Source organism: Rattus norvegicus, chromosome 3 (assembly GCF_036323735.1).
Source record: "Rattus norvegicus strain BN/NHsdMcwi chromosome 3, GRCr8, whole genome shotgun sequence".
Lineage (NCBI taxonomy): Eukaryota > Metazoa > Chordata > Mammalia > Rodentia > Muridae > Rattus > Rattus norvegicus.
Genome location: NC_086021.1, coordinates 160,875,945 through 161,016,282, shown reverse-complemented (window position 1 = coordinate 161,016,282; position 140,338 = coordinate 160,875,945). Strand labels below are relative to the sequence as shown.

Here is a 140,338-nt window from a genome sequence, read left to right as displayed (position 1 = left end):
CAAGAATCCTGCTCTGGACACAAGTCTACTCCTTGTGGATTATGCATTACTGCAGCGTGGTGGAGCGGGCCCCAAGAGTGAAAGGAAAGTTGCCGAAAAATCTGAACCAGAAGAGGTGTGACTTGTTGTGCTGCCTTGTCCAGTTCCGATGTCCTGACTTGGTCTACTGTAGAGGTGTGTGACACCAGGTTCTCTACTTGGCTTCTCTATCCCAAGGCAAATGACACCCCAAAGACGATAGGCCCTGCTAAGGCATGGGATAAGGGACTGTGCCAGAAATGGTAAGGTTGAGTGAACTCAGACCCCAGGAGTTTCTGAGACTTGAGATAGCCAGGAGTGGAGTCATTCCATTTCCACTTCTGTACCTGCTCTGGTATATGTAACCACGACACCCCACTGAGAGGACCATGACCATCAGTCATGTAGGGAAAACTCCTGGAGTCCTTCCCCAGGCAAATAGAGCATCATTAACATCTTAAACTGAGCCAATAGGAAACACCTACCCCTAAATCCCACCCCAAACCTCAGTGTTTATATAGTCCCCGTCTACATGGAATAAAGCACACACATTATTTCACTGAGGATCGCCTGAGAGTGGCTGTTTTTACTGAGCTATGACACTGGGGAAGAGTTCTCCCAACGCATTCATCGCTGGACCTTAGATCCACCTGGCTGGCCAGGCCACCACCCCTGTGGCTGGAGCTGTCGTTGCTGTGGTAGCTGACAAGAGACCTGGAACATTGGCTACCTGCCCTGCGAAAGCCACCTAAACTTCCTGGCTTCTCTGCTACGAGCTGAAACATTTCAGGCATTCCCGGTCAGACCCAAGCCCTGTGGAACCTATTCCATGGACCCCAGTTCCATCTCTTGCCCTTTTGACAGACAGTGGACTAAGGGTGGGAGCAGCAACCACAGTGCAAATTGGGCCGGGCTCAGGGGTCATCCTATTCCCACTGTTGGCTGCCCCTGCACCAGGAAGAAAATACGACTTGCTTCTAACTCACGCAGGACTGGATGAGCGTCCAGCATCATGGCGGAGACTCTGCTTTGTGACGCCGCCCATTCTCTGGCTTTGTCCCCCAGCTTATGCTTGGCTCGTACACTCCCTATCGCTGTCTCCCCTGTAGGCTCCCCTCCTCTTTACCTACAGCAAGGGGACCCTGTAGAACCATGCCAGTGCTTATGGGGCCGGGAAGCTGCCGGGTCTCCCTAGGGTCTTCATGGGACTGACAGGCTGAGGGTAGGCAGGAGGGGGTGCAGTGGGGTGTTTGTTCCAGAAGCGCCTTATCTCCTCGGGTCCAGTGTCAGCTCTGTCCTCGACTAGTAGAGACGGTATAGACAAGGGACCTCAGTGAATTTGCATTTAGATTGGAGATTTCTGTTTCCAGACCCTGGGGGGAGGAGGTGGCTACCATGGTCAGCTGAGATGCAGGAGAGGGGGAGCCAGGAGCCCTGTCTTGCCAGGGCCACAGGAAGTGGCCTCTGGTCCAGGCCTGGCTGGCTGAGGGAACCGTGGCACAGAAGGCTCTCTGGGCACGTAGCCGGCCCCGACAGCCTGTCTGTCCACTGTCCCCGCCACTCGCCAACATCAGCTGGGAGTTGGCTCTGCCCCATGGGCCTAGGAGTAGTATCAGAGTACTGTGCCAGCAAGGGGCTGGCAGATGCACCCCTCAGTGACTCCGTGTGATGACCATGTATCATCTAGCCTTACGCACCTCTCAGATTCTGAAGTTGTCCCATGAAAACTGGGGCTTGGAGGGGCCTACAATTAATCCAGGGCCTCATAAAGCTGCTTCAAGGACTGCCAAAGTATACACCTACTGTGAGACACCATTGGTTTTCGTGGTACTTGGGAAGTTGAGACCTGATTCGTGGCAGCTGGGAAATTGCATTCATTACGGGCCAGGCCGAGGGTCAGAGAGGGTCTCCTTCTCTTGGGAGAAGTAGCTATCATTTGTGAGGCTGCACATGGAGAAGGATTAGAACAGAGGAGAGGAGGTGAGAAGGAAGAAAAGGAGGTGGGAGAAGTAAATGAGGGGAAGAGAGAATGAGGGAAGTGAATGGAGGAAGGGAAGGAGAGGGAGGGGAGAGGGAGAATGGGGGATGGGAGCTGTCAGGACTGGGCCACAGGAGAGAGGATCCTGGTCTGTAGTGTGGCATGTACCGCCTCTTGATCTCCCTATGACTGGGCCTTCCTGATTCCCAGAGCAAGCTGAGCCCTGCCCCTCCATGGGGGACAGTGATGGCCTGTCTGGCGTCCGTTATGACCTAGGGCTCTTTGGTGCCTCTGGAGAGGCCTCTAGCTTGCTTTCTGGGTTCTCCATACTTCCTCCCTTCCTTGTCCCTCCAGACTGAGGTCTTGGCCCCGTTCCCCTGGCCTGTGGCTGGGCTTGCAGCTGACAGGCCTCCTGGTCCTGGCTCCCTGTCCAGCAGAACAAGCCTTCCCTGTCTGTCACCAAGCAGTCGAGACAGCCTGTTCCACCTGGCAGGCTGGACTACTGCCCGACTTAGTCTCTGACCACCCACGGTGTAGGTTCAGATAGTGGGCATGGCTCTGTTTTGCTGTGCGGCCTTGGGCAAGATCATTTGCCTCTCTGAACCTCTGGTTCCTCACCTTAAAATCAGCATGCTGATAGATTTGCCTATTGGATGGCTCTCTGGGATCCTTCGTGGAAAGTGACTGGCAGAGTTCTGATTGACATCAGGCACCTTGGCTCTATGTTCCTATTTCTATCTTTTGGTGCCTACCCTGGCTTCACGGGGATGTCAGTTTCAAGGGCCTATCCCATGCTTTCTCCATGAACCTGTTTGTGCCTCGTGTCACCTGGTGCTAATGCACTGTGCTTAGAGGACTTCTGTCATTTGTATGCGTACAGTGGGAACCCACTATTGGATCCACCTCAAAACATGATGGGCTGGCATAGCATACTGCTCACCTGTGGGTACCAGATACATGGGAGGGTGGGGCGAGAGTGTTGCTTGAGCTCAGAAGTTTGAGGGCAGCCTGGGTGACGCATGGAGACACACACACACACACACACACACACACACACACACACACACACACCAATTTTCTCATTAGTCTTCACCTCAAAAAGTAGAATGACTTTTGTCCCCTTATAGAATTGACCCCATTAATGAAATGTGGCAATGATATCGTGACTTCTGAGGATATGTCAGAACTGGCCACGATGCTTCTGTGTGGATCTCAGGGTACTCTGGCTCATAGAACTCATGCTGCAAAGGGTTGGACCCAACAAAAAGCCATGTGCAGTGCACTGGCCAAAGGCCTGATCTGATCAAGTTTCAGTTAGTAGATGATAGAAAAACAACTCTAGATCATTTCGATCCCCAACCACCAGCTGAAGCGGAAACTTGAGGGTTCTTTGGAAAGTTGTTTGGATGGTGTTTTGCTAAGGAATGTTTCATTGAAGTGGACACAGTTGAAAGATTATAAAGTAAACTCATGAAGGAATGTTTTGCTGAAGTAGACACAGGAGAGAGGATGTTCTGCTAAAGCAAGCATGTGAAAGGACACGTGATAAAGGGGTTCTTTGCTAATGACACACAGGTATTAGTCTGTCTTACATTGTGTAGTTGAGCTCCATTTGTCAGGACTGCATAGAGAGAAATGTGTCAAAAAACAAAACAAAACCTCTTGGTGATATGCTACAGTTTCTTGCCACTTCTGTGGACTTGGACTGATTGAGAGAGTGATGTCAACTGGGGCAGACTCATGCTGAGGCAAGACACATGCTAAGACAAGACCCACAGAGAACACTTGATGTTTGGAGAGAATATAAAAAGGACTCGATGGACAGTGACGGAAGCGAAGCGAGGCTTGTTTATAGAGCTAACTGTGCAATGCTTGTTGGTCCCATGTCTTCGCTGATCTTTGCTTCACTGAGAGAGGTACAGCTGAGAACTTTTCCTGTCATTCCTGGTCCCTCCTGCAGACTCATGCCTAGGCTAAGGCCTGGCTATCTCTGCTAGGTGGTAGCACTGCTGCTGATTCACGTTTACTGTCCTGATTCTACAAAACAGGACCGCTGGTATATCCGTGAAGTGTTCACATGTAGATGGAGCTGCCACTGCTAACCTGTGAACTAAACTGCTGATTTTCAGACAACACAGACAGGAGTTTATTCTAAGAACTATTTCTAAACTGGCCCACTCCCCTGTTATCCTTTCTTTTCCAATCGGGGGTTAAAGAGTGTGTAAAAGGTTAAAGTTACAACCAGTCCTTCAAGGCTGAGGCCCAGATGATTCAGAGAAGGGGGAAGCAGTCCCAGTATGCGGTGTTTGATCTTCTGATCTATAAAGACCCAGGGGCGTGGGAAGACCGTTCATAGCCACGTGTGGGGGTTGTTTGTCACACAGTAGTTCTTGACTCTGTGAAGCTGCACCGGGGCCCTAGAAAACAGAGGTTATGGTCATGTCCGTTTCGTAGACCAGGAAAGGAAGATCCAGAGGGCGTTGGCAATTTGTTTGAGGTCAAAGCAGTGAGAGGGGAAGCTGGGGCTTGTGGTGATTGGGTGTCATATTGAGGACTTGGGGGCATGGGTCTGGAGTGACAGGAAGGTAGAGTTGATGAGACTAAAAGAGGGTAGTGAGCTTGCTTGGGTACAACTGGGAGGGCAGGTGTACTAGAGACATGGCTCAGTGGGTAACGGGGCTGTTGTACAAACACGAAGGCCTGAGTTCAGATCCCCAGCACTCACACAAAAGCTAGACATGGTAGCAGTGTCTGTTATCCTCATGCTCCTATGGCTTGAGATAGGATAGATGCTCACAGAAGGCCAGCCTGGTGTATGCAGCTCGGAACAACAAAGAGACTCTCAAACAAGGTGGAGAGTGAGAACAAATATCTGAGGCTGTCCTCTGACTAGCACACGTGTGCCATAGGATGCACATGTTCGAACTTACACTCACATACATATATGCACATATCTACACATACATGCGTGCATATCACACACACACACAACTGACAAAACACAAGAGAGGGGGGCTTTATTCTGGCTTACTGTTTCGGAGGCTTCAGTCCACAGTCATGTGACTCTGATGAGTCTGGGTCTATTCATATGTGGCAGAGCATTGATCTGGAGAGCTTGTGAGGAAGCAAAGCAGTTTTCCTTAAGGTGCCTCTCTCTGTAGGAAGCAGGAACAGCCCAAGGGCCAGAGAGATACACATACCTCAGTGCTCATCTACAGTGACTTAGCTCCTCCCCCAGCCCCGCCTCCTTCTTCCTATTCCTTCCCAGCCATTCATTCAAATGAGTCCATCCATGGATTAATTTGCTGCTCGGGTCTGAGCCCTCATGACACAACTGTTTCCCCAAAGCCTTTACTTAGGAACCCTTGGGAAACATTTCATATCCAAATCAGATCAGATTGGCAGTGGTCTGGGCCTATGGACAATGTCACCCTGCCTTTGTCCCCGATCTTTTCTGCTAGGACAGAAATAGGGCTTGCATGCAAGCCCCAAGGAACTTTGCCTCGACACAGCTCGAGCTAGGCAGAGATGCTAACCAGTTCTAACTTAGGTTGTGCCCTCAGGTAGCCAGGGCCGGCAGTCAGGACCCTCACAACTAGTGTGGCTAGGAAGTGAAGATCCAGCAGCACCCTCTGCTTGAACTTGTCCAGGAGGCTCAGAGTCTGGGGTTCTCTGTGCCCGTGATAGATACATTTAGCTCTGTGTTAGCTGGGAGGGAGAGGAAGCCTGTGTGGGGCGGGATTAAGTTTAGGGTGTAGGAAGAGCTGAGAAGGTCCAGGTGGCTGGAGCAGGGTAGAGGGGCAGCTCGGAGGGTGAGACTGCAAAAGGGAGGGGCAGAAAGCCCTGAATAGAGAGAAGGGATGGCGACCCCCCACTGGCATCCCTCAGGGGGCCCAGTCATTTCTGCATCTGGGGGTTTCCCAGCCAGACTCCCAAGGGGTGGGGACTGAGCACCTGCTGGCCTGGCATTACTTCCCTCGAAGACATAAAACTCCCCATCCCCCTTTGCTGAGACCTTCTCAGGGTGTCTCCACCTGCACCCAAGCCTGGCTCTAGTGCTGGCTCTGGCAGGCACACCTGGCACTCTGGTGAGCCTGCTGGCAGCCTTGATTTAAGAGTCAAGCTGCCCCTCTTCAGGGCCTGCTCCTGAATTCTACCAGTGAGGATAGGCTGGGCTGAGGAGGACACAGGCCTCTATAGCTAGCAGTGAAGAAGACTCCGCCCCCCCTCTAGGCGCTAGAGGTCTTTGAAAGTCCAGAAGGTCTTTTCCCCAGCCATCTTTGAGTGGGGGGATGTCATTAACAGGGGACTCACTGAAAGCCTGAGCCTTGGGCAGGAAGCAAGGTAGTTGTCAGGCTTCAGAATTCTACCTAGGGGCCTCTGGGTTCACTCCCTAGCACTGCAAAAATGGGATGTGTCACCACATACTGTGATCCTAGCTAGCACTTGGGAGGTGAAGGCAAAAGAATCAGAAGGCCACCTTTGGCTTCACAGGGAATTCTGTGCCAGCGTAGGCTACATGGAAGACTGTGCTTTAAAAAAGAGATAGCTGGGTGGTGCTGGCACACACCTTTAATCGCAGCACTTGTGGGGCGGGGGGAGCGCAGTAGCAGGCAAATCTCTGTGAATTCCTGGCCAGCCTGAATTCCAGGGCATCTATGGGTACACAGAGAAACGCTGTTCCAAAAATCAACAGGAAGAGGGAGGGAGGGAGGGAGGGAAGGAGGGAGGGAAGGAGGGAGGGAGAGAGCTCGAGACCCCCCCCCCAATCCCTCCCCCCTCCTGCTATATAATGGGAGAGGCAGCCGGGATAAACTCATGGAGACTCCTGCCAGACTGTTTGACTCTCCATTACCAGTGACTGTTTAACCTACCTAAGTTACTTGGTCTTTTAGAATTTCAGTTTATCCAGCTATAAAGGGGATGGTGGTGGGTGGCAATGGTAGCATTTAAGGAACTAAACTGAATGTGATGCCTAGTGTTTAGAACAGTGCCCATGGCGGCATGAACCCTGAGAGTCACTGATGAAGTTTTAGAGAACACTGCAATGGAAATGTTTGGTGGACAAAACTTTGCAAACTTTTTGGCCTTTGTTTGTAACAGAGAAGGTCTGCATTGCTCAAGAGAAATTTTACTCAGAGCCCCAGCTGTTCCCAGGAGATTGGGGGGCGGGAGCATCTGTCCCACCTGCTCCCCCATTTCTGTGTCTGCAACCCCCAAGAGAGCTACTGAAGCACAATTTGAAAATCCTTGCTCAGTTTGTCTCAGCTCCCAGTCAGGGAAACAGAGACACAGCAATGCCAGGGAGTAGACCACGGTGAGTGTCCTGGCCCAACTTAAGAGGCTGCTTTACTCAGTGCAATGCAGGGGGCAAAAATAGGAGAAAAACTAAGAGCGGACGCCTCCTAAGGAACTGGGCGCATTGTAGCATCAAGTCATCAACATGTAAATGAGATGCAAATTGATGCAAAACAGCATGTTTTATGCTAATTTGCAGAGTCAAGAGCGACGACATTTTTGGTAATAGGGCAGCAGTCCTGGTCCCTGGGCATTGCCGAACACGCGTCCTTTTCTTCTTTTTTCTTTTCATTACTATGATCAGGCCCATAAATCTTGGTTTGGCTGTAACCCACCCTTTCTCGCCTGAAAAGCTGGCTCCTGTCATCCTCAAAGCGTCCCTGACTAGTCTTTTCTAGTCTTGCCTGGCCTCTGGAACATATCTGAGCAGCTAGTTCAAGCACCAGGGCTCACGAGTCACCAATCTGAGTTGAGGGTGAGTTGGCCAGTCTGGCCTGGCAGCCGCTTCTGACCGAGGGCTCTGTGCACCCTGGGTGACTGAGGTTTCCTGGTCATTGTTTGATTAGCCTGCCAGACCCTGGAAGGAAGCTTTGCTTTTGCTGATCAGGGTAACCAGTACCTGGGCCTCATGTTCTGGATGTGTCGGACCCTGCATCTGGGGAGCCGCAATGTCCCCTGGTGGCCAACCTGTGGTCAGTGTACCTCTCGTCCCAAACCAAAGCTGGGCTCCACTCCTTCCTGAGAAAACAGTACTATCAAAATTAACGTGAACCCAGCCCCTCCGGAGCCCTGGTTCTCCCGCATGCTTCTCTGCTCTTGCAGTAAGGTGAGGTTGCTTCCAATGTCCTTGCTATGTGGAGGAGGGTAAAGTCGTTTGTGCAGGCGGTTTATTCTCTGGGGACATAGATGCTGTTACAGACTGCCAGGGCTTGTCCCTGGGCCCATGGAACAGCGTCCAACCTTACCTGAGTCCTGTACTCAAAAGACAGTGATGGATAAACCCCTGCCTGACTCCCAAAAGAATGGAGGACGACTCCCTCTTGCTTGCCGGCAAACTTTCCTCGAAAAAGGACAAAGACAACCTCACTACCATTCCTTGTCATGTGGCCAATTAACCGAGATTAGAAATGTGTGGTCAACTTCCTAGAAAAGACTTTGGGGGAAAAAAAGGATAAACATTTAAACATTGCCCCTCCAGCTGACTTCCGGGGACCTTTCCCTTAGATTATAAAACAAGCCGATATCAGAATCCCCACCTGTAACGGTGCCTTCCGCGGTAAGGGCCTAAGGCAAACCGCCCTGCCAACGATCCGACCCGGGGACCTGCGGTGTTCCCCTCCCCTGGCAATGGCTTGAATTCTATCGGCGTCCCGGCTGTGGTGTGGATTTCCTTTTTGCCAGCTGCCACCTAAGGCTTTAACCAGATAAGAGCTCCCTGACCTTGGAGCCCTCCCCAGGCAGCTGGGTGTTCTGGTCCTCCTCCGAAGCGCCTCTCCAGGCCCTGCCTCCTCACTTTGTTAAAGAGAATCAAGCCAGAGAAACGATGGGTCTGGGGGGCCAGGAGAGCGCAACAGAACTCCACCTTTGTGCATCTGGGAGGTGTGAGCCCGCGCTCAGCTAGAGCCAGAACGCTGCCTGGGGACGCACTGCAGGCGGCAGCGGGGGGTAGATCGCAGGTTTGCAGACCTCGACCTCATCGCTGCGGGGAATCCCGGGTCCCCACAGCCCGCCTCGGGATGGCACCCTGGGCACCCTCCTCGCTGCCCCCTCCCGACGCCCGCCTTTGATTGCGGCGAGCTGCGCGTCGCGGAGCAAATTAACTTTTTGCACACTTCATTATGCGCCCGCCCGCGTCCCCCGAGGCCTCAGGCCCGCCCCCGCCCACGCCGACAACTTGATTGGGCAATTAATCTTCGCGGCCCGCGGCCCCCGCCGGCCCCCGCCGGCCCGGGCCTTTGTGCGGCGAGCGCGGGCCGCGGGCCGGGACGGTCGCCCGGTCTGCTCGCGCTGATAAGGCGCCCGCGCCGCCGCCTTTGTCATGCGGGGAGCCCGGCCGCGCCGTCTCGCACCCCATCAGCGCACCCCCGCCCCTTGGGCTCGGTCCATCTGTCGGAGCCGCGCGATGCCCCCCGTCGCTGGGCTGGGGGAGGGGTCCCGTGGACGGGCAGGGAGCCAGCACCCCTCCACCCGGCGCCCCATGTATCAGAAGCGCCCCCCCTCCCAGAGACACCGGAGCACACGCGCGCGCACACACGCGGGGGCCTCCCAATTAAGGAGCGTGGTAATGATGAGAGGGAGAGTGCGTCGTTTGCGCAGCTGGGGAGGGGAGAATCCCTGCAGGGGCCAAGAACCGAGAGTCGCCGCCCCCCATCCCCTGCACCCCAGGTGTGGCGCCTGGTTAGTAGCCCCAATAACTGGGGCGGGGAAGGGAAGGAGGGAGAAATAAAGGTCTCTGGGAATTTGCCCCGCACTTCCGTCTCTCTTTGTGAGTTTCTTGGGGCTCTGCTAGAAGTTGACACCCCTCCATCACGCCCTCAGCCCCCACCTCCGAGAAAGGCAACCGAATGATCCAGGTGATGCAAAGAATCAGGGTCCTCTACGGACAGCAAATTCCAAACTATTTCGGGGCCGGGGCAGAGGCAGTGATGGGATCAGACATGTTGGCACAGTGCTGGAGAGACTGCAAATGTTCCTGTGTTGGCTCCCTGAATCATCTATGTATGGTTTTCCACTGGTTGTGCCAGCGGAACTCCAAGAGTTTTACTGGTACTTGTGTTGGTGGGGTACCGGAGGGGGGGTGGTGCTTGCCTCAAAGCCGTCTGTGGTTTGGTGTAAGCTGTCCAGTTCAGCTCCTGAGCAACGTGAAGATGTGGGTGAACCTCGAGCTTCCATTAATCTGGGGGTGGTGTGATTTTCATGTGCGATGCATCCTGTACAAAACCTAGGGGGAAAAATCATTCTGTTCCTGAGCAAAATGGGTTGCGTAGCGTTTTGTTTTGCGGTGGAGTACTGCCACTAGGTGATAGGGACAGTCATAGGCAAAGTGGATGCCACGGGCTTCCCTCAGATTCAAGGACACAAAGTAAATCGGCAGAAGAGATGTAAGACGCGTTTCCCCGAGTGGAGCAAGCTGTAGACAAAGAGGAGGGGCGGCTGGAAGCCACCCTCATGCTCACTAGTGTTTCATTGTAAGGGCAGTTGGAGGCGGCACTTCTGATTCCGGAGACCGAAGGGACACTCTGACCCTGTGTCACTTCCTCCCTCTACCCCTAAGCCTGAGCTGCCAGCCAGTCAGTTCTGTAGCCAGAGGGCTGGGTCTCGGGAATGATGGGCAGGCCTCTGCCGGGGTCCCTGAGGAGGTGGTAGAGAGAATGGTTCTCTGTGATAATGACAGCCTCCAGCCTTGCATGACCACGATGCCTCATAAGCCTATAGTCCAGAAGGGGCCCAGGGAACAGAAGCTGAATTAAAATGGAAACACAGCCTCCTTCCCCCTTCTCCCCTCCCCCACCACGGTCCTCTTTCACCAGCTTCTGGAGCCGGGTATGGTCTCAGTTCTTCTTCAGTCTTGATTAGCTGGGTCTGCCGAGTGGACGCTTCTTACTGATGCCAAAGTTAGGGACACCCCAACCTGGCATAGTGGTGCGCACCTTTAATCCCAGCACTTGGGGGTTGGGAGAGACATAGATCCCTTTGAGTTCAAAGCCAGCCTGGTCTACATACAGAGTTCAAGGACAGCCAGAGCGATATATACTGAGACCCTGTCTTGAAAAACCAGGGGATGGGGATTTAGCTCAGTGGTAGAGCGCTTGTCTAGCAAGCGCAAGGCCCTGGGTTCGGTCCCCAGCTCCGAAAAAAAGAAAAGAAAAGAAAAAGAAAAAAAGAAAAAACAAAGTTAGGAACACCCATGTGAGCAGATGAGGCTCAAGAAAGTATTACTTGTCTCTTTCTCCCCAGCCCTACCTAGCATACCAGGTTTAGACTCGGATGTTCTTTCTCCAAATAGCCAACAGTCCCAACATTACAGGCTCTGGCTTTATAGAATTTTAACATCCTATGTGCCTTCCACAGACATTCTGGAGTACAATGATTTTTGTCCTGTATATTCTAGCATTTGGAGGCTGCAGTATGAGTGTGGGTGGGATCCCCCCATTCAAATAGCAAGAGAGAGACAGGATCATATGCCACGAGTCCAAATAAAAGCAATAAATATCATTTCAACAACGTTTTTACTCAATATCTGGTTTTTTTGCAAGAACACATTTAAAAATATTTATCTTTATTTTAAATTACATGTATTTGTGCATGCTAATAAACTGCCCTTGGAGGCTGGAAGGAGGCATCAGATCCCCTGGAGCTGGAGTTACAGGTGGTGGTGAGCGGCCCTTTTGTGGTGCTGGGAACTTAACTTTGGTTTTCTCCCAGAGCATCAAGTGCTCTTAACCACTAAGCCACCTCTCCAGCCTCCAAGAACATCTTTTTTGTTTGTTTTCCAGGCGTTGGCCACATGTACCTTTAATCCCTGCACTGTCCAGAAGCAGAGGCAGGCAAGGCAACCTGATCAATACAGTAAAGTGAGATACCAGCCAGCCAGACGTACACATAGAAACCATGTCTTAAAGGGGAAAGAAGTCTATTTTTGTTTGTGGGGCTGGAGAGATGGCTCAGCAGTTAAGAGCACTTGTCGCTCTTTCAGAGAACCCAGGTTCAACCCCAGGGCCCTCATGGTAGGTTACAAGTGTTTATAACTCCAGTTCCAGGGGATCCTCAACCTCTTCTGGCCTCCTTGGTTACCAGACACTGTGTGGTGCAGGCAAAATATTCACGCATATAAAGTAAAAGTGAATAAATTTGAAAAAAAAAGGATGTATTTTCATTTGTCTGTCTGTGTGTGAGTTTATGATATGTGTGTGCAGAGGCCCACAGAAGCCAGACGGAATGTCGGATCCCCAGGAGTCAGAGTTACAGGTGGGCTGTGAGATGCCTAGCATGGGTACCAGGAACTGAACTCAGGTCTTCTAGAAGAGCACAAAGTACTCTTGACGGCTGAGCCATCTCTCCAGCCCTGCAAGAACACATTTTTTTGTTCTGACCATAAAGTACCAGATACCCACGCTACACTCCACAGCCCCAAAGAAGCTAAGCGAGAAGGAAGACGATTGAGTCTCACTCAGGAGGGGGAATAAAATCGTCACAGGAGGAAGAGGGAGGGAGGGGACTGGGTGGGAAAGGGGATGAGGAGGGGAAGGGGGGGGGCTCATAATCAAGTGTGTGAAGAGACAGGACAGAGGACCAGAGGACCAGAGGACCAGAGGCCAGAAGAATGAATGGAAATCTGCAGCTGCAGAGGGTGGGGAGGAGGGGGGGACAGGAAAGCTTTAGGAAGTGCCAGAGACCTGGGATGGGGAAGGCTTTCAGGAATTAATGTAGGTGACCTTTGCCAAGACACAGAGCAGTGGGGATGTGGAACCTAAAGAGGCCACCTCCTGTAGCCAGGGAGGACCCCTAGCGGAGGGATAAGGACACCAATCCACCCACAAAACTTTTCACCCCAAATTTGCTCTGTTAAGAAGAAATGTAAAGACAGACGGAGCAGAGACTGAGGGAATGGGCAACCAATCACCAGCCCAACGTGAGCCCCATCCCATGGGCAGACTGAGCCACCAACCAGAGATACACCGGCTGCACCAAAGCCCCCCAGCACATATGTAGCAGATGTGCGGCTCAGTCTCCATGTGGGTCCCCAACAACTGGCGAGGGGGGGGGGCTGTCACTAAAGCTGTTGCCTGCCTGTGGAATCCATTCCCCAACAGGGCTGCCTTCTCTGGCCTCAGTGGGAGGGGATGTGCCTAACCCTGCAGAAACTTGGTACACCAGGGTGTGGGGATTCTGGGAGGAGGCACCCCTCTTAGAGAAGGGGCTGGGGGCTGGGGGAGGGAGTCTGTGTGTGTGTGTGTGTGTGTGTGTGTGTGTGTGTGTAACAGTAGGAGGGCAGCAATTGGGATGCAGAAAAGTGTTCTGTCCCTGTCTCATAACACACACACAATGTACCTTTTTATTCTCTCAGCCCTCTCCCACTTGTTTGTGTGGTAAATTATTTTGTAAAGACATTGAAATGATAAGAAAATAACTCACACGCCTGCTCACGTAGCTGACATTCCTGGTGATCTTCATTCTCTGTGGAGATGGGAGGTTTTCATCTGGTCCCAATTCCCTGTTCTGTCTCCTCTGTCATTTCTTGTATAGATCACTCCTTTAGCTTTTCTTTGTCTGAAGATACCTTCCTTTCCCTTCAGTTCTGAAAGATACAGCTGTGGGTTAGCACTTTGGGTTTTCTTTCAATCCATTAAAAGACGTTGCTCTGCTATTTTTATCCCATGTGAGTGTGGTGGTGCACAGTTAGTCCCAGCAATCCACTGGTAAGATCTCTGTGAGCTCCAGGCTGGACAGGACTTCATAAGGAGACCCTCTCTCAAGAGGGTGTGCATGTGTGTGTGCCTGCATGCGTGTGTGTGTGTGTGTATGTGTGTGTGTGTGTGTGCGTGTGTGCGTGCCTGTGTGTGTGTGTGTGTGTGCACCCTCGAGTGCGCTGTCATGTTTATTTGTGTCTCTATGCATGATAGCTCTTACTCACTGTTTTTACTTTGATTTATGTGTAGGGATGCTTTGCCTGCATGTATGTCTGTGCATCCAGAACATGCATGTCTGATGCCCTTCGAGGCCAGGGAGAGGGAGTTGGGTCCTCTGGAACTGAAGTTACAGAGTGCTGTGTATGCCGGGAATTGAAGAGTTCTTTGCAAATGCAAGAGCCAAGGATGCTCTTAACCACTTAGTTCACATAACAAATCTTTTTTTTTTTTTTTTTGGTTCTTTTTTTTTTTTTTTTTTTCCAGAGCTGGGGACCGAACCCAGGGCCTTGCGCTTCCTAGGTAAGCGCTCTACCACTGAGCTAAATCCCCAGCCCCACATAACAAATCTTTTAAAATTATTTTAAATCCACCATCTATTTGTTTGTCCGTCTGTCCGTCCATCCATTCATCCGTCCATTCACCTATCTATCCATTGACCTATTTACTTCCCTCTCTATGGAATTGAGCCCTGGGGCTTCAGGCTGTTACAAGCACTCTACCATGGAGCCACATTCCTAGCTTCCCTCCCTCTTTTTATTAATTAATTAATCCCAAGCACAACTCCCCTCCCTCCTCCCACTCGAACCCTTACAAATCCCTCCCCTCACCCATGTACTGGAATTAAAGGTGTGCCGGTCCCCGCCCTGCCCCCGCCCCCCCCACACCTGGCTGCTAGCATTTCCTGTTGTTTTCTTTGTCATTGGTTTTTGAGCAATTTCATAATGCTGACTCATTTCCCCCCAGTTTCTCATGCATGAGATTTGTTAAGCTTTTGTACTTTGTGAGTTTATAGTTTGCATCAGGTTTGGAAATTTTTAGTCATTCCTTTTCAAATATTTCCCTCCTTTGGGGACTCTGGTCACATGGTACCAGGCCTCTTGAACTGTCCCCTGGCTCCTGAAACGCTTGTCTTTCAGGTTATTTTTCTCTTTGTGCTATGACGATCTCTGTTCCGCTTCGCTGTCTTTTCTTCTTGTGCGTACTTGACATATTTTGATTCCATCCTTGTTGATCCCATCTCTGTTTTTAAGGGACTTTTAAGACTGCTGTCTCTCTAATGTTAAAACCTTTGCTCTCCCTCTCCTCCGCCTCCCTGCCCCCACCATAGAACAGTTGGAACGCAGTGTTCTGTCTTCCTGTTCTTATCAGGCTACTTCTCCTCAGGGTTTTTGTTGTTTGGTTGTTTGTTTGCTTGTTTGCTAGACCCTCCTTCTTTCCCCGAACAAACCACATTTCCTTCTCTTCTTTCTTGTGCTTGGCAAACTGTGGGTGCCTGGCACTGTCAACTTTACCCTTGCTGGGCATACATTTTTTCAAATATCTATAGATCTTGCACTCCCCTCTGAAATATAACAAGCTACTCAGGAACAGTTTGATTCTTTCTACTCTTGCTTTTATGACCTGAAAAAGGTCCTCTGTCGTGCTGTACTGAGAACTAGACTTTTCCCGTGTCGCACTGTTTCTGGGCTTGTGTATTGAGCACTGTTCTCTCCCCCCACCCTCTCTGAGACAAGTAGCTCTGGCTGTCCTGGCACTCACTATGTAGATCAGGCTGGTCTCAGACTCACAGAGATTTATCTGCCTCTGCCTCCCAAATCCCGGGAATAAAGGTGAGTACCACTGTGCCCTCTGCTTTAAACTGCTCAATGTACTGGCTGGGTTTATGTCAATCTGACACAAGCTAGAGTCATCAGAGAAGAGACCCTTGATTGAGAAAATGCTTCCAAAAGATTGAGCTGTAGGCAAGACTGTAACTAGGGTATTTTCTTAATCTGTACTTGATGTGGGAGGGTCCAGCCCATTGTGGGTGGTGCCACCCTTGTGATGGAGGTCATGGGATCTATAATAAAGTAGACTGAGCAAGTCATGAGAGGCAAGCCAGTAAGCAGCACCCCTCCATGGCCTCTGTATCAGCTCCTGCCTCCAACTTGTTTGAGTTCTACCCTCACTGCTTTTGATAATGTTATTATCAAACTGTAAGTGAAAGAAACCCTTTCCTCCCCAAGTTATTTTGATAATAGGGTTTCATCACATCAATAGTAATTGTAACTAAGTCAAGATGGTACTCAGCGTAGTGGGATCTTGCTGTGACAGACCTGGCCATATCATTTTGAGGAGGATTGTAGAAGGACTTTGGAACTCTGGGCTAGAAAAGCCATTGAGTGTTGAGAGCTCAGTGAGCTGCTCTGTAGGAGCCTGAAAGATAAGGATGTGACCTTTGTGAGGGAAGTTTAAAGATTCTACTGGGGCCATTCGTTATTTTGAATTAAGAAGCCTTTGTTCTGGTTAACTGGGGCTAAAGAGTGATTAGCAAGAGACTAGCACCACCGAAGGGAAACCTTTGCTTAACTGGGACAATTGATGCTGGTTAGCTGGAGCTGAGAAATCAATGGCGATTAAGAAGTAATCAGCATTATCGAGATGAAATCTTCTGGAAGGTGTTTCCTGAGAGCCAGCACGTAGAAGCTGAGTTCCAGAGGTGGCCAAGATTGTACCTCACCCAGGTGGTTCTAGTACTGAAGCCATGAGGAGGGGGCCATGAAGAGCAGCTGAGGCTTGGCACTGTGAGAGTTCAGGAGAAGCCATTGTTACAGATGCAGCCTCAGCAGCAGTTGAAGACCCAGAATTGAGGGGGGCATACAAAGAAGTTGAAGCTTGGCACCATGAAGAGAGCTATGAGAGGGTATTGGTGAGAGTGAAACCCACTTGCAGCAAAAGACTCCAGCATCTTGAAGACGCCAGTACCACCAGATGGGATGACCAGCAGCAACAGCAGCAACAGTGGAATGGAGCCAGCCTGAGCCTAGAAGATGAGCTGTGTGTAGTGCATAGGACAGAGCTAGAGAAGCGACCCATGTCCTTTGGAGGAGCCCAGAAGACCATGAGTGGGTTTCAGAGTCTGGACGTTATGTCATTGACACAGGGCTGCTTAGTTTTGCTTTGATCGGATTGTGACTGTGTCCTGGTTCTCCCCGTGTGCGGTAAGGATGAATTTCATTCATTTTTGATGTTACAGGAGTCTACAGTTGAGAGGCTGAATTTCTAAAGAGACTTTAGATTTTAAAAGAGACGTCAGAGTTTTAAAAGATATTCAGATTTTTAACATGTTTGAATTTGTAAAGACTGTAGGACTTTTAAAGTTATTTGTGTTTTTTTTTAAAGATTTATTCATTTATTATATATAAGTACACTGTAGCTGTCTTCAGATACACCAGAAGAGGGCAGCAGATCTCATTATAGATGGTTGTGAGCCACCATGTGGTTGCTGGGAATTGAACTCAGGACCTCTGGAAGAGTAGTCGGGTGCTCTTAACCACTGAGCCATCTCTCCAGCCCCGTTATTTGTGTTTTTAATGTGAGCTCTTGGGGATAAAGGAGAAAGGAAAGATTTTAACTGAAAAGTGATATGTTTGTGTGTCAGGTTGATAAGGGGTCTATCGTATTGGCTAGTTTTCTGTCAACTTGGCACAAGCTAGAGTAATCAGAGAGGAGGGAGCCTCAGTTGAGAAAATGCCTCCATAAGATCTGGCTGTAGGGGAGCTGAGTAGTCTTTAATTCTAGCACTTGGGAGGCAGATGCAGGCTGTCTCTGCATTTGAGGTCCAGGAGAGTCAGGGCTACACAGAGAAACCCTGTCTCCACTAATACGACCCAACCCAACCCAACCAAGATTCATCGGTGAGACATTTCTTAAATTTTGTGCTAGATGTGGGAGGGCACTGCCCATTGTGGGTGGTGCCATCCCTGGGCTGGTGGTCCTCAGTTCTATACAAAAGCAGGTTGAGCAAGCCATGAGAAGCAAACTAGTAAGCAAAACTCCTCTATGGCCTCTCATCAGCTCCTGGCTCCAGCCAGGTTTGAAATCCTGTTATGACTTCCTTCCATGGTGAGCTGTGATGTAGAGGCCTAAGCTGAATAAACCTCCTCCCCTCCCCGACCTGTTTTCATCATAGAAACAGAAATCCTGAAAAGACACTTAAAAACAAGATCTTTAAATTTCCCTTTGTGTGCATAGGTGTTTTGCCTGCATACATGTCTGTGCATCATAAGCGTGCCTCGTACCTTTGAGGCTGGAGGAGGGCATCAGTACCCTGGAAGTGGAGGTACAGACAGTTGTTAGCTGTCATGGCTGCTGGGGCTGATCCCAGGTTCTCTACAAGAGCAGAGCTACAAGTGCTGAGTCATCTTTCCAGCTCCTACAATGCAAAACAACATTTTGTGTTCCTCTGTGCATGTGTATGTGTGGAGGCGTACACATGACAGCACACGTGTAGCAGTTAAGAAGACAACCTGTAGGAGTCTACACACATGGGTTTCAGCAATCAAAGTCAAGTCGTCAAGCTTGGTGGTGGCAAGTGCCTTTGCCCACAGAGCGATCACACACACACACACACACACACACACACACACACACACACACACACACACACACACAGTTTTATTCTCTTTAGAAGCCTCTCCCCAGTGTAGAGCAGTTTCATCACATAAAGGTATCTTTCACAGCCCTTCGCTGCCGGATGCTTAGTGTCCTGGAAACTGTCGTTACAGATAGGCTACCTGCCTTTGTGTATCTGTCTCTAGCAGGAGGATAGCTCCTGTCTCTGCCACTCCATCGTGGGTGGAAGCAGATGTCTAAAGGTGACATTTGATCACCAGCTGAAGGAGGTGATGGCATGGCCCCGAGTGTAGGAGCATCAGAGTCCCGGGGGATATATATACTGCAGTGCATTGTGTGTGAGCAAAGAGAAAGCAGGATGGCGGCTGAAGCAAGGGATTCTGGGTAGTAGTGGGGAGGCAGGCCCAGACATGCCAGTTCTCAGCTGCACTTGTGGGCCATGGTTAGGATTTGGATTCTTCTCAGAGTGAAATGGAAGGTGGGAGGCTCTGGGCAGAGAAGACGAATCTTGTGATACACAGGATTGGAGTTTCCTGACTTAATGAAGTGGGTGGGGCAAGAGAGAAAGTGGAGACTCTATGGACTCCGAGTGATAGTAAGACACAGTTCCTGTCAGGGGTCCATAACAGGGATGCAGCCAAGGAGGCTCCTGGGTGCTGTCAGCATTCTGCATCTTGGTTTGGGTGGCGTCACACCCCTGTCCACTCTGGGAAGACCCAGTGAGCTATGTGTTCACGCCAGAATTGTATTGTCTTCTACGTGTGTGTAATCCTTCGGTCAAAGAATAAAAGGTTGGGAAATGGCCGAGTGGGCAAGAACACTTGCTGTGACAGGTTGAGGACCCGAGTTGTCTCTAGAACCCATGGAAAAAGCTGACGTGGTCTCAGGAGTGCCTGTAACCTTGGCCCTGGGAGCTGGAGAACAGATGGGTCTCCAGAACTTGACAGCCAAGATGGGTCCGCAAAGATCAACAGCTAGTCAGCCTACCTGAAACACCAGGTTCAGTGAGAGACTCAGTCTCAAGGGAAATAGGGCACACGATGGTAGAAGAGGACAACTGGCATCCTCCTGTGACCGCTGCACAGTGTGTGCTGGTGTACAAGCTTACGGTCATGCACCATATAACACACACACAGACACACACACACAGACACAGACACACACACACACACACACACAAATCAAATGCAGGACTGGAGTGAAGCTCAGTGGTAGAGGGTTTGACTAGTATATGCAAGGCCCTAGGTTCCACCCCCAACACTACAAACCAAAAGCAGTAAAATGGAGACACGGTGGCCGGGTCATTTTATGATGTAAAATGCACTCGGGTCAACTTCCAAGATCCCATAGTCTTTAACAATCTTTTTTTTTTCTTTTTCTCTTTTTCAGAGCTGGGAACCGAACCCAGGGCCTTGCGCTCGCTAGGCAAGCACTCTACCACTGAGCTAAATCCCCAACCCTAGTCTTTGACAATCTTAACACCATCCAAAGCCTTAAGTCTCTTCTGAGACTCTAGACAATCTCTTAACCGTAAGCCCCCGTAAAATAAATGTATTTTAATATATAATGGCCCACAATATATAATCCCATTCCAAATGGGAGGAATGGGAGCACAGCAATGGGAGAGTAGACCAAAGCCAGACCGACTGACACCCAGCAGAGTGATCAACTCTGCAGCTCAATATCCAGACTCTTGGGCTTGTGGTGAATTCATCTGAGCTCCAGCTGCCCTGGATGGTGCCGCCCCTCCAGCTCTGCCACCTGCAGTAAGTACATGCGACCTCTGATTGGTCTGCCTGCACTCAGAGCCTTCAGCTTTCCTTGGTCGATGTCCCACTGTTCTGTTCTCTCCAGTATCCTAAAGTCTGCCCTGCAGATTGGGGTCTGCTTTCCAAGATCCACGAGATTGCCTTTCAAGATCGCCTGGCAAGGATTCCAACCCATCACGCATTGCTTCACCTCAGAGGCTTTTTGAAAACTCGATGTGAACTTCTATGACCCCCTCACTCTTGTATCTTTTACACCTGCTGCCCCTGGCTCTTGGACCATGGTCACAGAGCCTTTTTATGTCTTCAAGGCTGCCCTGGAGAAAGACTTCCCTGGGTTCTTTCTCTCCTTTGGTTTTATTTTTATAAGTTAGCATTTCTGGTCTTGTCCCCAGGAAAACGTTTCCCTTTTGTCCCAATGCAAAGTGCAAGGCTTCTCTTTCAGGGTGGGAATTTTTTAGACAACTACAGTTGCCTTCACATCTGCCTTATCTGAAACACTAAATTCAGGCGTACTCCTTTTCTTACCAATCTGCACATTTTTAAAGTATCTCTTACTGTATACCTAGATAAGACCAACGAACAGTAACCATGATACAACCTGAATGAGCTCCTGGTTTGAAATGTCTTCTGCCAAACCAATTAGTCTTTTGAGTTTAATGTCACTTAAGTTCCCGAGATATGGGCAAAATATAGAAAATTCTTTTTCAGGGGCTAGCATGAATATCCTATAGTCCATTTCCTGGTATTTCACTCCTCTGGATTCTGGTCTTTTTAAAATTTTTTTTTTTAAGAAGACACTGTAGCTGTCTTCAGACACACCAGAAGAGGGCATCTGATCCCATTACAGATGGTTGTGAGCCACCATGTGGGTGCTGGGATTTGACTCAGGACCTCTGGAAGAGCAGTCAGTGCTCTTAACCACTGAGCCATCTCTCCAGCTTTTTTTTCTTTTAAGATTGATTTTGGTCTTTCAAACTCCCACCAGAATTGCCCACTAAGAGCTTAGTGCCCCATTTTTCTGTACATGGAAGAGTTACATTTTGCAGGAGACATAGTCTGTAGGACTATGCCCAAGAGTCTGGATATTGAGCTGCAGAGTTGATCACTCTGCTTTGAAGAAACACTATTTTTTCCTCTCACTATTCTTTTTTTTTTTTTTTTTTTTTCCGGAGCTGGGGACGGAACCCAGGGCCTTGCACTTGCTAGGCAAGCACTCTACCACTGAGCTAAATCCCCAACTCCTCTCACTATTCTAATGCCTTGTGACTCCCTGTGCTCTCTGATAGGCCCCATTGCCCTTGGATGACTCCTAGGCGATAACCCTCAGTGTTCTCAGATGGCCCCTAGTACCTCTAGGTGAAGATGCCTAGTGTTCTTGGATAACCCCAGGGTCCTCAGATAACCCCCAGTACCTCAGGTAGCTACTCTGTGTCCTTTGATAGCCTTCAGTGCCCTCAAATACCCTCAGACTGCCCCCCCCCATTGCTCTCAAATAATCCTTCATTCTCTCAGACAACCTACAATGCCCTCACATAGACCTCAGGACCCTTGAATAACCCACAGTGCCCTCACGTAATCCCGTTGCCTGCCTCCTCCCCATGCCAGTGGCCCTTTTGAATTTCAATGAAGCTGGTTCTATAATCAGTGGGGGTTTATAGGGATGACAAAGTTTGGCTTCTAAGGCACTGTGGCTTCTGTCTCAGCTTCTGGGACTGATTCTAGGATGGCCAGCTCCTATGCTATGGAGTCTCTCAGGAACCAAGGCCCCACTGTCAGGCAGTACAGACCTGAAGTCATATGAATGAATGATCTTGCATGTGTGTACCCCAGAACCACATGGCCAAGCCCATTTGGAGTCCTCCCTTTGTGGTGGCTTGTAATACAGTGTCACATCACAGAGGCCTTGCCATGTCCTTCCTCAGCCTCTTCCGTTGTGCCCATTGCATCCAGTGAGAGTCTGCAGCAAACCATAAGTCCTCCTGAGAAGTTCAGGGACAAAAGGAAGCAAACCAAGGTATGGCTTCAAAGGAATCCCAAGCCATCTGGAACTGAGTCCCCAGATCCCCACAGGGCCCTCATGGACACGGTTCAGTGGTAACTGCTTCTGCAGTCAGTGCACAGTAGGAGCTGCTTCAGGTCTTCCACTGGGCTGGTCTGGTCGGACATGGCCTTGACCCCTTCTTGTCTCTTCTGACACTTGGCAGGCTGTCCTGCAGAGAAGGCTGTCAGGTGGCTGAACTGCAGATGATGAGCAGGGGTTGCCTTAGGTAGGGTTTCCATTGTTGTGAAAGACACCATGACCAAGACAACTCTTATAAAGGACAACATTTATTTGGCGTTGGCTTACAGTGTCAGAGACTTAATCCACTATCAACATGGCAGGAAGCATGGCAGCGTCCAGGCAGACATGATTCTGGAGGAGCCAAGAGTTCTACATCTTGATCTGAAGGCAGCCAAGAGGAGACTGGATTTGATTTTACCCTGGATGTAGCGTTTAAGACCTCAAAGCCCCACCTCCACAGTGACGAACTTCCTCTAACAAGGCCACACCTCCTAAGAGTGGCACTTCCTGTGGGTAAAATGTCCTTGAGGGCCAGACCTATTCAAACCACCACAGGGGGTTTCTTGTAAGAGAAACGGTGTGGAAGCTCCAGTTTCTATGGGCAACGGAGGCTTACCCAGACAGTGTCTCCCTGTGTCTCGAGCTGACTTGGCCAGTGTGTCAGCAATAGACGTGTCAAAGAGGCAGCTTTTGGGCAAACTTTGGGCTCAAGCCCCACATCTGGGGCTTTGACTGGCGTTTCAGCTTTGGAGACAGTAATTCCCCTGCAAGGTGGTGGCGAGGCTGTGCCTGGGAGAACAGAAGCCCCTGACACAGTGTTCCTAGACCTTCACTCTGGGCCCTCCTTGCTGGCTGGGACAGCGACTAAACTACCTCCCTCTTGTGAAATCCCTGTGGTCTATGTCAACATCTTCCCACGTGGCACTCAACCCAGAGAAAAGGAAAGTGGAGGGCAGGGCCGAGGATAGCCCCGCCCCCTTCCTCAGTCTCCACCTTTATTCCTCCTTCCCCCTGACTCTGCCTCCTCACTCGCCGCCGTTTCTGCCCTACATCTCTCTTTCCCTACCACCTTCTGGGTTATCTTCATCTTCCTTCTTTTCCTCATCCCTTCCCATCTCCTTGACTCTTCCTTCCGGTGTCCGTGTCCCCCCCGACCCCCCCTACCGCCCCTCCTTCTCCTTTGTCAGAGGATTCTAGACTCTGATGTTCTCGCTACAGTTTGGATTCCAAACTGTTTGTCACCTCCAGACTTTGTCTGGGGGCTCTTGGCAAGGTACAGTATCTCTTGTGAGCCTGCAGTGGTCCTTCCTGTTTCTCTTTCCTGTTGCCTCCCTCTCTTCCCCTCATGGTTTGCAGTGTATCTCTGTCTTTTTCTCCACTTCTACTCTTCCTCTAAGTGTCTCTCCATGCCTGTGTTTTGCCCCGCAGTGCTGGCTGCTCCATCCTCTCACAAGCCTAAAAGGACAGAGTCAGGTGACCGGGAGAGCCTCCTTTGCCACACACAGGAACTGGGAGCTGCCTTGCACCCTCAGTAGCAGTGTCTCTTGGCTCCTCGTTTGGCCGAATCTGTTCTTTTGTTTTTTCTTCTCTTATCCACCTGTGGGGCCTTGTCTGGAGGGTGTTTCCTGGCTCCTGACTGGACCTTCAGCGACCCAGTTTCCCCAAACACCCACGTGGGCAGGAGTTCAGTTAAGGGCTGGGCAGGAACAGGCCTGAGGATCCTTGCACTGTTCTGCATGCAGATTCTTGTCACAGTGGTTCTGTGCCCTGAGGATTCTATTGGATCCTAAATAAGCATAACTCACAAGTTAGTGATGGAGGTCCCCAGAGGTTCAGCAAATACACAGTACCTTGGTTTGGTACTGAAAAGACACCCTGGCGCTGTCTTTTAAAAACTTCCTGTCGGGCTGGAGAGATGGCTCAGCGGTTAAGAGCACCGGACTGCTCTTTCAGAGGTCATGAGTTCAATTCCCAGCAACCACATGGTGGCTCACAACCATCTGTAAAGAGATCCGATGCCCTCTTCTGGTGTATCTGAAGACAGCTACAGTGTACTTATATATAATAAATAAATAAATCTTTAAAAACTTCCCGTCGCTTACTATTCCACTTCTCTCTGAGGAAAGACAGCCCTCTGTCCGCTCTACCGAGGGGACAGGGGACAATCAACATGTGACTACAGTCTAGGCAGGATTGAAGGTACCAGATGGATGATCACTAGACTGGGCTGGAAGCCCTGGGTCCCCCATTTGACCGCCAGAAGTGAGCTGAGTCGTGAGGTAATCCCCATGAACTCGTCAGCTGAAAGGGAGCGAACTATAGAGGACAGAGCTGGATCCCTCGCCTGGGTTTCCGTGAGCATCGCGGACACTTTCTCTGGGGCTTGAGGCACGGACAGCGCTCAAAGCATTCCACGAAAAATCCGGCCTGCCTGTCTGATCTCGGCTGCGCGCAGGCGGGTTTCCAGTGCCACCATTGACCTAAAGTTTTGTAGACTCTCAGACTCGGAGCGGCCCGCCTCCCCTATTTTCCGCAGCTGACGGCGCGGCAGATGGGCCGGCGCGGGTCCGGGGTCCCGTCCAGGTGGCTCGGGCGACTCCGGGCCAGCTGCGGGGACGGGGCGGGTGGGGATCGCGCTTTCCATAACAATGCCGCCGCAGTGCCTACAAAGGCGCCGCCATCAGCGTTTTATTGGCTCCAGTTAATTATCTGCGGCGGGAGGGGCGCGCGGTTCCAGGACATTAGTCGGTAGGAGGGATCAGCCCTTTCCTGCACAACTTGACTCCGCCCTGGCCTCGTTCATTTCCCACCCCAGGCCCCGCCCACCCAGCTCTGTTGCAGAGTTCTAGCGCCCTCTAGCGGCCGCTTTGTTCTCCCGTTCGGTCACCACTAGCAGGGTTGAAATAAAAGCTTTGCGGGGGGGTGGGGGGTTGGGGGATGGGACAAACTGAGAATTCACATTGTTAACTGTCCCACCCGTATCTACATCTCTGTTGACTCCTATCTGCACCATGAAAGGCTCCATGACGTTCCAGAGCTCCAAAAGACTTACAAACTGACAGACTACAACTTGGTGGGTGCCAGAGAAGGGCAACAATGGGAACCCGCGGACACTGAACAAGTTCCCAGAAAGGAAGATGCCGCGAACAGCTCCCAAGAGGAGGCCCAGTCTGAGACAAGACCGGGTGGGGAAGCAAAAAGGATGAGAGCTTGCCTGAGGTTTCAGCAGGAGAGAGAAAGGGATTAAAGCCTGAGAAAGATGCCCCAGAAAGATGCCCGGAGGGGTTGGTATTCACTGTATAGAGAGGCAGAGAGGATCCACCAGGTGAGTGAGGCTATGTGTGCTGGCAGTGAGGTGAGCCGGGGAGGCCTGCCAAGTCAGGTTAAACAAGGTAGAGACATCTATCATTCATGAAAAAGCAGAAATAAGCATTTGACTAAAGGCAGGCACTCTAAGATTGGCGCATGTTCGACCGTTTAGGAACCTGGGTTCCTGTCTTACTACTCCATTGTTCTCAGTGCATGGCCACAAATGCGGACACTTGCCGTTACATCTGCATCCCTAGATGAGAACCAGTTATCAGAAAAGAGAAAGGCCCAGAACTTGGTGACCCAGACCTGTAATCCTAGCTATGGTGATGGTACACTGGGAAGCAGAGGCAGGAGGATCTCTGTATTTGAGGCCAGCCTGATCTACATAGTGAATTTAAAGACAGTCACAGCTAGGCAGAGAAATAATGTCTTGAAAAGCTAGAGATAGGTATAGGGACAGGGGGAGGGGGAGAGGGAGATGGGGGGAGGGAAAACACAAGAGAACACACACTGGGGATACAGTAGCTCAGTGGTGAGGCTGTATCTGGTTCTACCTGCTGATCTTAAACCCAGGGAATGTACTGCCACTTTACATACTAATTATGAGAAAAAGCAGAAATAAGCATTTGACAATACTGTGTCCCGATTTAAAAAAATCCTCACCCCTTGGGCTGCAGAAAATAGCTCATCCATCAACAGCCATTACTGACCGGAGTTTGGAGCCCAGCACCCATGTAACAAACCAACCACTGTCTTGCTGGTTCGATGCTGGTAAATCCAGCTCTGAGCAGGGTAGACTACCACTAGGGTTTGCTGGCTGCCAGCCTAGCTAAAACCCCAGGCTTCATTCAGGGTCACCATGAGGCCCTACCTTAAAGGATTAAGGTAGAGAGCAAGAGACCACCAGATATCCTCTGGCCTCCACATAGTCAGTGACACATGCATGTGTGCACACACACACAGGATGTCCTCTAATGGTTCTTCCTGACGATTGGGAGAAAGTTTAGGCTCCAGGATGTTCCCACTTAGGCACCGTTTGCAGCTGCTCCCCTCACTTCCTTGCAGATGGCTCGGCCCTAGGCTCTTGCACTGCACACCAGCCATACCCCCCAGGCTCAGCGCCTGAAGTTCTGAGTTGGTCTTCTGGGTGGAAGAGCCTTTTCATCATTAATTAGACCAACACGTTTCCTGGTGCTTACTGTGTATACCCCAGAAGCTGTCTTAACAGGGAGCATGGTTCCAGGCCTGCCCCTCTCCTGCTGGTGGAATACCAGAGTCCTTTACTGGGTCTCCCCCATTCTGAGGCAGAGACCTGGATAGTTTTTCAGTGTCTAACTTTAAAGTGGTTGTGTGTGTGTGTGTGTGTGTGTGTGTGTGTGTGTGTGTGTGTGGTGTGTGTGTGATGTGTGTGTGATGTGTGTGTGTGTGGTGTATGTGTGTGTGTGTGTGGTGTGTGTGTGATGTGTGTGTGATGTGTGTGTGTGTGGTGTATGTGTGTGTGGTGTGTGTGTGGTGTGTGTGGTGTGTGTGTGGTGTGGTGTGTGTGGTGTGTGTGTGTGTGGTGTGTGTGTGTGGTGTGTGTGTGTGGTGTGTGTGTGTGGTGTGTATGTGTGGTGTGTGTGTGGTGTGTATGTGTGGTGTGTGTGGTGTGTGTGTGTGGTGTGTGTGTGGTGTGTATGTGTGGTGTGTGTGGTATGTGTGTGTGGTGTGTGTGGTGTGTGTGTGTGTGGTGTGTGTGTGCGCGTGTGTGGTATATGTGTGTGTGTGTGTGTGTGTGTAAAGCGCACGCGCAAGTGCGGGGGAGCGGTGCCTTCAGTAGCCAGAGTGTTAGATACCCTGATGCGGTAGTTACAGGTGATTGCGGGCTACTCTATGTGCCCGGAGCGACTAGACTTGAATTCTTTGCAAAAGTAGTAAGAACTCTCAACTGTTGAACCGTCTTCCCCATCCAGACACACATTCTGTTCCTTTGTAGTTTTTGAGGCAGGCTTTCACTGTGGGAATACTATGTCTGCAAGCCAGGGAAGATGGAAGCTGGCCAAAGGCAGAGGTTAGCCTGCTGCCCACATCTGCTAGAAATAAAATGGGGGAGGAGGCTTTTCCAGGGCTGTTCAGTGATGCCCTGTCTCCCAGGTTGACAGGTCTCAGCCTCTGGCCTCCAGACTCAAGAAGATGCATCTTTTTGAGGTCCGAGACCAGCTTAGGGTGATCTGATGAGAGCCTTAGGGAGCCAACACACCCCAGCAGGTTAGTCCGCAGGGTGGCTCTAGGCAAACGCTTTTGGGGATGAAACGAGTCACATCAGTGCATTCCACAGGACAGCACTCCTGCTTCCAGGGTGGATGGACAGTGTCTTCGACTGCCCGGAACCCCGAGGCAGGACTCAGGAGAGACTAGCCACGGAACTTATTGCTTATTGCTGTGGGCATGCCCATTCGCCCTTACCAGATTTTCCCTTGGCCTCGAGCAGAGGGAAGATGCATCATCAAGGACATGATGGTCAGACTGTAAGCAGGGCCTCTGCCACTTCCAAACAGCCACCCAGAAACAGACCCACGGGGGACAGGGGATGTAAATAAGTAGAGTTTTTGACTAGCACTCACGAAAACCTACATTTGATCTCCAGCACTAAATAAAAACTTCGACAGGAGCTGTGAGGTGGCTCAGTGGATAAAGCATTTATCACACAGTCTCGGGGGCCAGAGTTAGCACCCCAAGAACCAATACGAAGTGCTGGATAGATAAGGTGGCATGCCTTCCGTTCTAGGGGATCCTGGGAACAAGCAGGGTAGCTAGACTGTCCATGAGTGAGCGCCGGTTTCAGCTGAGAGTCCTTGCTTCAATGAGTAAGGTGGACAGTGTTGGAGGAAGACATCAACTTCATGCCTTCACATGTATGCACACATATCTACACACCTACACATGTATGCACACATAGGCACACACCTACACACACTGTGCTAACAGACATACACATACACATATTTCCCACATGTACAGGCTCTCCACACATACTACACACAAACACATACCGCACATATTGACACTGCATAAACCAGCCATCACCACAGGGTAAGGCAGCTCACACCTGCAATCTCAGGCAAGCTGAAAGCCAGGCTGAGGTAAATAGAAGCAGAGCAGGTAGGTGACGGAGAGCAATGTCGTTAAGGAGGGCCTCTAGGAGGAGGTGGGCTGTCGTGAGGCCCTGCAGAAGGACCGGTGCTGCTTGGGGAACTCAAGAGTTCTTAGATGGATTCTGATGCTGGAGGTCACATGGCTGGAATCTTGGGGTCGTCCCCAGGGACCAACCTATAGTGTGGCTGCTGCAGGCTGTCCCTTGGTCGAGGCCGGCTGGCAGCCGATGACAGAGACAGCTGAGCAGCTGATAGACTGCTCTGTGATGGTGATTAACTACTCAGTCCCCTCCCTGCTCTGCCGAGCGTGACAGCTGCAAAGTGAAGGGGGGCAGGAAGGGGTTAATGGGTTCTGCTTTCATCTGAGCCCTGCAGATGATGGGAAAGGGCAGGGCTCTGGTGAGAGGTGTGCATCAGCTGGGCCGAGTGAATGGAGGGGACATAGGCCTTGCCCCTGGGGACAGAAGATCCGTCACCCTGCCATCATTTTCCTCAGTAGCACTATGCTTGCCCCTCCCCCATCAGGCCAGGGCATCCCAGATGACCGCCCTCCTGGTTCCAAGGTGGGCAGTGTTTCCAGCCCTCAGGAACTCCGGCCGAGCTCAGGAGGGCTAGCCACAGAATGGCGGCATGTTTCTGCTGTAGGCACACCCAGTTGCAATCGTCAGACTTTCTCTTGGACACTAGCAGAGGAAGCCATGACCCACCAAGGACTTGAAGGTTATACTGTAAGCAGGGCCAGCACTGGCTCTGGCACTTCCAGTGGCCACCCTGGGGACAGGCCCACAACATGACAAGGGTGCAGACTAACCACAGTCTGTATGCAGAACATGCCCATCAAGCAGGGAGGTGTCCCATGACCACTGCAGCCGATGTACAGGAGCCTGGATATTGGCCATGCAAGCAAGTCCAAAGTTCTAACCCTTGCATTCTGTTAGTAGGACCCTATTTGGGAAGTGGATCTTTGCAGATGTAATTAAGTTAAGGACCACAGCATGAGGGCTGTCTAAGGGGATCTTTATTACCACCACAAGCACACAGGTAAACACCGAGAGGGCACAGTGTAACAAAGTGGTAACTTTGAAAGTTGAAAGAAGTGGAGATGTGGTTTCAAGCCAGGGAATGCCAAGAGCCCCCCAAAGCAGGTGAGGATCTCTTCAGAGCCCTTGGCTATAGAGGCCCCACCATCTCTGCACTATGTGGTCAAGACCTCTAGAAGTACTGCTCTCCCAGCAAAGAGGCAAATGCTCAAGGCTGGCCAGAGCATAGCATCCACCAAGCATAGCATCCACCAAGCATAGCATCCACCAAGCATAGCATCCACAAAGCATAGCATCCACCAAGCATAGCATCCACCAAGCATAGCATCCACCAAGCATAGCATCCACCAAGCATAGCATCCACCAAGCATAGCATCCACCAAGATGCCCTGGGATGACGGGATGGTAGATGTCCACCAGGAGTAAAGCGAGCGCCTCCTCCCTGGCCAGGTAACATTAGAAACGTGAATGAGCCAGTACCAAGAGATGGTGAAAGGCTCCACGCTCGGCTGCCTTCTTCCTCTGGGCCTGGGACACAGTGCAGTGAGTGATTCCGGGTGCTGTGAGCATTCCTGACTCCACTGCCCAGGCTTCAGAGAGGGATGAGGAGAAAGACGGTTTCCTGACTCTGTGTGACTCCCAGGAGAAGTTCAGAGTAAGATTTCGTAAGCTTTGGACAGCATCTAGAGCTGTCCTTCAGTCCCTCTGGCTGGAATACCGACATGCCCTTCAATCTCATCTTTACCCTAAAACAATGAAGATACAGCTAGTTGGTAGAAGGAAGCTCCCATGTTTGAAGTCAATCAGACAAAGTGATGAATCAGAGAAAGACTTGACAGAATGGGATCTGCCCAACTCTCATGACAAGAGAGGGGGAAGGGAGGCTACTAGAGAGGCAGTGCAGAGAGAGGAAGGAAGCAGTTTTTACCGGGACAGTTGAAGAGACAGGTTTCGGAGAGAGAACACGCTAGACACAGGTGAAGACAGAACAAGCCAGAGGACGAGGAGGCAGAAGATCAGAACAGACTGTCCAAGTTAGTTTGAGGCCAAGCAGAGCAAAAAGTCAGAGGCTGAGAGAACCCAGATTGAATCAGTCAGCCTGGCGAGGGGTTTGAGCCAGAATAGCTAAGCCAGCCAGAGACCAGAAAGAACAAGAAAGGGTGAGCAGTACGTCTCAGAAGCCGAAAACATCCTAGGCCTAGATTAGATTGCACGGAGGCTAGAATCTTACAGGACTGGGCCTAGGTTAGATGACAAGGACGCCAAGGAAATAAAAGATCATTTACCTAGTGGCAAGTACACACAGTGGGATATAATTTGGTCTAAAAAGGGAGGAAATCCTAATGTGGTACTTGTGGGCAAACCCTGAAGACACACAAGCAAGCGAAAGAAGCTTTTCTCAGAAAGACAAATACTGCATAACACCCCTTGGAAGGTGCCAACAGCTCCATTCAACATAGCGAGTGGAGTGGTGGTGGCCAGGGGCTGGCTGAGGTCTACGGTGGAGTTAGTGCCTAGAGTTTTGGTTTAGAAAGACAAGACGGTGTGGGAGACAGATGGGAACAGGTGGCTAACCAGGTTAATTTACTGAACTGACCAAAGTGGACACTTAGAAATGGTTAATACACTGTATGTGGTTTAAGAGGTTAAGAACGTGTGTTGCTCTTGCAGAGGGCCGGTATTTGGTTCCCAGCACCCTTGTTGGGTGGTTCACAACTGTCTATAGCAGTTTCACGGACTTTGGTGCCCTCTTGTGGCTTCCAAAGTCACTGCACTGTATTGCATAAACACATGAAAACAACACACATTATTAAAAACTAAAATCTCAACAACAACAACAAAAAAAAAAAAAAAAGAGGAAAGGAAAAAGAAAAGGAAATGTTTCCTCCAAGGCCCCCAAGGGTGGCTTCCAACACCCATATAAACTGTGGTTCCAGCTGTAACTGTTTGCATGAGAGCTAGGACCATCTTGTGTGATGAATGGATTCACTTCTGAGGCCAGTGAGCAGTACGGTTCCCTCTGTCGCCTGCTCCAGAGTGACTCAGAAGGAATCCTCCGTCCTCCTAAAGACTTCAGGCGGGGGGTTGGGGATTTAGCACAGTGGTAGAGCGCTTGCCTAGCAAGCACAAGGCCCTGGGTTCGATCCCCAGCTCCGAAAAAAAGAAAGAAAAAAAAAAAAAGACTTCAGGCAGCAGCAGCAGTGTTGTAAGAACCCTGCAGCCACAAACACTGATCACCAGAAATGATTTCCAACAGATACTTGCCCTTGTCTTAACTTGCTAGGGTTTGACACGTGATAACTCATCTCTTGACATGGGATATCAACACATTTGGTTACATTTGATGACAATTCTCACATGCCCACATATCAAACTCCTCGAGACCTGTCAATTCTTCCTTTACTGTGCAGTCAGACTTCACTTCCCTGCAAAGCCACCCCAGCCATCTCAGTCACCACCACCTTCCCTTGACCCTTGCCTTGGCTTTGTTATTTAAAAATTAGATTCACCCATTTTGTTTTTCGTGTGAGTGATTTGCCTGCATGTACGTCTGTGCAGTGTGTGCATGCTTGGTGCTCACAGAGGTCAGAAGAGGGCACCTGATCCTCTGGAAGTGGAATTATGAACCACCACATGGGTTCTAGGAATGGAGCCCTTATCCTCTGCAATAGCAGCAAATGCTCTTAACTTCTAAACCATCTCTCCAGCTCTTATCTTGGCCTCTTGATGGCTTTACTCTGTTTTCCATCACTCTGGCCCGTCTTGTTCCTGCTGCTGTCCTGGGTGGACCTGTGGGAATGCAGGGGAAGGGATTACCCATGGGCACTCAGGCTGCAAGAACAAGGTACCTGTGGGAAGCAAAACACCTCAGTAGGGTCCTTACGAGAGAGGCCTCCCCTGATTATCACCATAGATATGGTACCACTGTAGTGTCATAGAGGAGGACGTGGTGAGTTTGTGCTTCTGCACACAGAGAGGCACCCAAGGATCAGATACCTATGTGAGCATTAGTGTGTGTGTGTGTGTGTGTGTGTGTGTGTGTGTTATGTGTGGTGTGTGTATGTGTGTGAAGGTCTGAGTGTGTGTGGTGTGTGTATGAGTGTGAGTGTATGTGAATGTGTGTGTGTGGTATGTGTGGTGTGTGTATGTGTGTGAGTGTATGTGGTGTGTGTGGGTGTGTGTGGTGTGTGTATGTGTGTGTGTGGTATGTGTATGAGTGTGAGTTTGTGTGAGTGTCTGTGTGTGGTGTGTGTGTATGTGTGTAAGTGTGTGGTGTGTGTAGTGTGTGATGTGTGTGAGTATGTGTGTTTGTGTGTTTGTCTGTGTGTGTGAGTGTGTGTGTGGTATGGGGTGTGTGTGGTGTGTGTATGAGTGTGTGTATGTGTGAGTGTGTGAGTGTGTGTATGTGTGTGAGTGTGTGTGAGTGTGGTTTGTGTGTGTGGTGTGTGTATGAGTGTGAGTGTGTGTGAGTGTGTGTGTATGAGTGTGTGTGTGGTATGTGTATGAGTGTGAGTTTGTGTGTCTGTGTGTGGTGGGTGTGTATGTGTGTAAGTGTGTGGTGTGTGTAGTGTGTGGTGTGTGTGTGTGGTATGTGTATGAGTGTGAGTTTGTGTGAGTATGTGTGTGGTGTGTGTATGAGTGTGAGTGTGTGTGAGTGTATGTTTGTGTGTTTGTCTATGTGTGTGTGAGTGTGTGTGTGGTATGGGGTGTGTGTGTGGTGTGTGTATGAGTGTGAGTGTGTGTGAGTGTGTATGTTTGTGTGTTTGTCTATGTGTGTGTGAGTGTGTGTGTGTGGTATGGGGTGTGTGTGTGGTGTGTGTATGAGTGTGAGTGTGTGTATGTGTGAGTGTGTGAGTGTGTGTGTGGTGTGTGTTTGTGTGTGAGTGTGAGTGTGTGTGGTGTGTGTATGAGTGTGTGTGTGAGTGTGGTTTGTGTGTGTGTGTTTGTGTGTGTGTGTGTGTGTGTGTGTGTGTGTGTATGGATGGGTGTCATGCTTTACTTTGTGTCTGCTCCCAGGATCCCAGCTGTATGGGTGGTCAGGGTCAGGTTAACCCACAACACTCATGCATTGTCTGTGTGACTTTAGGCAATAGCTCAACCTCTCAGTGCCTTATTCCCACTATAGAGAGAAAGAGAGATCAAAAAAGCTACCGATACTGGGGAGGGTATGCCAGGGCTGGACTGAGAGACTTGGGCTAGAGGAGTTCCCTGAAGAAATTACATCCGAGAAGGCTGGGCATAGATCAAATTCCCGATGTGTCATACACTTGCTGTGTAACCCAGTACATGAGGTCACTTCCTCACCTCTGAAATCCGATTCTAATTGTAAATGAGAAGTCTCTTTCTGGTAGGAGGCTGGCTGTGATGAAGGGCCTCTCTGAGGCCTCATCTCCAAAGCCTTCCTGAGGACCCCAGCTCATTCCTGCCCTCAGACACTTTTCCCTCTTTTTTGAACGACAGTGCCCTCCAATGGTCACATCCCACATTGCATTCAGTGCAGCCCAGCGGGAGCTGGTTCGCAAGAAACCAATAACACGAGGGCTATGTGCAAACACACTTACACACGCCCACAGTCTTGTGTTCCAGACAACCTGACACTTCACCTTGGGGTCGCCCAGAGTCGTGTGTGCAGCTGGGATCAGACTCCACACCTCCTGTTGACCTCCTCCAGATGTGCTGCTGCCGCAGGCAGGAGCTTCTGGCCAACCTTGTGCTCTCTCTTCCTTGAGTTCAGACATGCCTTCTTAACTAAGGTTCAAAGTCCATTACCAAAGCGGCAAGGCCTGTTGGAGTCTTGGGGCTAGAAAACCCATTATATCACTTCACCCACAAGCTTTTGGGCGGAGAAATTCACGTGCCTTATTCAGACTCTAGATGATGGAGAAACTGGCCAAGTTTGTCATGGATGGAAGGACCTGCAAAGGCACTTCCATGGGTACCACTGAGGAATGGGAGGGATGTGTGAGGAATACTCCTGCTTCAACGTACTGCCCCTACCCTTCTCTTCTGCACGTTACTCTCAACGACTTCCCAAGTGTTAATGCGGTCTCTAAGAGGCGGGTGGAAGGCTTCCCCATGGAGAGCTAGTCAGAAGGGTTTGTGCTTCCAAAAAAGCATCTGGGGCCGCTATGCAGGCATGGCCTCAGTCATTCTTCGGAGATTAAACCCGCTAACTCTTGTTAGGCGCTAGTGCATAGCAGCTGGAAGTGGAGCAGGAGGTAGAAGTACTAAGTTTGAGGCCAGACTGGGTTATACCCTGACACCCTGGTTTTAGAAAGCCACACCAGGCTGGCAAGATGGCTCAGAAGTTAAAGGCACTAGCTGTTAGGCCTGATAACCCGAGTTTGATCCCTGGGACCTACATGGTCTGAGAGAACTGACTGTCAAATCAGAAGGAAAGGAACGAAAGCAGCTGGCATACAGCACAAGCACGTGACAGGCTCGCAGCAGGAACACAGGATGGATGGGTTTATCCTTGTTTCGTTCACACTGGTTCTGGCCTCAGGTTTCTTGTTTCAACTCTTTTTCAGATGATGAGACAGGAACCCCAAGAGTTACAGCAAGCTCCCTGAGCACCGCACTGCAACTGAGCAGGAAGCAGGACTAGAACCCCCGGTTGCGGGAGTCCAGAGCCTAGCCACGTCCCCAGAGAGTCGGGACAAACTCATTCTGACCATGCTGTTCCCAGACCACTATCAGTAGGCCCCAAAGCAAAGCCTAGCTCACTAGGCCAAGGAGGAAGAGAAATCACTCTTCACAGGGGACATGGAGCCCCATCTAAAGACAGAACTTCTGAAACAAAGAAAGTCCATAGCTCACAGGAAACACAGCCAAGTACTGAAAGAAAAAAAAAATCTAAGTCAGGTGCAGGTGACCTTGGCAGCCAGCGGAAGCTGCTGAAGGTGAATTAAACAATGGGATCTACTTATAGCCTTCTTTCTTTCTTTAGATCTTATTGAATTTTGAAAGAAAGGCAAAGTGAAAGAAAAATTCAAAGTACATAAAAGTGTCAAAGGAAAAAAAAATCACTGGAAACCCTTCGTGTCCTCTGGTCACCCAGAGTGAATGGTGGGCCTCTGCCTCTCCAGCTCTCGGTGTTTTCATCTTACTCTGCGGGTCCAAGTCCTGCGCCAGAATTTTATGCCTCATCAGAACCCTTTTGCCTTAATGTGGCCAATCCTTGACACAAGGAAGTCAGGGGACTGTGGCCTCGGTCCGTTCTGGGCCACTGTACTCCCGGTGAGAAGTCAGGACGCCAGCCTTAGGCTGCTGGTCCGTAGGCTAACTCTGAGAGGGACTACCAACAGACCTCCAAACCAGGACATAAAGGACAATAGAAGCTGGAGAGATGGCCCAGTGGGTAAGGGAGCTTGCTGCCAAGCCTGATGGCCTGGGTTTGAGGCTCAGAACCCAGGGGAGCATCTAATACATCTGGATTAAAAGCACGTCCGTCCCGTCCCGTTCCTGACAGCGCCTAGGTTGGGGAAGGCAGAGAGGAGGCCGGGATCTGGCTGCTCTTGCTCAACTTGCCCTAAAGACTGCTTTCTTGCTTCCTTGTTGCTGCAGTTTAACCCTTCCTTTTCCGAAAGCTATCCTCCATGTGGTGGGGATGCACGTGCCACAGTATGTGTGTGGAGATCAAAGGACAATTTGTGGGAGTCGATTCTCTTCCTTCTCCTTCCATCAGCTGGGTTTTGGGGATCGAACTCCAGTCTTAGCAAGCCAGCTTCTGAAGCCAAACTGGTGCTGGGGCCCAGGCAAGGTGTTTAACCCTTCTGAGCTTTGATCTATTCCTTCCTTCCTCTGTGTGTGTGTGTGTGTGTGTGTGTGTGTGTGTGTGTGTGTGTGTGTTGATTTGTTTGTGACAGGATATCACTTTGTAGCTCTGGCTGTCCTGGAATTCACTATGTAGACCAGGTTGGCCTTGAACTCACAAAGATCCAGCTGTCTCTGCCTCCTGGGATTAAAATCATAGACCACCACACACACAGAGCTTTGGTTGCTTTATGCACAAACCTGGACTGAGTATAGGAATCCTTTCAGAGGGATTCTGTGAGAATGGACTGAAGAAAGCTGAGGGTAGCACCCACTCCAGAAAAGGATCTGCCACAGGTGATGGCAAGAGCGGCCTCTGGTCCTGGGGCTAAGCAGAGAAGGCCCCATAAAACCACGATGCTGATATCGCCAGGGCAGACCTCTGGGGAGATGGGCAGGTGGGGGTGCTTAGTGTGAGACAGACCCAATGTATGTGCCTGTTTTCACATGGGGTGTGCTTGACGCCAAAGCCATCCTGGCCTGATTTTCTGTTCCCAGCTTCTTGGGTCCTCTTTCCTCTGGATGAATCTTTAGTGTGAACCTTGGCATTTACAGCGCAGCTCGCTAGGAAGAGCTCGGAGCCAGTAAGCACGACATCTGTGTCAGGACATGCCAGTGAATGCAGGTGTCCGAGGAGGGCAGAAGAGGCCCTTGGATCCCTGGAGTTTCAGGGATCTGTGATCTGCCCAGTGTGTGTGCCAGGAACTGAGCCCTGGGTCCTCGTCAAGGGCATTCAGTACTCTTAACCTCTGAGGCGTCTCTTCACCTCCGGATCAATCATGTTGTATCCTGATTGTGTAGCACCCTTTCCAGGGGACCCTGGTCCTCCTCTCATCTGGACCTGAGTGTCTACAGCCTGGCATCCTCTGTGGTCATCAGGCTACCCAAGGACATTCTATCCAAGAGCAAGGGGCTGTGAGATCGCAAAAGGAAATGCCATTCACCATTTTTTTTTACTGATGCTGCAAATGCTACCACACAGCAGCAGTTAAGAAAGTGTAGGCCTGGGCTGGAGAGATGGCTCAGTGGTTAAGAGCACTGACTGCTCTTCCAGAGGTCCTGAGTTCAAATCCCAGCAACCACATGGTGGCTCACAACCATCTGTAATGAGATCTGAGGGCCTCTTCTGGTGTGTCTGAAGACAGCTACAGTGTACTCAAATATAATGATAGATAGATAGAAAATGTGGGCCTGGAAGTACACACCCTTGATCCTGGCTCTCAGGAGGATGGGGAGTTTGAGACCATCTGGGCTGCATGGTGATCAACGGATCAAAATTCAGTTGACTGTAGTTTTTTTTTTTTTTTTTTTTTTTGGTTCTTTTTTTTGGAGCTGGAGACCGAACCCAGGGCCTTGCGCTTCCTAGGCAAGCGCTGTACCACTGAGCTAAATCCCCAACCCCTTGACTATAGTTTTGTAGGTTAGAATTAGCCAAGGTCTCCCAGCACGAAAATGAGGATATTGGCCATCTGGGTGGAGGCTCTAGGAAATTTGACCTCTTTCACAATCTCTAAGGTTGTGCTCAGAAACCAACGTGCACATTTGCAAGATGAGATGCTAGTTCCCTCCCTGCCTCTCTGTTTGGGTTCCACTTCTGACCCTGGCCAACCACTGAGGCCTTCAGGATTTTCTCATTGGCCCCAGACTTCCATGCCTTTCCCTTGGCACCTCCTGTGATTCTCTGAGTACTGAGGCTGATGTGGATTTATGGAGCCCACTCAGACAATTCCACATAAGCTTCAATTTTAGAGCCTGCTCCCTTCATTTACTTGCAAAGTCCCCTGGCCTGCATGTTCCCTAGTTCCAGGAATTAAGGCGTGAAAGTCCTTCATGACCCTTCTCAGGGTGAGGCAGGGTGGAGTGCAGGGTGAACAGTTCAGCCTTGGCCAGTTTCCGTCCACAGGCTAGAACACACACACACACACACACACACACACACACACACACACACACACACACACACACACTCTCTCTCGCCTTTAAAGGCAGAGTAAGGCCACGCCCAGGGGGAGTGTTTTGTCCTATAAGGCTGTGGGTTGCCCCAGGTCAGGAAGGAAGGACCAGCTGTGCAGGAACTGGGTGGGAATCTAAGATTTCTGGGCAGGAACAGGATTTGCCTAGACCAAAGGTAGGACAGGCTGGACCGGGTTTTCACAGAGCCAGAGAACGGGCTGGTTTCTGGCTCGTTTCTTCTGGGCCATTCTGAACATCTCCCTGGGTGAACCACACCAACAAAATGTCAGGATAGACTTCCTCCAGGGGACTCCCCACTTTGAGGGAGTGCAGTGGCTCTCACTGGGGTTCCTGGGTGGAGGTAGGAACCTCACCTTGGCTCTGGCTCTCATCTCCCCTCAGGTCCTACACTCGCTGTCCTGTCCTGTTCCTGAGTGCCTTTGTTCCAGGGGTCACCAGGTCCTCAAAGGCATTTCTACGAGAGCAGAAGGAAGGACAAAGTCCACATTTCTGCTCTGTGTTGGCCCTCGCCCAGTTCACCCAGCCAAGGCCCTCTGCCAGGGTGGCATTTTCTCTCCAGAGCACCCCAGTGGTGTCTTAGCCATTTTATATCTTTTGTGGTCCTTTCAAGGTTACCCCACAAAGTGCATTCAGGGCAACACACGGACTGTTCGGAATGTTCTAGGAGGTATTTCTGTGGCTCCCAGACACCTTCTCAGGCTTTGCTCCCACCTGCCTGGGGACAGCATCTTTAGCCAAGCTCCATGCTAACCTCAGGCTGTGTCCAGAGACCTGATTGCTTTCTCTTTTGTTAAAAAGACAGGGCCTTGTTATATTGTCCAGGTTACCCTTAAACTCTGGGGTTCCAGTGACTTTCCTGCCTTGGCCTCCCCAGCAATTAGGACTGACTACAGGCCCTCTCTGCTGACTTCTCTTGTTGGTTGGCCATTCAGTGGGCTAAGAAACATCCCACATCTGGGGCCAGGCTCAAGACTTGGGGCTGGGGAGGTGACTTAGTAAAGTACTTGCCTTGCAAGAGTGAGAACCTGAGTTCAACCCCCAGAACCCGTATTTTAAAATGCTGGGGCACAGTGGGGTTGCGTGCTTCTATAATCCCAGCGCTGAGGAGGCAAAGACAGAGAATCCCAGCAGTTCACTGGCCAGCCAGGCTCACCTTGGGGTGGTGGGATGGGCAGCAAATGTCTGTGATGAGCAGGGCACTCCCCTGTTGGTGGAGATGGTACTGAACACTGTGTATCCACAGCTGCTTAACCCGTAAGAATCCTGGGAGCAAAGCTCTTCCCACCAGTATGCTGAGGAGAAGTTGAGCCATGCCGCTCTGGGCCAGTTTACAAGCTGGAGGCACCTAAGATGGGGTGACAGTCAAACCAGAGCAAATCCCCACACGGAGGTGACTTCCCAAACGTCAGCACACTGCCTTATCCTCCCTCTACAGAGTGTGAGCCAAGATGGCTGTCTGTGCCCTCCATGCTCATTGGTTACTCTTGGACTCATCTATGCCACTCTCTGGATACCCACGGCCACATCCTGACTGGGCGTTTAAAGGAAAGTGCAAACCCCGAGTGCACCCTGGCTGGGGGTGGAGACAGCTGAGGGACGGAGTGTGCCTAGTGAGTACAAGGCCCGAGCTTCCACCCTCTGGTACTCCAAGCAAATCAACTCTCCCTGACACACCAAGAGGAGACGGTTTTCATTTTCTTCAGGGTATTTATGGAGAGAACATCTGAATTCTGTCCCTATGAGCCTCCAGTCTATTTGTAAGCTGAAGGAGCCTGTCCCGGACAGTTTTGATTTGTTGACTTAACCGAGTCACCTGCGAAGAGGGAGTTTCAGCCGAGGGAGGTTGCCATGTTTGTGGGAAATCGTCTTGATTAATGATTGATGGGGGAGGACCCGGCCCACTGTGAGTGGTATCACCCTGGCAGGTGGCCCTGGGTTGTGTAAGAAAGCTAGGTGAAGAGAAGCCAGAGAGAGGGGGCCAGTAAACATCGTTTCTCCTTGCTTTTGGCTCTAGGTTCCCACACCCTCTTCCTCCCGGGCTGTTTTTAGTCACAGTGTTTATCGTGACATCGGAAAGCAGACTGGAGCAAAAGCTCTAATCTATCTTACAACAAAGGACTGCTCTGCAGAGGACCTGGGGGCTTTACCAGGAATATCAAGGAAATCTGCATCCGTGTCTGCCTGCCCGAGGAGGGCAGACGCCTACTTCAGGGTATCACGCTGATCGAAAGATATGTCATATCTAAAGGCTGTCATAAAGATCTGAGCTTGGATAAAGACAGTCAGCTGACATTCATGGCCACTCTATTCCCAGGGGAGTTCAGAATGTGCTGTGTGACCAAAGGCCTTGTCCAGTCATCTTCCTGGAGGATCCATCATGAGATGTTTGAAGAGTATCTGTGTGGTGGATCACATCCATCTCCCTATGCGAAGAGAGGAATTTTCTGTTTGCAATTTCCAGAAACCTTTTTCTTGTTTTAGGCGGTGTTGGGACGGACGGAACCATGGCACACTGCCACTGAGATCCGTGCCTAGCTTTTGTGTTTCTATCTTTGCGACTCTGATGCCCACAGATGCCAGACTTGAAGCTTATCCATTGGATAACAACACTGCTTTCTTTCCCTTCTGCCTGCGCAGAGGGCTACTTTAGTCTCCACTTTGCTCCCAGTGTCTTCAAATGTGGATGGATAATTTGGCACCCCCAGTGGAGTACTATCCAGCCTCGGGAAGAGTACAAGCAGGTTCTGTTTCCATTGAACCAAAAGGTGTGAGATGCACAGTGGTTTGTGACTCCCTGAATCTTGAGGTCCAAAAAGGAAGTCTCTGTATTTCCTGCTACTTAGCAAGGGTGAACAGGAAGTAAGGAAAGTGTTCTGTGTGTGTGCGCGCGCGTGTACATGCTGTTCTGGTTTGTTGAGACAACTCTCAGTATTTAGCCCTTCCTGGCTTGCCTGGAACTCACTGTGTAAACTAAGTGGCCTTGAAGCCACAGAGGTCTGCCTGCCTCTGTCTCCTTAAGGCTGGGGTTAACGGTGTGTGTCACCACTCCTGGCTGGATTTCTTGAACTTGATCCCCTAGCTTCCGTCTCCAGCGTGCTGTACCACCCATCAGTGCTCCCCTCACCCCCCCACCCCGTGTGAGCACACATATCAGAGCAGTCGGGTGAGCACCATTTAAGTGTTTTGACTTTTGGTCGTGGGATTTAGCCTTAAGCAGCAATGACCGCCCCAGCCCTACTTTAAGAATAAAGAGGAGTGCAAGGTGGTGCGAGTCTGGAAGACATGGAAGACAACCGTCTAAAAGGGCGGGCTGGCATCAGGCCTCTCTCAGCTTTTGCTTCCTCGGTTCTTGACCTTGACCCAAAACTGGATTAGAATGAGGCTGATACACTGTAGCCTTCACGGGACTTCTTGTGTGTACACAGACCCCTAGTGTGAAAGCACAGACAGCTTTAATTTTTATAAAAAGGAACAAAATGCAAAACAAAGTAATAATTACAGATGAAACTCATTCTGCCTGAGCCACCCCTCTGAGGTCCTCACTGGCCACTATGTGTCTGGGGGGAGGCGTGATTACTCTCAGATGCAGGCCCCCCCACCCCAACTCCTCTCAGTGTCTCACCATCCTAGGAGACAGGGAAGGCAGAGGGCTGTACTGGGACCCAGGACCAACAGGCTTGGGATGTAGAAGAGGGATGGAGGTAGGGTCCTGCACAAGTCCTCTGATCACCTCCAGGTTGTATTAAGAAGTGTGTCCACAGAGGAGAGAGTTCAGGAGAACCTGTTAGATGCCTAAGCCTACAAGCGAAAGGCTGTTTACTACAGCCCTCCTTTAATGAGCAGAGGCCTAGAGAGTAAAGAGACTTCCCCAAGGTCTCACAGTAAGCAAGGGGCAGCTTAATCTTCCAGGGATCTTCCCCTAACATCCTTAGGCTGCCTCCAGCTGATCGCTACAAACCGGATCTCTCCAAAGACTGAGAATGAAGACTGCAGCTCAAACGCACTGGGTCACAGGGTTGGGGGAGGGGCTGCACTGTGAAACTCCAGGTTGGGAGGAGGTCATTGTGTTAAAAAGCTCAGGCCTAGCCTTGCTGCTCCCCAAACCCAGATCTGTGACCATGTGGGATTGGGGTTGGTTGGGGTGGGGGTAGTAGGGCAAAGGGTTGTTACCCTTTGTGTCTCTGGGCTCTTCTGGCTTTTAACTTCAGCAATGGGGGTACCTGGTGTCCTGTGGTGGCCAGGCGAGCCTAGGCTGAGCAGTCCAGGCTGCAGTAGTCAGCAGATGAGAAGAGTTTCAGTACATTAACCAGCGGGAACATGAGCAGGGCACCAATCAGAGAGCCCAGCTGCACTGCTGCCCCACACCACAAGAGGGCGCTGCGACTCCGATCACGCAAGATCACACCCAGCATCACCTTGACATAGCTGAGACAGGCTACAAACAGCATCCAGGAGAGCACCTGCCGGGACAAGGCCACCAGGGGGGATGGAGGGAGAAGAGGGCTCAAGGGCAAAGAGTAACTCCATGGAGCTAAGGGAGATGAAATGACCCCTGACTACAAGGAGGTCCTATGGAGATGAATCTCCAGGGCTAAGGGTGGCACAGGAACCATCCTTCCAGAGTAAAAGGAAACCCAGGTGTCTCTCCCTCCCCCAAATGATAGGGGGGAAGTGGTACCCATAGCTTTTAAGGCTAACAGAGTTGTCTTCGGGGCTCCCCAGCCTTGAGAAGTGAGAGTGGGAGTAGATACTTACGATAAGGACTTCTCCACCCCAGTGACCCTGCAGGATGGGGCAGGGGCTCATAGCAGCCATGGCCATATTGTAGGTCCCAAAGCCAGTCCCCAACACTGTGAGCACCCCCAGGAATAACAGCGACCTGTGGAGGAGCAGAGAAGGGCATAGAGGGCATTGAGAAGCCTGCTCCTGTCCCCTTCATGGACAGGGAGTAGGCTGGGCCTCCAAGGTTAGAGGTTAGACCTTTATGGAAAAACCATCCCAGGCTACTTAGCTTAAAAGGGACACTGAGAGGTGTCAAGGACCTCATCTCTCCATAGCAGGTCACAGTTCAGCCACCCATGCCTTGAGAATGATCCTTGACCCTTCTTTGACCTATCCTTGCCTGCGCAATGGGAGTGTGGTGGGCACCTTCCCAGCTCTGAGTGTTGTGTGACTAAAGCTTCCTTCATGACATCAGCTCCTTGTCAAAGCCACCAGAAGGAGCTTTGATCTCTGCAGGGTCCTTCAGGGTGTTAATACACTTTCTCCAGGATCCTCACTTACTCTTGGGGAGGGCAACCATGAGCTAGGAGGTGAGGCCAAAATTCTAGAAGAATCTGGCTATCAGCTGAGGACATTGCTTTCCTTGGGTGAGACTCAGAGAATTGGCCATGCCTTCCCCTGCTCCAAGAATGAGTGTTTAGCAGTGACTGACCAAGTATTCGGAAACTGTCATGGGCAGCTTTTACTTCCGTTATGTTTCCGCAACCTGAGACTGCCCCACTACAGAGTTCACCTACCCAGACTGACGGGCACCATCTCCTTGTCCTGTCTAGAGAAACAAGCTGGGTTCTGGGTTGTGTAGTAGGCGCCCTCCCTCCATCAGAGTGAGCGCATCTCACATGACCCCAGCTTTTCTGTGCCTCTGTCAGTTCTTCAGTGTCTCTTTTTTTCATTGACGTGACCTCAGTCAGATTTCTAGGACTAAGCCTGTGTCCCCAGACTTCTTTCTGTCCCAGACTTCTTTCTGTTCCCTGGGGTGAACTGATGGACTCTCCTGGCTCACTCTCCTGCCCCTGTTCTTGGTCCCAGCTGGGCCTGTGTTTGTAGCAAAACTGAATGGCTAGAGGGCAGGAGGGCCTCTAAGCGCTGAGATTCCAAGGTGGATGTTTCTTCATGGGGGAGAGTCAGACCTCCTTATACTTTTAAGCCAGGGTCCCGTCCACTCTGGTAGACCCAATTACATCTTTGTCTAGGTATTCCTGAAGGGCAACTTGGTGGGGTTGGCTGAGCCAAAGGCAGGGAGCTAGGGCTGAACAAGCCCATCTCCATTTCCCTGATGGAGAACACTGAGAAGAACCCATACCACATTCTCAGACATCACAGGAAGAAGTGTTATCACTCCCATTTTCCAGATAGGTACACTAGAGGCACATAGGCAAAGCTTTGTGTTACCCCATACATCTGGGAGACCATATTACCAACCACCTCACATATTGGACAGTGAGTAGGTGGGGTTTGGCACTTAGGGTTCTGAAATGGAGTTATTCCCCACTCGAGTTCCCTGGGTAGGGTGGGATACCTGTTAGGCAGGAAGATGGGGAGGAAGCAGGCGAGGGGGCTGGCCACGGAGCTGAGGGTGGCAGACAGATGGTAGGCAACAGGCCCATAAGGCAGGCAGGAGTAGGTCTGCACTGAGGGCAGAACACCATTGGTGAGCGCATTGACAAAGGCTACCACGGAGTAGATGAAGGCCAGCTGGGCTGGGCGGAGTGAAGCTACACTGACTTCCACTGATCCCTTGCCTGGGCTGCTCACAGGGGCGCCCACTGAGCCGGTGTCCTCTGTGTCACGTGGTTTGATCGAGTGCAGGGTGACCTGGGAGTGGAGGAGGTCCTCTATGGAGCCTTGCCGTCCCCAGGGCTGCCGCTGCAGGAGGAAGAAGGCGACCAGGCAGCAGCCCATCAGGAAGGAGAGCAGTAAGAAGAAGAGCAGTGGCGAGAAGCGTGGGGCCAGGTAGCGGCTCTCCAGGTGCCAGGTGAGGGGCGTCAGGGAAGGGCTAAGGGTTCTCTGTGGAGGGACAAAGCCACAGTCAGCCAGACCTCTGGGGGAGGCAGAAATGTCAGAAACAACTGCTACATCACAGATCCCCAGATAAAAACCTGGGCCTGGAGAGATCAGAGACATCTCGACCTCAGATCCTCATTTCCCCAGTCTGTGATTTTGTTTGGGGACTCAGGATAGCCCCCCAATATAACTAAAAGGCCAGAATACATCGCTCTAAGACAGACTTCAGTACCAATTACTCTAAACCGGTTGAGGTGGGACAAAGTCATAGCTCCCCAAGGTCCACTGGGGAGGGACGTGGATATTTTCAGGACTGAAAGAGGCAACCTTTGTCTTGTCACTTGACAGACTCCATCTGAGTTTATGACAAGTCACCTTTGCTCGTCAGCCATCTCCTCTTCTCCCCTCCCAGAATGCACCTCCACACCCTGATGAGCCCCAAGCCCCGGTCACTCTCTGGGACAGTTCAAATTCCTATCACTTTTAAATCATCTTTGAATCTCAGAAGGAAGGAAGGAAGGAAGGAAGGAAGGAAGGAAGGAAGAAGGAAGGAAGGAAGGAAGGAAGGAAAGAAGGAAGGAAGATGTAGTTATGTCAAACAAACAAGGGAGATAGCAGAAGCAAATCTTCCCTTTCCTAGACTGGGGACAAGGCACAGTACAATAATGGCTCTGGGCCATGCTAGGTACCTGAGTGATGGAAGTCTCCATAGTGGTCACAGGGTTCAAGGTGGTACCTGGTGTCTCCGTGACATTGACACAGGTGGTGATACCTGAGCCTTGGACAAGGGCCACCAGTGCAGGCAGGAGGCCACTGAGCCCCTCGCCTATAAAGAAGGTGGTAAGATAGTACGTGGGCAGCTGGCTCATGAAGGGCAAGAAGGTGACAGAGGAAGTACAATCCACCAGGGCCAGGAAGAAGGTGAGGACGATGAAGGCCACACTATGCTGTCTACCCTGTATCCAGGAGGTCATACTCCACAGGAAGGCTAGGAGGATGCAGGCAGTTGTGCCTACACACAGGATAAGGAAGATCACGGGCACCTCAGACAGGCAGCCGGGTCGGAAGCGATGCATCAGGGTGACTAGGAGGGGGCCTATGTTGGCCAGTTGGATGACCACAGTTAGGTAAGAGGGCAAGTACCAGCCCTCGGGCAACTTGGTCACCAGCAGGGGCAGCTCCACCCAGAGCCCATTGATGGCCACCCAGGAGCCCATGCCAAAGACGCAGACCAGCAGGTGTGTCAGGAAGGCCATTGTGGGCAGCCTGGGCCAGACGATATCCTGTCCTCCAGGTCAGGCTGCAGGGGGGCTGGAGGAGAACATATGTCGAGACAGTCACAATTTCATCATCAACAAGCTGGCTTCATATTAGCAGAAAATACAGATGCATTTGTTCACAGATAACCTTTGACTGGGCAAGGTTTTCCTAGGCAGGACTTAGAAATCCTGGCTCTATAAAGGAAAGATGGATATATCCAACTTCAGAAATGTTAAAACTTACAAATGTAATACATGTAAACAGACAAAATACCTTCTGTAAAAAATACCAACAGCACAGTCAAAAGACCTGGAGCAGATGTGGGCAAAACAGATAAAAGGCTTGGTTCTTCAATATATAAAGAGTTTTTACAAACCAACAACTGAAAACTCCAGAAAGAAATTTGCCAAGGATATAAACAATTTAGAGAAAAAAACACATAGGTAGGTCTTTGACCCGTGAACAGGTTACCATACCTCTTCTGGAGGGAAAATGACTCCAGGATGCTATTTCCATGATAATTATTCCAAAATGTTAATTTTCACATGATTTGGAAAAGTCAGCAGATGTAACAGTTTTTGATAATCATAGCAAAAGAAGTTTACCCATCCCACACCAGTGAGAAAGAAGAGGCCCAGAAAGGCAGAGTCACATGCCCAAGGCCACCCAGTCAGCATGTGGCATGTGCCTTTGTGAGAGCTGTATCACCCCAGCAGGCTCCTCCTTGTACAGAGGAAGGGGGACCCCTTCCCTTTCATTGTGTGCCCTTGAGCTGGTCTCATGTCAGCACTTGTCCAATTGGGTCACCACAAGCAAACTCCAAGTCTTTTTCCTTGTTTTCTTCCTGTTCTGGTTTTGAGACCAAAACAAAACAAAACAAAACAAAAAACAACAAAAATACCTCACTATTTAGCCCAGGCTAGCCTAGAGCTCTAGATCTTCCCACTTTTTCCTCAAGAGTGTAATGTGTCACCACACTCACAAATCCCTCTTTGGTCCTTACTGGAGAGAGCTTTCTCCTGGTCAAGCTTCACCCAGGAATCTTTGGTGTTTTGTCAGCTTCTTTCCCTGGTTCCTACACAGGAAACCCACCTGGGAACAGGAAATGATATAAGAGATGGGAGAATGAGAGTGACCAAAACTGGAGGCTATCCCATCCTCACCCAAGGCTCCCCTGGCCTGACCCTGGGTTTGCTAGATGACCTGGAGACAGGCAGCTCTCAGCTGCACTTACTCTCCTGCCCCACCTTCAAAGCTGTATTGGCTTACAGCTTCTTCCCTACCCAGATTCCTGCAAGATCTTGCCCCAGAAGCCTTACCAGGGCCGAAGGAGGAGAAGCCTTGTCAGTCACTGCTCTGCTGACTTCCTGACTCATTGAATGATAAAGGGAACAGAGGGTGCCCGTAATTGCAGCAAATGATAAAGGGAACAGAGGGAGCCCGTAATTAAAGGAGTAATTTCCCCTCCAGGCCTGTCACGGGAAAGGAGAGATAGGCAGGGTTCCATCAGGGTCTGCATCCCAACTCCCCACTTTTGCTCTAGCCAGTTCTTTAAGTCTAGAGACGCTGTAAGGAACAATTAGCACTGACCGCTGACAGCGAGGGGATGGCCCAGGCAGAGGGGACAACATGCAGGAAAGTCTGACTGTTGCTCAGAGCAGTGAAGGCTCCAAGCATGGTGGGGGCATGTTTAAAAGATGAGCATGAGGGGCTGGGGATTTAGCTCAGTGGTAGAGCGCTTGCCTAGGAAGCGCAAGGCCCTGGGTTCGGTCCCCAGCTCCGAAAAATAGAACCAAAAAAAAAAAAAAAAAAAAAAAAGATGAGCATGAGATGAGGTGCGTCTCAGGGACACACACATGCCAGGTGAGAGCTTTTACTTTTAATCTGGAGACAAGAGTCTCACGGAGTTGTCCAGGCTGACTGTGATCTCATTCTGTAGTTCAGACAGAGATCCCCCTGCCTCAGCCTTCCTAGAAGCTGGGACTATAGGCCTGGGTCACAAGGTAAGGGCCAGTATCTGTATTTTCTGCCTTGTCTTGTGTCTCTTGTTCACTCGGGTATGTAACCTGCCTTTATTGGGCGCCTACACCCAGTTGAACAATTGTCTCTGCTCTCAGGAATGTGAGTAGTTCCGTCACCAAGGAAAACAGAAAACCAATAGGCAGAGCCGTCTAGGTGGTGAGAACCGCAGAGCCAAGAAGAACTGGGAGGTGGGAATGTGGGTGTCAGAAGAATCTGGGGGGAAAGGGTCCAAGGAAGGCAGAGATGGTCAGCGAGTGCTGGGCGCTCTCCATGTTCTAAGATTAGCCTCAGGGCTAGTGTGGCTGTGGCTATAAGATTAAGGGCAGTAGAGAAGCCAAGGGGGATGTCACCAGGCCCTTCAAGGACAGTGTGTATTGTGTCCCCATTGACCCCTCCTAGGTAAAGGGAGTCCAGTCTTGATGGCTGCAGTGAGGACTGTGACAGGGAGCAGGGTACAGCCATTGCATGTTATGGTCCTGACAGACGGCAGCCGTCATGGCTGCTTGGGACCCACCCGTACTAAACCCCTTATGTCCGTGCCTCTCAGCAGTTCTGGGTTCACCTCCATTTCACAGAGGAAGAAACTGAAGCTCAGAGAGGAAAAAGAAGTGGTCAGAGGTCACACAGCTGCTCATGGCGGGACTACACAGCAGGCCCCTGGGAAGAATGAGGAGGAGAAATGACTTAAAACTTCAGGCTCTGGGGCCAGGTAGTAAGGAGTGAGGAAGTGGGAGAGTGGGCCAGAGACATGGGTCCTAAGACCGAGCTGCTTCCTGGGTGCCAGGGTCTCCTTCGGGAGAGACAAGACAAAGGCTCTGACTGAGACAAGGTCCAGAAGCAAGTGGTGACAAGGGACATCAGAGGATGAGTTCAGGCTTGGCCCTTCTGATGTTCCCGTGTGTGTGTGTGTGTGTGTGTGTGTGTGTGTGTGTGTGTGTGGTGCAGGGGTGAGAGCCAGGGTCTTGTGTATGCTAAGTAAGTTCATGCCATTCTCTTTGTTACTTTTACATCAAACACCGAGTGTCAGCAGTCCCACAGCCCCATTGTGTGGCACTGGGCTGCCTCCTCCCCTGTGTGGCCTGACCTTGGTCCTGGACTGTAACAGTTTCCTGGCTTCTGTATACAAAGCCTCTCATCTCAGGATCCTCAGAAGCCAGCCAGTCAGGGAGCCTATCTGAGTCTATCAGCCAGGACAGAGTTCTCCCACAGGAACTGGGGTATGTGTGGGGGTATTTTCTCTTATGTGGAGGCAGCATGTGGCTTGCAAGGGACTGGGCCACCCTACACCCTGATGCCATGGTTGGATGCTCTCTCTGCATAGATAGGCGGCAGCTGGTGGGCACTGAGCCGAGGGGGCCCAGACTGGAGAGAGCCGGCCCTGGCTTGCAGGTGGCCCTGGGGACTGGGTAGGACCTGCTCTGCAGAGCAGGGGCCCACAAAGCCAACCTAGGGAAGGGAGTGGAGTGCCGAAAAGGGGGTGAAGAAATGTGGAAGAGTGACTGATGGGTGCGGGACAGGGCACTGGGAACCAGAGAGCCAACAGACCCCAAAGTAGGCTGAAGGAAAAATGCTAGAACAGAGGGGACAGGAGAGGCTGAGGCAGAGGAAGAGACCAAGAGAAGGTGTAGGTTTGGGGGCTGCCTGGGCCCTCTCACATCCAAGTAGGATGGCGGTTTTCACCTACGGCCCCCAACTCATGCCAATTCAAGTTCCCTTTGCAAAGACTTGTCTGGGCAACCACACACCCAGAAAGCAGGTTGGTGGCAGTGGCATCCTGCCCACCCTGATCTCAGAGAGAGTTGTCTGCCATCCAGGCCTGTGCCCCCAAGCTGTAGGACCTCGGGTCACTTGCTCTTCTTCTCTGAGCCTCCTAGGAGGTCCCACCGTTGAAAGGGACCGGGTATGTCATGGTTTGGTGGCCCAGGTCTCTGGGTGGGAGGGAGGAGGTCTCAAGGCTCCCTTCCTTCCTCCCCTCCCTGCGGGCTAGGAAGGGCATCCGGCCTCCCACACTAGCCAAACTTTGGAGGAGAGCCATGCCCAGACTGGTGCGACCTTGTGCACCCAAGCCAGGTTGCTGAAGCTGGGCAGGTGGATACAGGTGTATAGGGTAGCATCCAAGGCCAAGCAGGCCCGGACTGGGAGCACAAGGGCGGCTCAGAGCCCGCAGCTGTTCCACTTATCCCAGCCGCCCTCCTGGCGGGAACTAGGGGAAAGGTCACAGGTCACCCGCTGTCCCCTGACCGACGCCCCCTGCCCATGCTCCACAGCCACTCACCTAGGGTCACGGAGGGTCTGCCTGCTCGGTGGATTCAGGAGTCTGTGGCGGCACCTGTCTGTCCCCGCCCCGGTGGCGGGAAGGTAGGCGGGACCCGGGAGTGGCCGAGTGACAGCACTCAGGAGCTACTGCTTGAAGCCCGCAGGACCTGAGCCTTCTGCATCCCGCCTCTCTTCTTCCCGCGGGAACAAGTCGGGGGTGGGGCAGAATCTCCTGAGGTCAGACGTAAGTTAGCTATTGCCCCTCACTCCTGCCTTTGGGAGCCTACTACACAAGCTCTGCTGTATAACTGAGGAAATGGGTCTGGTGTGGAGCCACACAGCTCTGGGGGACCCTCAAGTCTCTGATGTCTGGGTAACAGTAACTTAAGCCTGCAGGACAGGGGATGCTTTTCTGCGCCATCTCACAGGTGGAGAAACTGAGACTCAGGAAGGAATATACTTGAATCAAGGAAGGTGTAACAGGAAGCATGGGCTAGACCTGGAGCCAGAACCACCGGGGGGCGCTCTCCCCGGAGAAAAATGTGTCAAACAAGTCTTGGAACTCAGCTTCCCATTTGAAAGGCCGTCTGTGAATAATTCAGCTCTTTCTGAACTGCAGCCCTGATCTCTGAGAGACCGCCTTGTTATGAAGACCTGGGGCCCCCTTCCCTCATTCAGCAGGCAGCGTGCTATGGGGCTCAGAAAACACTACTCAAAGTGTACCTAGAAGATAGCAACGAATCTCCTATCTCCCCCATCCTACCCCAAGCAGTTATCTTTAGATCTTTGGTACAGTTTGAGCTGGCCCTTCTCAGGCTTGCAGGAGCAGCCTGAGGCACTGGCCTTTGGCCATAGAAGCCACATCTACCTGTGAAAGTAGACCCAGAGAGTCACAGTGTTTCTATAGCTGTAGGGGGCTATACTGACAGCTCTTATCACTGGGACACTTTATCTCTACGACAAGGGAATCTTCACTCATGTTCAATGCCTCCCTCTGCCCGCCTCTCCCTAATAACCTGGGTATCACCAACCCCTACCAAGTCCCTTCTGTCATGAAGCCTACTGGCCTAGCTCCCAACCCTGACCCTTCTCCAAGCCTCAGATTTTGGGGTACTTTGGCTGGAACTCTTCTTGTTGATGCGTCTCCAGTTTCATACACGTGTCTGTCAGTGCTCGTGAAGAGCCTGAACCAAGGCAAAATGTGTTAGCCTCAGGGACATAGGCTTGGCTCTGAAAGGGAAGCTTCCCCAGCAGAGGCTACTCCAGTGCCCTGGAATGTTGTCCTCCCAGGTCCCGCAGGGATCATCTCCATCCCAACTCCCTCCTTGTGCTCCAGCCGGTGGCCAGCCTCTCACAGGAGCCCTGCATGGTATTGCTATTTTAAGGAACCCTGGTCAACCCTTGGAGACCCTCCGCTGCTCATCTAATCACTCCAAGCAAGTCCTTTCCCAGTGGGGACCAATAAGTTTCAATACCTGACCCAATCTCTTTTCCAAGCATGAATGGCAAGTGCCACTTCCCCTGAGGAGCTCTCCTGTCTTATCCTTCGGGGTGGGGGCTGTGTGGGTGTGACTCATTGTTCACTGCAGACGTGAATGGACACCAGTGTGTGTCCTCCCTGACTTTTATAATCCTTAGAATGTCTTAGCTTTTGTTTATTTAAATCTTTTACTTCTGAATATTTTCTTCGCCATCTACAGCCTGCATTTTTGGGGGTGGGGATGGGGATGGACCCAGGGTTTAGGTAGGTACTTTACTACTGAGCCCTGCTCTCAAAATCCTTTGAGCAGTTTAAAGTTTACAGAAAGTTTAATGTTTATATGCACAGGCTGGGGTGAGGAGGAGGGGCACGACTCACACTCTGTTTATCCCTTTGCTTGTTTTTGAAACAAACATGTACCCCAGGCTGGCCTCAAACTCCATAGCTACCCAGAGATGGCTTTGGGTAGCCTCGTGCCTCTAGGCTAACATCACACCACTCCTGGTTTTATTCAGGACTGGGAATCCAAACCAGGGCTTTGTGCATTCTAAGCAAGTGCTTTACCAACTGGGTTACGTCCCCAACAACTCCTAGATTCTGAAGTTGCTTTTTTTTTTATACTTATATATAAGTACACTGTAGTTGTCTTCAGACACAGCAGAAGAAGGCATCAGATCTCATTACAGATGGTTGTGAGCCACCATGTGGCTGCTGGAATTTGAACTCAGGACCTCTGGAAGAGCAGTCCGTGCTCTTAACCACTGAGCCATCTCTCCAGCCTCTGAAGTTGCTTTTTGACCTCTTAAGCCGGGTATGGTGGTACACACTTTTAAAGCGCTTGGGAGGCAGAGGCAGGCAGATCTCTGAGTTCGAGGCCACTTTGATCTACAAAACGAGATCTAAGACAGCTAGGACTACACAAGAAATCCTGTCTAGAAAAACCTCAAAAAAAAAAAAAGTCTTTCTTTAGGGGCTTCATTATCAACTCCAGTTAATTCAACAACTTTCAGTTAAACACTAGCTGTACGCCTGGCACCCTGGGAAGGGCTTAGGATGTACAAGTGAACAAGGTTCAAAGTCCTGGCCCTTGACAAACCGACTTTCTTACAGAGATGAACGTACCAGTAGCTAACTCCGCATCTTATTATGGGGCTGGGAGCCCGAGAAGGGTGGGTGGGGCATCCTCTGGATAGGACAGTTGCTGGGGAGCCTTGGGTCGTCCAAGGTGAGGAAGTGTTCCTGTCTGCAACCCTGTCTGTCTTGTCTGTCGCTAGGGATTTTTTTTTTTTTTTTTTTGGTCGCAATCAGCTTAGCTCCGCCCATTGCGTGTGCTCATTTATCCGACTAGATCGCAACTACAAAGTTTGGAGAGGTCACACAGGCCGGTGATTTCAGCTCTCAGGAAGTTGAAGTTGAATCATGAGTTCAAGACCAGCGTGGGCCGCAGAGCAGCAAGACATTACTATCTCTTCCTGAAAACAAAACTAAAGGGCCAGCAAGATGGCTCATCAGGTAAAGGCATTTGCACCCCAGCCTGACAACCTGAGTTTGATCACTGGGACCCATATGATGGAAGGAGAAAACCGATTACCGTAAGTTGCCCTCTGACCCCGGCACGCAGCGTTGCACGTGCCTCCTCCCCCACTAACTACATGTAATAGAAAAGACCCTGGTTCCTGAAAAAGCACAAAAAAACAACTCATCCATAACTGGTACCTGCAAATATGTAGAGCCTCGGGCAACTCGAGGTGGTGCTCACATTCTGTAGAGAACCTCAAAAGCAGAGACCAATCTGTCCACATCTGGCCTGGTCGCCCAAGAAGCTTCTAGGCGCACTACCGGCGGGCGCAGCTTCCTGACCGCGCCCTCGAGTAGGAAGATCAGGCGCGAAGGCGCCACTGCAGTTCACGGGAGCAGCCGCCAGGGGGCGCAAAAGCCTGAGTTCTACGGGGAGCGGGGTGTCTTAGAATTTCGCTGCTAAATGTTCTCCCCACCACTCCAGGGTGCGTTAGATGGGGCCGCAAAGCTAACAGTGAGGAGAAGGCGGGAAGAGAAACACGAAATGAAGTGTGGCTAAAGTGCCAAGAGAGAACTGGGTTAGAAAACTCCAGACCACCCAAGAACCCGGGGCAGCAGCACTTCGCAGCTCCTATCCCCTCTCCCCCCCCGTTAAAAGCAGCGGGGGCTAGGGTGGTAAATACACTCAGGGTAACTTTTTTCGTTTGAAAACCATCTCCACGAATAAACCCCACAAATTCTTTAGAGAAGTATGTATGAAACTTAGCCCCCACAGGAAACGATGTAGAAGCATTGACAGTGGAGTGGGGGTGGGGGTAAAAGGGCGCAGAAAGGAGGGGGAAGAGGGAGGAAAGGGAACTTCGACCTGAACGGACATATTTTAACCATTTGTGAATCTGTAAACCTGTTGATTATTTAAAACCTAAACTTACTTAACACACTTTAAAAATATCCGACGCTAATTTATGTGCATCAAAAAAGGTCTCAGGGAGTTGGGGATTTAGCTCAGTGGTAGAGGGCTTGCCTAGCAAGCGCAAGGCCCTGGGTTCGGTCCCCAGCTCTGAAAAAAAGAAAAAAAGAAAAAAGGTCTCAGCACACGGGTCAAGGGAGGTGACAGGTCCCTTTATGCTTCAGTGAAAACTATCTACAATTAGCAGGCGTGTCTGCTAAATGTGACTAAATGTAGCTGTTGATAGGGCTTGACACAAAACTGTAAAATTACACGATGAGATTTTAATATTTTTGGTACGTCTATTGCGCGGTTCTCTGTAGATGACAGTATCCTGTCTCAGTGTTAAAAAGTTGGACACACCTGTGTTAGGCACGCCAGGGATTAGAGGTGGAGGGAATCGCATACATACAGATCATAGGTAAGGGGTTATACGCCCTCCAACCAAGTCTGAGGAATGGGGTGGGGCAGAGCGCTGATCCCGAGTGTGCAGGCGGGGATGGACACTTGTACACACCTCTGCAGCCCAGCAAAAGGCTGGATTCGAGGAGTAAAGGAGCGTGGAAATACCGCTCTCTTTGCTGAGTCAGACTCCTCACTCACGGGGAAGGGCTAGTGAGGAGCAATAAATGGCGGGGGGGGGGGCGCTTGGTAGTACCCGGAGTGACTGCTGCGCAAGCCAAGCCCGCACCGCGGGAGGGTGTGAGCAGGTGAAAGTGTTAGTTTGGATGAGGCCAGGGCTGAGAGATCAAGGGCAAACTTGACCCCGACTACTTGCGCAGAGAATTTAAGTGCTTGCAGCTTCAAGAAGTTGCCACCAGGTGGCGCTGTCTGGAGGACTTGAGAAGGGCCATGGAGCTGGTAGAGGAGACCTGGGGTGGATGATGTCTTCCCTCAAATAGAATTAAAATCTTCCCTGTGGACTGCGCGTCGGACTGACCCCTCCAGAGATGCGGTAGGACCCACGCACTCAGCCTCGTTCATGGCCTGACAGAAGGTGGCAATCTCTTGGTTCACTGCCCTGCCATCTCTCCCCTTCACTTGAGACTCAGCCCTAGGGATGCTGTTTGCCTATCCTTTCTCTGCACAGTACCTCACCGCCCTGTCAGACAACCAGCTTCCTGCTAACTTGTCCCCAGAAAGCTGGGTGGTTTCTCTTCCCTCCCTGCCTCAGGTTCCACGCAGCTCCTTAATGGCTTCCTTGAAGTTTGCGCCGTTTGACAAACTTATTTCCTGGGTCAGGACCTTCACATTCTCTGTTCCTTCACAGGCCATTTCCTCGGGCAGCCACATGGCTCCTTCCTCAGCATATTCAGGGCCTGCTAACCTCCCCACCCCCAGCACAAGACAGGGTTTCTCTGTGTAGCCCTGGCTGTCCTGGAACTGACTCCGCAGACCAGACTGGCCTTGAACTCAGAGATCTGCCTGCCTGCATCCACTTCCCAAATGCTGGGATTAAAGGTGTGTATCCCTTACCCCCTTGGTTTCTCTACTTATTCTTGCCTCTAGGAGTGACTGCTTCACTAAAGTAACCCTGTCCCAGTGCTTACCTGGTTGAGATGCTCTGGAATTTTGTACAATGCCCTTTATGGTGTACTGTGTGTCCATTCCTGCATCCTGTTTAGGGTCTGTCTCCCCACTAGTGTTGGGGAGACAGTTAGGGACCATGTTTGTTCTGTTCGTGGCTGAGGTCCTAGGACCTGGTTCATGCTCGTCAGACAACAAACAGTAGCAGGTATTATAGTGCGTGCTTGTTAGACCTGGGAGGTAGGTGCAGGAGGATCTCCAGTCCAAGGCCAGCCAGTGCTAAATATACCTCCAGAAAACGTGGGCAAGGCATATAGTTCAGTGGCAGAGGTTCTGTCTGGAATGGCTTTGACTCTGGGTTCTATCTGAGGCACAAGCAGACGGCCACATCCCAATTCTACAGCACCAGAAGGAACTGTATCGTAAGACCTGTTTAAAGGGACTGGAGCAATGACTCAGCTGCTGGAGGCCAGGCTCACACATGTTTAAAGATTGGATGTGTGGGTAAAGGAGAGGGAAGAGGTGAGGACAATTGGGACTCCTACCTGAGCAGGGCATGGTCTCTGAAGTGGCCATGCAGAGGGACACAACTAAGGAGGAGAATCCTATCTTACTGGTACCAAAGCCATCCAAGACAGTGGACGGGGACCCTGCCCTTCACCGTCTAGTGCCGGGCCTTACTACCTTTCTGTGTTCTGGCCATCTTTCCTCTGTGAGAGACAGACAGTGAGACGGGATCTGGGTAGCGTGGGGACAACCTGGCCCTCAGAGTCTCTGCCAGTCAAAGGGGGAAGACAGAAGTGTCCGCCTTTGTGTGAGCTAGGAAGGAAAGCTGTGCCCTGTAGCACAGCACTTCCTAGCTCACTGTGACATCGTTTGGTCTCCAGGGGGAACAGCTGAGCTGCACCTTTTTCTAGCTCAGTCTCCTGTGCAGGGACACATGGTGTAGAGCAAGGCGCTCAAAGCACCAGGAGCCATCTTCAGGGTGGAGAATCAGGGGTTCCAGGGGAAGGGGCCTCAGACACGGAGGGATACCCAGCACTGAGATGTTCTGGAGACGGGCAGAAAGTTTTCCTACCTTGCTCGATCTCCTGCTCTTGTCTCCTCTTGTCCAGTTCAGTCATTATCCAGAACCAGCCATGATGTCTGTCTTCTGGAATCCTTTCAGGCTTGCAGGGCACCACATTATTCAGCTATCAAAAACAATGACTTTATGAAATTCATAGGCAAATGGATAGAACTGGAAAATATCATCCTGAGTGAGGTAACCCAATCACAGAAAAACACACATGGTATACACTCACTGATAAGTGGATATTAGTCCAAATGCTTGAATTATCCTAGATGCACAGAACACATGAAACTCAAGAAGGATGACCAAAATGCGAGTGCTTCACTCCTTTTTTTTTTTTTAAATCTATTTATTTATTATGTATACATCACGCAGCTTCCTGCCTGCATGTGCACCTACAGGCCAGAAGAGGGCATCAGACCTCATTACAGATGGTTGTGAGCCACCATGTGGTTGCTGGGAATTGAACTCAGGACCTCTGGAAGAGCAGTCAGTGCTCTTAACCGCTGAGCCATCTCTCCAGCCCCACTCCTTCTTTAAAAGGGGAACAAGAAAACCCTTGGCAGGAATAGGGAGGCAAAGTTTAGAACAGAGGCAGAAGGAACACCCATTCAGAGCCTGCCCCACATGTGGCCCATACATATACAGTCACCAAACTAGATAAGATGGATGAAGCAAAGAAGTGCAGGCCCACAGGAACCGGATGTAGATCTCTCCTGAGAGACACAGCCAGAATACAGCAAATACATAGGCGAAGCCAGCAGCAAACCACTGAACTGAGAACGGGACCCCCATTGAAGGAATCAGAGAAAGGACTGGAAGAGCTTGAAGGGGCTCGAGACCCCATATGTACAACAATGCCAACCAACCAGAGCTTCCAGGGACTAAGCCACTACCCAAAGACTATACATGGACTGACCCTGGACTCTGACCTCATAGGTAGCAATGAATAGCCTAGTAAGAGCACCAGTGGAAGGGGAAGCCCTTGGTCCTGCCAAGACTGAACCCCCAGTGAACGTGATTGTTGGGGGGAGGGAGGTAATGGGGAGAAGATGGGGAGGGGAAGCCCATCTAGAAGGGAAGGGGGAGGGGTTAGGGGGATGTTGGCCCGGAAACTGGGAAGGGGAATAATAATCGAAATGTAAATAAATACTCAAGTTAATAAAGATAAAAAAAAAGTAAGACCAGCTGAAATTAATAAGGGGGACGCCAGATCAGTGAGGAGGGTGGGTGGGTGGGAAGCACTCATAGAGACAGAGGGAATGGAGGTTTGTGGTGTGGACACTGGGAAGACGGATAATATTTTAAATGTCAATAAATAAAATGACCAATAAAAATTTAAAAAAAGGGGGAAGAAAGGATCATATGTCTAGGGTCTGGAGAGATGGCTCAGTGGTTAAGATCACTGACTGCTCTTCCAGAGGGTCCTGAGTTCAAATCCCAGCAACCACATGGTGGCTCACAACCATCTGTAATGGGATCCGATGCCCTCTTCTGGTGTGTCTGAAGACAGCTACAGTGTACTCACTCTACAATGTACTCACATACATAAAATAAATAAAAAAGAAAAAAGGACCACACGTCTGTCACCCTGGCTCTCCCAGCATCCGCATGTCTCTGTTGCCTCTTTCGGAAGTTCTTTCTGCAAGCTAGAGGTGTGGGGACTTTTTCTCGCCAGACACCTTAGCCTGCAGCTTTGAAACCATTGCCTTGACCAAGAGCTGACACAACTTATTCTCCTGCTGTCCTTCAAAGGTGGTTTCTGGTTGACAAGAGCTTTGCGGTAACAGTGAGCTTGACACAGTGCACCCTGTGGATGGATCCTGCTCCGACTCTTGCAGGGAGATGAGGTCAGCAGGGTAACCTTAAGCAGTGTTCGAAGGATGCCATCAGGAAGGAGTCCTTCCTCTGAGGTCTGAGGGGTAGGAGGTGGCCCCTGCCCTTAGGGAAGAGGTGACAGTGGCCTCTGAGATTCTTCCTGGGAATTTCCTACAGGCCCTGTGGAGGCTGCGGGAGTCTGGAGGGTGTGGGCCTTCCCATGTTCTGGTTTTGTTCAGAAAAGAGAGAAATCATAGCTCAGGGCACTGATCCAATCCCACTCCTTCAGGCTCTTCAGAAGTCTCGCCTCCTCCAGGCCTGAGGCTTTCTGTTGTCACCGTGTTGTGGCCTGGGTAAAACCCCCGGCCTTGGGTGTGAACATGGACATCTGAGGGCGACAAAGTGGCTAAGCCCAGCGCAATAGGCGCACACGCCATTTCCTGAAGGCGTGAATGATACTTGTTTGCATCTCACCTTTTCAGCGGATGAATCTGCCTCTCTGGGATGGGTGTTTGGCCTTCGCCTCCTCCACAAGCTGTTGCTTCCCTTAAGGATATTTGTGGGGTACCCACTGTGTGCTGGGCAGTCCTATAGGCAGGGAGGGGCAGGCTAGACCCCTGCGTGGGGTACAGGAGGTTGGGACAACTAAGAGGACAGGAAGATAAGGGACCACAGGTGTCATCCGTGAGAGTTTAGGGAATTCGGCAACTGTTTAAGTGGAAGTGAAAGAGAGGCAGGGGAGAGACACAGAGGCCAATGGAAGGTTTAGGATAGGGAACAAATGGTCACAGGAGCCTGCCAGTGCTTGAGGCTCAAAGGAGAGGGCTAGGGGCAGGCACTGAGTAGCAGTGTTCTGGTAGGATGCAGGAGGGGAGTCTGTACCAGGGGGCTGAGGTTGAGCAGATCTGTGGACTGCAAGCCTGAAGCAGTAAGCAGAGCTGAGCTCACTTGGGTTTGATTAGCATGTGCCACAAAGGGGTGGTTCAAGTTGAAAGGCCTGAGCTTTGTGTGGGGGTGGGGAATAGTGTACAAGGTCTCAGGTGTCAGGCTTCTACGACTCTGTCCCTAGGCCGTGAACTTCTGATGGGGGAGGGGCTACTTTCTCTGTGCCTTGCGGTTTCTCCCTCCTGGCCCCGCCATCTGGGGCTAGGGAAGGCATAAGGGACAAAGCAGTTTTCTTTCATGAGAGGTTAGCGGGCTGGGGCATCTTCCCCTCTGAGCCCCCTTCCTTTGCAAAATCCCATCTGTCAGGGCAGCCTCTGACCCCCAGCCTCTCCCCTGATGTGGGCCGAGGGTGGGGGAGGGGAGAACCTTCCCCCATAGCCCTAGGGAAGGAGCAAGCCTCCCTGTCTAGCCCTTGCCATCTGTCCCCTCCTGCTTTGGACACCTGCTCTGTGTAGACAGGCAGGCCCACCTCTCCTTCACGTGCTTTGGCTTCTCTGTGTGTTGAGCCTGGTGTTCCCAGACTGGAGTAGCTTGTGATCACCACACCCGGGATCCACCGGCTCCTCCGGTGAACTAAGGTTTCTTAGTTGAGCTTTGCTCTGCATTACTTAAGCAGATTTAATTTAATTAACCCTGGGAGCCCTGTAAATATCATCTGCCACAGCTTAAAACTATGGGGCTAGGCTGGTGAGGCAGCTTTGGCGGTAGACCTGAGTTCCGCTCTTAGAGGCTCTGTCAGGTGGCACACAAATGCCTATATCTCCAGATCCAAGAGTGCAACGTCCTCTTCAGCCCTCTTCAGACACCCACACACGCGGGGCACACACACACACACACACACACACACACACACACACACACACACACAGGCACAGTCACATAAATAAAGGCGTTCAACTTTTATTTTCACTTTACGTGTATCGGTGCTTTGCCTGTGTGTTTGCCTGCGCCTGACACGTGTGCCTGGTGCCTCAGAGGTCAGAGGGTGTTGTATCTCTTGAAACTGATGGGCGATAGGAATCGAACCTGCGTCCTCTGCAAGAGCAGCCAGTGCTTTTAGCTGCTGAGCCATCTCTCCAGCCCAATAGGAATAAAGATGAAATAAATAATAAGACTCTTGGACTTGCAGATTTCAACCTTCATCTCTGCCTTTGCAATGCGATGGTCCCGGTGGGGAGCTGAGGGGACCAGCTCCCTTCAGATGCTCAGACTCATGTGTTTCTCCTCCTCCTGCACCCCTCAGCTGCCAGCCTGTGCCTCACCTCCCCAGGACTGTTTGCTGGGAGACATGGGTCATCCTGTCTCGGCATCTGGCATAGCAGATTCCAGTCCATACGCGCATTGCATGTTCTCTCTCAACTAGGGTTTGAGGAGATCCAGACCGGCATCCTGTGTATAGACTGGCTGTTTGTATTCCTTTAAATTCCTATGGCAAGGCTCTGACTCCCTGATGTGACGGCTCCTTGAGATGGGTCCTATAGGAAAGGATTAGGGTTAGAGAAGGTTCTGAGTATGGGGCCTTTATGGTGGTGTAGTGCCAGGGAAATATTAGTGGTTCCCCCAAAACAGACAGGAGCCGATCTGATGCAACTCACAACAGGGTCTTTATTCTATTCGAGCTATCTCAGGCCAGGCCACCCTTCCAGCGCACCATTGTCACGCAGGATGGTTTTGGTGGTGGGGGAGCCCCGAATGCCTATGGGGCAAGGCTTTATAGTAAGCAGCAAGTTGGGGGTGAGTGTGCAAGCATCTGATTGGACAGCTCCTGTGGCCTTTAACACAATTGGCTGGTGCCGGGAGCCAAGTTAAACTTAACTTCTGCTCCCCTCTGCATTGGTGGTCATTAGGCAGGGGGTGGGCTTGTAACATGGGGTGCAGATTTGTAGGGGGAATAACCTGGAGACGCTGGTCTTATTGAGGGTGTAACCTGGAGACGTTGGTCTTTTTTTTTTAATTTATTCATTTATTATATATAAGTACACTGTAGCTGTCTTCAGACACACCAGAAGAGGGCATTGGATCTCCTTACAGATGGTTGTGAGCCACCATGTGGTTGTTGGGAATTGAACTCAGGACCTCTGGAAGAGTAGTCGGGTGCTCTTTAACCGCTGAGCCATCTCTCCAGCCCTGAGACGCTGGTCTTGTTGGGGATTAGCCTAGAGACTGGAGCTAGGCTTGGGTTTTGTTGGGGGGGCAACTTGGAAACTAGTGCTAGTAGGTGCCAGCCTCTTAGTTTACCTGGATTTAAACTCAGGTCAGGTTCTCTAAAGTGGAGTCTGAATTTAAAATATTTAGCATCTCAGTGGGATTGGTGGCCTTATCAGAACGAGAGACTCCCTAGGTCCCACACTATATCTTTTGGAAAGGCCTGAGGTCTGCAGCCAGTTAAACTTTTATGGGGCATGTAAGCATCACTCCATCTCCTCAGGCTGACAGAAGAAGAAATAACTGCATTTAGTATCCGTGGTTTAATTCTGTAGCCAGTCAAAGGCCATTTTGTATGTACCCTAACTCGTGTATGTAAGGGTGTGTGTTAACTCGTGTATGTAAGGGTGTGTGTTAACTCGAGTATATAAGGGTGTGTATTAACTCATGTGTTAAAGGGTGTGTAATATCTGCATTTATCACCCTGAATTTACCTTTTAGCTTCTGTCAGCTTGGGGCCAGGAAGACACTGGGTTAGTTGTAGTCATTGTTTACCCTTCAGCTGTCTGGTTAGGTTAGGGACCTCGGCTGCTCTGGTGCTTTCTAGTTTTAGCTCAGCCGTGACTAGCAGCTGGAGAAAAGCTCGCTGAACTGTCAGCATCTGAGGGCTGGTGAGGTGGCTCAGTTGGTAAACTGCTTTTGAACAAGTGTGAAGACCTGAGTTCAATCCCAAGCACCCTCAAAGGAAAACAGTCAGTCTCAAAACACCAAAGTAGGTGGTGCTTGAGGATAACCAGGGGTTGACCTCTGGAACTTTCTTTCCGTTCATTTCCTTATTTTTTTTAATAAGAATTTCTTGTATTTATAAACAGATAATGCATTTTAAAGACACAATATTCAGAAGATGCCGTGATGGGTAGTCTTCACAGTCGGTTTGAATGTTACTCACCTCAGGATAATTGGCTAATGTGGAGGAGAAATGAAATAAACATATATTTTGGTTTCAGGAAGTGCTGACCCCAGAGGAACTTGAATTTCTGCCAAGTGGCTTCTTTCTTTTTTTCTAAGTAGAATGTTTGCCTCACTTAGCCTGATAGAACAGACTGTACATTTCGTTTGTATTTCCCACAGCTCCCCCTCCCCCTGTTTATATATTTCTTCTTCCAATTTAGTCAGCATTGCTTGGCCTTCCTGTTCTGAGCTACTCACCGATAACATTATTTTGATATGATATAGGAGTTTTGCCAAATATAGTTGTTTTCAACGAGTCTTTGGATTAGCTGTCGTGTGCACGGGCTCACACAGTACCCAGCTGCTGCTATTAAGGGAGTTGAGAAGTGAAGTTATAATTCCTCTCCATCTTCCAAGCCCTCATTCCCCTATATTAGAAAAAGAATCCTTCCCAACTGGTTAACCGAGGAGAGAGTCCCCAAAGGAGCCTTTATAATTGTGTCACCAGGAGCTGTGTCATTAAGAGTGAAAGTACAACACTGACCACTATCATCACATGGACGCCACCCTTTTCTGCTAACGTCCTGTCTACAGCTGGACTGTTTTCCCATACCATCCCACTGATGATCAGTCATTTGTACCCTTGATAGAGCTCCCTAGTATAACTCGGTACATGTATAGATCCAGTCTTTATATTTTTATCAGTCTACATTCTAATTTATAGTAGGAGCTCAGAGTAGTACTAACTCAAATCCTGCTATTTGGTTCCTAGCCTTAAAACTCATCAGAGACTCCTCTTGACCCTCTAGTAGAATGTCAGAGGGCCATTCTTCAGCCAGAAACACTCATCCTCTGCTTTTCTTTTCTAGACTGGGTTTCTCTGTGTAGCCTTGACTGTCCAGGAACTTGCTTTATAGATAGATCAGGCTGATCTTGAACTCATAGCTGTCTGCCTCTGTCTCCTCTGTGCTGGGATTAAAAGCTTGTGCCATCACTGTCCAGCTTAGATGCACCCTTCCCAATGAAAGCGTGTGCAATAGTAAAAGTGCCAGCCAATCAGACCAAAGTACAGGGCCTAGTCCAATTGGCCTGTGAGGTTTCTATTAATGGTCCTACATATACCACCAGGCTGCTCCCCTGGCAACACACGGGGTAGCACATGCTATCTCAAAGGCACACATTCCCAAGAATTCCAATTTCTCTCCTCATCTTTCAAGGCATGAGGAATAATTGGTTCTTAACAAGAGAGGTGAAATAATTCCGGGGTTTCTGCCTAAGTTCCTAGGTGGTTGGGAAGACAGAGGAAATGGACTTACAAGATGAAAAGGAAGAGCATGCATTGTATCCCTAGGACCACTGTGGTCCTTTGGAAGGGACCAGGACCACCCAAGTTTCTGGTCCCCTCCTGGGCAGGTGTAACAGTCACTCTTATGGAAGGCACTGACAGTATTCAACCCATCCTAACCCTTCATTCACTACTCTCCCTCACCCCAGTTCCAACCTCTACGGTCTGCTTTATATCTTAAGTTTCTACTCCCCGTGATCAACCTTGGGAATCTCTGGGTTTCTGGGTTCAATAGTGTGTGACCAGACATGGACCAAATTGAACAGTTAGTGCAAAGGTTGTTTTTCTTACATCAGTCACTAAGTTTCCCATCATCTTTCCGCAGAATAAAAAGGCTAAAGCCAAGTCTTTCATAGTCCTCATTTCAAAAGGTCTCCTTGTGGTAGGATCCACCAATTTCCCCAGGCAGTGCTGTCAGCAGTCAGGGGTAATATGTCCAACTTCTCTCAGGCTATCCAGACCTCGGTTTCCCTGGCTAACAGCACACGAAGGGGCCCCGCCAGTGTCCATTCCAATTGGTTCTCTTTTTAGATTTTTATGGTTGTTCAGTCCCCAGACTGGGAGGCATGGGCTGGACATTTGAGTGACTGGTCAGAGCAGGCAGGTCTTGTCATCTAAGAGAAAGCAAACTGAGGGAGAGGCCCAGCACATAGTTTCCACGTGGTAAGGCCCTTCTCAAGTGGGGCAATCCGTACAGCCTAAGGGAGAGTGTGAGGTCCTTCTGAGGGATGTGGGGATTCCAAGCAAAAGCTACAGGCAAACTCTTAGCCCAAGGCAATGAGACTCTAAGCTTAACGTAGTAATTTGCCACTTAAGGATCTGATTCATTCTTTCAGCTCTCCCTGAGGAGGGAGAGTACTGAGGAGTATGACAGTCCCAGACAATGTCCAAACTGGTTTAGAGCTGTGGCAGTTGAAATGGCCTCTGCTGTCTGATTTGGTATTAGTGGTGGGTTCTAAGAGTATCTTCATTATATGGTTATTTTCATCATGGAGGAGAGGGAAGGTTTCCATTCATTGTTTACCGTAAACCAGTAACTATTTCACTTGACTCACTTTGGATGTTTCTGTGGCATCTCCCTGGATACTCAGGGTCTCAGATTATGAGGTTATGTCTTCCTTCCGCTTGCCTATCTTTTTGTCAGTCCTACATGTCCCACACACATGTTCAGCAATAGTAGAGTTTATACCATGATAGCCTGTGATGCAGCACACATAGCCTGGGGTCCCCGGTGACTCCCCTCCTTATAAGATCTGCGCTGTTTGGAGTCCAGTCTCCGCAGACATTGCAGCCTTTTAAATCAAGAGACAAGTGATTTGCAGAGGGGTCCCATTGTGCCTTGAGTCCTGGCTAGCCTTGGAGGACAAGAGGCTGTCCTCTCCTGACACTTCTCTCTTCACTGGTGTAGGCTTCTGGGACTTGGTAGTTGAAAGCCAGGAGGATGGCTTTCAGAGTCATTCAATTCTGCTTCTGTGTAGCATGAAGGTAAGGACTAGACAAACCAACCTAGGCTGATTTAAATGAATCTTGATTCTTGTCATGACTCCATTTCCCCAAGTCTTTATATCCTAGCAGAGTTAGCAAAACCACAAATAATTGCCTCTATCAGACATTCCTGCTTGTTCTGGTAAAGATTACTGTGAGTAGATCGGCATAGCCTGGGAGATTTTTAACAAAGAATGACCTTTGATCGTCAAACACATGCAGTCCTAAGCCCTGTCCTTCACGGGCCTTGTACAACTTGCTCAGACCTTCTGTGACTTGGCTTCTGTCCTCATCTGTCAGTTTTCGTTTTCGGGACGAAGCTGTTTTAACCTCCAAAAGCCACCCTTATCTGAAGCATTCTCTATTCTTTTCGAACACTTGTTACCAAAATCATAAGCATGAAGCTTACAACCTTTTCAACAGTTCTCTCTTATACCTGTTTCTTATTTCCTTAAACAAGAATTGAAGCCAGATTAGATGTGCACATCGCAGTGAATTGGGATCATCAAGCTTTTCTCCCACTGTGACATTCTTTTCTGCTTGGATTTTTTTTTTTTTTTAACACCCTTTCCTCCTCCAATGGTCTGACCCAGCGCGAGAGTTATAAAGTTTCCATTTTTGTGATTCCGGGATTATCAGGGACCTTGAAGTACTTTCTTAGCAAACAAAAGTCAGGGGGAGCACAGAGTGGGGTGTGGGGGATAACTTACGTGTTAATTCTGTCAGTGCAATTCTGCAGGGCAGAAGCCATTCTTCCTGGTCTAGCTAGAACAGGGAGCAGCACACAGCCCGCAAAACAGCCAGAAAAATCAGTCCCTCTCCCTCGCTCCCACTTGTAGATCAATGGGGCATCCCCACTAGAACCTGCTGAAAAGGAATCTTTTTTTTTTTTTCTGAGAGAAGGTTTTTTTTTTTTTTTTCTTTTTTCCGGAGCTGGGACCGAACCCAGGGCCTTGTGCTTCCTAGGTAGGCGCTCTACCACTGAGCTAAATCCCCAAGCCCCCCCCCTTTTTTTTAAGGACAGGGCAATCCCCTTTGAACTATCCTTCCACTCCACGTACATTTATAACACTGTTTTCTCTTTTCTCCGTGGAATTTTCTTGTACTAGTCCCCTTTTCAGTTTGTTTTTGTTAGTTTGTTTCTTTCAACTTGACCCAACCTAGAGTCTTCTGGGAAGAGGGAATCTCAACTGAGAAAACATCTCCGTCACATTGGCCTGGAGGCGAATCTATCAGTGAGGCAGTTTTTGAATTAATGGTCGATGTGGGAGGGCACAGCCTGCTGTGGCGATGGGGGTTTGGGGGAGTGGGGCAGTCGTGCCACCCTGGGGCAGGTGGTCCTGGGATGGATCAGAAAGCAAACAGGGCTTTTTCCTCCTTGGGCGTCTGAAGGCAAGATGGGTCACCAGCAGCTCTACTGGAGTCACCCGCGGAAGTTCGGCCAGGGTTCTCGCTCTTGCCGCGTCTGCTCTAACCGCCACGGTCTGATCCGTAAATACGGGCTGAACATGTGCCGACAGTGCTTCCGTCAGTACGCGAAGGACATAGGCTTCATTAAGTTGGACTAAGCGACCTGAATGGATGATTCGACTGTCTACCCAGTGAAACCAACTGTCTACCCTGTGATACCAATCATGCTAGTCTTTGTGCACACAGAATAAAAAACTGAAGGCCTCAAAAAAAAAAAAAAAAAAAAAAAAAAAAAAAAAAAAAAAAAAAAAAAAAAAGAAAGCAAACAGGAAGCCACGAAAAGCAAGCCGGTAAGCAGCTCCATGGTCTTTGCTTCAGTTCCAGCCCTGATTTCCATCAGTGAGGGACTGGGACCCATAAGTGAAGCCAACAGCACCCTGCCTCCCACACTTGATTATGGTCAGTGGGTTAATACAACAGAGAAGAAAACTGAGACAGGGCTCCCCTGCCTGCTGACTTGGACCTTAAGTTCCTGGGTCCCGCTTTACTGCGAGGCTTGTTTTTTAGTAGACTTTGAAAGCTTTTGCTCTTGCTTTTCTTCACTCTTTGTTAACATAGGCCTCCATAACTCAAGTTTCTGACCCTCCACCCTCCAGTCTTCTGTAACTTTCCTGCGATGTCTGGCCAGATGTTAGCTACCAAATGTAATTTTAGCATCTCGTGTCCCAGAGTGCTCTTCTGTGTCTAACACCAAGTACTTTCTCATCTGATTCTCCACTCTCTGGGAATTCTGACCCTCTTCTTTCTCCTGTTGCACCCTAAAGGCCTTTTTCTGTATTCTAGGACCAGGGTAGTCAATTTTCCTCCTGGTGGTGTGGCCTTGATGGGTTGTTGGCTGGGGAATCTTTCGTCGGCTACCATGACACATGTATTCAGGGAAGATTTTTTTCTCAAGAGACCTTTCTTCTTACCCCCTCTTCTCACTAGAGAAGAGAACACTCAATACTAATATCAAATCAGCACAGGAATAGAGTAAGGTCCGAGGACTTGATCCGATTGGTCGGTCACCACCTATTATCTATTTGAGTCCTCAGCTTGACTTTGTTACAGGAAATAGCTACCCAGAGCCTGTGCCCCAGAGGACTAATTGGGAGAACATCGTCCTTTTAAACCATGTATTTGGATTACTGAGAGGTGGTGGCTCATGCCTTTAATCCCAGCATTCGGGAATCAGAGGCAGGCATATGGCCGAGTCTGAGGCCATGCGAGACTATCAGATCCCCTGGAACTGCAGTTACAGATGGTGTGAGGCTCTGTGTAGCTGCTGGAAACTGAACCTGTGTCTTCTGGAAGACCAGCTAGCGCTCGTTACTGCTTAGCCATCTGTTAAGAATCTTATTCCTATGGGCCTCAGATCTTTTATCGTTTATCTTGGTTTGGGACCTATATTCACAGAGCCTCCACATCCACCCTGATGAGCTACGGGAGTGTCAGAGGGAGAATCCTCACCGATCCTTACCTTGGTCCTGCCTGGATGTACTCAGTGCCCCTGCACTGGAGGTTTCTAGGACCTCTGTTCCCCATTCTCAGAGTGACCTTATGACAGTCACCCTAGTCACATTCTCACCACCCCCACCTTCATCCACCAAGGCAGTACGTTATAATCCACTTGGTTCCTACGTGAGGTTGCCTGGTTGCTGTGGCACTCTCTGTGGACCCTCAGCTCTAAGTCGCTGATCTACTTTTGACTTTTTAGGTTTCTGTTAGTTCTGGAGCCGGAGAGTGTCTCCCCACCCAGGGCCACTGCAAGGGTGCAGCAGAAGCAGAATGCAGCTCCCAGGACAGGAATCTGATCCCCAAGACCTTTGGCCATAGAGAAAAAGCTCCTGTATGGGGCACCAAGTTGTAAGAAGTGAGTGTGGGATCTTACAAAAATGGCCACACGATCCAAAGGAGGTCTGCAAGGTACAAAATGTTGTTTTTGGGAACTATGTGTTACTTTTGCCCAGTGGTGCACAGATGGGAACAAGAGTTTGTGGAGTGCTCTGCCACAAGTGTCAAATCTGTATCGAATCAAGACTTAAGGAGCGTAAGAGCCAGCGAGCAGAAAGGAACAGAGCAAAACAGACTCTTACCGGTGCTGCAGGGCCACTGTGCTTGTGAACCACAGCAGCTGTGGTTGTCTGCACAAGATCAAGCCAGTTAACATTGCAGCACAGAGACGGGAGAGGCTTATGAGCCCCTACCCTGAACTGAGGAGCTAGGAACAGCTGAATGTTTCTGGAGAAAAGAAAGTCCGTGTTTTTACAAGGTTGCAGCCCTTGACCGTTTGATCATGGTTCAGTGGATGGCCCTACTGCCACGAATAGATGGGCAGATTAGACTCGGTGGCGTATAAAAAAACAAAAAAGGAGGAAGTGAGGGTGGATGTAGGAGTTAAGGGGAGGAGGGTAAAGTAAATATGATTAAAATACATTGTGTGTGTGTATGAAATTCTCAAAGATGAATAAAAGTATAATTTAAATGTAAAAATTAGTTGGTGTTATTGTAAATGGGATAGGTTTATTACATGAAGAGCATGGTTATATATTATCTATTTGTGTTGTACGGAGTGATTTGAACTGTGTTTAAAACATGACACTTCCTTAACATTCTTCCATTGTTCTTAAATGTTATTTAACCGCATCGTTGTAAGTTACTGTATAATATTTCCAACTGGAAAGTTCAGACAATTGAAGGTAGGTACCTCGGAGCTAGGTCATGAGTACTGAGAAGAATTATGTAGAAAACTCAATTCAGCTTCTTCCCAGGACGGACTTCTATACTATAACTGATCTGGTTTTGATAAGCACCGTGGGAACTACTGATGTGTGCATTTAAAAACTGATTTATCATTGCAGTTAGGGGAACAGACAGGGAAAGAGGATTGTGGGAAAACACACAAAGAGGTAGCTGCTGAGTTGGGAGTAGGGTCCAGCTTGGTGGCTGGGCATTTAATACCAACTCATGGGTAGATGTACTGAGGCAGGCAGATATAGCAAATTTGAGACAAAAGCATGAATTTAAGGTCAGCCTGGGCAACTTAGTGAGACCCTGTCTCAAAAAGAAAAAAAAGTGAAGAGAGGGTCAGGTGTGGTATAGACCTAAAATCCTAGTATCACGGAGGCTGCGGCCAGTTATGTGTCAAGGCCCTGCCTCAAAACTCAAAAATGTTGGTACTAGGGTCTGTGCAAAACCAAACAAATTTGGGACTAGCAACCCTTGCTTGCAGCTGGAGACCGAGGAAATCCAGCTGGAAGAGGAGAAGAAAGATCTGCCAAGGCCTGGGCAGCCGGAAGGCCGAGCGACCAGCTGGGCTCAGGGCAGCAGCCGCTGGGTTGCATCTGCCGCTCCTGATGTTGCCTGGCAACCCGGCTGGCGCGCCGTTCGAACGGAAGCGACCGGCCAATCAGGAAGTCCGGGGCGAACCATTGCAGCGACGGGGACGGCGGGCTCACTTCCCTTTCCTCTGGGCCCTGGGGACGGTCTCCCGGCGGGATTGTGGGACGGCCGGGACCTCTCGCTCGGAAGAGCCGACCGGTCTCCACACGCTGTGACCTCCTCAGGTCCGCGGGGACCATCAGCTGTCAGCCTCTGCAGCCAGCGAGGAGCGGGATTCCTCCGGGCGTGGGCTGCGGGTGAGCATGGGGTAAGGGGGCGGGGGTCCTTAGGCAGTGTCCACGCATCAACCCGGGCAAGTGTTTCAGCATAGGGGGTCGACAGAGGAGAGCTCATGTCTAGTGTCCAGCCCAGGGGGGCCAGCAGAGAATCCAGGTTGTTCCACTGTCCCATCTTGCAGCCCCCGCTCCTAGCAAATCAGAGTACCCCACCGGCTTACTCTTTCAGGGGCCTATTGGGAGGACATGGCTCAGGGGATCTCCTGACTAGGCAACCCTGCCCTACCGGCCCTTGGAGTTCCCCTTCAGAATATAGTCTTTCCCTCCCCATTGGAAGCTTTCTGCCTAAAGAGTCTGGAGTTCCAGGGCTTCCCGCTTTGAGGGCCCTCCTTGGGGGGAAGGGGCGGGGCAGGGTGGATTCCCTAGGACTACAGATCCAAAGGCTCTGGAAGTCATGTGGGTCTGTGCGCGCCCGCCCGCCTGCGCTTGTATGCATTGGAGGTGCCTCTAAGCCAGAGTTGCTGGAATTGGACTTTAGAGTTGGGTGCAGGGTCAGGCCCTCCCAAGTGGAGCATCTAATTTAGGCTGTACTTTTATCTACTCTCCTGCTGTTGATCTTCTTTCGTAGGTGGGGAATCTGAGGTTCTGAGAAGTTGAGGCTCTTGCTCAAAGTCACAGACTTAACTATGCAATCGTCTTCAGTTCTTGATACAGGGAATCGCCCATTCGATGAAGGATCTCTCCTGAGGGGAACTACCCTTTCTCTGAGCCTCATTCTGGCCCTGGAGGAGCTGTGTTTGTCCATCTGTGTTTGTCCATCTGTGTTTGTGTCATGCTCCCCACCCTAACTTTTGTATGGCCCTAGCTGGCCTCATTCTTACTATTTATACCAGGCTGGTCTTGAACTCTCCATCTTCCTAAATCAGCGTCCTCTGATGACAAGCGTGTGCCACCTGCACACCAGTTTTATGCCTTTTCAGGATAGAACCCAGGGCTTGGTTTCTGCTAAGCGAGCGTCTACTAGATGAGTTATACCGCTGCCTCATTTCTTTCCACATCGTCAAGCTTCCTGTAGCCTGGTCCCTCCCTGAGTGTCCTGCTTTTCTCAGTAGCGTCTGTTCCATATTATGCACGAGGTATCTTATTAGGCGGTTTATTATCTTCCCCAGTGGAATGTGTCAGGCACGTGAGATGCTTAACACGGGCACAAATTATCAGGGTGCCCCAAACTTGCAGACTCAAGATGATCAAAGCCAACATCTGTTGGCCATTTGGTGTGTATTGTACTGGGGGGGGGGGTGGAGCAGGATAGGGTGGTGTCACTCAGGTGGACTCTGGCCAGCAGAGCCAGCATAGGCACTGTTAATACACACACACACACACACACACACACACACACACACACACACACACACACACTCACTCCCCCATCCAGCTACCTCACTCTATGCAAAATGACAGGTGCTGTGGACAGACACAGAGTGGCCATCAGTAGGGACTGATGGGAAATAATCAGAAACTCCTTAGATACTCATGCGGCACCAAGAGGAACGTGGATTACTGAGCAAAGGGTCTGGGTGGGAATTATATACACAGCACGATGGGCATCGCAGTCAATCCTAATCGTGGACTGTGGGTCAACTAATTGAGAAGCCACAGACAGTGATTACATTTGCAGAAAGTTATGAGGTCACTGCCCTACCTGTGGTTTGTCATTGGCTTTGTGAGTTTGGGCAAGTTTCTTCACATTCTGAGCTGTGAGTTCAAGCCAAGGCAGAAGGCACTGTAGGACAGGAAGTGGGTGTGGCCACAGGCCTAATTCAAGCCTCACCTTCCCTTCAGTGTCAGGCCCTTCCCTAAGGCCTTGTTTGTTAGTCTTTCTCCCTCTCTCCCTCTCTCCTTCACTGCAAGTCTGCCTTTGTTCCCATCTTGTCAGGGTGCAAACTGAGCCCCAGACTTTGTTAGTGGAGAGTGTTTGGGGGAAGGATTCATGCAGGAGCTCACTGTCCTAGGCATCCCTGCCCCTCCCATGGCGGCCCACTTGTAACTCTCTTCCTGAGATTTGTGCAAAGCTACTCTGAGCAAGGCTGACTCCTGGGCAGGCCAGGGCATGAGCCTGGTGAAAACTCCAGAAATAGCTTGGAACCTGGCCTGCCCTGGAGAATGCCCGGTCGGGTGTCTGACCTGGACAGCTGTGTTGGCTCTTCCCCACTGTCCGGAACCTTCTTGATCCTCTTCTGCAGCAGCCAGAGGCCTCCCTGGCTACCAAACCTGAGCCAGGACAGAAAAGCAGGTGGGGCGGATAAACTATCATAAAATGATCAACCCTAGAAATCTACTGGGAAGAGGGGACACACAACTGCCTGGGCTTGGAACCCTTGTCCCGGGCTGAGAACTTTACCAGTGTGAGCTCTGATTTCCCTCCACTCTGCGAAATGAGGGATTTCTGCTTTTATTTCATGGATACATATGCTACAGCAGGCACTCGAGAAGACACTTAGAGGAGTCAGTTCTCCCATTCCACTGTGGGGCCAGGGGACTGAACTCGGATCACTAGGCTTGCATGGCAAGTACTTTTACCCCAAGTCATCTCCCTCGCCCTAACTTTACCAGTCATTTCCCACTCTCACTCCCCCCCGCCCCCCGCACTGCCACCCTACCCCGTTCTGGTGTTTTGACTCTATACACAGAAGCATGCAGTCACTGTCTGCCTGGACTCAGCTTACCGTCTTCATGTTCCATTCCTACTATAGCACATCAGTCAGCTCTCCCTCTTAAAGACCGAATAGCCGACTGGACGTGTGTGGTTACGTCTCTTTACCCATTCGTTCATTGGTGGGCACTTGCATTGTGCACGCCCTCGGCTGTGGTGACTAATGACTGCTGGGGACTCCATGCGAGCGTTTCTGCCAGCATGCACACTGTGGATGAGTGTTCGAACACTGTAGGTTCTTTGAAATGAGTGTTTAGAAGTCTGCTGTGGTTGTCACTTCATCACCACTGAACAGGGTTCTAAGGTCGCCCTTCCTCACCAACACTTAATAACATCATAATGTTTTGGGTAGGATCTGTGCTAATGGGTGTGACACTGTTGCTGGGATTTTGACTTCTAGTTAATGGTCCAGTGAAGTGATGTTGAACATAGTTCTTGCATTCACTCGCTCTGTAAAGTGCGTGTGTGTGTGTGTGTGTGTGTGTGTGTGTGTGTGTGTGTGTGTGTGTTTCAGGCTGGCTTTGAACTCATGATCCTCCTGCCTCAGCCTCCTGGTGCTGGGATTAAGGTATGGGCCCCCATGGCCGGCTTTGTTTTCTTCCATGTGGAAGGGCAGTCAACTGACTGCACCAAACTGCTGCTCTTGTCTTGCTGGGCTCTGGAGGAGCTTCTTGTCCAACAGTCATCATGGCTCTCACTTGGAAGTGGCCCTGCCTTGGGCCTGTTTTATAGTGGGGAAAACAGGTATGGAGACGCTCCCTGCACTGGAGGTTTGGATGGGACGGAGCCCTGAAGATATTGGCTCTGTATCTTTGGAGGGAGAAAAGGGCATGGCTGGAAGTGTCCCGACTGGGACAGGGTTGATGGAAGGCTGGCAGAGGACTGTTTGTGGAAAGGCAGAGTAATGTGGTAGCTTAGGGGAGACTTGGCACTCAGGTCTCTCCCTGTACCCCCAGCTAATTATTAATTACAAGGGGGGAGAAATGACCAGTGAACCAGCTGATTACCAAGATCTTGTCAAATCCTCCTACAAGGCACTGTGCTGGGGACCAGGGCTTTTCTATGCTCCTCTCTCCTCCTCGTCTCCTCCCCCTCCCCCTCTTTTCTTCCTTTGGAAATTAGAGTGTGATTGACATCCAGAAGTCTGTGTGTGTTTCATGTGTATCTTGATGCTGGCCTGGGCCCCCTCTAGCCTCTTGGTCAGTGATGCTTCTTCCCGTTTGTTTCTGGGAGGAAGACACACAGCAGAAGGGTGGGGCTCAGTCCAGTGGGCAGCTGGGAAATCACAAGTGAACACTGGGAATGCCAAGGTGTTTTGTGAGGGAACAAAGGGGCCTCTCTGGGGTAGACAGGGAGGGACCTCAGAGGGGCGACATCTAAAATAAGGGTCTAGACAGAGAGCAGTTGGTGCAAAGGCCCTGGGGCAGGAAAGACCTTTGTAAAGGATTAGCTAAGAGGGCTTTGTGGCCGGGCCAGGAATGACAGTGTGGATGGGGTGGGCAGAGACTGGAGGGCTGTATGGGGGGCTGGAGTTTATCCCTGGGAGTGTATGGCAGTCAAGCGCAGCAGTGAAGTGTTATCTGCTAGGAAGACACTGTCATCATTGTCCCATGAAACAGCTGAGGGAGCTGCAGCCCCAAACATAGCTGTATGTGTTTCCATAGGTGGCAGCTCCTTTATGGAGCCCAAGCAAGCTGTCTGTGGGGTCTGACGGATTTCCCAGGAGGCACATTCGGTCTCTTGCTTCTCTCCTTCCCATGTCCAAGTCTGGGCTCAAATCCAGATTTTGTCATTTGCTGGCTGTATGGTCTCAATGAGTTCACGAATAATTTGAGATAGGCACAGCGGTGTGCACCATGTAGCTCCAGAAGGATTGTCCAGGCAAGAGGATGGAGAGTTCCAGACTGGCCTGTACTGTCCTGTAAAACCCTGTTTAAAACAAACACCCATCCTCTACTGATGGCAACAACAAAAAGCTTCAAACAATGTCTGCTGCCAAAGAAATGACCCGTGCTTCACCCCCACAAGTGCAGTCTTTGTAGTTTCCAGTTAGTGCCCAAGGCCAGCTTCAAGCTTGTTTCTTTGTTATCCCAGCTAGGTCCAGGCAGTGAGGGAGCTGGCAAGCCATGTCGGATGACTTGTATCCCAGTCCCATTAATAGCCAGGACCCGAGGGAGCAGCAGTGCTCAGAGGGAAGGAAAGTGGACAGGACCACTTCCTGTCTCCTCCCCTCCAGTCCCGGGGCAGCCTCCACCTGGATACAGGAGTGCTTTCCCCCCCGGCCCCTGAGATCTGAGGGCTTGGTGGGCATCTCCTTCCCCTGGACCTCACAATACCCTGGAAAGTGACAGAAGGCTTGGACTGGCAGAGGGTACAGGCGGACCCCTGCCAGGGATCCCCCCATGTAGGGTTGGAGTGAAATAATGGGTTTCAGATTGCCCACTTTCTGGTGGTCCTGCTGTTCAAGGGTTAAATGGGCCATCTCATGCCACTGTGCTGTGGCTGTACCTCTTTATCCTCCCAGCTGGCACAAATCTGCAGTCAACCTCAAGCCTTGAGAGCTCATGGTGGGCTGTCCCCCAAGGTCCCACTCTTGTTCATGGGACTGTGACCCAGCCACCTGCGGGCACACAGGAGAAAAGGGTGTCATTTTAGGAGTGGTGGGAGGGAAAGTGGCCAGGTTGGACCTCCCAGGCCCCATCCCCCAAACCCCTTCGTCAACTTTAGGAAAGTGACTCAGCCTGGCCTGACTGGGGTTTCCATTAGTCAGCTTGATGACAATGGAGTTGCCTCATAGGAAGCCTACCCAGACCACACTAATGCTCACTGCACCTCGTTTAATCACGGAAAGATTAAAAGCCCAGAAAGAGCACTTTCCCGTGCCTGGCCGGGGACATCAGAGAGAACCCAGCCCAATTCCATCAGCTGTGTTGCCGGCTGTACAGGCTCCAAGTCGCATAAGAGCCCGGCTGGGTGAGCCTGGGGGCGCTATTCCGGCTAGGTTTCCACACCGGGCTGTCTGTCGCCCATTTCGGTCACTGCCTGGCCCTCCTTCCCTCTCCTGGAACACTCCCAGCCGGCAGGTTCACCTGCCAGGCCCCGGAAATTGCGCAAAAGCCAGCTACCTGAACCAGGTGGGCGGGAGGCGTGCAGGCTGCTGGAAGGAGGCGGCTTGCACAGCCAGGTATGTTGCGGTGCTTGGGGGTGAGGGGCACATCAGGGATTGTCTTCAGTCTGTATTCGAGCCGAGGGCCGACTCCTGCTCAGAGAGAGATAGCAGATGAGGGGAGGGGGGTCACACAGTCTTAGCTCAGCTCAAGCCTCACCGCCTGAGTCTCCAGGATTGCCTCCAAGTGAGGACGACTCGAAACCAAAACTAGGGGCTTTCCTGGAGCCCTGATCTACTTACTCCTTGGGAGCCTGAGGGAGGGACGAAGTCGGGCTACGGCACTGGAATAGTGACCAGAAAGGCTCAAGGTTGGTGCTTTTCGGACCATTTGCGGCAGCATTTGGAAGCCCGCGGTGAAAAGAGACCTCAAGGGAGACGTTAAATCTCATTTGGCGACCGGGATCTTAGTTTCCTCTTGGAGGGGCCCCTGTGACGTGTGTTGGTGCGGATCGGCTGGCTCATTGTGATTAGCTCTTACCAGCTGTCTCCTTTGTCCCTGCTGGGCTTAGGTCCTGCCCTCCAGGATCGGACTTAGAGACCCTCGGAGGGGGCGGAGTCTGCCAACTCCACAGTCAGAGCCTCAGTTTATGACAGTGCGTCTGGTTTCGGGAGCGCTGCCCATTTTTCAGGTGCTGCGAACCCGTTTGATCTTTCCAGCGGTGACCCGAAGGCACAGGGAGGTCTATTTTTAACTGGGTTTAATAGGTAGAGGAACAGTCTTTTAAGAGCTGCCTCTTGTGCGAGGTGCAAGGCTGGTGGGAGAACGGGGACCCTGGTGTCTACCAGACCAGGCTTGGGAACACAATCTGCCTCCCCCCCATTTCTTTGTAGTGTTAGGTGGTGGGTATAAAAGCAAGGTGCTGGTGGGGGGAGCTTCTGCCCTAGCCCTGCCCCTCTGACCTCCTTCCTCTTTCCCAGGTGATGTCGGGGAGGGAACTGCCTCAGCCACCACCAACGGGTTGGACTGGTTTGGGTGGCAGAGCAGATGTGGGGGCTAGGGAGGTGAGGCAGGATCTGGCTACCTGAACAGGACTCTTAACAGTTCTGCTGGCTAGACCTAAACCACTTAAGGTCAGTTGAGGGTCTGTTTGTGTGGGCCAGCCTTCTTTTTCTGCCCAACAACCTCTTAAGCCTTGGGAGAAGCCTTCCTCCTATCCCCCAAAACTTCCGTGGGGGCTGGGGAGAGCAGATAGATCTGTAGACATACTATGCTTGCCCTGTACTACTTGTCGTTTTAAAATGGTGATGGAATTTGCTCACAGTTAAAAACCTAGAGAAAGCTAGTCTTGGTTTGCTGGTGCTAGTGACACTCCACCCCTCACCCTGGACCTATCCGCCTGTGGTGGGCGGGGCCACTCTAGTTGACTGGTGTGCTGGTCCTCAGCTGACTCCCGTGAGCATTTTAGTTCAGGACACACTTGTGGAATATCTAGCATGTGTTGAGAGCCACATCATGAAGCTGAGACTCAGTGAACAAAGCAGCCAAAACCTGTGCCCTCGTGGAGCTGACATTTTTGGAGTTGGGGACAGCAAAGAAAGAAAGATTCATATCCACAGTAAGTTATATGGTACCAATGGATATAGTGAGACGAGATATAGGGTGTGTGTGTGTGTGTCTGTCTGTCTGTCTGTCTGTGTGGTACGTGGAGAAGTGATGTGGTAGGAATTAGTGTGTTCAAGCTAGGCTTCATGGGAGTCTGCTTTTTAAATCTCTGTGACCTAAGGAAGTCACTTCCCAGAGTCTCAGTTTTCCCAGCTACAAAATGGTAACAGTGGCTTTCAGGCTCTTGGAGGTGGTAGGAAAGTAGCTGTGAGCGTCTGGCACACAGGCACACAGTGGAGAGCGTTGTCTTGAGATGTCTGGCTGTTCCGGTGAGGCTCTTCTGTGTTTGGGCATGCTCTGGCCCAGTCTGTCTGGTATAGTACCACGTCCCATGTGACCATGGAGAACTTGAGGTATGGCTAGTGGCTGCTGAGTGATCTCAACTGCAGATGCCCTTGGTTTGGAATATGGGTTTTACCTTGTGCATATTTGAGGGGCCTTGGGTATGGGGAAACTGGCACTTTCTGACCCTCTTTCCTTGGAAACAGAGATGGCAGGGTTGACTTGCTGTAATGGTCTAACATCTGACTCTTAGATAACCATGGGGACACTTGAGCACCCAGACATGGGCCCTGCAGCCCATGAGCACTGTCATGGTGGTTGGTCAGCAGCATAACACTTGGTGGGGCTGTGACCTGGATAGGTCTTTGCACCGGCATAGCTTGGGGCTGATGTTTATGCCTGTCCACATGCCTGGATCTCCATGGGCTTGGCCTTGAAGCCATATCTTGGAAACTACCCTAATCTGGACTCTACGGGGTGGGGGTGGGGCCTTTCTGCCTCTCTCTCTCACAGCCTTTTGTTTTTGTGCCCCTTGTGGGCCTGGCATGTCCAGGCAGGTGGTTGGCACTGCGCAGCTTCCTGCCTGGGCTAGTTGCGGGATGTTGGTGGTATCTGGATCTCTGTGCAGTTCAGGTGGGATGTGGATGATGGTCATTCAACCCCAACTGCCCGGTCGCTAGTAGCCCCCTCTCTTGGAAGTAAGGGGTGGCTTAAGCAAACCCATTGCCCCTCGAGCTTCAGTTTCCCAACCCCTAAATGGAGCCATTGAGAGGACCCCCTTTTTTTTCTTTTCTTTTTTTCGGAGCTGGGGACCGAACCCAGGGCCTTGCACTTCCTAGGCAAGCGCTCTACCACTGAGCTAAATCCCCAACCGAGAGGACCCTTTTTAAAGTGGACCTGGCTTCTCTACCACTTTTCTCTCCCTCAGCTGTGCGGGTCCCGCCCACTATTGGAGGGAAATGCCGTGGGTGGGGCCATAGGCCTTCCCGGAGTACATTTTGCCTGGTGATTGGCTCTGTGAGAGGCAGGGGCGTGTCCTTTACCTTATAATAGCTCAGGCTTCGCCGCCAGTGAGCCTTTGTCTGAACGTGCTCAGCCTGTCTTCTTTCGTTGCTTGCAGCGGAGCCCCGTATCCAGCTGCCAACTTTGTGCCTGTATCTGTCTTCTCGCCTCTGCCCTCGGGGTATGTAACGGCCATGCCCGTGGACACGCTGAGCCCGGGAGCCCCCACCACTCCCGCTTTACCTTTTCGCCTGCGAACCAAGGTCCCCGGCTACCTGCTACCAAGGCCAGCAGATGGGGGAGCCAGGAAACCGAGTGCTGTGGAACGCCTGGAGGCTGATAAGGCTAAGTACGTCAAGAGCCTGCGCGTGGCCAACACCCGCCAAGAACCTGTGCAGCCCCCGCTCGCCAGGCAGCCCCTCTTCAGCCCAGGTTCTCGCGGCCCAGTGCTCACACCCAGTCGCCGAGTCCTGCCCTGTTCTGGTCGCCGGCCCCAACTGGACCTAGACATCCTTAGCAGCCTAATCAACCTGTGTGATAGTCCCGTGTCCCCATCTGAGGCCAACCGAACACCTGGACGGCCAGAAGGATCTGCCCACAAGGTCCCACCAGCCACCCCTCCTCGTCCGCCTCCTAGTACTGTCGCTGTGCGCCGAGTGGATGTTCGTCCCCTGCCTGCTTCACCAGCTCGCCCCTATCCATCACCTGGCGCCGCTACCACTTCCAGCCCGGGCCGGCCCCCTGGTCTGCAACGCTCCAAGTCGGACCTGAGTGAGCGCTTTTCCAGGGCAGCAGCCGATCTTGAGCGCTTTTTTAACTTCTGCGGCTTGGACCCAGAGGAAGCACGAGGATTGGGGGTGGCCCACCTGGCAAGGGCTAGCTCGGACATCGTGTCGCTAGCCGGGCCAAGTGCTGGACCTTGCAGCTCTGAAGGGGGCTGCTCACGCCGCAGCTCTGCTACAGTGGAAGAGCGGACCCTAGAGCGGGTCCCCTATGGGGTGTCTGTGATCGAGCGAAATGCCCGTGTGATCAAGTGGCTGTATGGGTTGCGGCAGGCACGCGACCCTCCCACCACAGAGGGCTAGGCCTCCTGGACTCAGGCCTCCTGGAAGGACATCATGAAGAGACAGTTGGCACTTTGTCCTTTCCTGTATCCATTGGCTGCCTTCCTGCAGACCCAGAGACCCTTGGGTGAATTTAGTGTAGAGGCCAAGACTTAGACCTAGACCAGCATCCTCTGGCAAGCAAGGACTGACCTGCAGAGGTTTGCTGTTGCCCTTGGCCTCCCCCACCCCCTAACAAGGTTTGTGACACAAGTATGCTTCTGCGTGGTTCCTCGGGTGAGACTGGATTTGGGCTGCTTACTCTCCACTGAGTTGGGAATCAATTGCTTTGCCAAGTCTGTCTGCCCCAGACCCTATTTCCTTCTTCCCTGTCTGTCCTCTTTTGCTGACTTCCTCTTCCTTACCCAAAGGGCCCTGGCTTCCTGGGAACTCACCCTGGGGAGGAGGTTGAAAGGATGGGGCCTGTCTGCTGCTCTTCCTGGTCTTTGGCAGTTGGCCTAGGTGGGTAGACTATAGGAGGGATTGGTTAGGAGCCTGACGCTCTGAATTATCTGTGGCTAATAAACACAAATGTTTGTTTCTCAAGGTCGGGAGCTTCGGACTCTTCTCTGTTCACAGGGGAAGAAGTGTGGGAAGTCTTGGGGTAGGGCCTTCAGAATGGAACGATTTTTGAACTAAGATCTGGTATGCAGGAGGTCAGTGACTCTTCTAAGGCAGTGCAGGCAGGCCACACCTGGGACCTCCCAGTAGCACATCCTCACCTTCTCCAGAAGCCTGCAGGCTCTTCTGTAGGTGAGGAGGCAGCCAGCCAGTGAGTGGAACCAGAGCTGAGAGTGGTTTCTTTCTGAAAGGAAGGGACTTTCAGAGAAAGGCATCCCCAGCCAAGGGATGCCCACAAGAGAAGACCCTGACTCTCAGTTACCAGGCCCCAGAGTAGGGTCTGGAGCTGAGAGGGACTTAGGCAAGAACAGCCCAGAGTGGTGGCCTTGCCTGTGACCCCAGGTGACCCTGGACAGGCCAGTCTTGTTTCTGTGCCTCAGTGGAGAGCTAGGTGGTACAAGTCTCTTGGGGTTGGGACCTTGTATTCCGGAAGGTTTGAAATGATCCGTATCCCAGTGCTTGGGCCAGCAGAGCAGCTAAGCACGGATGCTGTGGCCTCCCTTCTGTCTGCTCTCCCTGTTTAGTTTTCCCCAGTGTAGTGGAGCAACAAGGCTCCCTGGGTTCACAAAGGGTGACCTGGGGGATGGCTTGACTGCCTCCCCCCAGGGGAGGGGTCCTTGGTAGTGTTTCCTCCCTGCAGGCTGCCTTGGCTCCAGTCTTCAGAAACAGGAAACATGGGAGGTGGGTGGTGGTGACAGGTTTGATGCTGGTTTTATTTTAAGCACTAAAGAGATTTCCCGAGTTGTTGACAAACATCTGTGTCAGCATAGCTGTCTGTTGCTGCCAACCCCCAAAGTCTGGGGCAGTTGAGAGAAGGGGAACTGAGAACAGGCTCTGTTTCCCACTCCATCTGGAGATGGAGGCTGAGAAGGAGTGGGGTTGAGGAGAGATCCAGGCCAGCCACCCTGCCCCTCTGGTTTCCCTACTGGCCTTGGGCCATGGTCTCTTTCTGACTTGTGACCCTCAGTGCTCCAGCCAGTCAGGGTAGGTGAGCTGGTTGCCCTTGACATGTGAAGAAATTAGGGTTCTGGCAGGGTAGTGGTAGCACACACCTTAATCCCAGCAGTTGGGAGGCAGAGACAGGCTGAGGCCAGCTTGGTCTACAGAGCCACAGGACAACCAGTGCTATTCAAAGAAACCATGTCTTGAAAAACAAAACAAAAAGATATTAGGATTCTGGTTTCAGGAACAGTAGTGAACAGCAGTTCCTGGAGTAGGGGTTATTCCTGGCCACACCTCTCATCGGATACATGAGGTGATGTTTGGAGAGGCAGGTGTGGGGTCTTAGAGCAGGAAGTGGAACATGGAGTGGTGGTGACTTGTGGGCCATCTCAGGGCAGGACTGCAGGGCAGCCTGGGCTACAGTCCAGACAGTGCACAGTAGTCAGCACCACCCTGGAGCGTCTCCCTCCCCGTGTACTCAAGTTCTTTTATCAGTTAAGCACCTACTGGGTACCCATATCAGACATGGTCCTCATCCCAGTATTCAGGGAGAACAGAATCTGGTGGAGGAGTCTAAATCAAGGACACCCAGGGACATCAGCCCTAAATGTAGAGCTGTGTCTCCCCGTAGCTGGGCACTCTGCAGGGTATCACTGAAGGTGGCCGTGGGGCTGGGCCTGGCTTGCTTTCTGCCATAGGTGCTGCCTGGTCTTGGGAAGGTTCCCAGGCTTCTAAGAATCTGTGGAAGCAGAAGGCTGTGAGACTCCCCTTTCCTGGCAGCCCTAGGATCTGGGGAACTTGCTCCTCCATTGTCCTACCTCCCCTGTGGGGTGAGAAGCAGGAGCCTAAGCTCAAGAGCTGCTGTTTTTCAGCCACACAGAGACATTGCAGCTGCTGCCCCGGCTGCCGGGGCTCCCGGGGCTCCCAGCCAGCCTGGCCCCAGCTGCCGGGCTGCCTAATTAGGCAGAGACCCGTTTTCTGTTCCTCCCTCCTAGCTGACCATACACAAAGGAGCTTGGGAGACTGGTTTGGCCATTCACTTCAGTGCTAGAGGTGTAAAGGGCCCCTGGGAAAAGCCCCACACGCCAGCCTCAGTTTACCTTTTGGCAGAGAGTGGAATGCAGCTAGCTTATAGGGACTGTCTCTGGTGAAATGGTTATATCTGCTAACAGGGCATCCCAGGAGATCCAGGGCAGACGTCTCCATCTGGCCTGGTGTCCCGGGTGCTGGGGAGCACAGAGCAGTGAGGAGTTAGGCTATTGTCCCCTGAACTCTGAGTTCTCAGAGCACAGTGGGGACAAAGGCTAGAGTATAGTGACAGCTACCCCTGCCTACACAGAAGGTGTGTGGTCTATCCAGGTGTGGGCAGAGCAACCCTACTTGCTTGGTTTTTTTTTTTTTTTTTGTTTAGTTTTGCCACTTTTAGATTATTTTATTTTATGTATGTGAATGTTTTGCTTGCAAGTATGTATGTGCACCACATGTGCCTGGTGACTGTGGAGGTCAGAAGAGGGCACTGGATCCCTGGAACTGGAATTAGGGATGGTTGTACGTGGATGCTGGAAATCGAGCCCAGGCCCTCTGCAAGAGCAACAGGTAAACTGCTGAGCCCACACTCCAGGCCCCCAGCGAGGCTCCTAACAATAGTATATGTTTCGAATAACACACGAAATGGCCCGCTTTCCCTGGCTCGTAATCAGAAACATGAAGAAATTATCCACTTGTCCACCTCCGAATGCACTTCATTGCCTCACTGCATTCGTTCTGCCTGGAGTCCATCAGTCCACCCGTCTATCTCTCCATACTATCAACACGTCTTATAAAGCTTTCCTAAGCGAAGCGTGAACATCCGCACCCTTCCCTCCAGGCTATGATATAACATCATTGTATGTAGTGTGCATGTGTGTACACGTGTTTATACAGGTGTACTTGTCTGCACGTGTACCTGTGCAGGCCAGAGGGCCACCTCTGTTGCCTCTCCTTCATCTTGGCTTTTGAGGCAGGGTTTCTCGATGACCCTGGAATTCAATTCTCCCTGTTCAGGGATGCTAGCAAGCTAGCGAGCCCCAGGGAGCCGCCTGTGCGTCTCTGCAATATTGGGGTTACAGATGTTCACTGGGACACAGTGTCTGTCCCTGACAACCCGTGCATGTTCCTGCAATGCTGAGGATCTGAACTCAGGTCCTCATGCTCGTGCAGCAAACACTTCACTCACTGAGCCATCTCCTCAGCCCCATGATCACCACCACCACCACCATCACCATCAACACCACCACCACCTCCTCCACCACCACCATCACCATCACCATCAGTACCACCACCGCTACCACTTCCACCATCACCATCATCATCACCATCAACACCACTACCACCATTACCATCACCATCACCATCACCACGACCACCACCATCATCATCATCACTTGCTCATTACTGGCTGCCCTATTTCCATCATTGTGGGAAGTCACTCGTGTCACACCCCCCCCCCAAGTCCCGCTCCCACCTATGGGCTCCCCTTTGCATCTGTATGGGTTAAACAGCCTCAGTGAAAACGTTCTTCCCCTCCAGTCTCCTTTCTCCAAAGCAACCATGTTCAGCTATTTGTCTTGTTTATGTTTGTTTGTTTGTTTTCTTTTCCTGGTACCTACCTCTGTGTTTCTAAGGGGCCCCACCCTCACTGGTTAATTTTGGACAAACGTCGATTGGTTTTGCCATCTGTTGTCTTCATAGTGAGTACAGCAGCCTGCTGGCCTCCCCCCGTTCAGCCCTTCTCCTCACTGGCCATGTGGTCTGCTTTCTCATTTGGAAGCAGTCATGAGCTTTCAGGTGATTGAGTTGTTGGGAGGACTTGCACACAGGTGCTTAGCATGGTGCACACATGTGCTTAGCATGGTGCACACATGAGCTTAGCATGGTGCACACATGAGCTTACCATGGTGCACACAGGTGCTTAGAATGGTGCACACATGAACTTAGCATGGTGCACACATGAGCTTAGCATGGTGCACACAGGTGCTTAGCATGATGCATGAGCCCATGCTCAAACTTCCTTTTGATTAATATCAAGGAAGTTAGCTTTTATTCACGTACTCTAACTCAGTGTGCACCACAATTTCTCACTAAGCAACTATACAATATTTATGTCTTGCACCCCCTGTCTCCTTTGCATGTCCTTCCCTGTTTCTCCACGATCGTTGTTTCTCCATGAGTTGCTGTTCATGTTTGCCTGGTGCCTCCAAACCTGGCCACAATTCCCTCAGTTTCTCCAGAGTTGTATGACAGACAGTGGCTCATTTACTGGTTTCTGTTTCCCTTCTGAAACTCCGAAGGTGCGTTTTTTGAACGAGCCCTCCTCCAGCCCTTTATATTGGAGCCCCTTGAGGAAATCCTAGAATCTGTAGAATAAGTGTACGAGAAGCATCCCTGAGAACCCATAGTGTGCTGGAAACTGAGCTGGAACCAAGTAGTTGGGAATTAGACAGGTAACATCTTTGATCACTGCATCTCTCCAGTGGGTAAGAACCGAAACTGTGGCCCCTGCACTAAGCCTAACAGGCCTGAAGGGTAGGAAAACAGAACAGGATTCCAGGTGCCATGTGCAAGGGTCCTGTGGTGGAAGCGTAGAGAAAAGGTGAGTTTGGACTTGGTGTATGGAGCTGTGGGAGCCTGGAGTACTGCGAGCCCATTCTGCCAGGACTACACCCTCACGGTCAAAGTGTGCTTGACCAGGCTGTCAAGACCTTGAGCCCGCTTCTCCACACTCCATGCTACCTCCCTACTACTCCAGGAATGCCACACACATTTCTGTCCAGCGCCTTTGCATGCACTGCCTTCTTACCAAGGCTGGAGACCCGCAGGACTCCTTTTCTCCTTTATTCTGTGTCTGTGTTACCCCCTCAGGGAGCTCTGTCCTGTTTACCCAAAGCCCAGATATAACCACTGGCAGTGGTGGTCTCTGGGCCACCTACTGTGGTTTACCACCTCCAGGGGTGTGTTACACAGAGGCCACTGATGTCAGTCTGTCAGTCTCACTAGAACAGTCCCCCCAGGAGCAGGGAATTCTCTCTGCTCTGGTGTCCCCAGCTTGCACGGAGGATGAATGACAGAGCAAGCTGGTTCAGGTTCCAGTCGGGTGGCAGTCTTTCTTCTTCCTGTTCCTTCCTTTCCCGGTTGTCATAAAGCAAGAGAGCAGCTCAGGACTGTCACATGTAGCCCCCCACTGTGAGGAGCAGAGTCTGCGGGATGGCAGAGTTGGCCTTCTGCCTGGCCTCCGGGTTTGAAAATAGTGCAACATGACCCCCTAGTGAGGCCCCTCTCCTGTGGTGTCCTGCTGGAGGGGAAGGGAGGGTTCTGTCTGGAGCCTCCTGCCTGGCGCTGGGCTAAAGTCTGCGGAGCCCTATCACCTGACAGCTGGTCCCACGTTCTGAAGCTCTGACCGGCAAGCTGGTCTCCTTCCCACCTAACCTTACCTCCGTGTCTATGGGGCTGGGATAATTCCTTAATCCTACAGTTTGAAAAGCTCGCTCTCAGCCTGGGATCTGATTTCACTCCTATGCAGTGGCTGCTTAGCTGGTGAAGACCCAAGTTAGATAGGACGGCTGCCAGACTGAGGGGACATTCTGGGGGCAGAGCACTGCTTCCATGGGAGCACAGGTAGGTCTGCTCACCTCTACCAGTGGATGGCTATGCGTGCACACGTGTGTGTCATGCTTTCAAAGAATGCTCTCTTTGCTGTGGTCGATTGGAATCAGTGAGGTTGATAACCAAGAGCATATGGAGTCACTTAGAGGGTCTGGGTTCAAATCCTACCTTGGTACCTCTACACAGGGCACGCTGCCCACCCATGCTGTCCTGTCCAGCAAAGGAGAAGTGCCAGCATCCCTGCAGACACTGTCAGGATGAGTATCATTTGTGCTGCTCATGGGTGAGGGAGGGAGTGTTTCCCAACTTTGATTTGTTATCAGTATTTAAATACTTGGATTGTCGGAAGGAAAACCATATGCCCACTCAGTAATGAATTCCTCTGTAACCACAGACAATCACAGAGCAGGGTAGTGCACACAGGTTTGGCATGAAGTAGATCTGGGTCTGATATGGTCTTAGAAGGGGAAGTCACATGCTCGAGGTCACAGGCAGGGAGGGCAGAGGCTCACAGACACCTGGGTAACTGGATCCCTCCGCAGCTGTGTATGTGACAGTGGTAAATGAAGAGGCCTGCCCCAGCTGCCTTTCTCCACAGGCTCAGCGGGGTCAGAGCACAGGAAGTCTTCTGAGAAGTGGGGCTTTAGAGCACGTTCAGTACCTGACGGCCCTCAAAGACTCAGTGTGGGCAAGCAGCTGAGCGCCAAACAGACTCTGCCAGCAAGAGTGGCATTCTCCTCCTCTCCCCATTGCTTGTATTAGCAATAGAAAATGGCTATTTCTGAAAAATTGCTTAATGCAGGCCAAGCTACACCGAAAAATCCTATGGGGCAGTCAAAAGTGCTGTATGCACATTTGGTGTGCAAGCTCGCAGGAGGTGTGCAAGCCTGCAGGAGGTGTGCAAGCATACAGGAGGTGTGCAAGCCTGCAGGAGGTGTGCAAGCATACAGGAGGTGTGCAAGCATACAGGAGGTGTGTAAGCATACAGCAATGGCCAGTGGTCGTGCTGGCTGTTTGTGGGAACAGGAACATGGCTGCAAAGGCATAGAAGTCCCAGTAAATGCCACTCCCATCCCTGAAGATAAAATCCGCTGGGTGGCTGGGGTCAGTGGTGGGAGGGACACCTTTCCTTTTGTGCCTTTGAGAGTTGGGATCATATATGAATTTATTATCTATGCAGAAAAAGTAAACAGATTTCAAAGGAAGCAGCCGCCAAGCCCAACACAGACAGACCCAGCTGGACGCCTGGACTGCCTTTTGGGTTTGGCCCAGCTTGGCTACGCGACTCCACCTCTAGGGTAATATTTTGGTTTTCACACCCACAGGAAAACCCAGCCAATAGGCATCAGGTTCTGTGCTGGGTGTCCGCCAGGCCTGGTTGTGGGTATGACGAAGCCCCAGGAATGGCGTGGTCTACATACCTGCAGGATGACGCAGCCTGTACGAGAGGGGTGGAAAGATTCCACTTTTCACTGGCTCCCGACCTTGCTACTGTGGCTTTGAGCATACAGCCATCCCTACAGCTCTCTTGGTGGCAGAGACTCGGTTCCTGCCTCCCTCCCTCCCTCTCTCCTTCCCTTCTTTCTTCCTGTATTCAGTAAGGACCCATTTTGCCTCAAGTCCTCTTCTAGGCCCTGAGGGTACAGTTGCCTGTGGGGCTAAGGTAGTGAAACTTTGGGGGAGTTCTATAAATGTGTACCCCCAGATTTTTTCTCCACAAGCCTCAGTTTCCCCAGTGCTGAAGGATCGGAGTGTTTAGGGCAGGACTCACCTCTCTAACACCTGACCATCTAAAGATTGGAATTCTGCTTCTGCCTCTAGCTTGCTTTGTGGTTTGGAGAAATCACCTATGCTCTCTGAGCCTAAGTTTTCTCACCTGGAGCATGGTAGATAGCACCTACCATGGCAGGAGAGATGCAGATCACGGGTTCAAGGCCTGAAAATGTCAGCTAGCTGCGTCATTGTTAGCATGCCATCAGCATTGCCTCCCAGGTTAAGAGAAGTTTGGTTTCCATGGAGATGAATGCTGTGGGCTGGGCTGGACCAGACCTGCTTGTATTTCTGGGGAAACTAAACTAGCTAGTTCCCTCCAGCCCTCTGGCTGTTGGTGCAGCTAACTCGGGTCTTAGTACTTGAAGTCGAGAGCACATGGAAGGTATGGGGGAAGAAATATACCGTTCCCAACTTGTGGAATCATCTCTTCCTGCCATTTCAAACACTGGCTACCACCTGTGCACTTGCTGGGCACATGAGGGGCTGTCACCACAAAGGCCATGATAACCCCAACTGATTCCCTCAGTTCACAGATGCCTTCTGTAGCCAGCTGCCAAGTCTGTCTTGGGCACTTGAGTCATGAGTGAGGTCAGGAAGGCAGGGGTGGGTAGAACCATGACATTCTGGTGCCCTGCAGAGGGAAGCCACAGACTCTGGCTGGTCTCTAGAGGGGCTTGCTCTAGAGGGGGAAGTAGCTGAACTGCCAGGGTTCACCCAGCTCCATCCTGGACAGTCCAGCTTATAACTACAGTTGTGTCACTCTCTGGTGTCACCCAACTCCCCCTGGCCAAGGTAACCACAGAGGCAACCTTGTTGGGGGCTACGCGGGATACCTTGGTGGCCTCCGGCCTGTGGGAGCTATCACACGATAGCTGGGAAAAGCACTGAGCTTGGGATCTGATTCTACAGGATCAGATGGCTGGTTTTGGGTGGGTGGGTGGGAATCATTGTTTGTGTGGAACGGCACAGCAGGGGTAACACGGGGAGTCTCAGTGAGCAGGTGCAGTGAAAGACACAGGAGAGGGGTGCAAAGGCTTAGGGTAGACCCGGGAGAGCCACACTGCCTTTGAAGACACCCTCCTGGCTTAGGAAGCTTATTCCTCTTTATCTCAGGAGTCTGCTCTCCCCTTTACCTCAAAACCCTGGGTTTCTGGCAATAGCATCAGTGTCCCATGAACTGATTGGGCAAGGACATGTTCAATGCTATACCATTATTTCATGGTAGAATTAGAGTCTGAGCCAGAACTGAGAAGTGGGTGTTTTTTCTCAGAACTTAAGTTGGACTTGGGATGAGCTATGAAGGAAGGTTTGTGAACCCGATAAAGGAATTTTTAATTTGCTTTTCTGTGGAATTGAACCCTAGAACAGTAACTAACAGACACCGGGGCCACACAGCATCAGTATAAGTGCGGGTGGATCCCATCTGAACTTGTGTTTGGACTTTGGGTCCTGCTGTGTGTGCATGTGTGCATGCATGTGCGTGTGTTTGCGTGTGTGTGTGTGTGTGTGTGTGTGTGTGTGTGTGTGTGTGTGTATCCTATGGGCCAGACATTGTGCTTGGTGCCTCTCCTCCATTTTCTCTGAGGTTTTACAACCCTCTAAGACAGACACTGCTCAAACTTCCCAGATCGGGCAGTCAAGACCCAGAGAGGTTAAGGTTCTAGCATCAAAGTCAACAGACAAGATCTAAAACCCATGACTATAATCATGCCTAGAGGGTTTCACCACTGGCCACTGCCCAAGGGAGGAGAGCTCGGAGGTGGCTTTGGTATGCATGGATGAATTCCAGCTGAGCAGAGGCTGTGTGGTAAAGAGGCAGAAGGTCGGAAGAAATTTCTCTGTGGGTGACATAGATCCATGTAGTGGGAGGATGATGGGGTTATCAGCATGGTTGGGTGGAAGTGTGTAATGTCTTGGAGTGGAATGGCATCTTGTTGATGGTCCTACGTCCATACTACTATTAACAGTTCAGCCTCAGAAAAACAGCACTAGTATGTCTTTGGTTAACCCTTTCATATTGAAGATAGGCAGCATGGCCTAATGGTCAGGGCCTGCACTCGGGATTCAGGACCTGGGTGGTGAGTGTATGTGTGTGTGTGTGTGTGTGTGTGTATTGATGCTGAGTGTCTTTCTCAGTTGCTCTCCACCCTATTTTGTAATTAATTAATGCACTAATTATTGTATGTGTGTGCATCATATATGATGTGCGTGCATGCATGTGTAAATATGTGTGTATGTGGGTATGTGCCATGGTGCATGTGTAGAGAGAGTTTCTCTGTGTAGCTCTGGCTGTCCTGGAACTTGCTCTTTAGAACTGACTGGCTTCGAATTTGGGCATCCGATTGCCTCTGCCTCCTGAGTGCTGGGGTTAAAGGCGTGTGCCACCACCCCTGGCCCCCACCTTCTTGTTTGAGGCAGGTCTCTCTCTGAACTTGGGACTCATTGTTTAGAGCTCCCAAGAGCTCCTTATCTTCCCCAACCCCAGCCCCGACTACTACAGGTACAGATGTGTGCGAAGCCCTGCTGATTGCGTGGGTTCAGGGAATTCAGCTGAGGTCCTTGTGTCTGCAGCAAGTGCCTTACTCCACGCACTGAGTCCTTTCCCCAGCTCCCAAACGTCAGGGCTGTGGCTTCAGACCTGACATCCTCCTCATCGGAGCTCGGGCTCTGGGAAAATCACTGAACCTCTTGACCTTCTGTGTGTTTGTCCCAGTTTGATTTCAGTTGCTATGGCGAAACACTATGGCTCAGAGCAAATTGGGGAGGAAACATTTTGTTCGCCTTACACATCCCAGTTACAGATGCTATCCTGTGACAGATGTCTATCCTGAGAGGAGTCAGGGAAGGAACCCAAGCAGGGTAGGAACCGGGAGGCAGGAACTTAAACAGAAATCACAGAGGAATGCCACTTATTGGCTTGCTCCTCCTGGCTTGTGTGGTTGCTTTCTTATAGAACTTGGAATACCTGTCCCCGGTACTGGACGTTAATAGTGTCCACTAACAATGGGCTGAGCTCTCCCACACAAATCATTATCAAGAAAATGCTCTACAGGTTTGCCCACAGGCCAGTCTGACAGAGCATTTTCTCAGTCGAAGATCCCTTTCCCCAGATAATGCTAGATTTGCTTCAAGTTGACAAAACCCTCAAGCAGGGCAGTGTTCCTCTCTAAGATAGAATTAGATTCACCCAGAGGGCATCGCTTGCCTCTGCACTTCCTGCTCTCGGCTACTTCTTTGTTTCCCCAAATCTGTCTGTCCCCTCCTCAATAGATGGCAGAGGCTCACACCCTTGGCTCACACCTTTAATCCCAGCACCCGGGAGGCAGAGGCAGACAGATCTATGAGTTCAGGGACAGCCTGGTCTACACAGCAAGCTCCAGGGCAGCCAGGGCTGTTACACAGAGAAACCCTATCTCAACCCCTTCCCCTCCAAAAACAGTGCTGGCGGCTCTCGAAGCTACTGACTACCAGAAGTGCAAGCCATTAAGTGAGACTTCTGTGAAATATCCCCAGGAGAGGCTGGGAGGAAAGCCCCCTTGCATCTCTCTTTCTCTCTCCTGGCATAGAGCTCAGGGATGAAGGCTGGAGCCCAGTTGCCATTTTGAATCAAAAGGTTAAAGATGAACTGTTAAGGTACAGCCAGCTGAAGCAACCTGAAGTTAAGGCGGAACTGAAACATTGATGACACACGGGCATGGGTCAGCTCTGGGTGGACTCTTTCTATACTTTAAAGAAAATGAACAGCTCGCCAGCTGGAGGGATGGCTCAGTGGTTAAGAGCACCCTGCTACTGCTGCAAAGAACATGGGTTCAGTTCCCAGAACTCATCCATGACTCCAGGTCTGACCTCTGAGGCAAGCACTCATTCATATAAAATAAGCAAATCTGAAAACAACAAGAACAGAGCAACGGAGCAATTGGAAGATAGGACGGAGTTCCTGCATGTCATGGCACTTCCCCACCACTAACATATTAGTGTGTAAGGGTCCCTGCGTGGGTGAAGCTATTCCAAGGAGAGACCCTTGTGCCCTCCTTAGTGGTCCTTAAGAAACTGGGGTCTCCCCAAGAGTCTCCTGTTGGGAAAAGGACAAGGCTGAAGGCTGGTATTGTCCAGAGGACGAACAGAGGAAGAGAGATTTTACTGCTCCAGCTGTGCATGCCTCTGCCTCTCCATTTCAACATGAGCCTCATGTCAGGACCCCAAGAAGGGCTTGTCGGGAGGGGGCAAGGGATTCTTAAGTGGTCACCAGATGTCTTTGTTGGTCTTCCCAACATGAATTGGATTTCTCTCTTTTCCCTGCTTTTTACTATGACCTGTCTCTGTGACTGGCCCATTGAGAATGGGGGTCCAAACCTGGCTGGTGAGGGCAGCCCGGGGCCCAGGCTGGTGTGTCGCATGCATCAGAACACTACCGCATGTATCACAACTTACCAATATTGTCACACAGCTGATAGGTTCACACCTTATACTTCCTCAGTCAGTCCCTAAGGTCCTGGGCTGAAGGTCCATCCAGGACTGCTTTCTATCCAGCTCTATCATGGCTCCTCTGGGCTGTGACAGGAATTTTGTGAATTTTCAGATTACTTGTGTGTGGGCTCCATGTTTGGAGAAAGGCAGCAGAGTTGGCCTCCCCTCCCCCTCTCGCTGTCCTCAGCAGGTTTTCCGTCACGATGCCACTCTGCTTCTGTCCTCTTCTGTCCTTGGCACAGCCCATGTTTTGGGAGTGGACAGTTTTGTCCAACTGGTCTAGGTGGCCTCACACACATATGCAGAATGCTTCTTCATGGACGTTTATCTCTTAATATCTCATAATTGGTTTATGTAGATATGACTCATGCATATTTATCTGGGAAGCTGGCGTCCACTGCTGCTCTCCAGGCTTGTGCGAACGATGCTGTCTGGTCTCTATGGGCTTCGGCTGGTTTGGCAGACTCTTTGACATGGGAGAGAAACACACGGAGGTGGGAATCTCTCTGAGAGTCACTCCATCCTCTCACCTACCTGGTGAAACATGACTCTGCTGAGTCCCCTCAAAGCCTGGCCTCTCTAAACCTTCCCTCTGACTTGGCCTGACTAACAGGGAAGGCCAAAGCTAGACGCAGGCTGCTGGAGGATGATGATGCAGGGCAGCATTTCGGGCTGGTCCACAGATGCATGGTCAGTCAGAACCTGCTGGCCCCTCAGAGTCTGTCCAGAACCAGGCAAATGTAGAGGTCAGGCCTTTGGCCACACACACTCTAGTACCACGCCTGTTTTATACCATAAGCCATTTAAAAGAAAAGCAAATTTGTTTGCTTTTTTAATGTAGCAAAGGCTTTAAACTGCTAAAAAGGGCTATTCGAATTTTCCTTTCTGTCTTTGAGACAGGATCTTACTACCTAGCTCAGATTAGCCTCCACCTTGGATCTTCCTGCCTCAGACTCCTTCCTGAGTGCTGGGATCACAGCCTTGGGCCACCAATCTCCTTGAACATCCTATTACGTGCAATCCAGCCTAACATAGTAAGTGGATGGGATTTCATTTCTTTGGGAGGGAGAGTTATGAGAATCGAATTCCTGAAGCAAGTCATATTTAGACCGTAGACAGGTGAGTAAGTAATGATACTTATTATCACGATCTTATTAATTATGTATAAATAGATAGAAACCGAGAGAGAGAGAGCAGTGTGGAGGACAGGAGAGTTGAAGTGGGTGTGAGCATGTGTATGGAATTTTCAAAGAATAAAAAGACATACTCTGAAATTTGTAATATTGATGATGTTGCTGGCAGTGTTACGGTCTGCTGAGAACTCTAGGCTGAGAGGCTGGCCCTTGTATGTTTTACTAAATATGTGATATATATTATGTATAAAATTATTTTGATTTATTACACATATATACAATTATTTTAATTCATTTTCAGTCTGGGGATCTCTAACTTGAAACCACAAGGGAGCAGCCCCACAGTTTTAACTGTGAACAGATTTTAATGAGAACGTCATTGCAGCTGCAAAGGAATACTGGTTGGTGACCCCTCCGTGTCAGGAAGACAGTTTTAGTGAGGCCTTGTGATGGCATCTGGGTGACTGCAAAGAGGGTTTGGGGATGCGCTTTGCCCTAGGTTGGGTACCATGGAGATGCTGGGGTAATGAACTGGTATTTTAGTAAATCTCGTACTGTAGTAGGAGACAGACAAGACAGAATTGAGACCAGAGCTGTAACCCATCTGGAAACAGTGGTCCCTCTTCTTGGACGCAGTCTGGAGAATTCAAGCCAGGTCATCACTCAGATATGGCCATGTTGGGTTTTGTACAGACAGTGTCAGAGAGTACTTGTTTCTGTCCAGCTCATCAGTTTCAAGGTATCTCTGCTGATGGTGTCTCGTGAGGTCTTTATGTCCCATACAGGTCCGACCTGTGGCTGTGAGCCTCAGATGGTCTTGCAGGGACACCTAAGGCTGGCAGTCTCCTTCTGGGTTCAGCTCCCAGAAGTCTGCCATGTGCTTTCTTAGCTGACCCCATCAGCAATTCCACTTGCCCTTTTCCCCTTTGAAGAGTGGACGCGGGGAGGTGGCTTATCTTAAGACCAAAGAGAAGTGTGAGAATCTGCAGAGCAGGACATTAAGATCAATGCACGGGCTCCTGAGCCCAGGCCTGAGCCACGAACAAGCAGGTACTTACTTAGTAACTCCTGACCAGCCTTGCATAAGCTTTGTGCTCTTTTGTAGCCTGATGTTCAAGGTCACCCTACATCACCTGCTCTACTGGTCTGAGCAGTCAAAAGGCTCCAGTGGGGGAAGGACAGATGGTGAAACAACTTGATTGGAAGACTGTCAAAGAACACGCACACACATACACACACACACACACACACACACGTATACACACACACACGCACGCACACGCACAAAGGGAGGTGGGAGGGGGGAGGGAGGAAGAGAGAGAGAGAATACTGCAGGCACTATGCACAAGTAGAAGTCACATTCTTGTTAGGCAGTCATGTGATTAGATCCTGCAGATAATTTTGTTTATTATTCGATGTCTATGGTTGTCCTGTCTGTATGTCTGTGTACCACATGTGTCTGGTGCCTGGTGGAGGCCTAAAGAGGGTAGGGCAGTGGATTCCCTGCAACTGCAGTTACAGATGACTGTGAACTGCCTGATGAGTTCTGGGATTCGAACTCTCGTCCTCTGGAAAGGCATCCAGTGCTCCATCCGTGCAGCCAGCGGAGCCATCTCTGCAGTTAATTTACAAGGAGGAATGCCTGAAGAGACGAGAGGAAAACTGCTTGCTGGAGCTGACTAGGGCAGACACCGGGCCCTTCACATAGCATATTTCCTTTTATCTAAAGTACGGTGGGATGGTCAGAGCCTAGCAGCTTGGTCCATGAGGAGAGCTTGAGCCACACGGACTAAAAACACAGTAAAGGTTTGGGGTTCTTCTCATGGAGGAGCTGACCTGTCAGCCTTTGCCCCCCTTACCCAAGAGATGGATGGATTTTTACCTTGTCTAAACTACTCTGAGATGCTGTCGGTGCCCTTGCAGTGGACATACAGTTACTTGATCTCCATTTTCTCGGTTACTCATCTCAGCTCCGCCAGTTGCTGGCCTTCACAACCCCTGGCCTTGTCCTGGGCAGAAAGGGTTGTCCTCATGCTTTAAGGCTCTGTTGCTGCCATGTCGAAGTTCTTATATCTGCACTTGGTGCGGGAAGTGAGGTCTGATCAGTGAGATGGGCACGTGAGGAGGGAAGCGGGTGCCTGCAGCTCATGGGGTGGTGTGCGCAGTTCCCCGTGAGCAGAGGATTGTGGGAGGCCACATGCGTGGACACTTGATGATACCCAGGTCGAGCAGAGTGTGATGTGTGGTGGCTGCCTAGGCTGAGGCTGCCATGTTGGAGCCTATGGGCTTTTCTTACCACAGAGCCCATCACTGGGACAATATGCACAGGGCTTGCTTTTGGAGTTCTTGGATGTGCCCAGATAAACAGTATCATTTATTTATTTGGATAGAAGCCAGTCTTTTCTTAGAAGCACAGTGTATTCATGACGTATCAGGGAGGGTCCTAGAAACAGCAATGCCTATGTCACAGGGAAAGCCACGTGCAGTTTAACTGCCTCTGAATTCCTCTACAAAATCATATTTTTCCCAGAGTGGCTTCTTTTCGTTTTGAGTGTGTATGAACATGTCTGGTCCTTCCTCACGTGCCTGACTTCACTTAGAGACACCCTTTAGGTACAAGAACAAACTGAACATGCCTGCAGCCCTCCTGAAGGTTGGGAAGCCAGCGTTCCTAGGACCATGGGTGCTATGCCAAGCCTCCACGTGCTGCCTTCCACTGTCTGATTTACTGCTACTCTTCAGTATCTTCTGCTGCTTCTCAGAGGCTACTTACAATGTGCTCTCTGCATTCCGGCTCTGGACACAGGTGTAGGGGTGTTAGATAATCTTTTACCTCTCTTTGGGACTTATTCTCAAACTGCGTTCCCGTGGAACCCTGAGGTCATTTCCCAAACAGCAGGAGCATTTACCTCCTCTCTAACCCCAGCTGATCCAGCAGTGGCATCTGGAGGACTTCTAGTGAAGAAAATCTTCTGCTTACAGGTATAACAACCGAGGTCTAGACAGGCAGACAGTTTTCATACAGTGAGTCAAGGGAGCAAAACAGCAGAACTGTGTACCCCTGTGCACATGCGCGCGCATGTGTGTGTGCGTGTACATGTGCATGTGTCCGTGTGTGCACAAGTGTGCTTTGTACTTATGTTTGGAAGGCCACTTCTTCCTTCACTGGCACCCCGGCCTCCAGTCACACAGGCTTCCCCTGGTTACAGAACTTTACTAAGCTCTTGCTAACATCAAGGCCTTTGTCTTGTCTGTTCTTCCTACAGCTCTTCACCTGCCTCAGTCCTCTGTATATGCTAGTCCTGGATGTAAAGACTGTCTCCTTAGGGGCTGGAGAGGTGGCTCAGCAGTTAAGAATTTGCTGCTCTTGCAGAGGACCCTAGTTCAGTTCCCAGAACCCACATGGTGACTCACAACCATCGGTCACTCCAGCTTCAGGGACCCGATACTCTCTTCTGACCTTCTTGGGTGCTAGAAATGCACGTGGTGCTTATAAATACATCAGGCAACACACACACACACACACACACACACACACACACAAAATAATGTGGGTGGTTTGTTTGATTTTGAGACAAGGTCTCACTCTGTGGTCCTCCCTTTGTAGACCAAGCTGACCTTGAACTCACAGAGGTCTGTCTGGGAATGGTGGGGCATGCCCATAATCCCAGCACTGGGGAGGCAGAGACAGAAAGATCCCCAGTGTCTGTCAGGCAGTCAGTCTGGGAGCTCCAGGTTCAGTGAGAGACCCTGTCTCAAAACACAATGTGGAGAGCTACTGAGTAAGGCGCCCGATGTCAACCTCTTGTCTTCCCAGTACACACACATGAGAAGGAGAGCACGCACGCTCGGCCCAGACCTCCTCCTTAGAGGTCTTTTAGTTGTTTCCCCTGTAATTCTCTCCGGTCTGTCCTGCATATTGTCTGCATTTGTGGTATATTCTTTGCTCACCTCATCCTGACCACTTTTAATTTACTTTTTGGCTGTCTTCCTCTAAGCCCGTCCAGTTCAGTGAGGCAGGCTGTATTTTGCCCCGTCCCCATCACCCTGCCAGGCCTGGTCCAGGTAGGCCTTTGACCATTCACAGCTGTGTAAGTGAATGCACACCTACAGAATGAGTGATCCAAGGCTGCACATCTCTGAAAAGCTGCTTTATCAAAGAGGCTGCTGATGCAGTTGCCAAGGCAACCGTTTATCTGCTTTCCAAAGCATCTTTAAAAGAAAGAAGCAAAAGCGCACACAGTGATAGAAAGGGAAACCAGTGAAGGAACCATTCCTGAAGTCACCGAGGGACCCTTCCACGAGGGCTGCCTGTTCCTCCCTCCCTCCGTCCCTCCCTCCCTCCCTCCCCTGAGGGTCACCTTCCCTCTTGTTCTTGGTTAGGTCCCTGGTATGAACACAGTGAACTCCAGTATAGCAATAGCCTCTTCTGCCCTCATGCAGTGCTCTCAGGACCCGCCAGGCACCAGTGAGAACAGGCTGGTTTGGAGATCTTTCCAGAAAGTTCCTTTAGCCTTGTGATAGGCAGCAAGGACAGTACTTTAGTATTTTTATGGTAGGTGGACATGTGTCTCCAGAGAGCTGGAGGCAGGAGGCAGCTCTGTGTTCTGGAGTGAGTGGCTATGCACCTGAACGAAACTTTCTCTTCCTTCATCCTGGAAATGGTAGGGTACTAAGCAGAGGCAAGAAAAGGTTTCAAAGGTCTGAGGTAGGAATTTCAGCCGCAAGCATCCCTGATCCAGTTTGCAGGAACTGCAGCAGCCAGGAGATGCAGCCTGCTCTCCAAGCCATCCTGCCCCTGCCGGGTCCCTCCCTTAGCTGCATTGAGGTGGCACTGTTGTCCTCAGGGCTGTCAGAGATTAGCAGTGCTTCATGGGACATTGAGTCTCAGAGAGAACCAGAACTCTTCAGAACCATGCCTAGGACCTCTGGGCAGGACACCTCAGGTCCTTGATTATCTGAGGCAACCTGGGGCTCGACTGGCACCTGAGATAAGCAGGACTTGGGGGACATAAGCAGTGGTGGGGAGGCACAGAAGAGGAAGTGGACTTCCTCCCACTTCCTTACTTCCAGCAAACAAGACTTGGTTTGGTCTGAGTGGCTCTACCCTGGCTGGATATCATCACATAACTTGGCTTAGGTACTCAGAATCCTACTCATGTTGACCAGAGAATCATCCTTGGCTGTAAGCTCTGGGCCAGAGCAATTTTCTGGCTCAAGATGCTGAGCTGGGACATGAACTGAGGCTGCTGAAGCCATCACATCAGAGACCCCGGCTGAGAATGCAGTCGACCAGGGGTACAGCAAATTACAAGCGGAGGTAGGCATCACTTGAGCTCCTGCAACCAGCTGTACCTGAAACCACCCATGCGGCCATGATAGGTGAGTGAACCTATCTTCAGGACAGGGTCTCTGTGTCTGGTGAGGTGAAGGAACGTGAGAGGGTAGCATGAATATTAAGGAGCAGGAGTCCTGGGGTGAACTGATGGAGGGGCTACCCCCTGGGGCCTGCAGCTTTGCCTTGCTCTACTCCCCAGTAGTAGACTAGAAATGTCACCGCAGAGATAAATGCTGTGGACGCAAGAGCAGGATGCTTCCTGCTTGCCTGGATTAGGAGTAGTAGCATATATTTGGGGGAGGTTTTCTTACTCTTTTGGCCTACTGGGGAACTAGAATGTGTGTGTGTGTGTGTGTGTGTGTGTGTGTGTGTGTGTGTGTGTGTGTGTACTGTGTATGTGGTGTACATAAGCTATGTGTGGTGTGCATATGGTGTGTGTGTATGTGCATGTGCATGTGGTGTGTGTATGTGTGAGTGTGTGTGTGAATGTGGTGTGTATGTGTGTGTTATAGTGTGTGTGTCTGTGCATGTGGTTTGTATGTGCGTGTGTATGTGGGGTTTGTGTGTATATGTGGTTTTTGTGTTTGTGGTGTGCTGTGTGTGTGTATGTGTGTGTGTGTGTCTATGTATGTGGTTTGTGTGTATGTGTATGTGTGTGTGTTATAGTGTGTATGTCTGTGTATGTGGTTTGTGTGTGTGTGTGCTCTGTGTGTGTGTGTGTATGGTGTGTGTGTGGTATAGTGTGTGTGTCTGTGTATGTGGTTTGTGTGTGTGTGTGTGGTATAGTGTGTGTATGTTCTGTGTGTGTGTATAGTGTGTGTATGTGTGTGTTATAGTGTGTGTGTGTCTGTGTATGTGGTTTGTGTGTGTGTATCTGTAGTGTGTGTGTGTGTGTGTGTGTGTGTGTGTGTGCCAGAGGTCAACCTCAGATGCCATTCTTTAAGATCTATCATTTTTGTCTCTCACACAGATCTGCAGCTTGACCGTTAGACCAGACCAACTGACCAGTGAACCCAGGGACCCACCCATCTCTGCCTCCTCAGTGAAGGGACGTCACCATGCCCATCTTTTCATATGGCCCCTGGGATTAAGCTCAGTTTCTCATGATGTGACTATGCGGGTACTTTACTGACTAGGCTGTCTCCTCAGCTCAGGAGCTAGCATTCATGGCCACCTGCTTCCTGCTAGGAGACTGGGACATTGGCACATGTGGCTTCATTCCTCCACAGCACAACACAGCTGGAAGGGAGCATTACTGAGTCCATTTCTCAGGCAGGACAATAAGGCCATGGGAAGCTGAGCAACTGGCCTAGGATCTTAAGGCCAGTGTGACCCCCAAATTCTGCCCCATCTCAGATAGTAGGCAGTACATAAAGTTCTGCTGGGTGAATGCTGAATGAGCTTTCTGTGTGCAGCAGCCTGATTCTAAGTCCTTTCCAGTCCTGCTGGAAATGCCCCATAGCATTGGACCCTAGGGAGGATGGAGCCCATCCCTGCAGTCTTAGCTTGCCCAGGAGACCTGAGAAAGGTGCTTCCCGGCTGGGCTAGGTGTCAGCGGATTGTAACAGTACTGTGAGGACTGTGGAAGGGCACACAGTGATCCGACAGGCAAGAGTGGTTGTGGCCCCTCCCTTTGCTTTAAGCTTCTTAGAGGTCATGTGTTCCTATGACTGCCAGCTCAGTCTAAGACATCACCTCCTTCAGGGACTGAGGGTAGCACCATGTTGGATGAGGCAGGAGGCCTTGACCCGGAGGCAGGAAGGATCGCTTGGCTGGTGTCAGGCCCTGAGCCAGAGTGGCTGAGTAACACTGAGGGCAGCAACACAGGCAGAGGTCTGGCTTATTGTGGGCAGGAGGATCCCTGGAGGAGAGCAACTCCTAGCACAGACAGAATCTCTGTTCTAGAACCTTCTTTAATGGCACGTCTATTTTAATGCAAAGTCCCTTCTAGTTGTGTTTTAGAGGCTGTCTGAGGCTGCCCCATGATCTTCGTAGCCAGCAAAGGTGGGTTGGATAGAGCTGGAGGTGGGGGACGAGTCCTTAGGGTTCCTCATTCATGATGGATGGGGGCCTGTTTTGCCAAGGAAGTCCATAGCCCTGAGATGGGACAAGTAGGGCTCCATAAAAAAGTGTGTGTGTGTGTGTGTGTGTGTGTGTGTGTGTTTTCCTGTGTCATATATGTACACAAGGAGGCCAGAAATCAACTCAGGCCTTCCTCAACTACTTCTCCATCTTATTTTTCTCCCTCACCAGCTCAGCTAGGTTGGCCAGCAAGCTCAGGAGAGCCATTGGTCTCCGCCTCCCAGTGCTGATTACAGGTCCTCATGGCTACAACCAGCTTTTTACAGGGTTGCTGGAGATCTGAACTCTGGTCCTTACACTTGCATGGCAAGAATTTTACCAGTGCAGCCGTGTCCCTAGCCCTCACTTTCAAGGAAATAAATTTGGGGAGAGCTGCTTCCCCTAACTCCTTCATAGGTGACCATAAGGCTGGGGAACACATGGAAGACCCTGGCAAGTCCTGCCGTTAAGAAACTCTATTCTCTTTATTTAACCTGCTGTTTCTCTCTTACTTCATCCAAAGTACCTTAGAGAGGAGCCTTAGTACCTACGGAACACACTCTACGGCACACTGGAGTGAAAGGATCCCTTCTCCTATTTCTAGAAGCCTCCGAGAGACCAGGTCTGACTGTCAGTCATTGAAGCCCAGGAGCCACAGAGCCCTGGGAAATAATGGCTAGCCCTGGGGGGCTGGAAGTGGGAACAGTGTTCACCAGCCTTGGAAGGAAGTCTTCAGACAACTCAAGGCTAGAGAAACTTGAAATTATAAAAGGGGGATAGGATCGTCTCTCAGACGCTCCTGGAGGAGGGCACCCCAGTCTGCAAGATTTTCCCCGCCTGCTGCAACCCCTCCCTCTGAGGTGTCAAGTTCAGTCTGCCTCAGACCGTGACAGGGAGCCCCTGCATGCAGCAGGAGCATGGGTCCCACAGAGGCAGGTGCCTCAAGCACCCAGCATTTCACACTAGAGGGGCACAGGGAGGCAAGTGACTCTCATAATTCAGGTGCAAGATAAGCTGGTTCTGGTGTCCCGGAATGTCAAGATGAGCCCTGGGCACTGACTTCTGGGCAGGATCCAGCTTGCACAGAGCCATCTGGGTTGAGAATCCTCCTTGAGCATCAGTCTCTGTAGGGCTGTGTGTCAGGCACCCATTGGCCGCAGCATCATGCGTGTGCCATGCAGTGAGTAGCTGGGGCCTCGGAAGTAGTGCCAGCGGATGCCATTGATCTTATGCAAGTGTTGATGAACCGGATAGTAGATGCCGTTGAGGTTGGAGAGGCCACAGGCGTCAAACCACCACCCTAGTGGAAGAGGGAGGACAGAGTTTGGAGGAGGTGAGATGCCTTGGCCTAGATTCAGGAGGGACAAGGCTGATGGATTGCGATTTTGGGGTGCCAGTTTGCTGACAGTGGTGGGCTGGGTATTGGCAGAGGTAAAGCCAGGGCTTTGGAGGGTAGCAGAGGTTCTGGTCACAGCTCATGCCCCTTGGTGACTTGCTGCTGTGTCTCTGACACCCCTATCTCCCTTCTTTTCTCTTGATGACTTCCTACCAGGCTCTGTCATTCCCTCCTGTTCACTCTAGTGGTCTCTGTGTTTGTGGATGTCCCTCTGCACGTCCTCTGTGTCATGTGTCTCTCTGCTGCTCTGTCTTCCCCTGGGGGCTCTGTCCCCAGTGAGCTCTGCACACTTCCTGCCCATCTCTTGGGCTTTAGTCCACTCCTTGCTGTCTGTTGTCACCTGCACCTCTCTGCCTCTGACACCTTGTGTCCCTGTCTCTGTGATTTGGGTCTCTTCTATCAGTGCTGTTTCCATTCCATCTCCAGCCTCTGGCCTTTTCCCTGCCAGAAGCACCGCCCGACATAGAGATGGGCAAGGGAGCTACCCTCCCTGCTTCTGGTCTCTCCCATGATGTTTCTACCTGGCCTAGGGAGTAGGAAAATCAGCAGACAAGAAGGCGGGATTGATGGGCATCGAACCTTCCTGGAGCTACCCTTGCTATCTCCTAGCTGGTCTTGAAGGAAATCTAATGGTGTTTCTATTGAAGGTACAACCCCACGGGGACTCCAGTGACAAGGAAGAGGGAGGTTTTGCTGGAGTCTCACCAGGAACACCCATATCCAAACAATATTTGGACACACCCACCTCCAGACATCATCTGGACACACCCACCTCCAGACACTATCTGGACACACCCACCTCCTGACATCATCTGGACACACCCACCTCCAGACACTATCTGGACACACCCACCTCCAGACACCATCTGGACACACCCACCTCCTGACATCATCTGGACACACCCACCTCCAGACACCATCTGGACACACCCACCTCCTGACATCATCAAAGCACACCCACCAACAGGCATCATCCTGCTACCCTCACCTCCAGACAGCATCTGAGCACATTTGCACATGCAGTTATCATTGTCCATGTCTTTGGTACTGAACTTGGTGCCCTGAGGAGCCAGGCTGTTCTTGAGCCTTGCTGAGATGCTGCTGTCATTCACAGAGAGGCTGGAGGCCGTGGTGAGGTGGGAAAAGAAAGGGGTACAGAGTCAGGCTGGGGCTCCCCCAGGGGTTCTGTTCTGGTAGTTTCCAACCTGTTATTTTTGCTTGAGAAAACGCACCCTGCTGTGAGGCTAAGGTCATGTCCTTCATGGTGGCCCTCCTTACTTGTCACCCTGAGATCACAGCGCTCACTGCTGCTGGTCCTTTAAAGATTTATTTATTTATTATATATAAGTACACTGTAGCTGTCTTCAGATACACCAGAAGAGGGCATCAGATCTCTTTACAGATGGTTGTGAGCCACCATGTGGTTGCTGGGAATTGAACTCATGACCTCTGGAAGAGCACTCGGGTGCTCTTAACCACTGAGCCATCTCTCCAGCCCCGCTGCTGGTCCTTTAAAAGTGTCTGGATTTGGGTCCTAGAGAACTGTGAGTGGAAGGCACAAAGAGTAAGGGCAGCAGGTTGAAGTCTTTCCAGCATCTGGGGTCAGGCATTGTTACGGTGTCTTGAGAAGGTTAACTCATTTTAATTTAACCCTCATAATATCATTTCCTATGCAAGGAAAGGGAGGTGCCAAGAACCGAAGGAGCATGCTCAGGTTCTCAGACTCTAACCATCAGCGCCAGAGTCCAGTCTGGAGTGGCCTGGTCCAGGCAGGGTTAAATACCCTTTGCCTGCCAGCCCTGTTGCTTCAACATAACAGCTGCTCTATTCCACCCTTCTTTCGTAAAGCCTTCCTAGCCAGTCCAGCCCTCATGGATCAGCCTTCTCTGTTTCTTTGCTAGACTCTGCGTGAATATGTTCAAGCCTCCAGGGTGGAGCATGACTGTAGGGTTGGGGTAGGGCAGAGTGCCTGGATTCAAACTCCAAGATGTCCGGTCTGTCACTGCCTGGCACTGGGAAGGCATCTCCACTCCACTGAGACTCATCTTCGCTTATTCAAATGGTGACAAGAGACTTACTGTGACTTTGTTCACCGTGCGACTTAGTGACATCAGCCAGTGAAGTGTGCTGAGGGGGAGGTGGGTTTGGTGAGAGCCCCTCATATTCAGAACTAGGGATTCAGTCCTTGGCCCAGGTTGACCTGGCTGGACCATTTAGGGAAAACTTTCCCATGTAGGGAAAACTTGAGGCAGGAGCTGGCTCAGGTCACTAAGATGCTTCTATGCTATATACCTATATGTAATATATTTTACATGGTACAAGTATAATGCAGTATATATATAATACATACAGTATATAGTATACTATATAAGAGGTATGCATATATGCTACACATACAGTATAATATATATAACCATATAATATACATACACATACTATATGTAATTATATATACTATATATACTATGTGATATATATATGTGTGTGTGTGTATATATATATATATATATATATATATATATATATATATATATAAAATCTATACTACTATATAGAGGGAAGCAGCAGAAGATGGGGACAGCTAGGGCAGAACTCAGGAGCTAGTCCTGCAGGCCCAATGTCTCTACATGGCTGGCTCAGACCATGCCTCTCACCCATAGGCTTTACTTATCTGTGTAAGGCAGGCTGTTCATGATCAGCCACGAAGGCCTAAGTGAACCCTTAAGCATGCTGTCCTAGCCCTGGGGACTGTGTCACATACAGTTGTGACCAGGTAGGGGCTCCAGGGTTGGATTCACAGGTTGCCTACCCACTTATAGGCACTGGCTTCTCCCTCTGGCTCAGTAATGTTCGTCTCCTCTCTGGGAACCGGAACAGGAGTCAGTGATTCTCTGGGGACCTCTACCCCAGGGTCCAGGAAACCTTCCATTGATCTCACCTGCCTTAGGAAACCCAGAAACTTGAATCTCTCCTGAATCCCCAAGAGAGAGTGTGAAGTGTGCTCAGCCGGTTCCTGACACTGCATCTAAGAAACAAGAGCGCCTCCTGCCTGTCACTGATGGTCCTTTCATCCCTGTCTATGGGCTTCTCTGTGGTTCTTCCCACTTAGCTGCTGACCTGGAGATAGGACCCAGAGCAAGCTGTCATCCTGCCCCCTCCCCTGCTCCTCCTTAGTAGTTTCCAGTGTTTCTAGTGGTTTCCAGTCCCCGCATGCCACCCCAAGCTAGTCCTCCAAGCCTTTCCTATATAGGTGGACACTGTATGCCCCTGGGAGCCCTAGTGAACATTCAGGTTTGGGGAGCATATACCCAGCTGGATGCCAGCTCTCTGCTATTTTTATAATGTATGAGTGTGTGTAGATGTTTTTGTGTTTGTGTATCAGTGTGCATATATGTTTGTGTGCACGTGGAGGCCAGAGAACAATCTCTAGTGTCCTTGCTCAGGTATTTTTTGAGACAGCATATTTCATTGGCCTATTGAGCTCCAGTGAGTTCTCCATTTCTCCAGGATGGGGGAGGTAGGCATATGCTACCATGCCTGACTTCAAAATTTTGGGTTCTGGGATTAAACTTGGGTCTTTATGCTCCAAAGGCATGGACTTTATTGACTGAATTATTTCTCCAGCCCCACTCTCCCTGTTAGTTTTGAGAACAACCTCATTTTCTGGGATCCCCCTCCCAAAAAGACTTGCCACAAGCTTCGCCCCTCTCGGGAGTCCTCTTTGATTGTCCAGGATCTCTGACCCCTGAACGATGCCCCTGGAAGCGCCTACCTCTGTGGGGTAAGTGGATTGCCTATGAACATGTTTGACCCCATTCCACCACTACCACACTGGTATACAAGCAGCTCTGAGGACAGAGTTTTAGGCCAGAGTCTTTCTCTAGTGACCAAACAGGGCAAGTTTCAATATTCTGGCATTAAGGCTCTGCTGCCAGTTTAGTACGTGCTGCCTTTTGAGTGTCACCAGAGCTGATAGCAGGGAGCTCTCCATGGTTCAGAGACAAAGCCAGAGGTGTACACTCAGTTTGCATGCAAGTGTATAGGGAGGGCTGAGAACTTAGCATAACTGGATGGTGAACACGATCCCTGTAGACACGGTTAGACAGATGTCGGGGTGGTGTGGTTCTGCCTTTGAATCTAGCATTTAAAGATCTCCAATGTTCACCCAACACTCACTGTATGCTAGGTGCTTTAGCATAGGTTATCTGATTTATGATGCCAGACTCTGGCTCTCACGGAGAAGGCCAGCACCCCACATAAGGGTTGCAACAGGGATGGCGGTTCCAACACTTTTTACCTGCCTGGCACCATGAGGATGCTTTGGATGGAATCCCACATTTGAGCCTGCACCCTCTGAAATGGGTTTAGGGTGTGCTTGGGGCTCTCACTCAGCCTTGCATGGCTCAGCCTTAGGGTGCTCCCTCCAGCTCTGCCTCCTGCACCTGAAGCATCAGGTTGGGTCTTGCGAGGGAAGATGTCAGGCTCACCCTTCTGGAGGAAGCAGGTACATTTACTAAGAAAAGGGAGGCATGGGGGAATGCCAGGGAAGTGCGTAGAAGTAACTTTATGAGGCAATAGATATTTAGAGGTCCCCTTAGAGGAACTCAGAGTCTCCTCAGCTTTCAGTGCCTCAGGTTCCTTATGACTAAACATGCATAGTAATGTCTGCCTCACAAGGTTAGGCAATGCGCAGGACATAGTAGGTAGGTGCCTGGGAAATGCTTGCTTCTTTTCCTAAACACACACCATAAACCAGACAGAGGAAGGGGTGGAAATCCTCGATGACTTAACCATACATAGCCTTATTCCCAACCCTGCTGAAGAGCACAGCAAAGGTTGGCCTTGATGAGTCCAAGTTTCATAACTCCTGTAAATGGGGTGGGCTAACCTCGGACGATCCCTTCTTGCTCTAGGCACAGTGGCGTCAGTGACAGTCTTTCCACCCCACCCAGTGTCCAAGATGTGCTGAGTGCTAAGTGGCCACCTCCAGATCCCCGTGACGTGCACCCAAATGGGGGCCAGATGGTGGAAGTAGGAAACGCCCAGGGAATGACCCTTGGGGCAGGCTCTGCAGCCACTTGCTTTGGGACCCCAAACTGCCCACAAGCCTGGGCCCCAAGCCCACCTGTACCGCTGCCTCTCGCTGCCCAGCTGGAAGTTCTCATACTGGATGGAGGTCTGGTGGCCTTCCCAGTCATGCAGCTCCACACGTAGCAAGTAGGCCGTTCTGCTGGTGAGGCTGTGCACAGCCTCATTGCCCAGCCAGTGTTCTCTAGCCACATTACCAAAACCCTGTGGGGAGGAGAGGAAAGGGTGGCTGTGTGCTGAAGAGGGAGGCGGTGTCTGCGGCTGAGGAGCTGGGCCAGCCAAGGCTCTGTGGCCACTTAGCCAAGGTCAATGTTAATGAGCAAGTTCATTAGAACAGTGTGCAGAGGCCTGGGACCGGAGCTGCGCTCTAGAGAACAAAGACAAGGTGTTTGTAAATTTTAAGTCCACTAAAAATAACTGAAATTCCATTCCTCTAAAGTCAGAAACACTCAGAACTCATTTGTGGTGATGGAGATTGGAATAGCCGGGGAGTGGCTCATTGGGGGAGAACAAGTGCTGTGCGAGAATGAGGGAGGGCGCGGTTAGAATCCCCAGCACCGGTGTACAAGCAGAGAGGAGACTCCCTGGGGCCCGCTGGCCACCAACCTGGCTTGACGCAAGGGAGGAAGGCAGAGAAAGGTAGAGCAGGACACAGCACCCTCCACTAGCCGCCTAGCATGAATGCAAGCATAAACACACTGCATGGGGAAACTCACACTCACAGATAATAAAGTGAAAAGAAAGAGGCAGTACCTTTGGGGACACACCTAGGGAGATGGGGCACACAGGGGGACTTTCCAGGTTCCGGGAAGCTGGGTTTTAAGCCGTGAATGGCAGTGAATGGATGAACCTGTGGGGAGATTCATGGAGCTCTTTGCTTTATTGTTGTGTGCTCAGCTACATGCGTGTTAAACCCCAGCAGGAAGGAAACGGCCGAGCCAGCTGCCAGGCAGGAGAGGCAGAGAACAGTTTTCCAGAGGTGGGACGGAGGCCAGACAGTTTCAGCAACAGAGAAATATAAGGCTACCAGTACTCAGAGTGTCTTTGTAACCCAAGCTCCAGGGTGGCAAGAAACCAATGCCCTTAGGCAGAGCAATCTCTCAGGACCAAGGACAGGGGCACACAGTGTCCACTTGATCTATTGCCTGCTTAATGTCGACCATTGTTAAGTCCTTTTCTAGAGGACGGCTGACCGGCACTGACTGATTCCTTGTGAATCCTTTCATAGTTCTTTTTCTTTTGAAAAATTCAACAGCCTTTAAGTCATCTTGCCAAAACTCCTCTGTTCAAAATTTAACCAAAAACATAAAACTGGAAGGCAGCTGGACACTTGTTGCCATCCATGTGTTCTGTGGAGCAGTCCCACTTTCAAGAATCTGCCTTACACTGAGTGCCGTAGTATAGCCCTGTAATCTCAGTGTCGTGGAGATGGAGGCAGGAGGATCAGACCTTGAAGGTCATCTTCTGTCACAAAGAGAGTTCGAGGTCAACTTGCAATACCTGGAAGCCAGAAGAAGGCGAGGCGGAGGCAGAGAATTTGTCTTGCAGATACATTTCAGATATATAGAAAGATGAGGAAATTGGAAAAGCCTGGTGGCTCGTGCCTTTAATCCCAGCACTAGGGAGGCAGAGGAAAGTGGATCTCCGTGAGTTCTAGGCCAGCCTTGCCTACACAGGACAGCCAGTGCTATGTAGACTTACCCTGTCTAAAGCAAACAAACAAACAAAAAACAACACCCCCCCAAAAAATGAAGAAATTTATTCAAACCATATAGTTAGGGATGATGAGAAACTTTTTTGTTTCATTGTTTGCAGTTTGTGTGTGTGTGTGTGTGTGTGTGTGTGTGTGTGTGTGTGTGTGTGTGTGTGTGCATTCCAGAGGTCAATGCCAGGTGTCACTACTCAGACGTGACATTTTTGTTTTTGAGATAGGATCTCTCACTGACCTATGCTAGTTAGTCTTTGAGCTCCAGGGATCTGTCTGCCTGTGTGTCTGTCTGCCTGTGTGTCTGTCTGTTTTTGCCTCCTCAGATCTGGAAACACAGATACATGCCACCCTTCTCAACCTTCTTATGTGGTTTCTGGGGATCGAAATTAGGTTCCCTTGTTCTCAGTAAGCATTTCATCTATTGAGATACCGCCCCGGTCCCTCCTTTGGAGTCTTTAAGAAAATTATCAACATGCATGTGTTGGTTTTCAAATATTAAAACAAATATCGAATTTCATACACATGTAAAGAATGCCAAAATGGGGGGCTCAATCTGAGGCCAGGCCTGGAAAAGCAAGGGAGTCTGGGAAGTTGGCTTTAGGTGAGCTCTGCGTCCACCCAGGGGAGAGCTAGGGCTTTCCTGTCTCCACCCTGGCACTCGCTTGCACGGGCTGGGGGCTGGGAGCCCCCCGGACAGCATATTACCTCTTTGTATTCCTCCCAAGTCCTCTGGAAATTCAAGCTTCCATCCTCCCTGCGCTGGATGAGGGTCCAGCCACCTCCATCAGTCTCCATGTCACAGAACACCTGTGGGGAGGTGGGACGACACAGCTGGAAGCCCTTGGAGGGGCCACAAGCCAAGTCTCAGGCTGCCTCAGTGTAACTTGGCTGAACTCTGCCCTCCTCTAGCAACAGTGAACCCGAGGTCAAGGGCATCAGGAAAGTCCAGCTGAAGACTCCTTGCCCACTGTCATTGTCTTTCAAGGAGGCCAGTGACTAATGCCTTCTGAGCCTCCTCCCCATTTGCAGAACTCTACACCCCAGTTCTCTGCAAACCAGCATTTTTGTGAGGATTTCAGAATAGAGGCTGATGTGAGAAAGGTCTTCTCATTTGTTACCACTGCAGGGGTGCAGCCAGGGTCAAAGTTCACATTAGACACCTGACAGAAACAACTTGAGGGAGGAAGGACTTATCTTGCTCATGACTTAAGAGTATTTTTGGGGCACAGTTGCTTGGCACTGTGTACTGGGACAAAACATTATTATGGTGGCATATGAGAGAGAGAGAGAGAGAGAGAGAGAGAGAGAGAGAGAGAGAGAAAGAGAAAGAGAGAGAGAGAGAGAGTGTGTGTGTATGTGATGTGTGTGAATGTGGGTGTGTATGTGTGTGGGTGTATATGTATGTATGTGATGTGTATGTGTGAGTGTGTGTGAATGTGTATATATGTGTGTGATGTGCGCGATTTGTGAGTGCATGTGTGAATGTGTGTGATGTGTGTGTATTTATGTGTGTGTGAATGTATGAAAGTGTGTGTATATATGTGTGTGTGAATGTGTATTTCTGTGTGTGTGAATGCATGTATATGTGCATGTGAGTATATATATGTGTGTGTGTGATGTGTGTGTATGTATTTATGTGTGTGTGAATGTGTGTATGTGTTTGTGAGTGTATACGTATGTGTGTGATGTGTACAATGTATATGCATGTGCTGTTTATGTGTGTGAATGTGTGTATATATGTGTGTGTGAATGTGTGATTATGTGTGTGCATATTGTGTATGGGTATGTGAATGTGTGCTCCCATTCTGTCTGGTCTGCCTCAAACCTCGTTCCTGACACTCAAACTTCCCTGACCCCCTTACAGCTGGGGAACTGTCAAACGAGCAACCTCGGAGTCTCTCATGGGACGGTGGCACCCCTTCAGCCCATCACCAACTTCACAGACCCAACGCCTACTTCTCCTAGACTGTGTGTGAATGAAATAACCTGCTTGGGCAAAGAAAAATAGGTGTGCCCAGGGCCATCACTTACATGAGTGGCGGCCATCTTTACCAACATAGAACAGTTTCCTTCTGCCTAGAAGCTTGGTTCTGGAGAAGATGGTGCCCAAGGGTAGTCTGCTGGCTTTGTGAACTTCAGCTTCATCCCTCCCTTAGAAACCTGCCTGCTGAGAGTTTCCAGAACAGGAATCCCTCCTTCTCTGGGCTCTCTGATGGTGAATAAAGCCTAGTGTTGATGGGGCAGGGTGGGAGGGTCTGTCTGTAAGCCCCCAGTTCAGCAATATCTAAAAAACTCTAACCTTGAGAGGCTTTGTCATGTTGGCCCCATGGATGGTATAGACACCACTGGTGTTGGCTCCAGAGCGCTTGATCTCTGCACAATCCCGGAACAGCGGCTTAGGCGTCTTTAAGGAAACTGCAACAGGACAGAGCAAATATCAGCAGGGAGGCCAGGCAGGCATGGCAGTGCACATCCATAACTCCAACACGCTGGGAGCAGAGGCAGGAAGATCTTGAATTAAAATAAAGGCAAAACGGAAAGAGATAAGGGAAGGAGGAAGAGAGGGAGAGACAGGGAGAGGAAGAGGAGAAATAATCTGTAGGAAGTGAGCAGGTAGAGAGAGGAGACAGGCAGTCACATTCTGCCTGGGGTGGTCTGGAGACAGGAAGATGAAGGCTTCTCTCAGGAGGGCATGCTGAGCCGGGACCATCCAGGTGAGGGGAAGCAGCATGTTTTCTACATCCCTGGGCAGGAAGAGCTCTCTGTGCAGGGGATGGAGTGAAGGGGGAGTCACAAGGGTAGAGGCCACCGCATAGACAGGGCGGGAAAGGAATGGACAGCAAGAAGCCTGGGCTTCTGTAGGGTCAGCAGCGTCAAACACCAAGGACTCGGCTGCAGGCTTTGGTACAGTGCTTTGCTTGAGTGGAGTGGGCTGGTGTAGAAGATGCCTGTCAGGAGCCATCAAGGATAGGTTAAGGCTAGCAGGTGGGCTTCCTGGAGGTGGCCATCATTTTTGCATGGTCTGTGATGGGTGAGCTCAATGGTAAGGTTCCAAAAAGACTTCATCTCAGGATTGCTTCTTGCAGCTGATATGCCTTTCCTGCCATTATTAAATTAATATACTAGCTCTGGGCCCACCCTATTGATCAGATTCCCTGCAGATCAACATAAAGATGGACTTTGACGAATTAATGCTGTCTAGGTGAATTAATGATCCCATAGAATTCCTAATTGATTCAAATAATTTTAGGAAGAAAGTGTTTTAGAGATGGTCTTAGTGGCTTGGCTAGGAAGAGGTAATAAAGTTAGAATCAAGAATAGAATGTGCCCACTCCTCATAATAGTAAGCAAAGGCTGCATAGTTAGAAATACAATGAGCGTTCATAACTACACTTAAAAGAAAAGAAATGGGCTCGGGACAAATCTGTGTTCAAGGAAAAATGTTTAGGTCTGGGGTTGGGGATTTAGTTCAGTGGTAGAGCGCTTGCCTAGCAAGCGCAAGGCCCTGTGTTTGGTCCCCAGCTCTGAAAAAAGGAAAAACAAAAACAAAAACAAAAACAAAAACGTTTAGGTCTAAGGATATAGTCACGGTGTGCACTACGGTACGGCAAGGCCACGTAAAATCTCTTGTTTTGAGCAGACAGAATGAGATAGTTCTTTGAACTCAACATCAACATTCTTCTGTAACTCCCATTTTATGTAACATTTTATCTCTGAGGTAATTTTCTAAAGAACTTTTTGTCTATGAGTGTATTAAAAGGCCAGCGAGCTTGCCTAGCAAGCGCAAGGCCCTGGGTTCGGTCCCCAGCTCTGGAAAAAAAAAAAAAAAAAAAGGCCAGCGAAAAGAAATAAAACTGTCGGTTGGATGTTTTGGCTATGGGGTCTCTGTCCCGTCCATCCAAATGTATTTGTCTGTACATACATGTGTGGGTATATTTGTATGTATGTAAGCATGCATGAATACTTGTGGATTATATGAGACACGTTGTTGAAAACTGTGAATGTGTTAATATGTAATGAAAACGTGAATGTGTGTATGGATGTCTAGGTGTCTGGGCATATCTGCCTGTATAAAGCATCTTAATTCTCTTCCTTTCCTTCCTTTATGGTTCACAAAGAGTTAACCATTCTAGCTAGAGAGGCTTCTGGCTGCCTGGACAGAGAAAGGGGTGATAGCCATAAGTTTGTACTGAATTCCCCACTGCTAGGCAACACATGTTAGTCACCCAAGCCAGTGGTTTTAACATAGAATAGGCAATAATGACTTTAGGATTTTTTTAAATTATCAGCAAGCATTCAGTATAGTTAGAGAGCTAGAAGGCCAGAGGTCATCTATGGACATCAGACAAAGCTACCTCTCTGTCCGATGCTATGTCCTGCTGCAAACCATTCCAGGCCAGGCTGGCTCCTGAAGCAGGCAAGCCAGGGCTGGGCTGCTAGGCTCCAGCACATGGAGAGGGCAAGCGATACCTGTCTTCATGGAGACACTTCCCATGTTCCAGGACAGAGACTGAGGCACAGGGTGAGGACTGACCCAAGGGCTCCCAGCCTCCTCTTCCTGGAGTGCCTTTCAGAGGGGACCTGGGCTTTCTTGTGGCCCTCTGATTAACTGGATCTCCTGCAGCCCCAGTTAGAGACCCCTCATCCTGCAATATGTTCTTAGACCAGGGGACTATTAATTTAATGACTTGAATATTCCATGATCCCGATATATACAGGAAGCTAAAAATCCTCTGTCTAGCTCACTTAGTAGACTTGGGATCAGATTTTACTAGAACCTAATCTCTCTGAGAGGCAGGTGAGCTAAAATTATGGAGGGATGGTTATTAATACAACAAATAAACAAACAAACAACCCAACAGGGGTGGGACTTCTCAACTTGGGGTGGGACTTCCTGTTTGGGCCTTTCACCTGGATGGTGGCTCCCAGATCTTGGCATTGGAAGACATGTTTGAAGATTGATGCTTCTTACCACAAATGAAGTGTCTGGAATGTTTTCTGGTCAGGGATCTCTAGTGCCAGCAAGGCAGCAGCCCTCAGATCCCTACAGCCACAGGGAAGGGGAGGCCAGCAAATGCAAGCATTATAGCTTGGAAGCAAGCAGTCAGGCTACACTGTACTTAACAATCAGGGCAGAGCCGGGAGCTGGCCTGGGCTTTCTAGCTACTCTCTCTGAGGCTCTGTCTACAGCCCGTTTCCTTAATGAACAAAAGCAACAACGATAACGATAAAAGTGCTTTTACCTGGGACTACTGTGTTGGGGGGTTTCCTAGGAGCCAGGTTTTGCCGGGAGCATCTTGGGGTCAGGAAAAAATGAAACAGGGGACAGCATAAAAATAAAACTGGTCCAATATGGCAATGAAGTGTTTTGGTGGAATGCGTGTCCTGGATTCTCATCTTTCCAGTTCCATTCCCCTCACCCCACCCCCTGGTCTGGCTCTAGGCTCTGTGCAGAGCCCCGGCCAGCGTGGCTTTCACTGTGTTCTCTGCTGAGAAGTGCTGAAGCGAGTGTCCTATCGGATGACTTGTAAGGTAAGGGAGGCGATTACTCCACAGGCTAGCCCTTCCCCTCTCCACCCTTCCCTGGGGTTGGGTGTCTTGGCTGAGCACAGGGAGGCCAGGCAAATGGACTACTGCAGGAATGATGCTTTTACACCTTGCACAGCTGAGCCTGTGTCCCTGTCCTCACTTCAGGACTGCAGAGTAACCAGCCTGACTGTCCACCGGGCTTCAGCACACCTTGCCCCACCCTCTGCCCGACTCTCATTCATCAATCTTCCATGGGTTCTCCATGTACAGGGGGCAAGAGCAACCACCGAAAAGTCTTTTCCTGGTGTCAGTCAGGCAAGTTCAGGAGTGATCAAGTGCTTGACACGACCTTCCATTGGGCTTAGGGAACAGTCATTCAGCCTCAGTGGGAGGGGACAGGAGAGCTGTGGACCTGTGAGGAGAGGCCCCAGCCCAGGTTCCTTGCCTGGAAGACCACTCCCCCCACCCCCCTGCATCCCCCAGGTCTCATTTAGATTGTCTTGCTGCCAGGGTTGTGTACAAGCCCGTAATGGCTTCTGTTCACTGCCTATCCTCAGGTTTAGGAGGCCTCTACCTCCCTCACTCATGGCTTCCCTTGCCTGCTGGACTTAGGGTAAGCTCACGCTGGGATCCTCTGCCTCAATTCACTATCTGCCTGGGACCCTTTCACTTGATTGAAGCTGGGTGTCTTACAGAAGGTCCAGTCTCCTCCAAGGTGGTTCAGACTGTCCTACAGCAGGAGCCCCTTTGGTTTCTCACCCACTAAGCTAGCATCCACTCCACACTATTCTGCGCTCTCTAAAAGAAATCCCACCCCATCCTGCCTCTTTTGTGCCCCCTGCTGGCCTTAAACTGAAGTACCCTCTTCGTAGCTCAGCCCCTTAGCATTCTGAGCTGAGGAAGCTGAAGGCAGAAAGCTATGGAAGTGTACCTGGCAGACAGTGGGCCCTTTCCTTCTCCTTCCCACAGAGACCAGACAAACAGTAAGGAATTTTACAAGAGACAAACCACGACATCCGTGTGCTGCTGAGTCCCTGTTACCCAAGCCCCTGCCTGCCTGCTCAATAGATGCTTGGTGATTAAATGGCTGCAGATAGAACCAGGCATGCCAAGGAGGCTGTGGAGCAAGCTAGGCATGGTTCTCCTTTCTATGATAGGCTGGGGACACCACATTTCTTCCTAGTTCCATATGGCTCTGCAAGCCTTGGAACAGGAGCACCAGGGTAGAGAAGTCTTGGCATTTGTCTCCAACTCTTCCATTCTTTGGGGAAACTGAGGCCCACGGAAGCGTGTAGCAAGCCGAGCTGAATAACTGGGTATGGTGGCACATGCCTTTAATCTGAGCACTTGAGAGACAAAGGCAGGTGGGACTCTGTGAGTCTGAGGCCACGTTACATAGCAAGTTCCAAGCTAGAACTATATAAGACCTGTTTTTTGTTTTGTTTTTGTTTTTGTTTTATTTTTTTTTAAAGAGCTGGGACACAGACTTGTCAATGTAGGCTGTGGTTGCCTGTGTTGTTATCACCATATCCATTCAACAGATGGGAAAACTGAGGCCAGGAGCGGAACAGAGGCAGAGCTAAGATCTCCCAGGAGACAAGGGCAGAGTCTGAGTTGGACACTCTTAGTGGCTGCTGTGGCCAGTATGATCACTGGTCACTGAGTTTCTCTTTTGCAAATGGTAGGAGAGGGCTGGCCTCTCACACAATAGGTCCCTGGCCCCTAGAGGCTGAGGAGGCTCCACAGGGTCTCCCTTCCGTCTTTGGCTCTCCACCCCAGCCCATGCACACTCCCTCCTGCTCACCTGGGTGCTGGTCCTGGGCTACAATCCGCACCAGGCGCTGTACCAGCTCCATCAGCTGCTGCTGCTGCTGCTGCAGGGAGCTGGAATTGCTGCTGAGGGCTCGCAGACTGTGCTTCAGGTTAGCCAGGGCCCCAGTCTGATGGCCCAGGAGGCTTTGCAGTTGTTCCCTCTTGTCTTGGAGGCTGTTAAGCTGGGCCTGATGCTGTGCCTCCAATGCCTGCAGCCTGGTCTCCAGGGCCCTGCCAGGTGGGACACATAGGGGTGAGCCTAAGGTCTCCACTCCAAGCATTCACCCCACCCCCAGCTTTGGTGGGGCTGACTATGACAGCTGCACATACTGTGCAGAAGAGGCTCAGAGACGTTCAGTGTCTGGCTCAGGGTCACACAGCCCGGTAGTCTGTGTCCACTATAGCTCAGATCGAGAGAGAGAGAGAGAGAGAGAACAGAGTCACATGAAAAGGAGTGAGCAAAGGTCAAGATGGAAGGACCCAACAAGCCGGGAACCAGGGGCACAAGCCCAGGAAAGATGTCTTTGACCTTGTGTGTCCCACTTCAAAGGAGGTAGTCTCTACCGAGTGTGGGCATGATACTGCTTATGTGTGAGAGAGGAGAGGCATCATCGATGCCCAGCAACCAGGACTGGTGGGTCTGTTCTGTTGTGGCTTTCCCAGGAGTGTGCCATAGCCATGGGAAGGACAGAGGTGAAGGTACTCGTTAAGAGTTAGGAAGGGGGGGCTGGGGATTTAGCTCAGTGGTAGAGCGTTTACCTAGGAAGCGCAAGGCCCTGGGTTCGGTCCCCAGCTCCGAAATAAAAGAACCCAAAAAAAAAAAAAAGAGTTAGGAAGGGGAGGTGGGGCCAGCCTCTCAGAGCCTCTGGTGGAATCTCAAGTGTGGGAGACAAAAGAAGAGAGGAAGAAGACAGGAATGCATGGGGTCAGCAGGATGGGGATGCTGGGGACAGACAGACAGGGTGCGGAAAGATGCTAAGAGCCTCAGGGGTGAGAGGAAGGAAGGAGAACGCTGGCTGGGATGGGCTTCTGTGGAGAGAGAATGGGTGCAGGAGACAGGTTTGCACTCGTAGTGCTTTCTTCACTTGCTTGCAGTACCCGGGGTGCAGCCCAGGCAAGTGTTCTGAGATCCCCTACACTATGCAGCTCTGTTGGGACAACAAGCCCCAGGCGCGTTCTGGTATAAAGGGCAGAGAAGTGTTTAAGAAAAGGAAGCTTTCCACGCAGTTCCTCCTCCTCCTCCTCAGGCCGTTTCTCTTGTCTGTGGGAGATGAAATGTGGAAGCATTGGTAGATTGGTAAAAAGCCAGAAATGACCTTACTGTCCACTGACTAGGGCCTGGGAAATAGACCCTGAGGAACTCTGGGAAGTTGCAGAAAGGAGCAAATGTGATCACTCAACTGCAGAACCAGGCTGTGGGCCTTGGGCATCAGATTTCCTTGCCTTGTCTCTACCCCACGGCTGTTTTGTGTTTTTTATTTATTTTTTGTCAGTGTCAGTCCAGGTGTCCCCAGAGCACACTTGTACAGACTGACCATGAGGACAGATGCTGGGGACTGCTTTCTCCAGAAAGGGCTACTTCAGCCTTGTGTACTTACAGTCACAGAGACCAATTAAAGTTCACAGTGCGGACTGTGGAGTGTGAAAAGTCTATCTCAATAAAGCAATGAAAACTGAAAGCGGAGAGAGATGGGTGTGGTGGCTTATCATGCCAGTGCCAGGGGCTGAGGCAGGAGGATAGAAAGTTTGAAGCCAGCTGGGCTACATAGAAAGAACCTGTTTCAAGCGAAACAGAACAAACTGACCAAAAAAAGAAGGGTCGGGGGCTGGGGATTTAGCTCAGTGGTAGAGCGCTTGCCTAGCAAGCGCAAGGCCCTGGGTTCGGTCCCCAGCTCCAGAAAAAAAAAAAAAAAAAAGAAAAAAAAAGAAAAAAAAAAAAAAAGAAGGGTCAACAACAAAAACTCCAGAAAGGGGCAGTGTGTGTGCACATGTGTGTGCCTGCTTGTGCATGTGTACTTGTGTGAATGTGTGTGTGCATGTGTGTGTTTGTATGCATGCAGGTATATTTGTGTGCGTTTGTGTGCATGTGCATATGTACTTGTTTGATGCATACTTGTGTAATGTGTATGTGCATGTGTGCGCATGTGTGTGAACATGTGTGTGCACGTGCAAGGGTACTTGTGTGCATGTGCGTGTATGTGTATGTGTGTGTGCATGTGTGTATATGTGTATATGCATGTGTGTGTTTGTGTGTGTGAATATGTATGTTGGTGTATGTGCATGTATATTTGTGTATGTGTGTACATGCATACTTGTGTGCATGTGTGTGCATTCCTACTTGTGTGCATGTGTGTGTTCATGTGCATGCATGCACTGTATGCCAGCACTATGAAAAGAAGGAAGGTGGGAAGGAGAGACTCAGAAAAATGCATGGCCTCTGTTGATACCAAGCACTGGGAGCCAGGCCTGATGCTGCCTTGTTTGGACTCCGAGTCTAATTCTGATCCTTATTTAGCTCTAACCTCAAGCCAGCTGTGTCCCCAGTCCTAGCTCCGTCCTACAGTGATCCTTCACCCCAGTACAAATCCAGGCCCAGTCCCATCCCAACACTGGTCAGGTCCAGCTTCTCACCTGGCTCTAGTCCTGTCCTGGCTCACCTGTTGCGGCCCTGCAGCCGCTGCAGCTCGCGGCTCTGCATCAGCATCTGCCTCTCCAGCTTGTTGGTGGACAGTGAGCTCTCCAGCATTTGGGTCTTCACGCGAGATGTGTGGTTTAGGACCTGTCCCGATAAGCAGGAGATTTGTGGGGATGTGTGCTATGTGCGCCACTCTTGAAGCCTGCCAATCTCTTGCTGTGGTCTGAAGCTATTAGTTTCCATGGTTACTAGCTTACTGCCATTCAGAGGCCCTACCTGACTTACCGGGTTCTAATTTGTCCTTCCTCACTATCGCATTTGCACATCAGTGCCAATCTCTTAGCTGTTGGGGTTCCAGAGGCATAAACTTGACCCCACATAGAATCCATCACTTCCAAATGGCCCCTAACGAATCCCTTCCCTCCAAGGCCATATGGACTCTTGGCCTCTCCTAGGGAGCTTCAGCTGCCAACTTGACAGCCCAGAGTTATCTGAGGGAGTCCCGGTTAGGAGAAGGTTTCCATAAGACTGGCCCGTGGGTATGTCTGGGGGGCATTTTCTTGATTGCTGTTGACATGAGTGATGCTGGCCTGGGTGAGTGGTCCAGAGTTGCATAAGAAAGCAAACTGAGCAAGCCAGGGAAAGCAAGCCAGTGTGCAGCGTTCCTTCGTGGCTCCTGCCTCTGGTCCTGCTGAGTGCCTGCCTTTGACTTCCTTCAGTGATGGACTGTCACCTGGACATATAAGTTAAATAAACCCTTGCCTCCCTAGATTTCTTTTAAAGTCATAGCATTTATCACAGTAGCAGAAAGCCATCTAGCTTCACTCTCTGCTGACTGTTGTCCAGTGTCCTGCGCTGGCCTCACAGGGCTTATGCTCTTCATTCCTTTCCTACGGCAGTAGTCTGAGGCAGTCTTTCATGCTGTGGCCCCTTTATACCCCCTTTGTTCAAAATCTGTCTGTGGGAAGCCGATCCTCACTAGGCCCATGACTCAGTTTCTCTCTACTACCTCCCTGCCCTGGGGGCACTGGCCCTCCAAGTTCTTGGAGTAGCCAGCAGGCTCGACCTCCCTCCTCCCCCCTCCACACCCCCAGCCCCCAAGCTGTTATGCATGCCGCTCTCCCTGTCTGGTGTGTTCTTCCCAGGAACTTGGCTTATATCCTAGCTACACTGTATCCCAGTGTCCTTCTGACCTTGCCGTCTGGACTCATCGTCTCCCATTCTACCCATGGACCCAACAGCATACCCTTCTTTCTGCATGCCAGTCCCCTGGCATGGTCACGGAGTAACATACAGGGGCTGTGAGTCCCACTTGCCCTCTTGGTGAGTTCCATGGCAATGGGATACTTTGATTGATTTGCTTGCTGCATTAAACTGGAACTAGGGTCTGGCACAGTGTCTGGCATGCAGGAGGGATTGTTCCTTCCTTGTCCACGTTCCCTCTTTCCCTCTTGGCTGCCCTGCTTGTCCTGCTGAGGTCACACAGCTTCTTTATCATCCAGATCTCCCAGTGTACTCTAATCTTTGTCAATGCTGCCTTTGCTTAGTGCCCAGCACAGTCTTGGCATTGAGCTTACACAAAGGAGTCAGAGCCAGCGTAGCAGTGTAGAGGGAGTTGACTGGTTATGTGAAGGCATCATGAGGGGAGGAAGCCAGGGGGCTTCAGGCCCTGACCTCACCAGTACAGGGACAGGAAAAGATGGGAAGCCTGGAGGGTCAGCCTGGGCTTCTAATGGCTCTCCTGTTACCTGTGCCTCCACAGCAGTCAGCTTGTGGGTCTGAGCCATGGTCTGGTTCATGAGGTTGGCGCCCAGTGCCAGCATGGTGGTCGTCTGGTTCTGGATTGTGTGCTGTTGGGCCTGAGCCAGGTCTGACCTCAAGTTCATCTGGATGGACTGCTCCAGCTGTAGGGAGACAGAGGGCTGTGGTGAAATGGCGGCTCCTCCTGTGGCGCCTTCCCATGAAGCTCTATGGCAGAATACAGATCAGCAGTGAGAAGTGTTTACCTGACTGAGAACCTACTACGTCAGGCCACTGATCCCCTTTCCTAGGTCTCCCTCACTGGCCTCTTTATTCTTGTTCCAAACAGTGGTGCCTCCCCCCGCCCCCCACAACTGTGTAGTCAGAGGATCCCATTGAAACTAGGCAAGCCCTCCTTTGCTCTGTGTTAACTCTGGGTTCCCATCTCACAAGAAAAGCTGAAAATACTGACTTGTAGTGTCCTCCATAGCTAGCCCACCTCTCCTTTCATCCTTCCTTCTATCTGTCATTCTACTCCAGAGGCCACACCTCCACACTTCCCTCCTATACACGCACACTCCCACCTTAGGGCCTTTGACCATGCTATACCCCGGTACTTTCTCCAGAACCCTCTCCCCACTCACATGGCTTACTCCCTTGAGTCGGTTTGTTGGTGGCACACACTTAGCATTCCCTCGGATTGCGCTAAGCATCTCCTTTTATCTCTCTTACTCTCCAGAATGTCAGTTACATGAAGCCAGGGATGCAGTCTTGCTCAATTCATTGCTACATCTAGGACAGCATCAGGTATTCAGGGGGTGCTCAATAATTGTGTTCAAGAACTTGATGGGAAGGGGGGAGCAGCAAGGATCAGAGTGTATCCCCCTGCCCTGCCTTTCCTCTTAGGGGAGAGCCAGCCTGTGTTGGGATTGGGGGTGAGCGCGCATGGTCCGTCTGCCAAGCTGAACTTTCTCTTAGCCCTGCTGTCTGCCAAACAGGGCTGAGCGCACAGCGTCCAAGTGCCCTGGACCCCATGAGCTGGCTTCCTTTCTTTGGCAGGACTGTATTCTTTCTGAGAGCCCATAGTTCTCATCTCCTTGGACGCCAAGAGCGAGTTGGAGAGGTGGACTGTGAGTTCTCAGGCTCCGTCGCTGCTCTTGGCTGCACACACTGCTTGCATGCCCCTCCTCTGTCTCTCAGGCCAGAACTCAGGCTTCCATAAGGTTCACTGGAGCCACTCAAAGGGGTCCTTGGAAGGTCAAGGCTCTCCGGGAGGGGCGCATGACTGGAGGTCATGCTCACTCCGGCTAATCCTCCTTCGTGTTTCCTCCCTCCTCTGCCCACCCATCTTTTCCTGCCATGGGCACTTTGGGAGGTGTGTGCTCCATAGCCAAGTCCCAGTGTGCATAGGAAGAACGCTGCAACTGCCGAGAGGGCCCATGTGTCAGCCTCAGTTGGAAGCTGGTTAGAAATGTGGCTTTCCAGAGGTGCCCAACACGACTGAATGTAGAACCGGGTAGAGGCAGCTGTGTGCTCTTTAATAAACCTCCAGCTAAGACCAGCTGAGCTCTCAAAGTAGAGCACATAAGGGAAATGGCTGGACCAGTGTGGAGCTTCTCCAGGCCTCTGCCCTTCACCTTCCTTCTTCCTCTGCATCGTCACTGGGCCTAACCCTTCCTTGCAGCTCCTGGAGAATACATGCTCACAGATACATCAAAAAACTAGGACCCCATCCCTGCAGCTGCCTCCCGATTTCTCTCTTCCCAGTGTTGGTCCTCTCCTTCTGTCTTGTTGCACATGGGGTCTGTGGTCCTCGCCTACTGACTAACTGGCCTCAGAACTTCTGAGGGATTCTCCTGTCTCAGTCTTCCACCCTACAGGAATGCTGGGATTATAGATATGTGCCACCTGCATCTTGCTTTCCGGGTTCTGGGGATCCAAACCCAGGCCCTCATGCTTATGTGGCCGGTGCGCTATTCACAGGGTGGTCACTTTGTTATGATCTCCTTGGCCTTAGAATTCATATGGACCTATCACCAGCATAGCTGCTGGACACACACCCAAACATGCCCTCTTTCTACAACCTGGGCACCACCGAATCCTCCCTCTCACACTCCAGTCTTAGACTCTCTGGCTTCTTGTTCCTTCTTTCCCTAGGTCTGGGGTCCTCAACAGGGTTGGTGAAGACAGTCTGGGAGTCCATGACACTCAGTGAGTGCAAGATGACATTGAACATGGATTTGTGATTGTAATTTGGCATTTCCACTCACTCTAGCTCAGGCCACAAAGAAGCAGAGGTGGCCCAGCAGGCCCTGTGACTCTATGGTAAAGAGAAATTCTGAGCACTCAACATCCTTAGCATGCTGTCTACAGAACTTTTTGTTTTGTTCTGTCTTTCTCACTCACTGTGACTATGGAATTATGGGAGTCATCAACCCGCCACTGGATGAGGCAACAATTTCACTGTCGATTTAGTCTTTAATATTCAGATTACGACTACAATATTATTAGATATTGTTCTAAGAGCATCGACTTTAGTTTTTCTTTTGTGTGTGTTTGTGTGGCCTTTTGAGACAGGGTCTTGCTCTATAGCCCAGAGTTTAGGAAAATGGTCTTGAACTCATGACAATCCTCCTGCTTTAGCCCCCTGAGTGTTAGGCTCATGGGCAAGTGCCACCATAATTAGTTGATTTTTTAAATTTTTTTCCTTTATCTTTAGATTTATTTTTGTTTATTTATATGAGTTTTCTATCTGCATGTACATCTGTTTGCCAAAAGAGGACATCAGCTCCCATTACAGATGGTTGTGAGCCATCATGTGGTTGCTGGGAATTGAACTCAGGACCTCTGGAAGAGCAGTCAGTGATCTTAACTGCTGAGCCATGGCTCCACCTCCCCAAACCTAGTTGATTTTATGGCTTTCTCTGGGGCCAGATACTGAAGGACCCAGTGCTCCAACCACTCCAGGGTGCTGCCTGTGTGCTTTGTCTACTCTGGGGATCTCCATAGCTCATGAACCACCAATTCCATTGAGAAATTCCTCCTGGAGACCCTCCATATCTGCACAGGTTTCAAACATGCCCCTCTAGAATCGAATATGGGGAAATGCACCTATGATTCCAGCACTTGGAGGTAGACAGGAGGATGAGTAATGTAAGGGTATTCTCAGCTACATAGTGAATTCACAGTCAGCCTGGGCTACATGACCCTGCCTCAGAACAACCAGACAGCCAGCTCCTCCAGGGTCCAGCATAGGACTCTGATGCCATTTCCCTCCATGTCCCTGCTCCCATTTTGCTCATCTCAGTGAATGGCCCTGCCCCTTCCTGAAGTCCCAAACCCAGTCTTTAATCTTCTTTTCTTTTCTTTTTTTTTTTTTTTTCGGAGCTGGGGACCGAACCCAGGGCCTTGTGCTTGCTAGGCAAGCGCTCTACCACTGAGCTAAATCCCCAACCCCCCAGTCTTTAATCTTGACTCTGATCACCTGACATGTCCTGCTATTAAATCTGTCTCCTGAGGTCCCGGCAAGAGTTTCCAGTTTGTTTACCTCTTCCCTCAGCTCCCTAGGGATACTGTCAGGGTCCACCAGTAGGTGCACTGCAGGGTCTGCACCAAGATTCTTTTGCTCAGCAGGAGCCTTCCGGACCATGGATTAGATGTAGACTCCAGGGCCCCAAGTTTCTACTTAGACAGTCAGCAGCAAGTTCATTCTTGAGTAGAGAACTTTCTGGACACCTCTCCACACTTCAGAGTGATCACCTCTCCTCCCCAGGGTAGGTTCCAAGTTATAATTTATATATATAGGAAACCTTCAATTTGCCTCCTTCATCCTATAGGATTCAAGGTGACTTAGGGCCCTCTTGAGTTATTAGGATTCCCTAAAAGCAGTCTCTGCTTTCCCCTAGTGGGCCTGTGGCTGTAAGTAGATGGGTGGGACATAGGTCATTCACAGCTGGATCCGATTACTGGATCTGTTAGCCCACCCACTGGCCTGGGCCCTCAGAAGATAATCCCAGCCAGATGGCTTGGTTCAGCCAGGCTGGGTTTCTGGATACCAACACCAGGCTAGACAGGCGCCTGGGGATGGCCCCAGGCTGAGGCACCAGCCAATGGCTGTGGAAAGGAATCCACTTGAGAGACTGACGCAGGCAGGTCTGCTGTTATCTGGGCATCAGTGCCTTTTCTAGCACCTTAGAGCAGCATAGTCTCATAATCTGAGCTGAGTACATACCAGTCCCCAGCCTGGACTTCACCTCGGCCTCGGGCTAGAAGTCTAACTCTGCTGCATTCCATGCAGGCTCCTGGGCCTCATTCTACAGATATGTTCTACAGGGTCAGTAAGCACAGCTCTGAGGGGAAGAGGGCACGAAGAGAGGAGAACCAGGATAGTCTCTCACCAGGCAGAGACTAAGGATGAAAGGAAAGACCCTCCATGCAGACCCCGGTGGGTGTGTGGCTTTGGTGGCTAAGCAGTCCAAGTGAGTCTGTTTTGCCCCTGTGTTATCCATATAAATGGATCTTAATTGGAAAATAGCTGAATAGCTGAGCTCCAGTCACCCTGTGGGCTCCAGTCTGCCGTGAGAAGGAGCAGAGGAGTCTTTAGTGTACCCAGTCACAGGGACGGGTTTCCAAAGTGAAAAACACAGACTTGGTGTCTGCCAATGTGGGATTCTACCAAGGGGACCTTTTAGTAAGTCATGAGCTACCTTCATCAGGCCTTGGGTGGACATGGGAATGTTTAGGGATGCTGGCATTACCTTATAGCTTAAAATGGCCTCACATGGGTTTTCCTATATGTGAATTATGTCCCGATAAGAAGAAACCTGCTAACATAAGGGTCTAGAAAACGTCCCAGAAAAGTAAGTATTATAATTTGAACTGTTTGCTTACACCAATGTGGGACCTTGGGTTTCCGGCACACACCCACTCAGGCACACTTGCTGTGTTCCGGCTCTGTCCTTGGTATAGGGAGTCAGGGATGAGCAGAATTGACAAGTCTTCTGATTCCAGGGCTCCTGCCAGACACACTAGTGATGTGCACCACAAAGAAACCGGGCAGGAAGAACAATTGGGTCGAGCTGGTCAGGGTCATCTGAGCTGAGAGGATGAGACCCAACAGTTGAGAGAAAGCCTGGAGCGAGGGATTTCAGGTTGAGGGAAAGCAAGAACAAAGGCCCCCCAAGGGAGATGGAAGTGTGCACACGGTGTGAAGCCTAAGGCTTGCAACAGCACTAGGCCCCTTGTGTCTTCTCTGGGGAAAAAGTGCTCAAAGTTCAGGATTCAGATAAGCAACTGTTTGCGTTAGTGCTACTGTTAGAGTGGGCCACACCTTGGGTCAATGGGACCCACCCTCTCAGCTTCTACCCCCAGGGCTGAAAGTCAAGGTCTCATGTAGCCCAGGCTGGTCTTGGACACCCATCTTCTTTTGTCTCTACCTCCCAAGTGCTAGGATTACAGGGGTGCTCCACATTAAGCTACTTTTAACTTTTTTTTTTTAAAGACAAGGAGCCAAGACGAATGGTGTGAACAACAAGCTCTCCATTCCCGCCCAGCTGCAATTCTCCCTGCTGTAGCCATTGGAGAGGCCCCAGTGGCCTTCCTCGATGCTGAGCCTCTCAGACCCCTGCTATGAGTACACTCAGCACTGCCTTCCCAAGGGGAATGGCTGAGTTACCAGAATGCTGTACCAAGCCACACTTCTGCAAGGTCTCCTGGACTTAAGCCACTGGGTGGCACTGAGCAAAAGGAACACTTCATTCTGGAATCTGCTTGAAGCTTTGACCCTCCCTGACCCCCACTTCCCCCGAGAGCCAACAGTTCCGGCACACTGAACACTGACTGTGAGGGTTGCCAACATACAGACAGGATTTTTTCTGATATCAAGATGTTTTCAAATAAGAAGTCAAAATAGCGATGAGTCACGCTTGAGGTCTACGCAGACAAGGCCTTTCTCTTTTCCTTACTGCAAAGCTACAATTTGTTAAGGGTCTCACAAGAAATGCCATTTGCAGTCAAAGGAATGTCTTATGCCCTTGTCAACCCTGTGACCCATGCCTTTATCCTACGAGGTTGTTTCCCAGTTTCCCATCCAAGGCAACCCTAGAACTACCCTGCAATTCTACTTATTTAAAAAGAAGGAAAAGAAACGAAAAAAATTTCTTAGCGACTTTTTGAGACCCTAGAGCCATCAAAATTGAGAATGTGGTTTCCGCTGAGACATTTCAGTGAGACCTTGAGTATCCATGGTTGGGAGTTCCTTCTCCTTTCCCATAGTATCTCTTTCTACTAACTCCATGCTCAACATCACTTTTAAAAATAAGATCCAACTTTGCTTTGAACTGGCTCATCTCATCAGTGAAGTCAAGACTCTGCGCTGAACTCAGACAGTCTCTGGCCTTGACTGGACCCCACCTGCTCTGCTCCCCAACCTCATGATCTAGAAGGAGGGATGCTCTAGCACTCACCATCCTCCTCGCTAGCTGCAGCGCAAGGCCCTTCTCTAAGCTGGTCCCCAGCAACCCAGAGGGAAATGGTGATTACCCCTACTTGGCAATTGCGTAAACTGAGGATGGGAGAGGCCAAACATTGTCTGAAGCCGGTAAATGAGGCTGTTAATCAGAGGGCAAGAACTCTTTCTTCAGGCCTGGGCTGAGCCATTATCAGTCAAGCTTCAATGCCTGAAGATGGCATTCTGGAGATGAGAGTGGGGTCAGGTACAGGGTCATGGGGGATGGCTGATATGACCGTATGTGGTAGAGGCTGTACTTCTCACAGGCAGGGTGGGGGGTCTGACACCTTGCTTGGAGGAGACAGGAGGAGAGCAGGCACCCCAGAACAAGGTTCAGAATAGCTTTTTGTTCTGGGAGAAAGGAGCAGAGGCAGGAGCATGATGGCCTTGGTGAAATGTTGTCTTTTTTTAGCTGAATGCCTTCTCTCTCTGTTTTCTTATACTTGAACCTTTTCAGCGAACATTTAAAGTGCCCAAAGGAAACCAAGGAAACTAATCTGGTGCTGACGGGGAGGACCAGGAGACTTGATGTGTCTGATATCAGGCTGAGCAGACTGACAAAGACGCTGGCAATGAACAGACTATGCCAGGCGGAGGGATGCTGCTGGCCTCTCTCTCCTGTCCTCTCCCTCTGAAGAGCTTCCTGAGGAAGGTGCCCACAGCTGCTCAGAAATGATCTTCCTTCCCTCACACCTGCACAGCGATCCTGTTGTGTGTTACAGACCAGTGGAGGCTGGGTTAGGGCCACAAGGCTCTTAAATCCTGGCTCTCATCTGACGTTACACTCCCTGGCCACGTAATCTTGGACGGGTCACCCCATCTCCTCAGGCCCCAATCTCCTCATCACTGACCACCTCATCGTCTTAGGTCACAGTGAAAATTAAATGCTAAAACCAACACAAAGTACAGAGCACAATCTGTGTGCCCAGCAAATGTCAACCATAATTTCTCCTGTCCTTATCCTTTGGTTACGCCAGGAGGCAGGGAGCATGTCAACTTTCCCTTCCAAGAGAAACCAACCATAGAGATGACCTCCCCCACTGCCCCACAGCTGGCCAATGCACCCTTAGGACATGCTCCTTACCATAGCCGCATGTGCCTCAGGCATTGGGTGGCCCTTAAGGCCAACACAGATATAGTCCAGGACCTCTCTGAGGTTGAAGTAGCTGAATGTGGCTGAAGTTGAGGTGATCAAATGTTACAGAGGAAGTACAGCTCATAGACATGTCTGCGGCTTGCGTTTCCTGCTCTGAGAGAGACAGAGAGGATGTGCATCCTAGCCTAAGCACTCTAGGCACTGGAGGAGACAGCTAGACACACATGGCCCTGGTCCACAGGCTGACTAGCCAAGCCACATGAACAAATAAACCTGTCTCTCTGGGGCAAGACGGGTCTTAGGCAGCCACTGTTGCTGCTGCTGCGGCCTCCAGTTGAATATCAGCCAATTGCTCATCCCTAGGCCAGGACTTCTGGAACAGCAGTTTTTAAGCCCTTCTTGGAAATATCATCTCATTCCTCTGAGAAGCAGAGGCCACTTGCTCCACCCCATCCCCCGCACCGACTGCCCAGAAAGCCAGCGAAGAGGTTAGGAAATCAACCCCAAGCTATTCCATTCGGCAACCGAGATTTATTTCTTGTGGCAACTGAGATTTATTTCTTGTTTGCATAACCGAAGGCTGAAAATGCCAAGAATTTACAGGCAGCCTGGGGAGGCCAGGGCTGCTGGGAGCCCCTGTCAGTCCGGGAGGGTCTGGGGGGGCAGGACCCCACACTAGGCTCCTGCTGAATGCCTTCCTAACCCTTGGCCTGCAAGCCAGGCCACTGGGTTGAGGGGCCTAGCTGTTCTGTTTGCTGCCAGGGGCCTGCACATCAGAGAAGGCGGACTCCTTCCCTGTGTGGCTGTGGGCAGAAGGGCAGAGGCACCCCAGCTTAGCAGCCTGGCTGAGGGTGTGAACCAGTCTTGGGGTCCTGGGTCCAAGATCTCCAGATTGGACACCTAGGGAGGTAGAGGCAGGAGTAGTGGCTTAAGGACTTTGTGGGGAGCACCTGTAGGAGACAAGAAGAGTCAGAGAGGAGAGAGCGGCACAAGGAGACAGCAGACAGAGGCAGAGAGAGAGAGAGAGAGAGAGAGAGAGAGAGAGAGAGAGAGAGAGGCCAGAGAGACAGAGAGACAAATAGAAACAAAGAAAAAAAACAGACACAAAGAAAGAGACAGAGAAAGACAGATAAAGACAGAAACAAAAAGAGTGATATAAAGAATTGAGACAGAGACAAAGTATTGGACAGTAGGCAGGCCTTGGAACCATAAAGCTGCACTTACAGAGAACAGGTAAGTAAGCACGAGACCTGAGTAGATGGCGCCTACTCCCCCCGACCCCCTGGCTCTAAGTCTTGGGAAGATATGCTGTTCTCAGGTAGTAAACAGAGGCTAAGGCCCAGCACTAGGGGATCGACTGGGGGTTTCTCATTCATAGAGAGATGTGGGGACAGGGAGAAGTCAAGGATGGCACTCTGTGGCCGAGAAACCTGAGATACTGCCTATAATGACTAACTGGCAGCTCCAGTATGAGAGGGAGGTTTATGGAGAAGCTGCTGGGGGCAGACATTCACCTGCCAGGCCCAAGGTTCTGGGTAGCTAGCTACCTTTGTTGTTCTGTCTTATAGCTGCTGTCCTAAGGCAGGTTCCTGATCACCCTGGAAGGTCTCTGGCTGGACCACACTGCTCAGCAGGAACCCCTCTCACTAGCTGTCCGTGCCGGCTCCCTCTTGGTAACAGTAGTTCACCCAGGTGGAAGCATGGAGCGGAAGTGAGCACTGATGTGTAATGGCCCACAATAGGCATGAGTCACTGAACAGGAGCTTTCTAGGAGAGAGGAGTGAGTGGGGAGGAGAGTGGGGTACAGAAGGCAAATGAGGCTGGAGCTAACATCCTGAGTGTGGGTGACCCCAGCAGTCACACCTCGGGAAAGTGTTGACCCAGAGGCTCCCTGTCGCCTAGCACCCAGAGTCCCAGCTTCCACAGTTAGGAGATGGCACATATAGCCAGAGGGAGAACTGCTGCCTTCTGCCTCAGTTTCCTCACAGGTACAACGTAGGAACAGGCAGGGAACTAAAAGCATGGAGGCTACTGGAGCTCACAGCAGGGGCCGGGGCTTGTCCCTCCTGCAGCTTCAAAGAAACAGACCTTGTAGTACAGAGCTTGAGGCAGGATTGTGGTGGCTATGTGGATGAAGATGTGCTCAGGGAATGTTTTCAAACTCTTTCAAAAAAGGAAACAAAAACAAGCTGAAGAGGAGACAGAGTTTCATGGCTCTGAGGCAATGCCAGGTAGGAACAGGAAGCTAAGGAGAGTCCCAGATACACCCACAGGCAGCACAAGCAACCCTGGGCTGGGATGATACCTGTTCAAGGGGTGTGAATTCTTGTGGAATGATCTTTGAGTGTGTGTATGTACGTCTGTATGTGTGTGTGTGTGCGTGTGTGTGTGTTTGTGTGTGCATGTATGTATGTGTGTGTGTGAGAGAGAGTGTTTGCATGTGTGTGTTTGCATTTGTGTATATGTGTGCATGTGTGTATGACTATTCAAACCTTTAGGACTGCCATCTATTTGCAAAGAGGACTCTGATGCAGTCTGCACACGCTGAGACCCGAGTGAGCAGAGAATGCCCTGGGCAGTGTTCTCCTTTAGTGAGGCCTGGGGAGGCAAAGCCTCTAAAACTGTGAAGGGAAGGTTTGACTGAAGCTTCAGGGTCAGAGTTCTCCCGCTCCTGGCTCTGCTGCTTTGCAAGGTGACACATGCAAGCCCAGTGACTTCTTGGTCTGTGTAGGTCCATAGGTCTTATCTGTAGCAGGCTGTACAGGTGTTTGACCTGGCATGAATGTTGAGGGGTGTAAAAGGTTGTACTCAACCAAGAGGCCCCTTACCCTAAGGATGGTAAGTCTCTGCCCACCAGAGACTGGAGCCTGTTGAGAATATGGCACGGGTGAGGGACATTCCTTGCCCCAAGGGATATCTCACTGCCCTTTGGTCCATGTGATTAAGGGATATCTTAATGCCCTTTGGTCCATGTGATTAAGAGGGACCATGAGTGAATTCAGAGTTGGGATGTTGAACTGTGTTGAGAAGCTACAGACCTATAAGCCCCCTGCTACTGTGCCTGGTGAGCTGCTCCACACTGGCATGGTGTCATGTAGCTGGGACACAACAGTGAAGGGAGCCTGAGGGTCTCAGTCTTCCCAGCACCACCTGACTTTCTCTCAGATGAGGGGACAGGCTTGTTCACCCATAACCACATGACTAATCTGGATCACCAATGTGAGATCAGGCTGGAGGACTCTCCCATCATTGCTCAGCCCCACAGGATTCCCTGGACCACCAGTCTAGGCTGGTGGCACCCAGGGAAGATCCTGTGCCATAGAAAGTGTTGGGCCAAGTGCCTTTCTGTCTCAAACCATCAAGTCAAATTCTGTTGTTGACTCAAGTGTTTCCCAAACACCAGGCCTGGGCGACTCAAGGGATGCGAGGGTGGGACTTGGGGTGGGGAACTAGAAAGAAGTAAAGACAGTGTCTAGAGGAGAGATGACGGGTCCTGGGCCAGTGAGCACAGAGAAGCCCACAGCTGGTCCAGGCAGGGCTACGAGAGATGGACTGGGTGCAGGAAGAGTGCTTCTGGGAAAACCCAGGAAGATGCTTCTGGCTGCTAACATTGTCCCAAGGTCTAAGAAGATGAACTGAGTTGTGGTCACAGGACTTGGGACCTGAGAGATGACCTGAGGAGAAAGGATGCACAGAATGTGCTATAAACACCTCCATCGTCCTGAGCATAGGGGACGCTTGGGGCTGATTAGATGCCGAGGAGATGAACAGCAGAGAGAGGAAAGTCCACGTGGGAAGGGGGAGGTGAGGAGGTTGAGGGCCCCTATTCCGTCTGAGCCTGAGCACGCTCTGGGCACTGGGAGGCATAGGACAGTGGCCCATACCTTCTGCTGTTTATTTTAGCTGGAACACATCTGGCGAGAGATGAGTGGAGAGGAGGAGAGGAAGGTTAGAGAGGAAGGTTTGGCTCAGATATCTCACAGAACTTGGGGCCGGCTGCCACAGAACTGGGCTTCAGGCAGCCTGGAACAGTCAGCAAGGGAAGCTAGGGAAATGGGCACAGAATGAGGTGGGGTGGAAGACCTGAGGGGCAGAAGGCAAGGAGCAGCAGCTGGGTTGCAGCATGGACCTCAGGCTCATGTGTGGCAGGAGAGGAGACGACTTCAGTACATGTAGTCCAGCCTACTCACTGCAGGGAGCTCACCCATGGGTGCATGCTGTCTTAGTATGGGTTCATGTGTGTAAATAATGAATGTGCATGCTCTATGGGAGAACAAGCCTTTACTATCAACTGATGGTCTAGTTTAAGAAGTTCAGAGCCTGGCAAGATGTCTCCGATGGTAAAGGTTCTTGTTGACTTGCTGATGACCTGAGTTTGAACTCTGGGGCCCAAATGGCAGAGGGAGAGAAGTGATTCCCACGAGTTGTCCTTTGACCTCTACACATGTGGCATGTGTGTGCCAACCTACATGCGCCCACAGACAAATACGTTAACAAACATAATAATAATTAAAAAAAAAAACCTCCAGCAGTATAGAAGCCGCAGGGGCAATAAAGGCCTTCTGTATGGCCGTTAGCCTACCTGTTATTATCCGTCAGGCTTCTCTGCCTTCTACCTTGTTTTAGGCCTCCATGGATTGATTCTGTCCTCTCCTCATATGGCTTTAGGTCTCCTCTTTTCTTGGGTGGCTCTTACTCAGGGACTCTGGCATCCTGATCCCACAGGACAAGATGCTGCCCACACACGCATAGCCCAGCCTGCCTTCTTCAGCTCTGTAGCCGGTGCTCACCGAGGCGTCAGTTGCTCAGCATTTGCAGAGTGAGCAAGATGACCAGAGACCCCTCACGGGTCCTGGCACCGGGCTCACACTGCAGCGGCAAACCTTACCTCAGGTTAATCAGTGATTCACCAGAATAAAGCAGAGTCAGACACCCATCCCGTAGGCCTCCAGACCCTCATGTATAGAGCTTGCCGAATCCATGGAGACCACACGTCTGGCCTACCAGAGGCCATCCTACCTCATAACGTCTTAAACCAAATCCATCGGTCTCAGCTTGTTCACGAGGCAGTGGTAGCCAAGTCGCTTAGAAGCCAGAGTCCCACATGCCTTTGTGGTTCGTTCATCCACGCAGAAACGCCCATGTTCCTTCCTACTGCCAACTGACCTGCTGTCTCTTGTACCCTCTCTTTGGCTAGGATGCCTGCCCTCTAGGTACCCATTGCTCTCTTCGCTCCCTCAGAGACCCTCCAAGGATCTGACCTGGGTAAGCCATCCTGTACCTTCTTCCTGGCCCCACCTCCACGTGTGTCACTGCCCCACAGAGCAGATGACTTTTTTACGCCCTTTCCCCAGCCCATTAGATAGGAATGTACTGTCCTGTCCTTGTGGGGATACCCGGGCAGTTAGAATGGTCCTGACTCATGGTCAGCACTCAGCGAATTCTTCTTACATGAGTGAATGGACATCTGAGAGAAGCCTGGGCAGATGGTACTCAGCCTTCACATGAGGCCTCACAGCCATCCTCATCCAGGGCCCTCTTTGGACCCACATCCCGGAGGCTCTATACCACACCGAGCCTGAGCCCCTCTCTCTTGAGATGAACACCTCTGGGCTAATGCTCTGCCTGTCCATAGGGCAGCCCCCTAGCCACCCTCTAGCCCGCCACACGACCCCAGCTGTACCTTCAGCAGCCACTGAGTGTTATTCTCTAGAATCTTCTCCAGCTGGCTCACACGCTGGGCCCGCTGGGCCCGCTGGGCTCGCCAGTCTGTTAGGTGGTGCCTTGCGGCAGGCAAGTCCCTCTGGAGGCTATTGGAGCCCCCCAAACCCTCAGGTGCCACCGGCGCCAGCTGGCAGATATCTGGCTCAGGCAGCACAAAGGTGTAGCTACACTGGCCGTGCTGGACCCGGTGAATCTGGCGGCGCCCACTGGCTTCTGGCCCTCTGTGCTGGGCTGCAGCCATGGTGGCCAGCAGGAGGAGGCCATCTAGTAGCATAGCTGGCGGGCGGAGCATCCGAGACCAAGCGGTGATGAGGAGGTCTTGTCAGAGGTACCAGGGCAGGTAACTACCAGCAGCCAGCCCAGATGTGCTGTGCAGCTGGGGCCTGTGAAGACCTGGCTGCAAAGTCTCACTGCTGTGAGTCCTGAGGGCCAGTTCCTCTGGGCTATTTATACTCAGGGCAGCCACAGCTGCTGGCTTCCCCTCTGAGGCCTCGCCTCCTGCTCCCCCCACCCGCTAGGCACCTCTGTCCTCTCTCTGTCCCTTCCTGCCTCTTCCTTCTGTTTCTAAGACTTTGATTGTGCAGTGGGGCCTGTCCTCCCTGGCGGGCTCAAGGCTGCCCATGCGCTCGCACACGCACATGCTGGACCACAGCTAATGCAAGGCTCCCTCCCGAGTGGGAAGCATCTGAGTCTCTTCCTCCCCTCTCTCCAGCTTTCTCTTCTCTCCACCCTTACCCCTGTCCCCCAAAGCCCAGTTCTCAAGTTTCAGCCCCTCCACCTTCCCCCCTCTGATTCCAAGTTAGGCTTGGAACATAAGCAGTGATCCCCGGAGCAGCCTGGGGAGGAGGGAGCAAGGCGACGCTGGAGAAACAGCCCGGAGACAGAAAGCTTTCCGAGGCTGGAGTAGAGTCCTGTGGGTGCCCAGCACAATTGGCTCCTGGCCTCCCTTCTCCCTTGGGGCCTGGGGTGGGGGCATTCTGCCTTGTGGTGGCTCTGGCTTCGTGGTGGCGCCAGGAATCAGAAATCTCCTGGGTAGGTTGTCCCGGGACTTCCTGTTCTGGGTGGTAAGTCTTGGGCCAGGGGAGTATCCTGGCTAGAACCCCTAGAATCAGATGTGGCTGGCCCTAAATCTTACACTCCTGCTGCAGAGCAGGCCAAGACTCAGCTCTTGCTTGAGGAATGTGTAGAAGTCCTGGCTCTGGGACTTGAGGAATTTTCAGTCTCCTGTTCAAAGCCCAGTGCTGCCGCTTACCAGCTGTGTGGCTTTCACCAAGTCTGTTAACCCCTGTGCTTTAGCTTCTCGGATAAGGAAAATGCCAGTGCCCACTTCACCGAACATGACAGTAAGTGAGTCAGGTCGTGTTGTTCAGGGACACGCTGGGGAGGCACGGTGTCACCTTTTGTCTTTTCCTCCTTCAGATACAGCACTGAAAGCCTGAGAAGGCCCCTGGTTTCTGGGGCCATGGTTATGGGGGGGTGCGGGACTGGTAGTTGTCTCTAGTGCGGTGACTTTGAGTCTGTGCCTCAGGGTGCAGGCAGCCCAGCTTTGTGGTGTGGTTCCTCTCTTCTTTGAACTCCTCATGGATGGATGGATAGATGGATGGATGGATGGATGGATGGATGAACAAGAGTTCATTGGGACTGAACCCTGGACCAGGTAGGACCCTGGCAGGAGGCTCTGGTAGGGAAAACAGCTGCAGTGAGGACAGCATTCAAGGTACCTGCCTGCCTGCCTGCATGCCAGAGCTCAGCAGCCCAGCTCTGCCTTGGTTGCCTTGATCGCAGAGGAGACCAAGGAAGCAGAAGGGCAGAGCAGGAGTGCAGCTCTGTGTATGCCCTGTGCGCGTAGGAGCGTAGACTAAAGGGCAGCCGTCGTCATGGTTATTGGCTGACATGCAGGATTCCTCTCCATTTTCCTACAGAGAAAACCAAACCTGGCCCAGAGCAGCTAAGTTATTTGCCAAAAGACACACAGTCTGAAAGGCTTTGCACTGGATGGCAGTGGGGATGGGGGCGCACAGAAGACTCAGCGGCCATTACTCAGCCTAATTCCCTCCAGGGCTCTCTGTTTCTTAACCCTGTCCGAGGACAAGGCCCTCAGGCCTCTCAGGTCCTGTCTGTAGCCGATACAGGAATGGTCCTCACACCTGCCGTGGGGTGTGGCCTCCAGGTGGCAGTGGAAAGTTTCTGTCTACCAGAGCCCCCTGCACTGGAGACACCTTTGATGGTGGGGAGAACAAATGAATGAGTGAATGAATGAATGAAACAAGGCTTTGCTTTCTGCACAGGGTTCGTCAAGCAGTCACGCGGCTATGCAAACAGCTCTCAGCACAAAGAGGAGGCGGTTGTGCTTTAAAGAGGAACATTGCAAGACCAAGGGAAGAGCTGGATCTCCGGTAGACATGTTGGGATGGCTAGTCATTGGCACCACTGCCTTCAGCCCCGCCCTCCTCCCAGGGCCTTTGCACACATGCACATGCCGCCTTCTCTGTCCAGAGCACGGCTGCTCACCTGCTCTGAGCACCCACCAGTCACCCTAGTGCGTGGTGGCTTTGGGCACAGTGGTCAATTATCATCTCTCAGGTCAGGAGCGTGGATGGTCCTTGCAGCCGTCTGCTCGTCTTCCCCCACTGAACCATGATGGCTGGTCTGACTTTATTTGAAGGCTTCCTCCTCCTCTGTCAGCAGCTGACCTTCCCTAGATCTCTTCAGAGATGTCACCAGCCTGGTGGCTTCAGGTGGTCTGGTTTCTCATGAGGTCACTGAAGGATATAGAAGCACACAGCTCTTGAAAGATAGAGGAAAGCCAGACTATCCGTTGTGTTTTATAAAACAGAGCAGGATATGTTTTGTAGTGCTAGGTATGGTGAGGTGGGAAGGGTTCCTTGCTGGCTGATGCTGAGGTATCCCTTCCCCCTGAGGTACCAGCCATACCGTTGGTATTGTATAGACTAGAGTTTATTTAGGAGCATGGGAAGGGAAGTAGAGACAGAGAAAGAAAGAGGGAGAAGAGAGAAGAAGAGAGGAGAGGCTGGCCAGGAATATGTGGAGAGAAAGAGGGGAGGGGGAAGAGGACAGAGGGAGAAAGGGGTCAGGGAGAGAAGAGAGTCAGAGAGAGAGAGAGAGAGAGAGAGAGAGAGAGAGAGAGAGAGAGAGAGAGAGAGAGAGAGAGAGAGAAGGGGCAGAGAGAGTGAGGAACGGCAAACAGCCCCATTTATAGCAAGCCGGGTCTACCTGGCTGTTGTCAGGTAACTATTGGGCAGAGCCTAGAAGGAATGCTAACACTATCTCTTGCTTGCCAGTTGGCTTTAGAAGTTATTTCAAGTATTTCCACCAAGCTGGGCTTAACACTCTATCAAGTCTTAGAATTCTCAATGAAAGTACAATGGGCTTGGCTTGTATTCTGCGCTGGAACCTGGGCTGTGAGCCTGGGCTTGCCTGGGCGCCATGATCTCACTCTGTCTCTGCCCTGACTCCACATCCAGCCAGCCATGCTTTGCCCCTGGCCTTCGCACATATTTTCCTGTTCCACTTGCATGCCTTGAGCCCACTGGCCTGGCCGGCCTGTAATTCTAGCTTCTCCCCTCTGTGGCCATGGCCAAGTTACATCACCTCGATGATTCTATTTCTGTCTAATGGGCAATGTCACCATTGCCTGATAATGCTTAAAGTTAGAAACGGGATCCCTATAGTCAATACATAATATGTGCTAAGTCAAGACCTTAAGGGTTATTGGCCCCCAGGGTTCATAAGTTGGCACCTGATCAAGACTGTGCATCATATGTGGCTAGGGCAGGGAAGGGCCTCATTAACAGGATTAATAGCCATGGAAAAGAGGCCCAGCAGGGTGTGGCAAGCCAGGGTCTGGTCCTTGGGGTGGTACTGAGGAGAGAGGTGTGTTGATATTGAATGACATCTGGGATTACTGAAGTGCAGAACATTGTTACCAGATGCCTTTCCAGCTAGCACCTTGCTTTGGGCTTCCTGAAAGAACTCCAGAACTGAGAGCCAATGGTTTCTGCTACTTCTCATCCCGTGTTGACCAGAACAATCTGCTGTCACTGTAATGAGGACTGCCCGTCACTCTCTGGGAAGATGTGTTTGTCTGTGTCCAAAGTGGCAAACAGCAATATGTTTCCAGAGTGTGTTCTCTTACACACACACACACACACACACACACACACACACACACACACACGCACGCACGCACGCACACACGCACGCACGCGCGCACACACACACACACACACACACACACACACACACACACACACACACACCGGCCCAACCTCTGTGCTGTAAGCCTCTGGCTTGAAGAACAAACTGGTGACTCACAGACCCCTGTGGGGCCCGTCTGCTCTCTGGCTGGCTTCTCTGTGTGATCTGCTATCTGAGCTTCAGGGCTGACATTACTGCAGAAAGCTGTCCCTGAAAGCCATCGCATGGGCATCCTCCTTTCCTTGGGAGGAAAGGTACTTAGTCCATCCCTCCGTCTTCAGTAACTGTGCTGATGCCCGGGCCACAATGTCCTCATCAAAGCACTCCCCTGACTGATAAGGGCTGCCCTTAGACCCAGGCTCAGCACCCCCGGGCTGTGGCCTTTCTTGATGCTGATCCAAGGATTTGGTTCATAGGAACACACACAAGAGCTTATGGGGTGACCAATTCCCCATCACTGGGCAGGAGCTGGCTCAGTAACATCCCAAATCAGAAACCTGGATGCCACCTTTCTCCTTCAGGGGAGGGGTGTCAGGGAGTCCCATTGGAGTCACTGTAAGTGTCTTGCCTCCAAGGGTAGAAAGCCGACCAACACCTAGGTGTACTTTGACTTTCCTAGCATGGAGTAAGACTGTGGATAATATATTTCTGCTAGTTAGCATGTTGACATTTGCTCAAACAGTTTGTCAAAAAATTGGTGAGCAATACAGCTGAGAAGCTAAGCTCTAGTTTCAGACATGCTGATCTAGATGTTTAGAAGGTAGTAGAGATTCTTTTTTTCTCGTCCAGGGTGATTTTTCCTTCAGCAAATCCTACCGGTGTCCGCCACCACAACCGGCTAGGGTGATTTTCTTCTATTGGCTTCACCTTCCGACAATCCCCGCCATGACTGCTACCGCCTTCTATCAATTCACCAGCCCTCAGAAATGAATACCTCTTTCTTGATAGTTTTGGGAACACATCCCAGCTCAGGGTACATAGCTGTT

At 50.8% G+C, this 140,338-nt stretch overlaps 3 protein-coding genes, 2 long non-coding RNA genes and 1 pseudogene across 32 annotated transcripts; 3 read left to right on the top strand and 3 right to left on the bottom strand.

The window, feature by feature from the left end:
• The first annotated feature begins 14,676 nt into the window (after positions 1–14,676).
• LOC120101756 (uncharacterized) lies at positions 14,677–41,293 on the top strand. Of its 2 annotated transcripts, XR_005502657.2 has the most exons (3): positions 14,677–16,904; positions 19,708–25,474; positions 35,167–38,398. It is a non-coding gene; the product is annotated as an uncharacterized LOC120101756 (long non-coding RNA). The 2 variants fall into 2 exon arrangements; XR_010064992.1 differs by lacking the exon at positions 35,167–38,398 and adding an exon at positions 40,440–41,293 and having other exon boundaries at positions 14,677–25,474.
• Positions 40,113–57,050, bottom strand: Slc52a3 (solute carrier family 52 member 3). 13 transcript variants are annotated; one of them, XM_063283821.1, is made up of 12 exons: positions 56,908–57,050; positions 56,247–56,335; positions 54,680–54,807; positions 53,946–54,173; positions 50,769–50,981; positions 47,791–47,943; positions 47,475–47,563; positions 45,901–46,522; positions 44,727–45,214; positions 43,181–43,304; positions 42,646–42,885; positions 40,113–41,854 (listed from the first exon to the last, which is right to left on the bottom strand). In XM_063283821.1, the coding sequence occupies exons 8-11, from the start codon at positions 46,465–46,467 to the stop codon at positions 42,673–42,675; spliced, it is 1,392 nt and encodes a 463-aa protein (XP_063139891.1). In that variant the 5' UTR covers positions 46,468–46,522; positions 47,475–47,563; positions 47,791–47,943; positions 50,769–50,981; positions 53,946–54,173; positions 54,680–54,807; positions 56,247–56,335; positions 56,908–57,050; the 3' UTR covers positions 40,113–41,854; positions 42,646–42,672.
• On the top strand, positions 67,349–67,685 carry Rps29-ps15 (ribosomal protein S29, pseudogene 15; annotated as a pseudogene).
• LOC120101754 (uncharacterized) lies at positions 70,140–77,310 on the bottom strand. 2 transcript variants are annotated; one of them, XR_005502655.2, is made up of 4 exons: positions 77,173–77,310; positions 76,889–77,022; positions 76,272–76,383; positions 70,140–73,321 (listed from the first exon to the last, which is right to left on the bottom strand). It is a non-coding gene; the product is annotated as an uncharacterized LOC120101754 (long non-coding RNA). The 2 variants fall into 2 exon arrangements; XR_005502654.2 differs by lacking the exon at positions 70,140–73,321 and adding an exon at positions 75,343–75,692.
• Fam110a (family with sequence similarity 110, member A) lies at positions 70,878–81,468 on the top strand. Of its 8 annotated transcripts, none has more exons than XM_039105051.2 (3): positions 77,438–77,561; positions 78,317–78,488; positions 79,938–81,468. In XM_039105051.2, exon 3 carries the CDS (start codon positions 80,014–80,016, stop codon positions 80,902–80,904), a length of 891 nt encoding a protein of 296 aa, XP_038960979.1. In that variant the 5' UTR covers positions 77,438–77,561; positions 78,317–78,488; positions 79,938–80,013; the 3' UTR covers positions 80,905–81,468. The 8 variants fall into 8 exon arrangements, with proteins under 8 accessions (NP_001231697.1, XP_006235293.1, NP_001231698.1 ...); XM_006235234.5 differs by having other exon boundaries at positions 77,439–77,561; positions 78,339–78,488; NM_001244768.1 differs by lacking the exons at positions 77,438–77,561; positions 78,317–78,488 and adding an exon at positions 70,878–71,071.
• Positions 81,469–102,359: 20,891 nt separating this feature from the next.
• On the bottom strand, positions 102,360–135,744 carry Angpt4 (angiopoietin 4). Of its 7 annotated transcripts, none has more exons than XM_039104602.2 (9): positions 129,399–129,878; positions 121,815–121,970; positions 120,089–120,210; positions 117,424–117,662; positions 112,390–112,505; positions 110,796–110,897; positions 108,420–108,586; positions 104,283–104,413; positions 102,360–103,198 (listed from the first exon to the last, which is right to left on the bottom strand). In XM_039104602.2, exons 1-9 carry the CDS (start codon positions 129,420–129,422, stop codon positions 103,038–103,040), a joined length of 1,218 nt encoding a protein of 405 aa, XP_038960530.1. In that variant the 5' UTR covers positions 129,423–129,878; the 3' UTR covers positions 102,360–103,037. The 7 variants fall into 7 exon arrangements, with proteins under 7 accessions (XP_038960530.1, XP_038960532.1, XP_038960529.1 ...); XM_039104604.2 differs by lacking the exon at positions 129,399–129,878 and adding an exon at positions 126,697–129,266; NM_001106526.1 differs by lacking the exon at positions 129,399–129,878 and adding an exon at positions 135,094–135,553 and having other exon boundaries at positions 102,361–103,198.
• Positions 135,745–140,338: the final 4,594 nt, after the last annotated feature.

Coding starts and splice junctions, on each gene's coding strand:
- Angpt4 (NM_001106526.1), bottom strand. CDS start 135,426: ATGCTCCGCCCGCCAGCTATGCTACTAGATGGCCTCCTCCTGCTGGCC. Junction 117,663..120,088: donor CGGCTGCAGGGCCGCAACAG/GTGAGCCAGGAC, acceptor CCCACCTGGCAG/GGCCCTGGAGACCAGGCTGC. Junction 108,587..110,795: donor CTTGGGAGGAATACAAAGAG/GTAATATGCTGT, acceptor TCCTCCCCACAG/GGTTTTGGTAATGTGGCTAG.
- Slc52a3 (XM_063283821.1), bottom strand. CDS start 46,467: ATGGCCTTCCTGACACACCTGCTGGTCTGCGTCTTTGGCATGGGCTCC. Junction 45,215..45,900: donor TGGAGACTTCCATCACTCAG/GTACCTAGCATG, acceptor GTCCCTCCACAG/AGAACCCTTAGCCCTTCCCT. Junction 43,305..44,726: donor CCCATCTTCCTGCCTAACAG/GTATCCCACCCT, acceptor GCTCCTCCACAG/GTCGCTGTTATTCCTGGGGG.
- Fam110a (XM_006235231.5), top strand. CDS start 76,538: ATGACAATGGAGTTGCCTCATAGGAAGCCTACCCAGACCACACTAATG. Junction 76,948..79,937: donor GAGGCGGCTTGCACAGCCAG/GTATGTTGCGGT, acceptor CGTTGCTTGCAG/CGGAGCCCCGTATCCAGCTG.